General features: G+C 36.4%; 1 protein-coding gene across 1 annotated transcript; it reads left to right on the top strand.

Annotated features, from left to right (window-relative positions):
- The first annotated feature begins 82,151 nt into the window (after positions 1-82,151).
- Positions 82,152-139,015, top strand: ADAM28 (ADAM metallopeptidase domain 28). The gene is made up of 24 exons (XM_036855762.1): positions 82,152-82,298; positions 89,015-89,118; positions 93,047-93,123; positions 94,625-94,703; positions 96,539-96,615; positions 98,239-98,431; positions 100,183-100,254; positions 101,157-101,228; positions 105,913-106,082; positions 108,660-108,744; positions 115,095-115,225; positions 117,821-117,998; positions 118,965-119,054; positions 121,828-122,023; positions 124,727-124,829; positions 126,861-127,020; positions 127,727-127,807; positions 128,129-128,207; positions 133,896-134,004; positions 134,931-135,009; positions 135,779-135,835; positions 136,299-136,361; positions 137,236-137,298; positions 137,845-139,015. The coding sequence occupies exons 1-24, from the start codon at positions 82,247-82,249 to the stop codon at positions 137,863-137,865; spliced, it is 2,391 nt and encodes a 796-aa protein (XP_036711657.1). The 5' UTR covers positions 82,152-82,246; the 3' UTR covers positions 137,866-139,015.
- The last annotated feature ends 5,164 nt before the right edge of the window (positions 139,016-144,179 follow it).

Below are 144,179 nucleotides of genomic sequence, written 5' to 3'. Positions count from 1 at the left end.
TGGAAACTTTCCATGTTCTGTTTCTTTCTTTCTTTCTTTCTTTCTTTTTTTTTTTTTAACATTTGTAAAGTAATTCCATGAAATGACTTTTTAAAAATCTTTCCAGAGTTCTCTGCCAAAGATCTTTGAGTAACTTTTCCTACACTGTGTTACTATAGGTCTTTCTTCAGAACTGATGAGCTACTCAGATGCCCTAGGGCAGGGCTATATGGACAAATAAGAACAGCATGGCTTTTGAGATGTATTCATTCATATTATTTTGGCATTCATATAAAATGAATACACTGCACACCATACAGTTTCTATGTAGTAATTGTCTAACGAAAATATGTCTGTGTAGTATAAGGATAATTACTACAAAAATCTCATCATAGGGAGTATTCTAATGTGAACTTTAGAGAAGGTATTTTAGAATAGAGTCAAATATAGAGAGTATACATATATACTATCTTATGGTGTTAACTTAAACTTTGACATTATATGTAAGAAGCATTGACCTGAACAAGATAACCTATATGTTTTATACTCTATTAAAAGTGAAGAATTTCCTCATTCAATCCTCAGAGGATAGGAGAGATTGTGCTACATACGCCCTTATTAACGCTGACAATCAGATTGACTTTGGACTTTGACCTAAAGCTCAAGGGCTCTGGACTATCAACTAAGGAAGCGACCTCATTGGAAAGACCAAAAACCCAAAGGAAAGCCACACCTGTTCTTCAAGGGGAAAACAGATGATAAATGACATGATGTACTTTCTCCCATAACTATTTTCTTTTTTCCGCTTGAGTAATTTTTCAGATATAGGCGGTCCCCATCTTGTAAGTTCACAAAGTTCATTTGTCAGGAGAACTGTTGGAACTGAGAACATAACATCCCATAAAATCAGTGTTATGCTGGTGGTTACTGAGGTTGATGTGGTTTGTTTTGTTTTTTTCTGGATAAATCCCTCCCTTTTCTGCTGTAGATAGTACCCCCTTCTCTACCTCTCACCCCATGGCCCTCAGAGAACACCTCCATACCCCTTGACAGCAACTTTCATCAAAGTTCAGTGATAGTCAAAGAAGAGGACACAATTTAACTTGGGGACAATCCTAGTAATCCTCCCTAGCCCTTAGTCATAATGACTTATCTAAGTGGTGGACATGTGGCTCCAGCTGAGCCGGGCTAATTGGATTCCTTTCCAGGAATATTTTTCAATGGAGCTGTAAAGAAAGAACTCTATTATCTCTGTTCTGAAGCTGTGAGGCTGTGAACCCACTGCTTCTAGAGTCAAAGTCTCCCACTGTGTGAAGACACCAGCTTATAATAAGAAAGAGGAAAACTAACAGGCAAGACCAGAGATGAAAAAGGAAGCGGGGGAGGCAGAGAAACCTGACAACATTGGATCCTGGTTTTCATTACCTGAGGACCAGAACTGCCTTAGTTTCTGTTTTCTGAGGTTGGTTGTTCAACTCTTTGTTTGAGTATATAAGCCCCCAGTACTTTTCAAGCAAAGCAAACAAAACCTCTCTCATCCACATTTTTTTTCCTTAGGCCTTTTAAAATTGTGTTTCTGTCTCTTATAATCAGGTGTCCTACCTAAAATGGTTGATTTCTGAGGCTAGGATTTAGAAATGTATTCTGTCTATAATGTAGGAAACTAGCCATTCCGATGAGTGTAAGGACCCTCTTCTTCCTTTTTCCTCTGATCTGCTTTCAACAAGGGTTCAGTGAGAGCAGATAACCTAAAGAGAGAAAATTCAGGCCCAGGATTTTAAATTAAATATCTCCTCCCCTAGCTGTAATCACAAGTGATAACAATAGAGTGAAAAGGGAACATATTGATTTGAGAATTATTCCAGTTTTCTGGGACCCTCAGCCCAAGTAAAGAGTCCAGGCAGACCTTTAATGTTGTGTAGGCTGACTGTTAAAAACAGTATTTATGAAGGAGGCAGGTACAATGCTGACAATAACTGAGATAGCCAGGGCTTTAATCATTTAAGAAGGGCTTTCATGGCATACTCACCCACTCATTTGTACTTTGTTTTGTTTTCCGAAACAGCTGAATCATCTCAACAATGGAAAAAAACTTTAAAAAAAGTACTGCTCAAAATAGCAGTTACATTATTGTGATGATTGTGATTATAATCAACATTTATTAGAGTAGTTCATTTCAGATGAGAATATTCTTCATTTTTAGAGAGGCGCGAATCCTCTGAGACTCTGATAATACTTTGCCACACCCTAAAACAATTAATTCTTACGCACTTTTAAATTACAGATGTTTAATCTTATGTATGTGCTCTATCATCTCAATGACCACCTAAAAATACACACACACACACACACACACACACCACTGCTTCCTGACATAGCCACACTCAAACCAAACACACCTGTATAACAGTGTCTTTGGTGAAAGGCAGGGGGTGATTAGAAAGAAGAGTACATCATTGAGCTATTACGTAAAAATGTTTAAAACTATTATACACATAAAAAGGATCCAAAACAACAAAAAAAGATGATATAAAAATACTCAATAACAGAGTTAAATGAAATCAAATAGAACTTTTAGATATAAAAGTGACTTTTGGGGTTATTAGCAAGATCTTAGAATAGGAAGTCCCAGCCCTTGTTCTCTCACAGAAACACTGATTTAACGTCAATGGATGGATCAAAATAACTTTATACAATTTCCAGAATCCAGTTAAGAGGCTGCAACGTCCCAGATGAGCACATATCCAAGAGTAAACTCATTGAAATGGATAAGAAGAGCAGTTTCACTTTCCCCATGTTAGACCCTCCCCCAAGCTGTCTCAGGTCAGCACTGAGAGAGATCACCTTGGCCTGAGATGTCTCTCTTGGGAGAAAGAGAGAGTAAAACATGCATTCAATGTCTCTAGTCTTTTGAGGCATTGCCCAAGAGACCTACTTCTGTCCCACTTAACCCAGAGTGAACAGTTGAGGGAATCAATAAAGTGTGAAAGTCTAGGGGTAGATAAGAACAAAGAAAATGGGCAGTTGGCTCTCAGCAGCCAGCATAGATCTGCAAGTTTGGGAAAAGGTGTATAGGCCATGAAGCTTTCCCTTTAGGAAGGAAGGAGAGAAGTGGAACTTGCACCCAACATCCAGGCCATTCACTGCACCAACCTAATGAAAAGGAGTGGGTAATTTATGGTGACCTGCATGGCTCTGCAAGATTAGGAGAAGGTGCATACCTCTGAAACATCTCTTCCAGGAAGAAGGATGAGGAATGGACTATGCATATTCATAGAGAAGGTTTTTGAGGGTCCCAGAATTTCAAGCCAGGATGATTAGTGAAGATCTTTCCCTGTCAAAGTCAGTCCACAAAGACTGAAGGGATGACTCCTTCTTCAAATGTGCCAACATGAATGCAAAGCTACAAGAAGTATGAAAAATCAGGGAAATTTCCACAAGCAAAAGAACAAAATAAGTCTCCAGTAACCAACACTAAAGTAACGGAGATCTATGAATTGCCTGAAAAAGAATTTCAAAATAGTCATTTTAAAGAAGCTCAGTAAGCTACAAAACATAAAAAAACTAAATTAAATCAAGAAAACAATACATGGACAAAATGAGAATATAAATAAAGAGAAACCATAAAGAGAACCAAACAGAAACTTTGGAGCTGAAGAATACAAAAACTGAGCCTAAAAATATAATAGAGAATTTAAATAGAAGACTTGATCAAGTAGGAGAAAGGATCAATAAACTCAAGACAGGTAATTCCAAATTATACAGTTAGAGGAGGAGAACAGAAAACAAGAATTTAAAAAAAAAAAGTGTAGAGAGCCTAAAGAACTTATGGAATACCATTAAGTGAGCCAATATGCATTACGGCTGAAAACGTCCCAAATCTCAGGAGGGAAGTAGACATTCACATTCATAAAGCCTAAACCTTCCAAAGAGGATGAATCTAAAGAAATCTACACCAAGACACTTTATAATCAAATTGTTAAAAGTCATGGACAAAGAGAAAATTCTGAAAGCAACAAGGGAAAAGCAACTCATCACATATATGGGAGCCCCCATGACTATCAGCAGATTGCTCAGCAGAAACCTTGCAGGAGAGAGTGAGATGCTATATTCAAAGTGTAGAGAGAAAAAAAAATTGCCAGCCAAGAATACTGTATTCTGCAAAACTGTCCATCAACAAATGAAGGAGAAATACTTTTCAAGACAAAAGATAAGGGAGTTAAATCTTCACTAGACCTGCCATATAAGAAATGGCAAAGGGAGAAATGCTAAAGGGAGTTCTTCAAGTTGAAACAAAAGGACATTAAGCAGAAACACAAAAGCATATGAAAGAATAAAACTCACTGTTAACTATACAGACAAATACAGAATACTGTGGTATTGTAATGCTGGTGTGTAAAACAATTTAATTTTAGTATAAAAGTTAAAAGAATTTGAAAAAGAATAGAAAAAAGTTAAAAGACAAAAGTATTAAGTATAACTACTATTACAAAAGTTTGTTAATGAATATCCAATATAAAACACATAAATTGTGACATCCATAAGATAAAGAGTATGTGTGAGAGAAGTAAAAGTGTAGACTTTTTGTATGTGATTGAAGTCACTTTGTTATCAGCTTTAAAAAGACTGTGTAACTAAAAGCTGTTTTATGTAAGCATCATGTTAACCACAAGCAAAATACCTGTAGAAGATACACAAAACAGAAAGAAAAAGACATTCAAAGAATATTACTCTTAAAAAATCAACAAAACACACAGATAGCAAGAAAGGAAAGCAGAAACAAAAGAACAAGAAGATGGACAGAAAACAATGATAAAAATGACAGTAGTAAGCCCTTCCCTATCAATAGTTACTTTAAATGTAAATTAAACTCCCCAATGAAAAGACATAGAGTGGCTGAATTGACTGAAAATCAAGATTCAACTATATGCTGTCTACCAGAGACTCACTTTAGACTTAAGGACACACATGGGCTGAAAGTGAAACCACAGAAAAAGATACCCAAAAGAGGGCAAGGGTAGTTATATTTAGACAGAATATACTTTAAGCCTAAAATGGTCACAAGAGACACAGAAAGGCATTATATAATGATAAAGGATCAATTCATCAGGAAGATATAACAATTACATATAAATACATATGCACTCAATATGAGAGCTCCTAAATATATAAAATGAATATTGATAGTACTGGGGGAAAAATAGACAACAATAAAATAATAATAGGAAAATTCAAAACCTCATTTTCAACAATGAATAGAACATGCCAACAGTAAATCAATAAGAAAAGGGAATTTGACCAATACTATAGACCAAATGGACCTAACAGACATGTACAGATCATTTCATCCTACAGCAGTAGAATACAGACATCACAAGTGCACAAAGAATGTCCTCCAGGAGAAATCATATATTAGGCCATAAAACAAGTCTTAAAAAATTAAGGAAAACTGAAATCATACCAACTATCTTTCCCAACCATATTGGTATGAAGTTAGAAATCAAAAACAGAAGGAAAATTGGGAAATTCACAAATATGTGGAAATTAAACAACACACTCCTAAGCAATCAATAGGTCAAAGAAGTAATTAAAGGAGAAATTTTAAAAATATCTTAAGACAAATGAAAATGAAAGCACAACATACCAAAACTTATGAGATGCAGCAAAAGCAGTTCTAAGAGGGAAGCTTCTAGTGATAAATATTACATTAAGAAAAAGGAGATCTCAAATAAACAACCCAATTTTACACCTCAAATAAGAAAAACAAACTAAGCCCAAAGTTAGCAGAAGGAAGGAAATAATACAGTAGAGCAGATATCAACAAAATAGAGATCAGAAAAAATAGGAAAAAATCAACACAACTAAGATCTTTTTTTTAAAAAAAATAAACAAAATTGACATTTAGCTAGATGAAGAAAAAGAGAACACTCAAGTAAATAAAATTATAAATGAAATAAGAGACATTATAACTAATGTCATAGAAATAAAGTGCAAAATAAGAGGCTAAAGTGCAACATATGAAAAATTATACATCGACAAATTTAATAAGCCAGAAGAAATGGATAAATTCCTAGAAACATACAACCTATCAAGACTGTCATGAAGAAATGAAAAATCTAAACAGACAAAAGTGAAAAAGGATATTGAGTCAGTAATCAACATCCTCCCAACAAAGAAAGGCCCAGGATCAGATGGCTTCACTGGTAAATTTTACCAATCATTTAAAAAAGAATTACCACCAATCCTTCTCAAACTCTTCCAAAAAATTGAAAAGTAGGGGACACTTCCAACCTCATTTTATGAGGCCAGCATTATCCTGATACCAAAGCCAGACAAAGACACTGCATAAGAAGAAAAACTATAGACCAATATCCCTAATGAAAGTAGATGCAAAAATTCTCAGCAAAATACATTATACGCAACAGTTAAAAGCTGAAAGCTTTTCATTTAAGATCAGGAACAACACAAGGATACCCACTCTCATCACTTCTATTAATATAGTATTAGAAATCCTAAGAGCAACTAGGCAAGAAAAATAAATAAAAGGCATTTAAATCAAAAGAGAAAAAGTAAAATTATCCTGTTTGCAGGTAACATATATAATAGGTTGTACACAAGCCTAAGGACTCCACAATAAAACTGGCAGAACTAATAATTCCATGAATTGGAGTAAAATTTTTAAAAATTAAAAGAGAAGTGAGAGAATGGACTCAAGGCACCAAGTGGGAATGCATTATGTTATGGAAGAATCTTTTACACTCATTCTCTTGGAAAAGAAGGATTTGGCAAGTTATGTAGTCTTTTCTCTTACTAACTCTTCTATCGCTCAGATCCTCTTCACTATGAAGCATTGTCCATCCTTGACCATGGCTGTCACACAACCCTCAAATATTCATGGCATTTCACAGTAATTGTTTTTTTCCCAAGAATTCCAAAGAGAACGTTTCTAGGCATCTGAATGATGTTACTTGTAAGACCAGATATTTAGTTTTAGGTTGCAGTGTACTAACACAGTGTTGACTTCCAAGTGACAATAGTTTTAAAATATTCTGTGTGTGTGTGTGTTGTCATATGCAGGACATTTTAAAATACGGGATCCAAGAACCTCTCTTTCCCAAGTGTTCAAGTAGTACTGCCAACTGGAGTACTGGAAGGACAGAATAAAGAGAATGCAGTATTAAAGAAGGAATGGGTGGAATTTTCTCAGAAATAAAAGAAGACATAATAGCTTAGAAGCTCAGATTCAGGAAGCCTAAGGAATCTAGTGAAGGATAAATAAATTAGATTGAGCTAAACACATCACAGGGAACCTCAAGACACCAAAGGAAAAAGAGATTCTATAAATAACTGGAGATGAAAAGTAAATTTTCTACAAAGAACATGTTTACCATTAACATACTCATACTGAAGGAGCCTCAAAGAATGTACTTCCTGAAGAAAAACAATAAAAACCTAAGGAAGATAGAATATGCAAGACAGAATGGTAAATAAATAAATTGGTACACATGAGGGAAAGTATGAACCAACATTAATGGTATAAAATAATAATAATGAAGACTAATTTAATGGAGGGCATATACAGGTGCAACTAACATATTGGCCAATGATATGATGTAAGTTGAAAGGAGGATAATTGAAATTTAAGCGTTCTAAGACTCTTGAATATTTTGGGAGAAGAGTGAAAATTATGGTTAACTTTATACATTGTTGAGGAAATACATGTGCTACAAATTTGGGATAATCAACCAACAACAGAAATATAATGTATAAATGTCAAACTTAGTGAATAAAAGAAAAAATAAAACAAAGAAATCTGTAGCAGCAACACGGTAAACAGAAACACAGGAAAAGATGGTAAACATAACTTTAAATGTATCGGTAATAAGACAAAGCTTATCAGCTAAAAAGTCGTGAAATTTAATAAAAAGGAAAAAAGGGGACTTCGCTGGTGGCTCAGTGGTTAAGAATCCGTCTGCCAATGCAGGGGACACGGGTTCAAGCCCTGGTCCAGGAAGATCCCACATGCCGCAGAGCAACTAAGTCCATGCGCCACAACTATTGAGCCTGCGCTCTAGAGCCCACGAGCCACAACTACTGAGCCCATGAGCTACAATTACTGAAGCCTGCACATCTAGAGCCTGTGCTCTGCAACAAGAGAAGCCACTGCAATGAGAAGCCCATGCACCGCAACAAAGTGTAGCCCCTGCTCACCGCAACTACAGAGGGCCCGCAGGCAGCAACCAAGACCCAAAGCAGCGAAAAATAATACAATAAATAAATTTTGGGGGCTTCCCTGGTGGCACAGTGGTTGGGAGTCTGCCTGCCAGTGCAGGGGACATGGGTTCGAGCCCTGGTCTGGGAGGATCCCACATGCTGCGGAGCAACTAAGCCCGTGAGCCACAACTACTGAGCCTGCGCGTCTGGAGCCTGTGCTCCGCAACAAGAGAGGCCGCGATAGTGAGAGGCCCGCGCACCGCGATGAAGAGTGGCCCCCACTTGCCACAACGAGAGAAAGCCCTCGCACAGAAGCGAAGACCCAACACAGCCAAAAATAAATAAATAAATAAATAAATTTTAAAAAAATATGTACTTAAAAAAGTGTTTCAGGATGACTACTTTCCTGCAAACTTTAAAAAATAAATAAATAAATAAAATAAATAAATAAATAATTTTTTAAAAAATTTAAAAAGGAAAAAAAGAATTTCGGTTACATAAAAACGTATCTAAAACAAAAGTGCACTGAGAGGTAGAAAGTAGAAAGATAAAAGTTACAATAGACAAATCACCAAATAAAAGCTAGTGAAGTTACAGTACTATCAGAAAAAATATTTTAAGGCAGAAACATAGAGATAAAATGGTTGCTGCATAATCATAGAAAGAAAAATTTATGAAGAAGATACAAATGTGTATGCTTCAAACTGCATAAAGCTTCACACTGTATAAGGCAAAACTTGATAGAATTACAAGAAGAAAAATATAAATACATCATTGTAGTGACAGAATTTAGAGTATGTCACTAGGTAATTATTTGATTAAGAAGAAAATATCTTGGTTAACCATATATAAAATTTAAACCACACAATGAAAACATGATAGATAGATAGATAGATAGATAGATAGATAGATAGATAGATAGATAGATAGATAAACCATGATACATAGATAGATATGGATATATGTAGATACATATAGATATATACATAACTTATGAAATTACCTCTATTCAAAGATTTTTTTTTAATTTTTTAATTTTATTTATTTATTTTTGGCTGCATTGGATCTTGTTTGCTGCCTGCGGGCTTTCTGTAGTTGCAGTGAGCAGGGGCTACACTTCGTTGTGGTGAGCAGGCTTCTCATTGTGGTAGCTTCTCTTGTTGCAGAGCACAGGCTCTAGTAGTGTGGGCTTCAGTAGTTGTGGCTCATGGGCTCAGTAGTTGTGGCTCACGGGCTTAGTTGCTCCACGGCATGTGGGATCTTCCTGGACCAGGGCTCAAACCTGTGTCCCCTGCATTGGCAGGTGGATTCTTAACCACTGAGCAAGCAGGGAAGCCCTATTCAAACATTCTTGACTTAATACTGGCAATTAGTTTCATATGGTTCAATAGAGAATATAGAAGACTAAATCCCTTACACATTATTTTCAATCACTCTTGATAACTAAAAGTTATCACAACTAATAAAAGTTTATTAAGGTAGCTGGATACTAGAGAAACATAAAATTAACTGCTTATTGTAGCCCAGAAGGCAAAGGTAAAATCTAAAAAGTAATGAAAGAAATGTTTATTTCCCAATTGCAATTTAAAAAGACCCTTAAAATACTACATAGAAATAAATTTAACAGAGCTACATAAGACGAATGATGATTTAGTAAATTTAATTATACAAGAAAATAATTTTAAAATGTTGTGGTGTTCTATTTTTAAGTATAAGAACACTAAAGACTGTTGACTGATAATTTTCTGGCAGTTTTCATCTCTACAAAAGAGGAGATAAAATATTCTGGAACTGATTTAAAGTAGTAAGTTTGTGGATGTGGCAGAAGGAAAGGAATAAAAAGGAACTGAGGGTTCTGGTAAAAGGGTAATTGATTGTCTCTGGGGCCTTGCCTCGGTAAGATTAAGTGGTAAGTGAGGGTTGAGAAATTTTTTTTAAAAATGGAGGCTAGAAACATATAAAGGCAATGGTAATGGAAACAAGAGGACATATTCAAGAAATGCTAATGAATTAAAATAGGTAGAAATTGTGATTAAGTGAAAGTGGGGGTTGATGGTGAGAGAAATACCTAGAATAACTCCAATGCTTCTGTCTCGGATAACTGAGTGCATTTATACATTAGGGAATATGGAAGGGGGAGCAGGATTAGGAGGAAAAGGATAAAATCAGTTATCAACAAATTGAGTTTAAGGTGCATGGGGATAATCCAGGTGACCATGTTTAATAGACAGTTTTATAAATAGATTACAAGTCCAGCAGCATCTTAGGTCAGTTTGCCCAGGAGATTCTGGGAGAACAATTTATGGGCAAGTGATTTATTAAAGTGCTTCCAGCAGTAGTGGAGGCTGAATGAGGAAGAGAAGTCAATCAAGGATGCAGTCTCTGGTGAAGTCCCAGCCTCCTCTGATCTTAAAAGGAACTCTGCGGAATAAACCACACCTCAAACTTGTCTTGCTCAAAACAAGGGAGCTGGGCTTTTATACTGTTGCATCCATCATTAGCTATGGTCTGCCCCACAGGACAAAATTCCAGGTACTTAAGTTCTTCACATGTTCAGGCAAAGTGGCTCCAGTAGCCCAAGAATTGCCTTCAGAAGAGGGATGCAGATGCAGAGGCAAGCCTTCAGAAACAAAGCATGCAGAACCTGAGGGTGGGCACATGGAACAAGAAAACAGGATGTGAGAAGGATCTAGCCAGAACACTGAAGCATCCAGAAAGAGACCTAAGTTTAGAATTCATCCACCTGTTTGTAGAAGTTAGAACAAGAAGTGGATGGGATATGAAAACAGTTGGTTTAGAAGATAGAAATGATCCTTGAGAATAACATTTCAAAAGAAGAAAGGCCTGTGAAGAAGCTTGAAAAAGCGAAGAAAACATCAAGAAAAATCAGAAGAGGAGCAGACCATGGCGATATCCTGGGATGTAATCATTATTGGCTTTTGCTTATTTGCTTTATAACTATTCACATACTCGTACTGCTGTTTTAGAAGAGCCAGTTGTGGGTACCAGTGGAAAATACTTGTCAGAGTGGTACAGATGTCTCTCCTGGGGAAGTCCAGTCATCTATCCCAGAAGCACCCTTCAGCTTCCTCCCCTACTTTCCATAGAACCCCAACTAAAGCCAAAGGACCCTCACAGCTGTGATGTACTGAGCCATGTTTGAATATGGAGAGTCTTGAGAGAGCTCAAAGTCTTCTTGACCAAATGTGGAGTGTTTTAAATTAGGCAATCTAGGAGGCATCAATAGGACGATCAAGCACAGACATTCTGAAAGGTTGAAGGGAAATTGCCTGAGGGACTCGGAAAAGCCTTGGGTAATATTTATTTAAAACAGTGGGTGAATCAGATTGTGCTCAAGTCTTCTGGTCTGAGTCCCAAACAGGAAATAAAGCTATAAGAATTGTGACTCAGAGGCTAATCTCACTACATACCTGGCGGGAAGAGGGAGAAGGGAAGGGAATGGGGGAGGGAAGGGGAATCTGGGATGGGGATGGAAATCTTTCCCATTGCACAAGAAAAGTCTTCTGGTACTCTCAACAATTCTGATTCTTTCCCCCCAGGTCCATCCTCTTCTTTTTTTTTTAAAGGACAAATTTTGCCTTGGGTCTGTTGTTATTTGATACTTGTTACATAAGAATTATTACTTAAATAACAATATTTACTTTGGAAAAATGATAAAATCAAAAATTATTTTGAAAATCACCTACATTCTTATAAACATAACTTTTGGACATTTCACATGAGTAAAAGTGTTGATTCGTAGAGTTACATTGTGCTTTATTTTTATGTTAATACATATTTTAAAAAATTATATTGTCTTATGGCTATGCCTTATAGAATATCCCTTTGTAGAAATATCACAATTTATTCAACCTCTTGACTATTGTTTGACATTTTTTTTCTAGGCTCCTGTTTTTTTTTTTTTTAATTTATTTATTTATGGCTGTGTTGGGTCTTCGTTTCTGTGCGAGGGCTTTCTCTAGTTGTGGCAAACGGGAGCCACTCTTCATCGCGGTCCGCGGGCCTCTCACTATCGCAGCCTCTCTTGTTGCGGAGCACAGGCTCCAGACGCGCAGGCTCAGTAATTATGGCTCACGGGCCTAGTTGCTCCGTGGCATGTGGGATCTTCCCAGACCAGGGCTCAAACCCGTGTCCCCTGCATTGACAGGCAGACTCTCAACCACTGCGCCACCAGGGAAGCCCTAGCCTCCTGTTTTTAAACTAAGTACAATAAGCCTAATATAATAACTGAAATTTGAAGCCTGTGTGAAATCTTGGAATCCAAGGGGGCTATCTCCAGTAGCACAACAGCCACCACTTCTCACTCCTCTTCATAGAGTAGGATAAGAAAAAAAATGTAAAATATACTCCCTGACCTGAAAGAAAAATGCCATCTAACTGGGAATGCAGAACAACATAGGCAATATAAAAATTATTCCTGCCACTCTCTCCACTGCCCCCCAAAATACCCTTTTGATATTCTTAACCTCTTTACAACCACTGCATTTATATCCAAATTTTATCAAACTCTCTCTGCCATGTCTGCACTTTGAGGCAAAATGATTCCAAATGCCAGTGAATTTGGATTCTATTTCTCTTACTAAACTCTCCTTATTTCTTTCATGCCACCTGCTCATTCCAATTTTTTCATCCTGATCTCCAAATACCCAAAGCTGTATGTTTTTTCTCTTAATTCTTGTAACTCATAGCTAGGTCCATTACCTTCTAAAGTTCTGGATCTTATGGTCAGACATTCAAAACCTTTTTTCATGAATAGCCTAGCATTCTTGTTTCTTTCATACTCCACATGTTTACTTCTGATTCCTAGTCCGTTATGTGTTGCCAAAGAAAGTCTCAAATCTAGCATATCATATTCTCTATAAATTCATGATTTTCTACCTTCATTGTTGTATTGACAGCTGCTCAGCAATCCTTTCATTCACATTTTATGGATTTCTTATGGCATTATCCACAGCTGCTATTCCAAAACCTTTCCATACTCCTTTGAACAATCTCTGTAAATTGCTTGACCTGAAATATTTCCCCCTTTGTTATTTGCTAACAGAAACCCACTTTTATTCAGGAAGCAAAATGCTCAGCCCCGGAATAAAAATTGTGATTATTCTAAGCCAGTCATGCTAATCTCATTTTCTTTGCTCATTTATGGTTATTTATTGACCAGTATTGGTCAATGAGATTAGGGGATATTTGCTAGTGGCTTCTGTAAAACATTATATATATGTGTGTGTGTGTGTGTGTGTATATATATACATATATACATATATGGTGTGTATATTTATATATAAAATATCCATATGTAATATCTATCTATATTCAGGAGAAAATGTGTTTCTTTTCTATCTTTTTTCTCCCTTCTTTGGAGAGGTCATGTAAAATCGTGATGCAACAGCCATCTTACCACTTTCAGAAGAAGATGGAGAAGATTTTGAAAATGACATACCTGTATCCTAACATTTATTGAGTTCCTCAAGTCATCCTGGAATTGCCTGTTTCTAGGTTTCTTATATCCGAGACAGTCAGTTGCCTGTAAATTACTCTTAGTTGGCAATTATGCTACTTGTGAGCCAAAATATCCTAAGGGATCAACTTCTTAAGCCCCAAACCTTATTACTGCCTCTTGATCTCACAGATGTCACTGCTTCCTACTTTACTAACTATCCTGCAAGGGCACAGCTAGATCACCACCCGTTCTATTCTCCCTTTCTTCTATTTAATAGGATGAAGCTCTCTTTCTTTGCAAAATTAACTCATTTATCTACCCATTGGAGTCCCTCAGCTTATCCCTGCTCTAGGACATTGCTCCATCAAGCCTCTATTTCACTTGAGCCTTCATTTCTTTTTTGTTTGTTTGTTTTTCTTGCCTCCTCCTCACCATATTGGTTAGAGAGGGATTCCCACTGTAGGGTTATGGTGATGGCCAAACACATGAAACCTGACACTGTACAGGTTCATTTGACAACAGTTTATTAGTCACATGTACTCACAGACCAGAGGAGGACACCACTTGTGATGCATGGTCACATGGGGTTTGCATTCAGAAAAGAGTGAACAACCAGAGGCTGCCTAACAAGGGTGTGAGGGGAATCCTGGTACCTATAAGAGGACGTGAGTTGTTTGTTTGAATAGTTCTGTGGGCTGGCAGGGAACTGAAGCCTGCTACTTAGGGATAAGGAGGTCTGTGCCTGGTCCCCATGATAAGGAGGGTTGTTTGGCTAAGGGAGCTTATTGAAAACACAAATGTGAGCATATTGTTCACATAACAATAAACTTAACACCTAAACATAAACTTAAAATATACTATTGATATATTTTTAAGACTTGTTTTCTTTTAATTTTGTGAATACTTTTCCATTCATTTAAGTGTATACATCTACAGTGTATTACTCATGATTGTATTGTCTTTACTCAAAGACCAAAGTTTAGATACTTATTTGTTTCTGATGGTATGCTCCTGTTGTATTTTTGCCGACTATTCTTATGGCTAGATATTTGCACATATAAGTGATTTTTTCCCTTTGAATTAATGCTAGGAAATAGAAACGTAAGCATTAGCTACATGTTAATTGTCATATAAAAAGTTCATCCTAATTTATACCCTCAAAAATGTACTAGAGTGCACATCCAATACTTTTGATAACACCAAGCTTTATACTATTTTAATTTACTTCAGTGTGATAAGTAAGAAAACTGTCACTCTTGTTTAAATCTTTGTCTCTCCATATGTTTATTGGCTATTTATATTTCTTCTTTCATAAACCAGGGATTAATATTATTTCTCATTTTCCTATGTATATGTTCATATCATTTTCTGACTGAATACTTATGGGATATTTTTGTTCTAGAAATAATTTTTTAAATTTCCTATGTCTAGTGACAAATATATTGTTGGAGTGGGTACTTTTTCATTAAAATTATCTAGTTTTTATTTAGGACCCCTCTGCATCTAAATATCAAAGTTTTCTTATCAGGGCAATTTTCCTCCCTTTTCTTTATTGTCTTCTCCTCAATTCATTTTTTAAAAAATTCCTATTATGACTACATTTGACCTCCCTATTCTGTTATCTACATTTCTGACCATTTCTCTCTTCACTTTTATGTCTTTATAGTCTTACTCTGATTTTTCTAAGTAACATTAAAATGTCCTCTAATTTTTAAGTTTCATTTTAAGCACACTGCCTCCCTTGTACTTTTTTTTGTTTAACAATCAAGTTTTGTTTAACTTCTATTCTGTCATGAGTTTCTTTCTTTTTCCAATTTCATACATGCAATATCTGCTCAGGTTTCTTTGAAAGTTTAATTAAAGATATTCTAAAGTTTTCTTCTGCTTCTTTCAGTAGCTGTGTTCCATAAGATATATTCACTTACTGATTTCTCCTCTATAGTGATCCTTCTGTTTATTAATCTAATAGAAAGAGACCATATTTTTCTATTTTAGAGAGTTGAAATGGATGCTTTTGGATAATGTTTAGGCCCCTGTTTAAGTCACTGATACCCTATAGGAGGTGGAAAGATTTATATTTATTAGAGTTTAACTTTGCCAGGTCATATATCCAAGACCATTGCTGAAAATAGAGGGCTGTATCTCATGAAGGCAGGTTTGCTTATGTGTTAAATAGTTGCCCTTTACAAGGTTGTTGTGACAGCCTAATTATATCTTAGCCCATGACCCCCTCTTTAACTAATCCCAACACTGGCCAGTGGAATATTACCCACGTTTCATTTAGCTTGTTCTTTACTCAGCAACTCAAAGGTGTGACTTTAAAAAGGGAGTCTTTACCTCCCCAAAAATATCAGTAGGCTAGAAAATAGGCTTTTACCAATCCCCCCAGAGACTTCTTCCCTTTCCGTGTCTTGTTTTCTACACCAGAAGATGTTATTATAGTTCTGCTGGGTAGTGAGTTCTGTGTTCCTAAAACAGACTTTTTCTATTATGTGGTAAACAGCAGGTCACTCAGAATTCCCTCAATTCTGTCTCACAAGCAGGTATATGTCAGATATTTTTCTTCAATATTATTCAAAGTGTTGGTGTATTGCTGGAACTATCTTTTGTTTTTAGTGTCAATACAATTTTTCTCCCACTATTTTTATTTCTTATGATTATTTTTTTTTAATATTTATTTATTTCTTTATTTTTTTATGGCTGTGTTGGGTCTTCGTTTCTGTGCGAGGGCTTTCTCTAATTGTGGCAAGTGGGGGCCACTCTTCATCGCGGTGCGCGGGCCTCTCACTATCGCGGCCTCTCTTGTTGTGGAGCACAGGCTCCAGACACGCAGGCTCAGCAGTTGTGGCTCACGGGCCTAGTCGCTCCGCGGCATGTGGGATCTTCCCAGACCAGGGCCCGAACCCGTGTCCCCTGCATTAGCAGGCAGACTCTCAACCACTGCGCCACCAGGGAAGCCCCTTATGATTATTTTTTAAAAACTTTGATAGGGATGAGGAGGGATGATTCTCTTCAGTTTGTATTAAATATTTTAAATGGATAGTTGGTACTCTTTTCTCATAATTTTTTAAAATCAAAAACTCATTATTAAGTCCTTAAATCCACTTACTGCTTAGAAATATACAACTAAAAATTCTGGTTATTTTAATTAGACTTATTTAATAAGTTCTTACTTTTTCTTACTCCCTGTATCAGTCAGGATAAGCTATCTGTATGCTACAGTAACAAACAATCCCACCACCTATGTCTTTAAACAAATGAGATGTATTTCTTGCCCATACTGCATGCCCTTTGTGGGTTGGCAGGGGGCTCTGATGCACACACACTATGTCCTCATGCTTTGTCCCAAGCTAATGAAGCAGCCATTATCTGAACCTTCCATCACCATGGCAAAGGAAACAAAAGGAAGCATCGGGAAGTTCTCATTGACACTCAAAGCTTTCAATGGAAAATAATACGTATCACTTTCAATCACATTTCATTAGCAAAACAAGTCAGGGAAACACAACCTTTAATGTACCACGAAGAAGAGAGAGCTAGAATATTTATGGACAGTTTTAATAACTACCACATTTCCTATCATTTTTAACTTTTAATACTATTGCCAACCCAAACTTCTAAAATTTCCTCTTTGTTTTCCATGACACGAAATCCCTAGCTCTCTGATTGTTTATCATATTTTCCTCCAACTTCTTCTCTTTTTGCAATGACCTAAGTGTAGTTGATCCTTAAATTTCTGTCCTTGTTCATTTTCCATTTTATCTCTTTTGTCTGTCCTTGAGTGACCCTATAGTAACATTAGATACATATTATCAACCCAGTCTTTCATCATTCATTTACCAGGCATTTATTGCCAGTCTTGTATGTGCTATGGGACATAATCAAGATGAAAGCCCTATCTTCAGGGAAGTCACAGATTAGTTGGAATGGCAAAACTCAAACAGTTTTAGGTAAAAAATGTGCTGCATGTTTTAGTAGATTTGTGGTATATGTGATATTAGAACTTATGATTCTGATGAGTAAGATAACTAAATAATTTGAAATCTGACAACATTCAAAGTTTTTCTTATAAAATTACATTTAAAATATGAATAATAGCAGCTAAATCTCTGAAATTCTTAATGGCATCTTTTACTTAATCATTTTCAGGTAAAATTTGCTGTTTGAATATTTACATGAAAGAACTCTGGAGGAAAACTATCATGAAAAGGAAGTTTCAAAGACATGCCATTTTAAAGTTAATACTTCATGTGGATTATTCCTGGTTGTGAAAACACTACTAATCTGGAAATTTGAAATGGCAAGTGCCAAGGGTTTTTTTTTTTTTTTCATTTTCTCTAAAATGATTAGAAAGTGTAAGAAATGGTTTTGACTACTTGAAAGTCAAACTCTACCTCTTTATCTCTGTGTCAAGCAAAACACTACACAAGGTAGTGCCTGAAAAATATTTATGAGATGAAATGAAATTGATTTATTCTCTATCTTAGGAAAATTTGGCTTTTTCATCCACTTACTACCTGGAAGTTAAAAAAATCCAAATGGAATATAAAGATTAATGAAAACAATAAAATAAGGGCTATTAGAGAAGAATGAGATTGGAGATTTGAATCTACCACTGTCTGTGCATGAGCAAGTTACCTTACCTTGCTGTGGTTTGGTTTTCTAGCTTTAAAGCTTGAGGAATCAATGATTTTGAATTGGAATGGGATGGTGATAAGAACAAGTCTAAGGTAGTACCACTTTTCTTTTTGTACCTTTGGATTTATGTGTATTTGAGCTGTTCAAAGAATCTAACACCCTTAAAACCCTAACCTCCAATGCCAAAATCTGTATTATATATTATTTTGAGAGTGGACATGATGTACAATTGTTATAGGTAGTTTATGGAAGTCAATCTGTACCCATCTTAGAAAAGTAGACATCTGAGGTAAGTGTCCAAATTAATAAGGTAAAAACAAATATTTTCCCATAAAACCCAATAAATCACTGGCATTTCTCAAATTTAGTATAATGGGGACCTGAGAAAGAGGTAAGTAAGAGAGAAAGAAGTACTATTTAATTACTTTCCATTTCAGGACCTGAAGAGTCTCTGAATTATATATTTTTATAAAATGAAAATCAGTTACTTGCAATCATATTAGTTCCCTAATACCTTGGAGAAACCCTTTATATAACAGACGTGTGTTAAGATCATTTGAACTATTAAGGAAGCCATACTCAAGCATCATTTAAAATTTAAAGAAAACAGTAGGGATTTGGTGAAAAAAGATGACCCTGAAGGGTGAGTCTGTTAGGTTTAAACCTGTAAAGGGACAGCCAGACTCAAACATGAGGGTGAGTGAACGTCCACATCGTAACTCAGAAGTTAAAGGCACATGTTTAGTATTTGGAGAAAATGTGAGACTTTTCATTAGCAGGTGAGACCCTAAATGACTCTGCAGGAAGAAAGCATCTTAATTGTGAATTACACATCAGCCATTGCAAATGCTCTCAGTGGAAACTTTCACTATAGCAATCTTCTCAGTAGATGACTAAGCCAGACCTAACTGTCTCTGTTAATTAAATGGTCTGTCATGATGTTTCTTTACTAAATCTTGTTGGAGCATTTAACACATTAAAGTCTGGAATATTTTCTTTCTTTTTCAAAAATTTATTTATTTTATTTTATTTATTTTTGGCTGTGTTGGGTCTTTGTTCCTGCTCGCGGGCTTTCTCTAGTTGCGGCGAGCGGAGGCTACTCTTCGTTGCAGTGCGCGGGCTTCTCATTGCAGCGGCTTCTCTTGTTGCGGAGCACGGGCTCTAGGCATGCGGGCTTCAGTAGTTGTGGTGCATGGGCTCAGTAGTTGTGGCTCGCGGGCTCTAGAGAGCAGGCTCAGTAGTTGTAGCACGTGGGCTTAGTTGCTCCATGGCAAATGGGATCTTCCCAGACCAGTGCTCGAACCCACATCCTGTGCATTGGCAGGCAGATTCTTAACCTCTGTGCCACCAGGGAAGCCCTGGAATAATATTTTCTTATGTGGGACAAGAGTTTAGCTTTTTCTAATACAAGCTGAATTTTTTTCTTTACCCCTTTTATCATTTTTTTTGGCAGAAAATGGATAAAAGATGCATGATTTCCAATACAAATCTGAGTACATGCTTGAGGAATAAAAGTATAATGGATTATTTATGCTATATTGTTTTCATGATGTGCTTTAGAATCAGTACATTCAACTTGTCACCTTTAACTACACTTAGATAGTTGAAAATAATTCTGTTTTGGTTCCCTCCTTGGCTGTGGAGAGCATGATTTCTTTCCTAGTAGAACGTATGAATCTTTCCATTAGATATATTTGAGTTTGGGACTCTGACTTCTCAGCTTATTGTTTCTAAGGAAATGGCTCGGAAAGGTCACACATCAGTTTTTTAGAGTAAAAATAATGAATGGGCATTTGAAATGAATAAGAATTAGTTCTCACCCTCTGTCCCACCTAGGCCACGTGTTTGCCTTGTGCCTCATTTCCCACAACTGGAAGCTCCCAGCTGAATAATCACATCCAAACATGCTGAGCTAATTGAAGAAAGGTGCTATATAAACACGAGGTAATATTATTATGGTCATTTTCCCAGACCTTGGGCTTCCCCACCCACTTCCTCTAAACTTACAATGAGGTGGAAGGCATTGCTTCCTCCAACTAGATGCAGAGTTTGAGAGCAATGCCTTTGGTGCCCTCAAGCGGTTGCCTCTAGTAGACATGAGCTGTGGAGCTGAAGCTCATGGCATAGAAACGATGCCCTAGAACACGCCAGTTTAGAGGGGGAAATATATATATATATACAAAAGCATATAAGGCTTCTTAGGTTAATATTTTTCAAACAAAATTATTTACATGTATTAAAATACCAGGCAGTCTTCACTATATTTGTTTATTTATTTTTATTTTATTTTTTAAACATCTTTATTGGAGTTTAACTGCTTTACAATGTTGTGTTAGTTTCTTCTTCATAACAAAGTGAATCAGCTATACATATACATATATCCCCATATCTTCTCCCTCTTGCGTCTCCCTCCCACCCTCCATATCCAACCCCTCTAGGTGGTCACAAAGCACTGAGCTGATCTCCCTGCGCTATGCAGCTCCTTCCCACAAGCTATCTATTTTACAACTGGTAGTGTATATAAGTCCATACCACTCTCTCACTTCGTCCCAGCTTACCCTTCCCACAACCCTGTGTCCTCAAGTACACTTTCTACGTCTGCGTCTTTATTCCTGCCCTGCCCCTAGGTTCTTCAGAACCTTTTTTTTTTAGGTTCAAGATATATGTGTTAGCATATGGTATTTGTTTTTCTCTTTCTGACTTACTTCACTCTGTATGACAGACTCTAGGTCCATCCACCTCACTACAAATAACTCAATTTCGTTTCTTTTTATGGCTGAGTAATATTCCATTGTATATATGTGCCACATCTTCTTTATCCATTCATCTGTTGATGGACAATTAGGTTGCTTCCATGTCCTGGCTATTGTAAATAGAGCTGCACTGAACATTGTGGTACATGACTCTTTTTGAATTATAGTTTTCTCAGGGTATATGCCAGGTAGTGGGATTGCTATGTCATATGGTAGTTCTATTTTTAGTTTTTTAAGGAACTTCCATACTGTTCTCTATAATGGCTGTATCAATTTACATTTGCAACAACAGTGCAAGAGGGTTCCCTTTTCTCCACACCCTCTCCAGCATTTATTGTTTGTAGATTTTTTGATGGCCATTCTGACTGGTGTGAGGTGATACCTCATTATAGTTTTGATTCACATTTCTCTAATGATTAGTGATGTTGAGCATTCTTTCATGTGTTTGTTGACAATCTGTGCATCTTCTTTGGAGAAATGTCTATTTAGGTCTTCTGCCCATTTTTGGATTGGGTTGTTTGTTTTTGTGATATAGAGCTAAATGACCTGCTTGTAAATTTTGGAGATTAATCCTTTGTCAGTTGCTTCATTTGCAAATATTTTCTCCCATTCTGAAGGTTGTCTTTTCATCTTGTTTATGGCTTCCTTTGCTGTGCAAAAGCCTTTAAATTTCATTAGGTACCATTTGTTTATTTTTGTTTTTATTTCCATTTCTCTAGGAGGTGGGTCAAAAAGGATCTTGCTGTGATTTATGTCATAGAGTATTCTCCCTATGTTTTCCTCTAAGAGTTTGATAGTGTCTGGCCTTACATTTAGATCTTTAATCCATTTTGAGTTTATTTTTTGTGTATGGTGCTAGGGAGTGTTCTAATTTCATTCTTTTACATGTAGCTGTCCAGTTTTCCCAGCACCACTTATTGAAGAGACTGTCTTTTCTCCATTGTATATTCTTGCCTCCTTTATCAAAAATAAGGTGACCATATGTGCATGGGTTTATCTCTGGGCTTTCTATCCTGTTCCATTGATCTATATTTCTGTTTTTTGTGCCACTACCATACTGTCTTGATTACTGTAGCTTTGTACTATTGTCTGAAGTCAGGGAGCCTGATTCCTCCAGCTCCATTTTTCTTTCTCAAGATTGCTTTGGCTACTCAGGGACTTTTGTGTTTCCATACAAATTGTGAAATTTTTTGTTCTAGTTCTGTGAAAAATGCCATTGGTAGTTTGATAGGGATTGCATTGAATCTGTAGCTTGCTTTGGGTAGTTGAGTCATTTTCACAATATTGATTCTTCCAATCCAAGAACATGGTATATCTCTCCATCTGTTGGTATCGTCTTTAATTTCTTTCATCAGTGTCTTATACTTTTCTACATACAGGTCTTTTGTCTCCTTAGGTAGGTTTATTCCTAGATATTTTATTCTTTTTGTTGCAATGGTAAATGGAAGTGTTTCCTTAATTTCTCTTTCAGATTTTCATCATTAGTGTATAGGAATGCAAGAGAGTTCTGTGCATTAATTTTGGATCCTGCAACTTTACCAAATTCATTGATTACCTCTAGTATTTTCTGGTAGAGTCTTTAGGATTCTCTGTGTATAGTGTCATGTCATCTGCAAACAGCTTTACTTCTTCTTTTATGATTTGGATTCCTTTTCTTTCTTTTCCATCTCTGATTGCTGTGGCTAAGACTTCCAAAACTATATTGAATAGCAGTGGTGAGAGTGGGAAACCTTGTCTTGTTCCTGATCTTAGTGGAAATGGTTTCAGTTTTCACCTTTGAGAACGATGTTGGCTGTGGGTTTGTCATATATCGCCTTTATTATGTTGAGGTAAGTTCCCTCTACGCCTACTTTCTGGAGGGTTTTTATTATAAATGGGGGTTGGATTTTGTCTAAAGCTTTTCCATCAACTCTTTTTGAGATGATCATATGGTTTTTATCCTTCAATTTGTTACTATGTTTTATCACATTGATGGATTTGCATATATTGAAGAATCCTTGCATTCCTGGGTTAAACCCCACTTAATCATGGTGTATGATCCTTTTAATGTGCTGTTAGATTCTGTTTGCTAGTATTTTGTTGAGGAATTTTGCATCTATGTTCATCAGTGATATTGGCCTGTAGTTTTCTTTTCTGTGACATCTTTGTCTGGTTTTGGTATCAGGGTGATGGCGGTCTCATAGAATGAGTTTGGGAGTGTTCCTCCCTCTGCTATATTTTGGAAGAGTTTGAGAAGGATAGGTGTTAGCTCTTCTCTAAGTGTTTGATAGAATTCACCTGTGAAGCCATCTGGTCCTGGGCTTTTGTATGTTGGAAGATTTTTAATCACAATCTCAATTTCAGTGCTGTGATTGATCTGTTTATATTTTCTATTTCTTCTTAGTTCAGTCTCAGAAGGTTGTGTTTTTCTAAGAATTTGTCCATTTCTTCCAGGTTGTCCATTTTATTGGCATATAGTTGCTTGTAGTAATCTCTCATTACCCTTTGTATTTCTGCAGTGTCAGTTGTTATTTCTCCTTCTTCATTTCTAGTTCTATTGATTTGAGTCTTCCCCTTTTTTTCTTGATGAGTCTGGCTAATGGTTTATCAATTTTGTTTATCTTCTCAAAGAACCAGCTTTTAATTTTATTTATCTTTGCTATTGTTTCCTTCATTTCTTTTTCATTTATTTCTGATCTGATCTTTATGATTTCTTTCCTTCTGCTAACTTTGGGGTTTTTGTTGTTGTTCTTCTTCTTTCTCTAATTGCTTTAGGTGTAAGGTTAGGTTGTTTATTTGAGATGTTTCTTGTTTCTTGAGGTAGGATTGTATTGCTATAAAATTCCCTCTTAGTGATGCTTATGCTGCATCCCATAGGTTTTGGGCCGTCGTATTTTCATTGTCATTCGTTTCTAGGTATTTTTTGATTTCGTCTTTGATTTCTTCAGTGATCTCTTGGTTACTATTAGTGTATCGTTTAGCCTCCATGTGTTTGTAATTTTTACAGTTTTTTTCCCTGTAATTGATATCTAGTCTCATAGCGTTGTGGTCAGAAAAGATACTTGGTAAGATTTCAATTTTCTTAAATTTACCAAGGCTTGATCTGTGACCCAAGATATGATCTATCCTGGAGAATGTTCCATGAGCACCTGAGAAGAAAGTGTATTCTGTTGTTTTTGAACAGAATGTCCTATAAATATCAATTAAGTCCATCTTGCTTAATGTATCATTTAAAGCTTGTGTTTCCTTATTTGTTTTCATTTTGGAGAAAGTGGGGTGTTAAAGTCCCCTACTATGATTGTGTTACTGTTGATTTCCCCTTTTATGGCTGTTAGCATTTGCCTTATGTATTGAGGTGCTCCTATGTTGGGTGCATAAATATTTACAATTGTTATATCTTCTTCTTGGATTGATCCCTTGATCATTATGTACTGTCCTTCTTTGTCTCTTGTAATAGTCTTTATTTTAAAGTCTACTTTGTCTGATATGAGAATTGCTACTCCAGCTTTCTTTTGATTTCCTTTTGCATGGAATATCTTTTTCCATCCCCTCACTTTCAGTCTGTATGTGTCCCTAGGTCTGAAATGGGTCTCTTGTAGACAGCATATAGATGGGTCTTGTTTTTGTATCCACTCAGCAAGGCTGTGTCTTTTGGTTGGAGCATTTAATCCATTTACATTTAAGGTAATTATTCATATGTATGTTCCTATTACCATTTTCTTAACTGTTTTGGTTTTGTTATGTAGGTCTTTTCCTTCTCTTGTGTTTCCTGCCTAGACAACTTCCTTTAGCTTTTGTTGTAAAGCTGGTTTGGTGGTGCTGAATTCTCTTAGCTTTTGCTTGTCTGTAAAGGTTTTAATTTCTCCATCGAATCTGAATGACATCCTTGCTGGGTAGAGTAATCTTGGTTGTAGGTTTTCCCTTTTCATCATTTTAAATATGTCCTGCCACTCCCTTCTGGCTTGCAGAGTTTCTGCTGAAATATCCGCTGTTAACCTTATGGGGATTCCCTTGTATGTTACTTGCTGTTTTTCCCTTGCTGTTTTTAATATTTTTCCTTTGTATTTAATTTTTGATAGTTTGATTAATATGTATCTTGGCATGTTTCTCCTTGCATTTACCCTGTATGGGACTCTCTGTGCTTCCTAGGTTTGCTTAAACATTTCCTTTCCCATATTAGGGAAGTTTTCAACTATAATCTCTTCAAATATTTTCTCAGTCCCTTTCTTTTCCCTTCTTTTTCTGGGACCCCTATAATTCAAATGTTATTGTGTTTAATGTTGTCCCAGAGGTCTCTCGACTGTCCTCAGTTCTTTTCATTCTTTTTTTAAATTCTGCTCTGCAGTAGTTATTTCCACTATTTTATCTTCCTGGTCACTTATCCATTCTTCTGCCTCAGTTATTCTGCTATTGATTCCTTCTAGAGAATTTTTAATATCATTTATTGAGTTGTTCATCATTATTTCTTTGCTCTTTACTTCTTCTAGGTCCTTGTTAAACGTTTCTTGTATTTTCTCCATTCTATTTCCAATATTTTGGATCATCTTTACTATCATTACTCTGAATTCTTTTTCAGGTAGACTGCCTATTTGCTCTTCATTAGTTTGGTCTGGTGGGTTTTTACCTTGCTCCTTCATCTGCTGTGTGTTTCTCTGTCTTCTCATTTTGCTTAACTTACTGTGTTTGGGCTTTCCTTCTTGCAGGCCACAGGTTCATGTTTCCCCTTGTTTTTGGTGTCTGCCCCCAGTGGCTAAGTTTGGTTCAGTGGGTTGTGTTGCCTTTCTGGTGGAGGGGACTAGTGCCTGTGTTCTGGTGGATGAGGCTGGATCTTGTCTTTCTGGTGGGCAGGACCACGTCCGTTGGTGTGTTTTGGGGTGTCTTTGACCTTATTATGATTTTAGGCAGTCTCTCTACTAATGGGTGGGGTTGTGTTCCTGTCTTGCTTGTTGTTTGGCATGGGATGTCCAGTGCTGGAGCTTGCTGGTCGTTGAGTGGAGCTGGGTCTTATCGTTGAGATGGAGAACTCTGGGAGAGCTTTTACCATTTGATATTACGTGGAGCCAGGAGGTCTCTGGTGGACCAATGTCCGAACTTGGCTCTCCCACCTCAGAGTCACAGGTCTGACACCCGGCCGGATCACCAAGACCCTGTCAGCCACACAGCTCAGAAGGGAGAAAACAAGAAAGAAAGGAAGAAAAATAATAAAATAAAGTTATTAAAATAAAAAATAATTATTAAAAATAAAAAATTAAAAAGTAATAGAAAAAGAAAAGAAAGAAAGAAAGAAAGAAGAGAGCAACCAAACCAAACAACAAATCCACCAATGATAACAAGTGCTAAAAACTAAACTACAAAAAAAAAAAAAAAAAAGGACAGACACAACCCTAGGGCAAATAGTAAAAGCAAAGCTATACAGACAAAATCACACACAGAAGCATACACATACACACTCAGATAAAGAGAAAAAGGAAAAATATATATATATATTTCTTTGCTCCCAAAGTCCACTGCCTCAATTTTGGGATGATTCATTGTCAATTCAGGGATTCCACAGATGCAGGGTACATCAAGTTGATTGTGGAGATTTAATCCGCTGCTCCTGAGGCTGCTGGGAGAGATTTCCCTTTCTCTTCCTTGTTCGCACAGCTTCCGGGTTTCAGCTTTGGATTTGGCCCCGCCTCTGCGTGTAGGTTGCCTGAGGGCGTCTGTTCCCGCCCAGGCAGAACGGGGTTAAAGGAGCAGCTGCTTCCGGGGCTCTGGCTCACTCAGGCCGGGGGGAGGGAGCGGTACGGAGGAGGCGGGGCGAGCCTGCGGCGGCAGAGGCCGGCGTGACGTTGCAGCAGCCTGAGGCGCGCCGTGCGTTCTCCCGGGTAAGTTGTCCCTGGCTCACGGGAGGCTGGCGGTGGCGGGCTGCACCGGCCCCCCGGGAGGGGTGGTGTGGAGAGTGACCTGCTCTCGCACACAGGCTTCTTGGTGGCGGCAGCAGCAGCCTTAGCGTCTCATGTCCGTCTCTGGGGTCCGCGCTGAGAGCCGCGGCTCGCGCCCGTCTCTGGAGCTCGTTTAGGCGGCGCTCTGAATCCCCTCTCCTCGCGCACCAGGAAACAAAGAGGCAAGAAAAAGTCTCTTGCCTCTTCGGCAGCTCCAGACCTTTTCCCGGACTCCCTCCCGGCTAGCTGTGGCGCACTAACCCCTTCAGGCTGTGTTCACGCCGCCAGCCCCAGTCCTCTCCCTGCGATCCGCCCGAAGCCCGAGCCTCAGCTCCCAGCCCCGCCCGCCCGGGCGGCTGAGCAGACAAGCCTCTCGGGCTGGTGAGTGCTGCTCGGCGCCGAGCCTCTGTGCGGGAATCTCTCCGCTTTGCCCTCCACACCCCTGTGGCTGCGCTCTCCTCCGTGGCTCCGAAGCTTCCCCCCTCCGCCACCCACAGTCTCCGCCCGCGAAGGGGCTCCTAGTGTGTGGAAACCTTTCCTCCTTCACGGCTCCCTCCCACTGGGGCAGGTCCCGTCCCTATTCTTTTGTCTCTGCTTTTCCTTTTTCTTTTGCCCTCCCCAGGTACGTGGGGAGTTTCTTGCCTTTTGGGAAGTCTGAGGTCTCCTGCCAGCGTTCAGTAGGTGTTCTTTAGGAGTTCCGCATGTGGATGTATTTCTGATGTATCTGTGGGGAGGAAGGTGATCTCCGCGTCTTACTCTTCCACCATTTTGAAGGTCTCTCCTCAGTCTTCACTATATTGAAAAATAATATTAGTATCTCTTCTGAATGGCAAAGTATAGCCACAATAAATTTTTTTCTTAATAATCTAATCACTCAACAGGTTGTTGGGACAAATCTTTCTGTCCCTACACTGAAAGCTGCCTTGTGGATACATGAGGGCTTATGGAGGTACTGAGCAGACAATCGGTTCTTCATAAATGTTTCCTGAATCTTTCTCTTGTCTCAAGTCAGCCACTATCAAGCTGGGTGAGGTCAGATAGTTACTTGTCCTAGTTGACCTATAATTTCTTTATTCTTAAAAGATAAGCACTTAACCAAATGACTGGTTTTTAAAGTTATCTATTGGTTTGATCCTCTGATCCTCTTTTTATAAAAGACATATTCCATACAACTTCAAAATGTCAAATAAATGGGAGTGGGACTATTCTGGCTTAGGCTGTGTTGAAGAGGCTGACTTTTACCTGTTTAGTCTTCTTTTCTTTTTATCCTCACCCCACCCCCGAAGTCTTTGATACACCTTAGAGAATCCCAGAGCTCCAGAGAACACAGTTATAAAATCATAGTACTAATTATCATTATTATTTATTTAAGCTCCAATTTTAAAAACTGTTTCAAAATATTTAGTTAATTGCCTTATAGGTTCCTACAATTTTAATTTTTCTATTGTTCTGTAATAAAACTTTTTTTTTTCACTTCAATCATCAACATGTGCACAAAGGCAGTAAAGTAGAAAAGATAAACTTTCAAGGTTCATATCTATCCTCATGCTTTGGAGACTTTATGAATCCATAAACAATTCTATTTAATCACACACACCTGAGTATCAGAAACTCAACTTGATGTTGGATTTGGTCAGGATAAAGAAACTGGTTGAGGTATAATCTAATTGACAAAACTTTTGAAAACTATAAAGTACTGTATCATAACTAATTGAATAACACTAAAATATATATGAGTGTTGAAATTCATGGGATAAAGTTGTCTAAATTTTATTGCTGTTCAGAGGAAAGGGAGGCCAGTATATTTTGCAGGAGTCAGAAAAAGGACAAAGTGAGATGAGCTGAGTCTAGAAGAAAGCAAGACTTTGGACAGACAAAAGGATCAGAGGTTGATGAGGTCCTTATACAAGTTTGGTGGCAGGACTGAATGCACGGAACCCAGCTTTGTGAGGCTGTGTGGTATATGCAGAAGGACCAAGAGCTGGGGTCAACAGCTCTGCTGCTGGACCCTGACTTTCCTCCTTAGTCAATGAAAGAACGTTTGTGAAGACACAAAGAATATTTGGCACTAAAAACCATTCATTTTTTCTTCTCTCTTAGAGGGGGATATGAGGAAAAACTTAATCCACTCTGCTCCCACCTATATATTATTTTGACCGTGTCAAAATATTGGAAGAATACAACGTATTTACGGTATAAGTGCACAACTTATACTTTGAAATGTGTTTAAGTTTTGACCTTCACTCTAAGCAGAGAATTCATTTTTCATATGTAGATTGGTGATGTTAAGAATTGGTATAATATCTTCAAACGTGAATGCATATAGTTCTGTGAAATATTTCTTACTGTCAAGTAGTCATGCGTAAGGAACTCTGCCTGGTAGGTCGATGCTGCCCAAAACAGGCGGCACAAGTCATGGGGCATCAGCTGTTCCAAGAAGTGGGATATGTTATGTTGGAAATCTAGCTTTTCACATATAAGAGGTGGAATAAGACTAAAACGAAGGGTGAAATGTCATTTTTAAGGAACAAGCCCCAGATAGATAAGGTAGGATCAACTACTACCATGTTACCTCTTACCATATCTATCTGGGCTTTGTTCCTTAAAGATGACATTTCACCTTTCGTTTGATGATTTTATAAATCATCGTTGATCCTATTTGGTGAAGGAACAATAAAAATCTACCCCTCCATAGAAGTTGGTGGTGTTTCTCCTCTTAAATTGCTATTATTTTTCTCTTTCATTTCGCACCCTGGCTCATGGGCTTTCTGGCCCTGAAACAGGTTGAAGCGAAAACAGGAAAACATCATTTCTCCTACTCTGTTTCCTGACAAGTCAGCACTAGGAAGTTCTAAGGACCTGGAGGTGTGGACTCAAGTCAGTTCCTGAAATCTTTCTAAATCAGTCTGTTTCATTCCCTGAGAAGGAGACTTGCTGTTAATAAGATTGTGACTCCCACCAAGAAAGAACATTGATAGAAAGTCAATTAACATATTTTATCACATTTATAGGCTGAATGGAAGAAAAATATGATACTCTCAAACAATGCTGGAAAGCTATTTGAAAGAAGAAACTCAACATCTGTTCACCAATGAAAAATATTTTAGGACACTTGGAATCAAAAGATGTATAATAATAGAATAAATAGGCAATATGTTTTTTAGGGAAAATAATATATAAATAATGGAAAAGAGGACAAAGAATTATTATTATATGTACATGAGGCACCAACCAGGAAAATGAATAAATTACTCTGACAACTATTTAGAACCAAGAGATTTTAAGTGCATGATTATAATATCTACATATGAAAATTATTAGATGTTCTCTTTAGAGCAATAACAAGTTATAATGTGAATGGGAAATATTCCACTTACAATATCAAGAAAAATGAAAACATCATGAATAAAACATACCAAGAAATGTTTTAGAAAAAATTTTGAAGGACATAGTAATAGAAAATGATTTAATGTAGATATAATCTGTGTTACGGAAACTTGCAAAGTTTATTTCTTTAGCTGTGTCAGCTTTGGGGTGCAAGAGGTAAGAGATTATAGCTATGCTACTATTAGGAAAATCCTCTGCTTTTCAATCTATGCCCTGAGCTGAGAATTCTGGACTTTTAAGTTGTTTCTCCCTATCTTTAAGTTGTCGATCACTATTAGGAGCCACCAGCTCACCTCCAATCCCTTGAAATTCTCATGCCCTACATATTCTTCCATGCACAGACCACTCAGACTTCCAAGCTTTGCCTGTAATGCACCGTTTATTACATGTGATCCCAGACAGCCCATGCATGCCTCTAGCTGCCAGAGTTCCAGCCCTTAATTGCACCAGGATTTTTCACTGCTCTCAGCACCAACTAGGCCAGTAATACATCCTAAATTTCACGAACTTTCTTGGTGGAATTGTTGTCAATTGCATTAGTTCAGTTGTAAACATGAGAGTCTAACTTATAATGTTAAGAGTCCAACAAAACATTGTTATAAGCAAAAGGATGATGGTTTATATAAGTAGGAAAGGATTATTAAAAGGATGGTGGTAACTGACAGAATCTCTTAAGGTGCCAGACAAATAGGTGTAGAGGTTACACGGAAAAGAATGCCTCAAATCCTACCCAGTACTCTTCTGCTGCTGCTGGGACGTAGGTAGTACATATGACTAAACCTGGACACTAATGCCACTGGAATTGCTGTCACTGCAGCTCTTGGAAACTAGAAGTAGCTGCTGCCTCTGCTACTACCTATCAACACAACGTGAATTTCCAATCACTAAGGGTGTGATTGGAAAGGGTGTGAGGAAGGGTGTGTCTCATTGGCATGGCATAAACTGTGTACTACAACTTGAGCTATGGAGGCTGGGAATACAAATACTTTACATTTACAAGTCTTCTAAGGAGGCAGCCTTAGCTTCTTCAGGAAAAGGAGTCCCTAAGCATAGGAAGGGGTTCTGTTGCCGGGATGCAAAAACAATGGCAAATAGTAAGTAGGGGAAGTTCTTGCTCATGTATTTTCTTTCTGAAAAACATTTCGTCTCAACATTTCTATCTTATTTTTTGTTCCAAAGGAACCATAGGGTCACATGATATGTTTTGAAATAATTAAGTAGAGTTCCAACTTTCATTAGAGTAGATTTAAATCAATCAGATAACTTGAAAAAAATTTACGTTTTATGATACCCAGTATTTCCATCTAGGAATATAGCATGACTCAATTGATTTACATATTCATTTATATTTTATAACAAAGTCTGCAAATATCTTCACGTGAAGATAAATTTACTAAATTTATTCCAAGGTAATTTTTCTGTTTTAAATGATGTCTTCATATGGTTTTTAAACTGGCATTTGCCAAAATATACAGAAGTCATTGATTCGTAAGATTGTTTTATTGAAATATAATATACATTTAGAAAAGTGTACATATCACATGAATTTTCATAAATTGAATATATCCTTATAATCAGCAACTAGATCAAGAAACAAAAAATTACCAAGCTTGACACCAAAGGCAAAAATCTTAGCATAATTTTCTTGAGCTCTATCCTTGTTGCTTATACGTATCAATAATTCATTTCCTTAGAGCTGAGTAGTATTTCATTGTATGTATATATCCCAATATATTTATTTATTCATCTGTTGATGGACATTTGAATTGTTTCTAATTTTTGATTGTTACAAATGAAACTGTTACGAACATTATGTGTAAGTTGTTGTATGGACATATGCTTTCATTTCTGTAGGATAAATATTCTGCCCTAAAAACTTACCTCAGGTTCCCATCCCCATCTTCATAAATCAGGGAAACTACACATTGAGTCTGCCTTCTTGTGCTTTGTCATGGAAAATCTTTCTAGGCTGGAGCAAATGTAAGGCTTACCTCTGTGTTTCTCATCATTCTGGTATCACTGTCTTTGAATTGCTAAACGTCCAAATTCTTGAAAACTGTTACTTAATGAATTTTTTCCAGTTGTTTATTTGTGTCTGCTAGGAGGGTTAATGCTACTCCATCTTGGCTTGAAGCTGAAGTCCTAGTAGATTTTTTTTTTTTTAATAAATAGCTTTACTGAGAGATACTACACATGCTATAATGTTCACTATTTCAAAGTGCAGAATAATCATTCTGTAGGTTGCCTTTTCATTTTGTGAATAGTTTCCCTTGCTTTGCAGAATCTTTTTAGTTTTATTTAGTCTCACTTGTTGATTTTTGCTTTGGTTGCTTTTGCTTTTGGTATTAGATTCAAAAAATCATCACCAAGACCTGTCAAGTAGTTTACCACCTATATTTCCTTCTAAAAGTTTTATGGTTTTAGGTCTTATAGGCAAGTCCTTAATCCATTTTGAGTTAATTTTTGTGTCTGGTGTAGGATAGTGGTTCAGTTTCATTCTTTTGCATGTGGCTGTCCAGTTTTTCCAATACTATTTATTGATGAGATTGTTCTTCCTCCATTGTATATATTCTTGCCTTCTTTGTCATTAATTAATTGACCATATTTGTGTGGGTTTATTTCTAGGCTCTCTATTTTGTTCTATTAATCTATGTTTTCATGCCAATACCATACTCTTGATTACTGTAGTTTTGTAATATAGTTTGAAATCAAGAAGTATCATGCCTGAAGCTTTATTCTTCTTTCCGAAAATTGCTTTAGCTATTTGGGGTCTTTTGTGGTTCCACACAAATTCAGGATTGTTTGTTCTATTTCTGTGAAAAATGCCATTGGAACTTTGATAGGGGTTGTGTTGAATCTGTAGGTAGCTTTTGGTACTGTGGACATTTTAACAATATTAATTCTTCCAATGTATGGGCATGGAATATCTTTCTATTTATTTGTGTCTTCTAATTTCTTTCACTAATGTCATAATTTTCAGTGTACACGTCTCTCACCTTTTTGGTTAAATTTTTTCCTAGATATTTTATTCTTTTTGATGCAGTTGTAAATGGTATTTTTTTTCCTCAATTTTTCTTTCTTGTCATTATTATTACTGTATAGAAACACAACTGATTTTTGTATACTGATTTTGTTTTCTGCAAGTTTACTGAATTTGTGTGTTAGTTCTAACAGTTTTCTGGTGTCTTTATGGTTTTCTATATATATGATATCATGTCATCTGCAAATAATGACAGTTTTACTTCATCCTTGTTAGGATTAGGATGCCTCTTATTTCTTTTCTTTTCCTTGGCTAGGACTTCCAGTACTAAGTTGAGTAAAAGTGGTGAGAGTGGGTATCCTCGGCTTGTTCTGATCTTAGAGGGAAAACTTACACCTTTTCACCATAGAGCATAATTTAATTATGGGCTTGTCATATATGGCCTTTATTATGTTGGTGTCCATTCTCTCATACCCACTTTGTTGAGAGTTTTTATCATGAATGAAAGTTGATCAACATAGTCTTATATTTTTCTTTGTACATTTGTTTTAAATCAGATAGGAGAGGAAAAGTGTTACAAACAAAAATACACTCATATAAAAGAGTAAGTGGATTTCATTTTATTGCTGTTTTTTATTTCTTCAGTCAATCAAATCTTCTAGTATCCTTTAATTTCAGCCTGAAGTGCTCTTTTAAGCACCTTGTAGTGCAGGTGTCTTAGCAAAAGATTCTCTCAATTTTTGTTGTCTACAAATGTTTTAATTTCACCATCTTATTTTGGAGGATAGTTTTGTTAGACATAGAATTCTTGGTTAACAGTCTATTTCTTTCAGCACTTTCAATAGATCATTCCACTGTCTTCTGGCCTCAATAGTTTCTGATGATAAATATTCTGTTAATCTTATGAGGATTCCCTAGTATATGATGAGTCAAAAGTGACCGTTGATGTTGTCAACATCCACTCTTTTTCTTGACTTTTGACAGTTTAACCATGATGTTTCTAGGTTGAAACTCTATGAATTAATCCCAGTTAATATTTGTTGAGTTTCTCAGATGTTAGGTAAATGATTTTCCTTAAGCTTGGGAAATTTTTTGGCCATTATTTCTTCAACTATTTTTTCTACCCAATTCTTTCTCCTTTTCTTCTGGGACTCCAGTTGTGCCTACTTTGGTATGATTTTTGGTCCCCACATGTCTTTGAGACTGTATTTTTCTTTATTATTATTTTTCAGGGAGAAGCCAGACAGGTCAAATAGTGACAATTTCCTGTTGGGTGTTTAATAAAAGTCTGTTATTAACAACAATATCTAATACTTAAGTTTTATTGTATGTCATGAGAATCGATACCTGAACAATTTTGAGTATTCCAATACATAAACATGGTTTATTTCTCAATTCATTTAGCTCCCTTTAATTTCTCTTAGCAATATTTTATAATAGTCAATGTATCAATTTTGTACATATTTAAAAAATTTTGTCCCAATTATTTCATGATTTTTGTTGCCATGGTTTATGGTATTTTTAAAATTTCATTTAAATTATTTGTTGATAATATGTAAATATACAATAAATTTTGTATATTCACCTGTTTGCTACACTCCTCTTTAGTTGTAATACTTTTACTGCAGATTATTGAAGATTTTCTACTTAAATTATTTTGTTTTCTATAAATAAAGACAATTTTACTTCTTCCTTTCCAAACTGTTAGCCTTTTACTTCTTGCCTTATTGCACTGGTTAAAACTTCTAGATAAATGTAGTGAGTAGATATTCTTGGCTTATTCCATATTTTAAGTATAATGTTATCCAGAAGTTTTTCATAAATGTCCTTAATCATGGTTGTTGAATTTTTTCAAATATTCTTTTTCTTCATCTATTGAGAAAATCACATGTGTTTTCTTCTTCATTCTGTTAATATGATAAATTACACTGATATTTGTGGTAAACCAACATTGCCTTCTTAGAATAAACTATGGTTAGTCATGATATATTATTCTTTTTATACGTAGCTGGATTAGATTGTTAATAGTTAAAAAAATTATTTTTGTATTTGTGTTCTTGAGAGAGGTCACACTGAGCTTTCGTTTCCTGTGATATCTTTGTCTGACTTTAGATCAAAAGTATTCTGTTCTCATAAAGTGAATCTAGAAGTATTTGTCTCATCTATTTTCTGAAGGAGTTTGTGTAGGGTTGGTCTTATTTCTTCTTTGAACGTTTTGATGGAATTCATCAGTGATATCATGTGAGTCACCTAAAATTCTGAGAATAGATACATGTATAGATTATAAATTCAATTTCTTTAGTAGTTATAGGACTACTGAAATTTTCTTTTTCTTCTTGTATCAATTTTGGTAATGTTTATCTTTCATGGAATTTGTCCATTTCATTTGAGTTTTCAGGTTTATTGGCACAATTTTTTTCTATAATACTCCCTAATTGCCCTTTTCATTTCTATGAGAACTATAGTACTGAAATCTATTTGATTCCTGATATTGGTCATTTGTACCTTCTCTCTTTTTTCTTGATCAGTTTAGCTAGAAGTTTATCAATTTTATTGACCATTTCAGTAAAACAGCTTTTGGCTTCATGGATTACTTATTGTTTGTCCATTTAAAATTTTATTTATATCTATTTATTACTTTGTATGTTTCTACTTACTTGGGTTTAATCAACATTTATTTTTCTAGCTTGTTAAGATGGAGACCTAAGATTATTAATTTTATAATTATTATTTATTTTCTAATATAAAATTTAAATTTAACTGTTTCTAACACATTTTGATACATTATGCTCTCATTATCATATAGAAGGGCTTCAAAATAAAAGGAACAAAAAAACCCTGATATGAAAAGAGAAATAGAAAAATATGTAAGCTACAGCTGTTTTATTATTTGTGTTTGTATAATGCATTTTTTCCTATTTTTTTAACTTTAAACTTATTTGTTTCATTAAATTAAAAGTGAATTTCTTAAAGACAGCATATAGTTGGACTCACATTTTTATTCAGTCTGATAGTCTGAAAGTCTGACTTTTAATTGGAGTATTTAGTTTATTTAAATTAATGTTATTGATAGAGTTAGATTTAATGTACCATCTTGATATATAAACTGCCATTTTATTTTTTCTTCAATTTTATTGTCTTTTTTTGATTAACTAGTATTCTTAGTGTTCCATTTTATCTCCAATACTGTGTTGTTAACTAACTCATCTACCTTAAAATATTAAGCATGTACAATATGTATTTTCAACTTTATTAAGTCTTTTTTCAAATAATGTTATTCTAATGCACATATAATTTGGGACCTCTGTAAAAATATACTTTCATTTCATCCCCACTGCTTTTGTATACAACCAATTTTTAAGGAATAAAAGTTTTTAAGGAATTTAATAATTAAGAACAAGTAGGTTACATTTCCCACATATTTCTGTTGCTCTTCATTCCTTTGTTTGGACACCATTAGAAAATGAAATGCAAATCTCATTCTGAACTAATTTATTTGCAATGTATATATATGACAAGGAAGTAGGACCCTTAATAGATAAAACTCATAAATTAATAACAAGATAAAGCAAATAAAAATGGTCAAAAGATTTGAATTAACACTTTACTAAAGACGGTCTTGAATGACTAAAATGCATGTTGAAAGATGCTCAACATCATTAGTCACCAGGAAAATATCAAGATGAGACTGTAATAGATATTATATAGCCTCTAGATAGCCTCTAGAATGGCCGTAGTCAAGAAGACTGAAAATACCATGTGTAGGGGATCTTGTGGAAAACTGTCACTTAAACACTGCTGGTGGAAGTATAAAGTGGCAGTAATACTCGGGATACTTTTTGGATATTTCTCATACAATTAAACATTTTGAGAATAATCATAAAATCCAGCAATTTTACTACTAGGTATTTATCCCAGATAAATAAAAATAGATGTCCATACTTGGTCTTGAACAGAAATGTTCACAGCAATTTTGTTAATAATAACTTCAAATATATATCAACAGGTGAATGAATAAGCAAATTACGGTGCATACATGCATTGGAATTCTACTTATCAATAAAAAGAAACAGTCCACCAATACAGGTATTAACACGGATGACTCAAAATATTTCACTAAATGAAAGAAGGCAGATGTATAATAATACACACTGTATGATTCCATTGATATGTTCTATATAAAACAAAGCTTGATATTAATAGAAATCAGGTCACTAATTATCTGGATTAAGGAAGAGGGATAGCCAGCAAAGGGGCAGGGAGACTTCCTTGTGTAAGGAAACATTCTCTGTCTTGATTGTGATGGTAGTTACATCGGTGTATACATTTTTCCAAACTCATTAATCAATTTAATTAAAGTAGCTGGATTTTATTGTAAGTAGGTTATAACTCAATAATATTGACCTAAAAAAGAATAGAAGTTTGTACTTTAAAGGACCACTGAGGGCTGGTCATTTTGGGAGGAGAGGATTTTAATAACTTTTGCTATTTCCTCTTTGAAAATCAGTATGTTTTTAGTTCCTATGTTTTCTGTAGTCATTTGAGTATATATTACATATTTTAAAAATATTTTCCATTTCATTCATATTTTCTAATTTATTTGCATAGAAAACAAAGTTGTCTTCTATGTATCTACATTTTTCTCTTTTTCTGTGGTTATTTTCCATTTTTTAATTCTTTAGGTAACTTTTCATCTGTGTTTTTTTTTTTTTACTAGATTTAGATGGTGATTTATTTTCTTACAGAACCATCTTTCTTTGTATTTATTAATTTTACTCTGTTTTCTAGTTGATTTTTGCTTTTATCTATCAGTTTTGCCTTTTGTTTTCCTGTAATGGCTTGTTTTTCCTTTTCTACTTCTGAATTTATATGCTTAATTTATTTTTTTAAATTTTTTCTTAATAATGCTATAATTTTTTCTGAGCTATACTTTAACTGCAGCCTACAGACTTTCCTATATACCATCATATCATTATTTTTGGAAAATGTGAAACTTTTGCTTTATTATATAATTGACCCACAAGTTATTTAAGGTAAAATAATTTTTATTTACAAGCAATAAGAGCTCTTTGTTTTCTGGTTTTCTTAGTAGTTTCCAGTCTATTGCTTGAATCCCTTTTCCCCCTAGGATGTTTTTGAAGAGATTTTGCCATCTACTCCTTTGAAGAGGCTGGAGCAGTTTTGGGGAAACTTGTTGAGAATATCAATGACATTACCAGTAATATTTATTTTAGGGTCCTCTTCATTCTCATTCACACTTTTCCAGAAAAAAAGCAAAGCATGTGAAACTAGACTTCTACTAGAGAATGGACTTGAGGATATGGGGAGGGGGAAGGTAAGCTGTGACAAAGTGAGAGAGTGGCATGGACATATATACACTACCAAACGTAAAATAGATAGCTAGTCGGAAGCAGCCGCATAGCACAGGGAGATCAGCTCGGTGGTTTGTGACCACCTAGAGGGGTGGGATAGGGAGGGTGGGAGGGAGGGAGACGCAAGAGGGAAGAGATATGGGAACATATGTATATGTATAACTGATTCACTTTGTTATAAAGCAGAAACTAACACATCATTGTAAAGCAATTATACTCCAATAAAGATGTTAAAAAAAAAAAAAAAGTTAGAGTCAGGGACTTCCCTGGTGGCACAGTGGATAAGACTCCACGCTCCCAGTGCAGGGGGCCCGGGTTTGATCCCTCGTCAGGGAACTAGATCACACATACGTGCCACAACTAAGATGCCACAACTAAAGAGCTCACATGCCGCAACTAAGGAGCTCACATGCCGCAACTAAGGAGCCCGCCTGCCACAGCTAAGTCCCAGTGCAAGTAAATAAATAAATAAATGAATAAATGGGGGAATAAGAAATAAGAAAGATAATAATCTTTAAAAAAGGATAGACTCAAATAGGGATTACTAAATGTACTGAAATTGGTTCTAAAGTCAATTAATTAAAAAAAAATTTCAAGACATTAACTAAGGCAATGGAAGAATATCTTTAGAATAAGTAAAGGAGATAACTTTCAATGGTGAATACTTTGAAAGCAATAACATTCATATGCATCTGCAAACTCTGCATTGTTTAAAAAAATATATTCTCATTGTATCAGTACAGTCTTGTTCAATATATAACAAATTTGGAGTTAGCTACCTGAGTTGGCATCCTGCCTTAATCAGTCACTAATTGTGTGATCTTGAGCAAGTTCTATAACTTCACTGAGACTCAGTTTTGTCATAGTTAAGCATATAATAATAATGTCTCATAAAGTCATGATATGAGGGTTATAAATGTAGTTTATTGAAAGCACAAAACCTGCCACAATGAAGACATCCTTCAAATGGTAGTTATTTCTGTTTGTGCTGTTATCAAAAGAACCGAAGTAAGAGCGGAAGTATAAGAATCCTCATCTCACTCATTATATTGTACTATTTTCAATTTTGTGAATCAGTAGTATGCAAGCTTTTTAAGAAACAGGATTTATGCATCTTCCACAGAACCCAGATATATGACTAATGTGGAAGAGTTATCCAAAAAATTTATTCATTCCGCGTTATCTTATCGAGCACTTATTATGCTCATAGAAACATAAAATTGAAAAATAAGTTGGGAGTGCTTAGATCCATCTTGTCTTGGTGTGTCACAGAAAGATTTAACCACGAGGTGGCAGCAACATATAGGGAAAGACACTGACTTTCTCGTACAAGTTAGCTGGTCTGTGTCAGCATTAACCAGCGCGTCAGCTTCCCGGCTGCTGGTAATGGCCTGAGTTACTTCCTAATCGTCACCATGAATCCATTTCATAGCTGATGCTAATGAAGGAAAGCCATAGGTTCTCTCCTGGACCATCCCAACAGTATTCTCAGAGTGATATTTGGGAATTTCTTTTTGTTTCAAGTGAAAAAAATTACTAAATGAACAATATACTTTAAGAGTGCTCCCATTGCACTTGGTACTATCTCTACTTCAGCTCAAATCAGCTTGTCCTCTCTCTGTTTCTGTAGCTGTGTCACGAGCCCCTGGTGAGGATATATATATTTTTTACCTTTAGCATATTTAAATTTATCATTCTTCAAATTTAGTTATAATATTCTCTAGGGGCCTTTGTTTTAACCAATTAGAACACAGATTGTGGAACTAGCTGTGATTTTTCTAAATTTTATACTTTTTTAGTTTGGAATCATTTCAGGTTTATAAGAAAGTTATAAAAATAGTACAAAGGATCCCCAACTATTCTCCCCATGAGGATACTTGACCTCTCTCGGTAACCTTGATGGTTAGTGCCATTCCCCACAGTTGAGAAAGAAAATGATTCAATAATAATTACTCCAGAAATAATCTTACTTCCGAAATGTATTGTGTAGGATGGTTCTAAGCAAATACCAGAGTCCAGATGAAACTTTCTGTATCTAGTCACCATCCAGAGAAATCCAACATCTGATAGTTACCTTTGTTTGCCCAAGGTTTTGAACCAAGTTGTTTCTTATTACCATTTGAAAACTCTATTCGTACCTGCCTGCTTGCATTTTATTCACAATTCTCAAAGGATTTTCATGTATTTACTCTTTTTTTTTTTTTAAGGTTTTTCTTTTATTTATTTATTTATTTATTTATTTTTGGCTGTGTTGGGTCTTCGTTTCTGTGCGAGGGCTTTCTCTAGTTGCAGCAAGCGGGGGCCACTCTTCATCGCAGTGAGCGGGCCTCTCACCATCGCGGCCTCTCCTGTTGTGGAGCACAGGCTCCAGACGCGCAGGCTCAGTAATTGTGGCTCACGGGCCCAGCCGCTCCGCGGCACGCGGGATCCTCCCAGACCAGGGCTCGAACCCGTGTCCCCTGCATTAGCAGGCGGACCCTCAACCACTGCGCCACCAGGGAAGCCCATGTATTTACTCTTTACTGCAATCTTTATGAGTAGATGAAACAGGCATTACTGTGTCAACTTTACAGATTTCACAGATCATTAAAGTGACAATTAGAGAGATTAACTACATGGGAACTAAATCAGTGTAGGAATTTATACTGAAGAGTTTGACTCCCACTTTACCGTTCTTTCTTCTCTACCTTGCTGCTTTTTCCTCAGTAGAAATATCATGATGCTGTCCTGCAAATACATCTTAATAAGAGGTAAGAATGAATTAGGCTCTAAGGCTTTGAACAGCATTTAATCTGCAGGCTAGACATTTGAAGACAATCTCTCTTTCTCTATAGTTTTCAGTAAAATGGCTCAAATTGTCCTGGTAAGAACTATCCCTTATAAATAACCTTTGAGGGCTTAGAGATATAAAAAATTTCTCTTCATCCGACATTCACACATACCCTTTGTAACAGTCAGGGCCCTTTGATCAAAAGTGACAGAAAATCCAGCCTGCCCTGCTTTACACACCAAAGGGATTATATTGATTTCTGACTAAAAGTACAAATGTGGGTCTGACTTCAGAAAAGACTTAATCTGGACACTCCAATCATGTTTTTGAGATTCTGTTTTCTCTCTCTCTTTATCCTGCCTTCTGCAGTGTCAACGTCTTCCTCAGGCTCTGTGTGTCCTTTTTCCCATCCCAATCTCCTTGTCCCCAAACAGCTCCATGAGCAAAATGACTGCTGTGGTTCCAGACCCCAGACTATACCATCTAAAGATAGAGAGAGATCCTCTTCCGGAAGATCCCAAGCAAATCCTGGGATTTATCTTTTCTCTTTGGCCTGAATAGAATATTATGACTATTCCTCAAATCATACAGAGCAGGAGATAGGATTCGCTGATTGGCTTTAACTAACCAGGGTCCATTCCCATAGCTGGAAAGGAGCTAATCTTGCCAAGTCCCAGGCCAGAGAATGGAGGCAGCCTCGATTCTCCAAAGTCTTTAGGCAGAAGAAGAGGGAGATGGATATTGGGTGGCAATCAGCAAATTATACTTCCTTCACTGTGCCCCTGTTTTTAGGCTTCTTCAATATATTATTTCATCAATTATTACTTCCTCATATTTCCTCACAGTTACTTCCTCTCTTTGAAATCCTCTCTTTGGAATACTTGGGGTGAGATTTATAATAACTGAGATTTTTCTGTAGTATCAAGACCTTTTATCAGGAGTCATATCTTGCTGTTGGCTAAACACCAAGATATTTAGCCATATTTAGATGGTTAGTTAATTTTGCTGGATACAAAATTTACTAACCATCTAACTTAAACACATCACAAATTCTGAGTCAACAATAAAAATACTTAATTCTTGAGGGATTGAGATAGCAGAGGTTAAAGCACCTAGCAGAAAATTGGTTCCCTTTTTTCTCATGAATGACTTGAATGGCTCAACTAGACACTGACCCCTCATCTACCTGAGTTCTAATAGGGCTTGGCACTAAAATGTATGTTCCAGAAAGCTCTCTATCCACTTCATCCAGGTGTCCCCAGTAACTTTGTCAACTTGGTATGGTCGTATCCTTGGGTTATATCCTTCTCCACAGGAACATTGTGTAACTGGAGGAATGAAACCATCACCAACCATCTCTCCCCCAGACAGACCAGAAAGGAGGACAGTCTCTGGTTAAGAATTCACTTGACTTCTAACAAGTGATAATTTTAGTAGTTTCAATGTGCTAAGTGAATGTCCATTAAGAGACGTTTTGGTCTGTACTAGGTTTCTCTCTTGTTATCTTCAAGCCGGAGAAGGGAAATTTTGAAAACTAGAGTATGAAGAAAAATAACTAAAATTGCTATTCATAGTAAGGTAAGGTCGTAAACCTAGAGCAATAGTTCTCAACGGGGACAGCTTTGTCCCTCAGGGAACAATTGGCAATGTTTGAAGATATTTTGGGGGGTCACAAGTGGAGAAAGTTGGTGGTATTGGCATCCGGTGTTTAGAGACCAGAGCAGCTGCTAAACATTCTATCAGTACAATGCACAGGGCAGCTCCTGACAACAAAGAATTATTCACCTCTGCTCAAAAGTATCATTGTAGAATATGGGACAGAAAAAATATTTTTTTCCCTTCTTAGTGGATTATATCCTACAATCTGTGAGATTCATTGTGTGTCCTTCAGGAGGGGTGTGTGTGTGTGTGTGTGTGTGTGTGTGTGTGTGTGTGTGTGTGTGTGTGTGTGTGTAGTTTGTGTGTTTGACTGAACAGTTACTTACTGAATAACCAGGAGAATAAAGAGGTATGTCTAGCTGGGGCTAGATTGGACTCAATTTGGATGTCACTGCCTTCCTTGTAGAAAAAGTTGAAGATCTAAACCAATACTTTCCTGTGCTTTGCCATTCAAGAATTTCCAAATATAATTGAGACTAGGAAAAATGTACTTCTTGAGAGAGGGACAGGTACTGTGGGTACAATGGTGAGCCCCAAGTGAAGGTGGAGAGTCACATAGCAGAATTTAGAAGAGACAGACAATTTCACAGAGAAGCACGCACAGAAGGACTATGGATGGGGGGCGGGGCATACATCCCGGGTTCTCAGCAGAGTTCTAATTTACCCCTATTGTCCAGATAGCTATTAATAAAGCCCTCTTTCATCTGAATCATGGAGCAAGCTTAGGCCCCAGAGTGAACACATAGAGCCCACACAGGGAAGGATTATATTTCTTGAGTGCTTTGCCATTAGACTAACATAAAAGTACAATTTTAAGTGTTTATCCTTCTCCTATGTTGTAATTCATTTTTTAAGTTTTCCTAACCCTTCAATAAAATCTGATCTAAAGTTGTGTCTGGAAAATAAAGAAACAGGCCTGTCTGTCTCACCCTCATTAGCAACCAGCAGCCAAGTACAGAGTTCAGTGACCAGAGAGGTCGTCAGAGGCAGATCTGGGAGAAGAGGGCAGTGGGGAGAAGCAACCTGGGCAAATCAGAAGGATTTAGTTCTTTTGAATTAAAATTTTTTGACTGGGGACTTGAAAAGCTGATTTAGTTATCAAAAGTTTTTTCGTACCTTAATCTCATTCTCTGCACACTGCTTGGCTCCATTTTATTTATTTATTTATTCACTCATTCACTCATTTATGCATTTATTATGTACTCCTCATTTCCTGTAAAACTCCTGTTTATCCTGCCTGAGTATTGGACGCTACGTGTCTCCCCTCAGGCGGATCTGACTGCTTTGTTCTTGCTTGTCAACCAGACATTTCATCCACTCTTTATATAGTTCTTGGAATTAAATTTGTTCCATGACATGACTTTTAGGTCATGGAACAAATTTAATAACTTTCACGGTTATTCACCTACTCATGTTTCAACATACTCACATTACTGCTTGTGTTTCTCCTTGAGACATAGGAAAAAAATAAAAGCAGAGCCCTGGCCTTGTGTGGCTGGTATAAGAGAGAAAGTAACAATTACATTTCTCGATTGGTCCAAGGTCTGAAAAGTGGAGCTGAAAATGGAGGTCCTCCAGGCATTACGAGAAAGGAAACCCAAAATATGGAAGCCCAGAGAACAAATCTGGGGTGGAAAAGCTTAAGGCAGTATGCTCTCACACCTGGCAGGTCATCACATTACCTGTAAAATTTATAACGCATAGATGCCATGCCCACCACAGATATGCTCAATGAAAATCATCCAGATTGGGATCCAAGGATCTGTACTTTTGGAAAGCATCCCAGGTGATTCTGAAGAGTGATCAAGTTTAAGAAATTGGGTTCTGGGGATTTAAGGTGAGGAGCTGCCTTGCAGGTGTGACGGCACTTATGGATCCTGCCATATCTGGGGACAGGCTTACAGAGTTTCTGAGATGCAACATGTATTGCTGGCTCCTGAGTCCTGCTTGGGCCCAGCCTAATTTGCATCATATACTCTCCTGTACTCCAGTCTGGGGCGGCCAGGTCCTCACTGCCTGTGTTCCTGGCCTTAGGTAGAGCACTGACCTAATATATAGATCCCATCAATTTGTATTGGGCCTTACTCTCTTTCCCTTGGCTTATACTCATGGCACAAAAAGAGATGAGAATAATTTTTTTAAATTAGCCACAATCCTGTATATATATATTATTTTCCATAAAATCTGTGCCACAAGGAAGGAGTGGTTTCCAAGCCTGGGAAGCCTCTTACAGCTGGTGTGTGCGATTTTGTTACTGAGCTGCCTCTTCTGAGTGGCTTGGCTTATCTCATTGCTTGCTGCTGGAGATTTTTAAGCTACAAAATATTAATTGCATGATTTTCAGGGAATTGGCATAATTCTGTACAATGGGACCTCCTGTTTAAAAAAGACCTTGCCCCAATCCATATATAATATGTCTCCTAATCTTGCACTCGTGATTTCTTTTAAAAATTTGAACATATTTGTTTTTCTGTTTACCACACTTTCTTGTTTTTTTTTTCTTAACTACCCTGTTATTAAGAACACCTTCCCATTATTAAAAAAAAAACCAAAACAGTGATTATAGTAATGTATGACTTAAAAGTACAGTCTTCCCACAGGACCTTCTGATTTAGGTATATTTAATATTCTTAATTTGCAACACTGTTGTATATTAAGTGTAATGTGTACATATGTTTAAATATAAAAACACAGAGGCTCATAATTTGAAAGCATAAAAATAAAAACTAACCTGGTAAAAAGCAGGCTTGGAGTGTGTATCATTGAATGGATTCTGAGATGACATCCCTATACTAATTATATGAGTCAATGAACAAAAAGATGAGCTTACCCTCAGCATTTCAGGGTCATATCTTTGGGGTTTGGTATAAAAAATTAAAACTACATGAGGTTAAAATGAAACTCAGGGGATTCCAATAGTATTTTATACTTGGTGAATTAGTGCCTTTATAAAAGAGGCCCCAGAGAGCTTATGAGGCCCCTTCCACTATGTGATGATAAACGAAGTCTATGACCTGGAACAGGACCCTCACTCTACCGTGCTGGTACCCTGATCTCAGACTTCCAGCCTCTAGAACTTTAAGGAATATTTTTTGTTATTTATAAGCAACTCAATCTGCTATTTTGTTATAGTAGCCAGAATGGAGTAAGACACTTAATATAGTGGTCAGTGTCTGGTCCCTATTGAATTCATGATATCATGTCCTTGCTTCACTACCATCCTTAGGTACTCATCATTCAAGGCCAAAAATTAAAATTATCTAGTTTTATATTTCCAATAACTTTCATGATCTGGCTATAATCAATCCTTCAAGCCTCATTTTCACCTAGTTTTCTCTAAGAACCCTCTGTTTCACCCAGACTACACAGTTTCCTCATTCCTAGGGAAAATACCTTTGTTCAGGATTTCCCACTCTTCAGAAAGGGCAACCAAACTTTTTTCCATATATCTGAGTCCTACTTGTAATCTAACACCTAGTTTACATTGGACCCAAACTGAAAAGCCTTTCTTGACCTCCCAAGACCAAAGTGTTCTTTCCCAGAATTTCTGTATCATTGAAGGCCCATTTCATTCTTCTGGCCCTTAACATAAGTTGTCTGCACTGTCAGTGAACTTTAAAGCTTTGTTTGTATCTTGTTATCTCAGTTATGTTGAAAGTCCCTAAGGATAGAAATTTGGAGGTTTCTTCTTTGTAATCTTTCATAGCATAAAATAGTGCCTTTCATACCACACTCAAATATGTATTTAATTTTTGGTACACCCAACAGAAGTAGATATAGAGTAAGTATTACACAACTGAATATCTAACTGTTTGTAACAGTAAGGTATTTTTTAATATATGAAAAAAGTTAGCATTCGTTCCAGTCACTTATTTTTTTATTTTCATATTATCTTTGGATAACATGTGAGTTTCTTTTCCAGTTGTTTTCAACAGTCCCTAATTTTAAATGTTCAAGCACAATTTTTAAAGATGTTAAATGGTAATTCTGGCTAAAAATAGTTCTTATTGAATGGCTCTGATTTGGGACTAAACTTTGAAAAGAAGACAATCAATGTTTTTCCTAGAGCTTCTTATTAAAAGCACAATAAACATTCCCAGAATTGTGGAGAAGTTATAGCACAGTTAAGTTTGTTTGTCCTGGAGCCAAAAATTCAAAGGAACATATGTTTGTCAAGTTAGTGGAGTGTGAGAAGATGGGTTTAAATAATCACAGGATAAATCTGTTGCTAAGTTTTTCAAGGATTTGAAAGTTTTAGATGAATGTGATTGAGATCAGGGGACTGAGGGAATGAACAGAGCCTGTAATTGTGGTCATTTAGTCTATATTTCTTTACACTTACCATGATTATGTTCTCCTTTCCCACAGCAAACAGATGTTTGCTCTGTAGTATTCCATTACTCAGTTGGAAAATCAAAAGCTACACATTTCCAGGATTGTTCAGTTACACACTGTATTAGGGCCAGCCATCCTAACTCATTCTGCCTTCAGAGTTAATCATGTCCATAAGACAATTACATACATCGCTAACTTAATACCCTGACAATAACTGAGGTGGTATTTTCCAACTGCTTGTATTATAACTCACCTAAATATCCTGAGAGGACGAGACAGAAGTAAGGGGACTTGACTTTCCCATTCAAGACTTCAGAGAGTAATTTGGCATTTATTTGTTTCACTCTCAGAATTCAACTCTTTAAAAAAAGAAAAACCCATGTGGTTTTAATTTAAAACAGAGTACAGACTTATACTAGATAATTTGGAGGCAGTAAACAAAGAAAAAAAAGAAAAAATTTTCTTATATTTCCATCCATCTGTCATGACCCACTATTAGTATTTTGTAGTATTACTGTTTTTTCTTGGAATATATAACATATTTTTAATAAAATCTGAATCACATGATACTATTTTATAATTTTCTTTTAAATTTAACAATACAATGTGCATGTTATACCATGTTATACATTACTTATCTTCTATAATGTCATTTAAATATTTTTGTAGTATGCCATTATCTCCCTATTCTATATTTTAATTAATATTTTAGTAAGGAATGTTTATGCTTCTATTTGTAACTATCATAAATACTTCTGCAGTAAATATCTCTGCTTATTTTTTGTTACAGTCATTGCAATTTTCTATTATATGCATATTGTATCAGATGAGTTCTTTGTTCCTCTTTATATGTTTTCTGTGCAAGCACTTTTCTTCTGAATTCAGGACAATTTCTCAAGCTTGTTTTCTAATTCCCTTTCTTATCCAATCTAATATATTCTGCCTCCTCTACACTTCAGTAGAGATTATATTTTTCGTCCTAGAATTTTCCTTATTTGAGCTTTTTCCCCCCTCATAAAGGCCTGGCCTAATTTCAAGATGTAATATTTTATCAGATAACTTGATGAACAAAGATTAAATATTTACAAACATTTCTTCCATTTCACAATGTATGTGTTTCCTTGAGGGCTATTTGTTGATGTCTCAGCTCAACTCCTTTTTTTTTTTTTTTTTTTTTTTTAAATTTTTTTTTTTAATTTTTATTTTATTATTTATTTATTTATTTATGGCTGTGTTGGGTCTTCGTTTCTGTGCGAGGGCTCTCTCCAGTTGCGGCAAGCGGGGGCCACTCTTCATCGCGGTGCGCGGGCCTCTCACCATCGCGGCCTCTCTTGTTGCGGAGCACAGGCTCCAGACACGCAGGCTCAGTAGTTGTGGCTCACGGGCCCAGTTGCTCCGCGGCATGTGGGATCTTCCCAGACCAGGGCTCGAACCCGTGTCCCCTGCATTGGCAGGCAGATTCTCAACCACTGCGCCACCAGGGAAGCCCTCAACTCCTTTTTTTGAATAGCTGTCCTTTCATGTGCAGCGAATCCTCCCCTACACAATGATCCTATGTAATAAGCCATAAAAAGACACATGGTCTGAAAAAAAATTTTTTTTTAATTCTTTTTTTTTTTTTTTCATTTATTTATTTTTAGCTGCGTTGGGTCTTCGTTGCGGTGCATGGGCTTCTCACTGAGGTGGCTTCTCTTGTTGCGGAGCACAGGCTCTAGGCACGCGGGCTTCAGTAGTTGTGGTGCACAGGCTTAGTTGCTCCGTGGCATGTGGGATCTTCCTGGACCAGGGCTCGAACCCGTGTCCCCTGCATTGGCAGGCGGATTCTTAACCACTGAGCCACCAAGGAAGCCCTGAAAAAACATTTTAATGCAACTTCTGGGTGACAAAAAGCATGCTAAGAAGTATACCCTAAATGTTAGAATTTCTGGAGTATCTGGAAGGTATGTTCTCTACGATGGAGGCTGTCTGTCAAATAGTATTCTGATATTAATGGTTTCCTTCAAAAATGGACAGGATCGATATTTATTTATAGATGAAATCACTGAAATTAATAAAAGGAAGACTAATTGTTAGTGCATGTTACTATTTATGTCAGCAAATTTTGTGCAGTCTTTTATTAACATGGCTTTACAGAAAGAAAGCAAGAAATCCATTTTATCATGTTAGGAGAATTTTTTCTAGTTTCAGGTCTATCTTGTAATCTCAAGACAGTGCTATTTTTAAAATTCTAACTTTAGGTGTAGGGTAAAAAAATCTCTGTTAATGGCTATTTCTCATTAGCTACAAATTTCTGAGTTTTATGTTTTGGAGGAAAGGGGTCAGGAGCGTGTGTGTGTGTGTGTGTGTGTGTGTGTGTGTGTGTGCACGTGCTTGCACAAGCTTAGGAGGAAGTAAGGGAGAGAGAGAGAGAAATAGAGAAATGGGGGGGGGTTGTTAAGAGAAGCTCTAATAGAGAGGATCACTAAGAGACATTTTATACTGAAATCATCAAGAATGATACCACCTAAAAAAAGTGAATGAATGACAACGAACACTCATCAAATTATAACCTTTGTGGGAGGGCAGGTCTGATGCCAGCAACTGGAGACACCTGTCATGCTGAGACGCTAGATGGCTGATATAAGTTTATGGCTTAACAATGACAAAATTCTTTTCAACTCCTGTTAAAACTGAGTTGAGAAAAACTAACAGTATCTCTCTATCTTACAGTGGTATTGTGTTATAATGTTGTGAGTTGCTGGGGCAAGGAATAAGATAGCGACTTTATTTGGAAAGCCAGTAAACCGAGAAGATGGTGGATGAGTGTCCCCCAAAACCATCCTGTCTGGATTTGGATGCTAGTTTCTTTTATAGAACAAAGAGGGGGTGATGAGAAGGTAAAGTAAAAAGAGGATAAGTTGTAGCAAATATTTCCTGGTTCCTGACAGACTTTGGTGGGAATGTGTTCATTTCTTCTTTCCTCCAGCCATTGACAGGTGGGCCTGGTCAGGATGTTTCCTGTGGGCTTGAAGAAAGGTGTTTTAGCTTAACATTTAGGCTTGGGAGGCAGAATTGCCAGTGATGGATTATTATGTATACTTTATGCTATGGGCAACATTCCTTCAGTGATTAACTTGTGGTTAGCAAAAGGCATAGAATACAGAAGTTAAAGTAAAAGAAACAGACCCAATATGGAGTCAGATTTGTTCTTCCTTATTACAATAATAAGAAATATATATCTTGATCCTTGTCCTTGACTCCTGGCCAGACCTCCTAAAACCCTTGTAATTTCCTAAATAATAAGAGCAAAAGGAGCATCTTTAGTTACATTCCTTTTTTGTCCCTAGTTCCTGAAAATGGCTTTGGAGCTATAAATGTGAAATTTGCATCTTTTCTTATTCATAACAGGTTCATTTCAACCTTTATTATGTTAATAAAGTGACTTTTGGAAAGCCTCTCAGGATGGGGGTGCTGGTTGCCAGGAGAAACAACCACATGACTAAAGAGGGTTAATCACCAATGACCAAAAAAATGGGCAGATGACCTGAATAGACATTTTTCAAGAGAAGACATATAAATGGCCAATGGGTGCATGAAAAAGTGTTCAACGTCACCAATCATCAAGGAAATGAAAATCAAAACCACAGTGAGATATCACTTCACACCTGTTAAGATGGGTATTATCAAAAAGACAAGAGACAAGTACTAGCAAGGGTATGAAAAAAATGGAAACCTTGTGCACTGTTGGTGGGAATGTAAACTGGTGCAGCCACTATGGAAGACAGTATGGAGGTTCTTGAAAAAATTAAAAATAAACTACCATATTATCCAGCAATCTCACTTCTGGGAATTTATCCAAAGTAAATGAAATAATTATCTTGAAGAGATAGCTGTACTCCCATGTTCATTGCTGCATTATCCATAATAGCCAAGTTGTGGATGTAAGCTAAGTGACCATCAATGGATAAATGGAAAAAGAAAATTATATATATAATTTAATATACATATATGTATTATATATATCTCCAACGGAATATTATTCAGCCTTAAAAAAGAAGGAAATCTTGTCATTTGTGACAACATGGAAGAAGCTGGAGGACATTATGCTTAGTGAAATAAGCCAGACTGAGAAAGACAGATACTACACGGCATTCCTTACATGTGGAATCTAAATCCCCCAAAAGTGAAACTCATTGCAATAGAGAGTAGAAAAGTGGTTGTCAGGGCTTGAGGGTGGGGGAAGTAGGGAGAGGTTAGTAGAAGGCTACAAACTTTCAGTTATAAGATGAATAAGGTCTGAGGGTCTAATGTATAACCTGGTGACTACAGTTGATAACACTGCATTGCATAATTGAAATTTGCTAAAACAGTAGAATTTAAATGTTCTCACCAAAAATAATAATTATAATAATAATAAGGTAAATATGTGGGGTGATGGATAGGTTAATCAACTCAGTGAGGGAAATCCTTTCATAATATATACAAATATCAAGTTGTATACCTTAAATATCTTACCATTTTATTTGTCAATTACACCTCAATAAAGCTGGGAGGAAAAAACCACTAATGTCCAATGATGTAATCAACGATGTCCATGTAATGAAGCCTTTATAAAAACCCCAACTAACGGGATTCGGAAAGCTTCTGGGTTGGTGAACACATCAAAGTCATGGGGGCGGGGTGACACATTCAGAGAGAATATGAGAGCCCTGGGCTCCTTCCCCCCATGCCTTGCCCCATTCATCTCTTCCATTTGGCTGTTCCTAAGTTGTATCCTTTAAAATAGACAGGTAATAATAAGTGAAGGTCTTTCCTGAGTTCTGTGAGCCATTCCAAGAATTTTTTTGAACCTGAGGAGTTGTTTAACCCTTTTCTATTTATAGCTGGTTGGTCAAAACTATTTGAGGCCTGCACTCGTGATTGGCATCTGAATTTGGAGCAATCTTGTGGGACTGAGCCCTAACCTGTGGGATTTGAAGCTAACTCCAGGTAGATACTGTCAGAATCGAATTGAATTGTAGGGCAACCAGCCGGTGTCAGAAAATTGGTCAGTGTTGGGAAAAAATCCACATGTGTGTGTTAGAAGTATTGAGTGATGGAGAAACATTTTTTTCCCCTTTCCTTACATATGTCTACCAAAATGAGATGTTAAAAGAGTTTTTTCAATTATTAAAAACACAGAGTACATTGTCTTTTCTCAGCAACAGAGAGAATCACCAAATAAAAGTTGTTTTATCAGCCAACTCTGAGTCATGTATTTATTTATCACTTAGTGACCAGTTATTTGATATACTTTGCAGTAAAGAGTAGAAATAGAGTTGAATACACAGGATTGAGTTTCTGTGATACGGCCTATAGTAAATTAAACTTTAAGGATTGGAATAATCAAAGAAGACACTTTGTTAAATTAAGTATTGATGATATATGACAAACTGGAGTTTAGAAAATGTTCACCAAAGTGCCTGAAAAAATGGTTTAATATCCTATTCAAGAGTCAATAATTTGTCCTTAGACCCAAAACACCGGTGTCAATCATTACACCGGTCTTAAAGACAGCAAGATGGCAATCAACACAAGTTTTATATTAAGTATTTTGTTCTTGTTTTGATAGTATCTTAACATGTGCCTAATTTGTAGACTGTCTTTAGCTTTCCACGGTGCAATAAAGTCTATCTTTTCCTCTACTATCTGTGGGACAGGGAAATAATATATTATTTTCTTTTTCTTCTTTTTTTTTTCTTTTTTTTTGGTTGGGTTGGGTCTTCGTTTCTGTGGGAGGGCTTTCTCTAGTTGCGGCGAGCGGGGGCCACTCTTCATTGGGGTGCGCGGGTCTCTCACTGTCGCGGCCTCTCTCGTTGTGGAGCACAGGCTCCAGACACGCAGGCTCAGTAATTGTGGCTCACGGGTCCAGTTGCTCCGCGGCATGTGGGATCTTCCCAGACCAGGACTCGAACCCGTGTCCCCTGCATTGGCAGGCAGATTCTCAACCACTGCGTCACCAGGGAAGCCCGAAATAATATATTATTATCCCCTGTTTACTAAGAAGAAAGGACACGAGACTGGAAGTGATTTGTTGAAATCACCCAGCAAGTCAGTGGTAATTCCTGGGTCAAAATATTGGTAGCTTGACTTCTCAGCTGCTGCTTGCTTCCCCTCCACCCATCCCTTCCACACATACCAGCAGAATCACAGCACAAGCTCGCCCTTGTGCTCAGTTCTCTTACTGCTCCTTATGACATTGTACACTTTAAGCACATTTCTCACAGTTCAGTTTAAAGGTTATATTTGAATCTTTTGATTGGTGCTGTTTAACATGTAAATACTGTACATAGGACACATTTAAGATTTTCTCCTAATGTATGATTATATCTCATAAAGTTTCTACATTTTAATACTATTCTCTTCTTAATTTGATTTTTCTTCATTTTTCCTTTTTTATGTCATGAATTATGTTCTGAACAGCAAAAGGGGAGAGGGGCCAGGCACAGGCAGAGAAAAACTTGCATTTATACCATATGTTAAGAATAAGTTGTAATAAAAGGAAGGTTTGTTTTCGTTTGTTTGTTTGCTTGTTTTTGCGTGATGTGATTTTCTAAATACATATTTGGTTTTTGATAGAAGTTTAATTTTGTTTTTGATCTTAAGCTGGTGACAGCTGACAGAGTAATAGTTATAACATCAAAGATCAGCAAGTGAACTCTCTTCTTAGTTACCTGTATTAACCAGTAATTTGCTGTGTCATTTGTTTATTATCCTTTTGCACAGGTCTATGTATTCTAGCCAAGGTCAAGGTATATACAGTTAAATGTTGTCATATCTGACATGTTGACTATAACTTGACTTTGATGAGAGACAGCCATTCACCTTGAGGCTGAGCCTCACAAAAGATTGCTTCTTTTGCAATAAAAATCAGGTTTTAAAAAGGCACAAATGCATTAATCCTTCTTAGGTCCAATGATTCATATACATTGTAAATCAACAAATACGCATTCATTATCCACACTGTGATAATCTCTGGGACATTAACGTAAGCTCTTCAAGAGTGTTCAGTCTAATATACTACTACTACTATCACTGCTATGATGGCGTCTGCCAAGCGCTATGTGCCAGACACTATTCTTCTAAGAGTTTGACATACATTAACTTGTTGAATTTTCACAATAACCTAGTGAGACAGGTAACATATTACATCTAAGAGGAAACTGAGACAAAGAGAAGTGATATCACTCTAACTAGTATGTGGTGGAGCTGAAATAAGACACATACATGGAAAGATCATTGATGTTAAAAAAGAAAAAGAATTGCACTAACTGCCAAATGAGTGTTAGAGGCCATAAGTATCATACAATAGTTGTTCATTAAAGCAAGAAATCAGTGTGGGCTGTGTATGGTCAGGGAATGTGTCTTGGTAAGTACAGGATCTTGACAGATAAAACAATCTCTTTCAAGTATACTGTGAGCTTACTGGAGCATAGTTGATTAAGATATTGTCAAGCTCCATGATTTTTACCTAACCATATATTTGCAGTGAGAGTTCAAAGATGGGGGCAGAGATGGCACTTGGTCACTGCCTGTACTTCTTAACTATTCTTCTTTTTTATAGGCAATCCTCTGTTTTGTGGGTTTAGTGATTTCAAAGAAAACAAACCATTTAAAGCAGAAATCAAGGTGAAATAGATTAGGTTTGAACATGAGAAAATGGTTTGTAAGACTCTACTGAGTTTTGTTTCCCTTCATTCTCTTTAAGGCTCTAAATAAATCTGAAATAGCTTTAGCCATGTCTTTAATGATTACCTGAGATCTTTTCTCAAAGTGACTAAGTCGACTTTGGAATATACACAATAGGTGCCAAATAAATACTTGTTGTCTAGTAGACTAAACTGTAATATTAGCTCTTGATGTTGTAGACATATGTTGTTGATTGGATAGTGTTAAGGCAATACTTGAATCTTCCTAAATCTTTCTCCTCAAGGTGCTAGTAAACTTTTCTTGTTAAGACAGCTTATTTTTTTTTCTTTTATTGTAATATAATTGACATATAGCATAATATTAGTTTCAGACACACAACAAAATGATTCAATATATGCATATATTGGGAAGTGATCATCACAATAAGTTTAGTTACCATCTATCACCACACATTGTTACAATTTTTTTTCTTGTGATGAGAAATTTTAAGATCTACTCTCGGCAATTTTCAGATATACAATACAGTATTATAGTCGCCATGCTGGGTATTATTTATTTTTTAACTGAAAGTTTATACCTTTTGATCCCCTTCACTCATTTCACCCATCCCTGATCCCAGCCTCTGGCAACCAACAATCTGTTCTCTCTACCTATGAGTTTGGCTTTTCTTAATACATGTTTACATATGAGTGAGATCATACGGTTTTTGTCTTTCTCTGTCTGACTTATTTCACTTAGCATAATGCCACAAGAGCCAACCAAGTTGTAGCAAATGTCAAGGCTTCCTTCTTTTTTTAAGGCTGAATAATATTCCTGTGTGTGTGTGTGTGTGTATCACATTTTCTTGATCTAGTCACCCTTGGATGGACACTTAGGCTGTTTTCATGTCTTGACTATTGTAAATAATTCTGCAATGAACATGGAGGTATAGATATCTTTTCAAGTTAGTGTTTTCTTTTCCTTTGGATAAATACCCAGAAATGGAATTGCTGGATCATATGGTAGTTCTTTTTTTTTTTTTTTTTTTTTGAGGACCCCCCCGCCGCATACTGTTTTCCATAGTGGCTGCACCAATTTACATTCCTCCCAACAGTGCCCAAAGTTTCCTTTTGTCCACATCCTCACAAACACCTGTTTTTTTCTTGTCTTTTTGCTATGGCCATTCTAACAGCTGTGAAATGCATATCATTGATATATGATATATATCACTGTGGTTCTGATATATCATTGTGATTCTGATTTGCATTTCCCTAGTGATTAGTGATGTTGAGCACATTTTCATGCACTGGTTGGCCCTCTGTATGTCTTCCTTGGAAAGATGCCTATTCAGATCCTCTGCCCATTTTTTAATAAGATTGTTTGTTTTACTATTGAGTTGTATAAATTTTTACATGTTTTGGATATTAACCCCTTATAAACTTATGATTTGCAAATGATTTCTTCCATTCAGTAGGTTGCTTTTTCTTTTTTTTTTTTAATGGTTTCCTTTGTTGTGTTGATGCTTTTTAGTTTGATGTGGTCTCACTTGTTTATTTTTGCTTTTGTTGTCTTTGCTTTGGTGTGAAATCTAAAAAAATTCATTGCCAAGACCTATGTCAAGGAGCTTACTGCCTATGTTTTCTTCTAGGAGTTTTATGGTCTCAGGTCTTAACAAGTCTTTAACAGCTTGTTCTTTGTCTACTTTAAATCTGACATTTTAAAATTTCAATTTTCAATTTCCAGTGGATGTGTTTCTTAGACAAACTTAAAGAATAGACTTCTACTTTATTTCAAGATACATCAAAAATTAGTCACTTCCTATTATAAAACTCTTCAGCAATACTTAGGAAAGGAGTCACAATAATAAAATAGGGAAATGAGAACAATTTATTCATGGAGAAGGGAATTTTTACAAAGGGAAGTAATGAGCTAAGACAACCATCCAACCTCTTTACCCAGATATTTTAACGAAGCAGATTTATGGACCAAAAGCCTGAGATTAGAGGTTCTTAAGCCTGGCTGAGCATTACAGTCATCTGGGGAGCTTTTAACAAACACCGAAGTCTGGGTCTCACCCCTGGAGTATCTGATTTAATTGGCTTTGGTGATGTCTGGGCATTGGTGCTTCTTAATAGCTCTCCAGGTGATTCTAATGTACAGCCAGTGTTGAGAACCACTGGTCTAGAAACTGTCTCTACTGCCCCTATGAAATATACAGATAATATAATCAGAAGTACGTTTCATTGGTTTTTCTACTCTACCTGTTGAACTTAATCATCTTAAACTCCTTTCAGTTTCAGGAAATATTGTAGTTAGACATTATACACACACAGGCACAACAGAACACCCGACTGGCTCAGATCTTTAGAGCAACAAAGAGGTTCAGACTTTATCATGGTCTTTAAATGCTATTGCTCCAAATCTTCAAGTGGCAATACCTGTCACAGTGATAATCACTGGTCTTTAATAAAAATAGAATTTCACAGTTTGTGCCTCTAAGATTAAACATTGAATAAAGCTCTTAACTCTAGTAGTATAGACATGAATTGACAAATTCTTTGGGAGAGGCTGTCCAGCGATCTTCTATTCATTCCCTCTTGGAGGTGAAAGTGACGACACGTGGAGAGTGAAAGTAGGGATGTGGATGGGGGTGCAGTCCTCATCAAAATTTTCTTCCACATTGAGAAACTGCTATAATTCAAAGTAGTTGGGCTGAATGTAGTCAAAGACCCCTGGGAATACGCCCATAAGCTTCACAATTGAAGAGCAAATAGATAGGTAGGAAGAGAGTGGCAGGATTCAGCATGATGAGAAAGGAGGTAGGGTCTCCCTACTAGAAACATGCAAAAATTTTTTTAATAACCATTTATTATTTACTTTTATTAGATTATACTAGTAATTTAACATACTTTCAGAGATTAGTTGGAAGTCAGTGCTAGACAAGAATGAAACATTGACTAGGTAGTAGAGTTGAGGCGAAACATTTTCCACCAATATATTGGATGCCTATATCCAAGTGTTTTCGCATAGATTTCTCTTCCTCAAAGATTAACATGAGTGGACTTCCCAGTCCCCTACTCCCCAGATTCTGTTATTGCGACCTAGGCTTGCATCCTTTCCTTCTGTACTATCTGAATCCTTCTCGGCCATTGGCAGGGTGCCTATTGGAGATCCCATTAAAATTCTGGCTCATAATACTTATGTGACATTTGTCAACCTCAGTGTGTAAAATGGAAATGATATGACTTGTCCTATGATTTTTATTAGAGCAAAAATTAGATTAACGTATGGGAAAGTATACTGTAAACTTTTGCTACTCAACCTTAACCAAAGCTCAACCTAGGAAAATTCACGTTGCTTACTTTCTTTGTTTTTTACTGCCAATGATCAATGTGGGAAGTATTGCAAATATGCTGATCCCATTGACATATTCAACGTCAGTCTGTACCTCACTGCCGTCCTATAATTCTTTTCTTTAACTTTTGTGGCCTCTCTGTTGCATTATCTAAAATGGTTGTTTCATACTTTTTTCACTTGACTCAAATCTCTACTTCTGCCTCATTTCAGCTCCTGTGAGTAGATGGCCTTGGCTCTATTATCAAGAATGATTGGGTCCATCCAATGGGAGGTCCCTTTAATGATTTTGCATTTTATCTGGATGTATTTTCCTGGATTGTCATCTTTCCTACCTCTCTTTGCTCCTGCCCAAAATCTCTCCTAAAGATTAGCTTGACTGAAGCCCATCTTCTCCTGCTCCTATGAAGCCTAAGTCATTATCCTCTCTCCGCTCAGCCTCTTCCCTCACTCCCTACTCATTGACTTGTTGCCTTCAGACATGTTCAGGTCTCACTACCTCCATATAAACTCTCCTTCACCCCGGTTCTATTTTATATTACCATGACATCTCCCTCTTTCCTGGATCCCAAGTCTCTTATGTGAGTAGTCTTTCCTCATCCCCCTTTCAATATTTAACCCTCGTTATTTCTCACACCCTGTTTCCTGTGACTTTTCAGTTGTCCTTCCCATCTTTGTGGCACTAGCATCTTCTTTGGTCTCTGTGACAATGGCTGTCCCCATTTTTGTCTTACATCTCACACTCTTTCACTGACTCCCTTTTCTTTCTTGTCTTCCAAATAGTTTTACACTAAATCCATTCCACAGCCATCTTTTCATTTTAGAATTTCTCCCTTAAGATTATTAACCATTCTCACAAATTCTAATATGTACATAACTCTCAAATTTGGTCAATGCCAGTCTTTTGAGTTCTATTCTTGTATTTCCAATTGTTTGATGATTACCCCCACCAAACTCATATTTAAAATTGAATTTGTTGTATTTCCCTCAAGCACATTTTCTCCAGTCTTCTTATTTCTATTAATGACATTATCAACTGTATAATATTGGCATTTCAATCTCACTCAACCACTGACTCAATCATATTTAGTCTAAATGTCTAAACGTATTAGATTCATATTTAAAATCATGTAATCAGTCTAGTCCATGCAGTGAAAAAACCTCCTAAATACACACACACATTTTTCCTCTATATCATTTATTTTTGTGAATAACATGTAAATATTATGAGTATGAAATTGGTTACTAAGGATAATCTGATTTGATGGCATTGTATTTATTGGAAGAAAGGAATGTATTTATAGTAATTGGACATGCAACTATTGTCCAGGAACTAACCAAATCAAATACATATTGTAGCATGAATGTCTTTTACAGTAACAAATGCATTCTGCCTTTAGTGTATTTTAAAATTTGTCTTATTTTATATCTTAGGTTGAAATGTTAAGTGATAGCAGAAATTGTATTCCATTCATCTCTGTTTTATCTGTGGCCCCTAGAACTTGCTCTTGTAAAATAGGTAATCAGTAAACATTCACTAAATTTACAAAGGCATTCACGAAGTTCTTGAGGTATAATGCAAAAAGCCACCCCAAATGTTGAATGGCTAGTGGAACAATTGCTGACAACAGAGTAGAAAGGTTGCAAAGAGCAATCTTTACTTATTTATGTATTTTTTCCTAGGCCCAGACATTACTGTGGCATCTTCAGTAAGAAACAAGGACATTAATACAAGAAATGCATACATTTCTACCCATATTAACACTTTGTGTTTTTTAATTTTTATATTATTTATTTACTTATTTTTAAACTTCTTTATTGGAGTATAATTGGTTTACAATGGTGTGTTAGTTTCTGCTTTATAACAAAGTGAATCAGTTATACGTATACGTATGTTCCCATATCTCTTCCCTCTTGCATCTCCCTCCCTCCCACCCTCCCCATCCCACCCCTCTAGGTGGTCACAAAGCACCGAGCTGATCTCCCTGTGCTATGCAGCTGCTTCCCACTAGCTATTTGTTTTACATTTGGTAGTGTATATATGTCCATGCCACTCTCTCACTTTGTCCCAGCTTACCCTTCTCCCCCCCCCCATATCCTCAAGGCCATTCTCTAGTAGGTCTGCACTCTGTGTTTTTTATATCCCATCTTTTTCTTTGTGATTGGCAAGCCCTACATATTTAGCTTAATGTTCATTCTGGGTGTCCTTCTAGAAATATCATGAGATTAGCTCACTTATGAAACTTGAGCAATTGTACTACATGATTATTACTTGTAATAATGATAATGAGTTAATAAAGAGAAACATGGATTCAACAATTCTCAAGACCAACAGAGCTCTATGGAACCATTTGAAGTCCAATTGGAGGCAGTGCTTAAAGAGACAGTGAGCAAAATTTAGACATTTTATAAAAGCAGTCTGTGCCAAGAATTATGAAAACATAAACCTTAGGGAAACTAACTTCCAACTTTATAAATTTCCTCTTTAAGTTTCAAAGTTATTTGTTTAAAAAAAATTATAAAATTCCAGTACTTTCCATTTTATTTTGGAACTGGATTGTCTCAGAATCAAGCCGCTATTCTTATCTGACTTTTGGTTGGTTTCATACTGCCTTTTTATTAGTTTGGCTGGTGTTGGTTCTAAGCACCATGCCTAAAATTGTGGGCATGTCAACAAAATCCAGTTTTTTATTTTCGTTGCCAGCATGTTATATATACCCTCATAGAATACTTAGTGGGTAAGCGGAATAGTCTCCATTCTTTGTGGCAATAGGAATTATTTTCAAATGAGTCACTTGCTGTAAATGAATGTGCTGGTGTGGGCTACCGCTTATACCAGCAGTGTGTAAAGTTAGAAACATATTCTAAGAAACCTTAGAATATGAAGACATGATTTAAATCTTGGAAAGTTTTTAAATTGATAGTTTGATATTTGATTTCTTAGACTCACACATGATGTATGGAATATTTACCAGGGAAGAAATAAGGGGAAAGAAAGGAAAAAAAAAAGACCCACAAATACCTTTTCTTTGACTTTTATTTTTTCTTTTAGCCTACACAGATAAAACAAAGTTCAGAATTTACTGCCAAACACTTATTCATGAGTGTAAGTCAAATTAAATAAAGACAAGTTAATAACAGCACTTTGTAAAATGATAAATAGCTAAATAAAAGGAAGGCATTATTATATTGCAAATCATTTAAAGCAATATTGGACAATATGGAGTTTAGGAAAGATTTGAATTTATGACGGATTGTAAGCTCCTCAATGTCAGGAAAGAAGTTCTGCTTCATCTTTGTATCTATTCAGAAAGGCGGTATATTTTAAGTGAAGATATAGATGTAAATGTATTAATATAAAATTTTATATTTATATATAAAATATATTAACATATAATTTGCATATGTTATATATAAATGTTATATATATATGAAATTTTCAAAGAAGTAGTGCAACCTTAACAAGGTTTTTTTTTAAATTACCTTAAGAGTCACCAGTATATGTTTCTATTGTTTTATGGAAACATAAAGAGTTAAATTCAGAAAAGTAAGAGAAAGCAGGGGCCAGAATTCTCCAGTGTGACACACTAGAAATATTCCTACAAAACAGAAATGTCTATGGATTGATGTGTCGTATCTCAAAATATGGCCCTACAAATATAATAGGATGAAGAAAACATCTTGCTGACTCATCTATTTTCAATAGATGCTCTAATGCAGTATTGTAAATGGGAGGTATTCCTGTCCCAAAATAACACACCCAAACCTGTTAAATAAATTCAACTTCATATGTCTGTTTCTTTACAGGAAATTTTAAAGCCAGTTGTTAACACACTTTGGAGACTTAATAAAGGTTCACCAAAAACACAGAATAGACTTCCTCCCCTGTTCATTAATCCTACCAAACCCTCCAAATCCAGGTCTCACTTTCTCCTGGACACATCCACACTGCAGAAAGGAAAATTAAAAATCATGTTATCTGGCTGTTATTTCAATTGAGCTTTCGAGAGGTTATGTGAGTGGCCTAAAGTCACACAGTTGTTCTGAGGCCAGAACCCAGATCTTCAAGTCCAAGTCTACTTCACTTTCACCACTTCCTCACCATCCCTAGTGAATTTCTCAGGCTTTGAAGATGACCAATAAATGCAATTTAGGGAGGTAGTGTTCTAGGAAATGGGTTAATTGTTCCGGGACCACCTACCTAGTAGGGTCTTTCTGACAAAGAAAATAGGTGTAAGAGGCTTCTTAGAGGTGAAACCTCACTCTTTAGTTTGAGGGGGTGATGTTGGCAGTTACAACAGAGTGGGAACAACCTCCTTGCCAACATTATTATAGCTTACCTTTGATATCAGGAATGAGTGTACGTTCTAGAACACTGGTTTTGAAAACAAATCAATAAATGGACTTCACAGGCTCAGTACTTCTCATGAAAATCTATGCAGAATTTTGTTAATTTTTTTTTTTTTTTTGCATTTATTGGCCAAGTCCAAAGATTTCCTCAAATTATCTAAGGGTTTTATGAGCCAAAGAAGACATAAAAATCACAGATCTAGACTGTCAAAGGAAGTAAATCCTGCTCTAAAACTGCAAAGTTGATGCTTTTATGTTTAGTATTTCCAGCCTCTCCTTTCTGTAATATTTTGTCTTCATTAACAATATTCTGTTCCAGTCATTCCCTCCCATATCAATACTCTGTTCTGATGGTCTTTTTCTCCCTCTTCAAAGCCTGTCTTCAAGAAAAAAAATATTCAAAACTCCTTCCTCCCCACTGAGATGGATGTGACCCATAAAGCTGTCATTCTTCTACTCTCTTCTGTTTAGTTGAGCTGGAGGTTTGAAGGTGTCCAGCCACTTCCTGCTTTGGTAATGAGAGGATGTCCTCAACATTCCTTGGCTATTTGCCATCCTCTCTTTCAGACCAACTTTAATGATTCCAGATGGGATATAATTCTTTTCCTGTGTTTATCAACTTCATGTTCTAGAGAACATGCAGTTTTTTTCGTGAAATGATTATCACAATCATACTAATTAACATATCCATCACCTCCCATAGTTAACATTTTGTGTGTATGAGAGAGAGAGAGAGAGAGACCTACTATCTTGGCAAATCTAAAGTATACATCATTATTAACTCTGGTCACCATGTTTAACATGAGGGCTCCAGAATGTATTCATTTTATAACTGACAGTTTGTCCCCTTTGATCAGTATCTCCCCTTTTCCCTTACACCCCCATTCTCTGGTTACTATCATTCTACTCTCTGCTACTCTGCGTTTGACTTTTTTTTTTTTTTTAAGATTCCACATATACATGAGAAAAGGACTGCTGGACTAGCCTGAAGAGAAGGGATCTGCTTTGGGAATTATAGGAAGTAAGGCTGAGCACCTACGGGAAGATAAGTTATGTAGGGTCTTCTATTCCATGGTGAATTTGAACAGTGTTATCTTTACAGATTTAGGTACAGAACATGGTCTCTTTGCGGGGACTTTTGGAAAAAAAAGATGCTCAAGAAAGTGACTTGCCTGCAAGGGGGACTCTGAGGTGCAGATGGGTAAAGGGGACAGAAGACGATTTGGTAAAGAATGCAGGTGGCCAGTGAATCAGGTATTCAGAGCAAAATAGTAGGGAATTTAGGCAAAGGTTAGTTTTCAGATTTCGGCGGGAAGGTAAGGAAGTAGTTGTTATTTGTGAAAATTCTTCCTGGATGGCAAGATTCTTCATACTGACTTTTAGGTCTAGGGCAGCACTCGAGTCTTGAGGTGGGACTAAGACAGGTGTCCGGTTATCTCTCTGTACAAATACACATGTGCACGTTCGCACATACATTATCCCAAATCAAAGACACAGGACAGCAGGCTAGGCCACCATTTGGTTAGGCTGGCGGAGGAGTTATATCAGTTGTACAACTTGTATCCAGAACTCTTTTCTGGAAATACAAAGCTCTGGGTTAGCAAAAGGGACTCCGAGGATAAAGTAGCAACCCAACCGGTACGACTGGACCACCCCTACCCCCTCTTTTGGTAGAAACAATTCTTAATCTAAAAAATTCCAGTGTATCACAGAGAGTATTGAAAAAAAACTAGAAAAGCTCTCTGTTTCTACTTGATGTTTTAGACTGTTGCTGAAACATCTCACTAGGGGCTAAATTTATGCTTTTAGGTGCATTGCTAACTTTCTAATTTTTCCAAAAGAGATTCTGTGCAACTGAATAAAAGCTTTTGCTCCAAGCCATGCAATGTCCTTTCTGGACCAGTAAAGATCTTCATTTCAAGAATGGGCTAGACAATGAAAAAGAATGAAATAATGCCATTTGCAGTAACATGGATGGACCTAGAGATTATCATACTAAGTGAAGTAAGTCAGACAGGGAAAGACAATTATCATATGATATCACTTATATGTGGAATGTAAAAAAAACGATATAAATGAACTTATTTACAAAACAGAAACAGATTCACAGACTTAGAAAATAAACTTATGGTTACCAAAGGGGAAAGGTGTGGGGGAAGGATAAACTAGGAGGTTGGGATGAACACGCATACACTACTACATATAAAATAGAAATCAGCAAGGACCTACTGTAGAGCACAGGGACCTCTATTCAATACTCTGTAATAACCTATATGGGAAAAGAATCTGAAAAAGAATAGATATATGTGTATGTATAACTGAATCACTTTGCTGGACACTTGAAACTAACACAACATTGTAAATCAACTATACTCCAATAAAATTTTTAAAAAGATGTGCTAGACAGAACTCAGGGGTGACACCCCAGTTTATTAGGCTGGAATGGAATAAAACTCAGGTTTCTGGGTAGCTTGAGCTCAAATTACCTACCTGATACCTCCTGAGTGCCTCATTCTGATCTACAAGATCATGTTTGCTCAAAATGCCATCTGAAGTTTCCCTGAAGTAAACATTGACAGGCCAAAACGAAGCTAGAGTGACAGTAAGAGCATAGAACCATGGTTAATATGCACGTAGGGCTTTTGGAGAAGACCTGAGTGCTACACCATTTACACTGGGATCAAGCATTAATGAGACGTGATAAAGAGAAGCAGAAAGTAATCATGACTCACTTTGTCATCTGGTACAAACCACACCCTCTGGTGTGCAAACATGTCCCTCTTTCCCATCCAGAAATGGTGGGAACAGATGGCTTTGGAAAAACTTGTTTTGTAAGATGAGCCTCTGAAGGGTCTAGTGTGTTTTTTACATGACCCTTATCTCCAAACACAAGGCCCTCAAATCCTGTATTTTTTCTCACACTGTGTGTGTAGGGGGCTGGGGGAGGGAATGCAAATTCTCTCAGTCCATGTGAATAAATCTCTTGCCCTGGCCCTGGTCCATTTCTGCCTAAATGAACTCATAAGAAATACTATAATTGGAGCCAAGGTTTGCAGCAAAAAAAAAAAAAAAAAGAAAGAAATTTTTTTTGACTGAGAGAGAGAACTGACTTTATTTCCTCCTGGGACTTTTTAAAAAGATAACTTAGCCTTGTTGACTCCAGCTTTCTTATCAGGAAAATAAGTAGGTTTGGCTAGAAGGCCCCCCTAACTAGTTATTCTGTAACTCAGATCCCTGATACATTCAGCAGCATTTCTGTTGGGGTTAATAATGGTGTATCGTGCAAAGCAAGCTTGATTTTCACAGCTCAGTCTTTCCTTTGCTTGGTTCTGTCTTCTCCCTCTCCTCCAAATTATCTTCTCGCCACACACATTATCAGTTCACTTCACGTCACATAGCATCACCGGCCTTCCTGTCCCTTCTACCTTTCATTAGTTCTAAATTCTAAATGTCCTCTCTTCATTTCCTCAATGGTTCCTCTCTCTCAGCCTTCAATCTTGTACCCAAGTCATGAGCAATCATTACAACTGTTCCCTTTACGTCTTCAGCCTGCTTCTTCCTCTCTAAGTCTTGTTTATTCTTTTTTTTTTAATTGGGGTATAGTTGCTTTACAATATTGTGTTAGTTTATACTGTACAGTAAAGTGAATCAGCTATACATATACATTTATCCCTTCTTTTTTGGATTTCCTTCTCATTTAGGTCACCACAGAGCATTGAGTTTCCCTGTGCTATACTGTAGGTCCTCATTAGTTATCTATTTTATACATAGTATCAATAGTGTATATATGTCAATCCCAATCTCCCAATTCATCCCAACCCCCCCCTTTCCCCCTTTGTATCCATACATTTGTTCTCTACATCTGTGTCTCTATTTCTGTTTGTAAATAAGATCGTCTATACCAACTTTTTCAGATTCCACACATGTGTGTTAATATACGATATTTGTTTTTCTCTTTCTGACTTACTTCACCCTGTATGACAGTCTCTAGGTCCATTCATGTCTCTACAAATGACCCAATTTTGTTCCTAAGCCTAGTTTATTCTTATAAGAAGTTTTCTTGCCTGGACAGAAAGAATCAATAAAACACGACCAATGAAAATATTGCCTCTCTCCTGCCATCTTCTCCCATACATAGTGTGTTATTTAATCATTGATTTTATGATATTCAGGTCACCGGTTCTTGATGATAAATTCTCAGAGAAGAAAAACGTTCTCTACTTGAGCAGTGGGCATGGGAGAACCCAATTCTTGTGCTTATTTTGTTACTTGCTTTGTGATCTTTGGCAAAGGACTGTTGTATGATGTATGCAAATTCATGTTAGTACCTGTCGCATGATCTCAGAGTGTCATCATGGTGTAAATGAGTTGCTTTCTTCCCTTGCTCTATTTTTTTCAAAAATGCTCAGATTAGGAGCTTATGTGAGCCTCTTGAAGGTAGCTTCTTTAGTGTCTGCTCTGTGTGTGTGTGTGTGTGTGTGTGTGTGTGTATGAGAGGGAGAGAGAGAGAGAGGGAATGTGAGAATATAAAGAAGGTAATGAGTAATCACTTATGGAGTGAGTGAATGAAACTGGTTAAAAAATATGGAAATCAATGGGGTGTCATTTTCTATTAATAATTAGAACAGAGAAACACATTCACCTACTAATTTATACTTAAATAAGAAAAGCCAAAGTTTTGAAAAATTCAATGAGTTTTTTTTGTAGCTCCCACTTTTCAGATTTATTTCAGAATTTTCTAAACCCCACATCTTCTTAGAAGGTGTATTTAAGGTTTTTAAATGTAAGTAAAATAAATCGTGCTTTCAGGAAAATGTCACCATGCTAAGAATTAGTTGATTTCAAATTCTCAGATGACTATGCCTATTAATTCTCAGTTGATAGGGACTTTGTGAGCACACTACACTCAATAGCGTGAAATCTGCCAACAACAGGTATATTTTTGTTTCCAGTGAAAGGTGTTACCTATTTTGGCAAGAGTGGAACTAATTTATAAATCACTAATTTACGCTGGTGTTGTGTGTATACACACACACACACTTACACACATGTATATTTATATATGCATACACTCTCCCAGCAAACAGCCCAGCTATCCAAGACTGCATTCCAATTTGCCAGTATCAGTAAAATTGGCTACAATACCAAAAGATGTTCTAATAAAATTGCGTGTCTATCCCCAAATGGTGAAAATGTTCACATGCTTCTGCACGAGTATTTTCTGTAACATTGTGACCATGAAACGTTGGAAGCAATCCCAGCAAAAGTGCATTAGTTAAATTGTTGTGCATCCATCCAGCAGAGCACTGGGCAGCAATACAAATGCTTCAGAACTGTACCTATTAAGTTAAAAGATCTTCACAATACATTTTTAAATGTAAAGGAAAGCTATAGAACTTAATATCATGGTCTCATTTTGGAAAAAGTAACACACATATAGATGTGTTGAAAATTTTCTAAATGAATATACCCTGGTGAGAACTTGTCTCTGGTGTGGAGAAGTTAGAGCCTTTAAAAGCCTTTCTCTTTTTTTGCTTGTTGGTACTTTCTGTTCTTCTATACTCAACATGAGTTAATATGATAATAAGGAAAAACACTTTCAGGATGGCTATTTGGCCATATATGTTAAAGCCCAAGAATCATCATGCTCTCAGCATAAGAAGAATTTTATAGTTTGGAATAAGACCCAAGAAAATGATTAGAATGTATACAACATATCCAAAATATTGGACTAATTTCCCCTTCCTTTAGCAGTGATATCCTTGGCAATATTAAGCACTATCATTTTAAAAATCTGTGCCAATTTGATGGGTGAAGAATATGTTTATTTATATTTATATTTTATATATTAATCTTTAATTAATGTGGAATTAGTATATCAGACAGGAATTCTAAGTCGATGTTTTTCTTTTCTATATAGTTAATTAGTTAGACTTATTAATTAGTAAACCTACTAATTAATGCCATTTATTGAGGACCATAAGCTGGTATGAAAATTTAACCTTATTATACACTAAATTTATAGCTATATTATGGCCAATTTCTGGACTATCTAGTCGATCTCATTTATCTGTCTGTTACTCTGCCTGGACAAGACTTTTAAATATTGTAGCTTCATGATTTAACTCTGGTGAAAATTTGCCCCTCCTTGTCCTCACTTTAATGAAGGGGTGTTTACTTAAATGAATAGAGAATTATTAATCAAGGAACTCAAGAGCATGAATAGGACTGTTTGGGGACCCCTTACAAAGTTTTGACAGGTAAACTTGTGATGTATTTCTCTAGGTATCTGGGTCAGTGATATCACTACGACTTGTTTGCACACATAGACAGTGTTCACCTGCAGATCAGTATTTCTCCTAATCAGCTTTTCTACTATAAATGTTCTTACTCCTTGCCACCCAGCTTCTTTCCTAGGAACAAGAAATAACAATGTAGAAACTTCAGATAACTCCTTGTGTTCTGTGGGTCATGTTTCATTCTATTCATCCTGACCCCATTCACAAGGTTGTTCCTGATAAATACCTTTCCTATATATAGTAAGACACATGCTAAGGTTTGCACCTAACAACTCTGGTAAGTCAAGCGACCCTGGCAGTGATTCATTAGAGAATTGCATACTGGAGACATCTGAGATTGCTTCTGCAAGTCTCTGTGATCTATGAAGATAGTTCAAGACAATATTTGTACCTGAAGCTCTCATCTCCCATTCTGCATTCTTCTTATTCTTCCAAGTATGTTCTCCTAGAGCTGTACCTTTTTCTTTTTTTAATTTAATTTTTATTTTATATTGGAGTACAGTTGATTTACAATGTTGTGTTAGTTTCAGGTATACAGCAAAGTGATTCAGTTTTATATATATATATATATATATATATATATATATATATATATATATATATATATATATATCCATTCCTTTTCAGATTCTTTTCCCATATAGGTTATTACAGAGTATTGAGAGTATTGAGTAGAGTTCCCTGTGCTATATATTAGGCCCTTGTTGACTATCGAACTGTACCTTTTTCTTTCAAGTCCTGCCATTCGTGGTCATCTTCCAGGTGAAAACGACTTTGGTCAATTTTTTTCTATATTCTTGTCTCGAAATTTCTCTGTGCTTCTTGTGCCACCTTGTCACCACACCACTGCTCTCTTTTCAGGCTTTCCATTGTGCCTTCCAGAATGACTGTGGCATTGTTTACAAAACCTGTGTTACTTTTGACATCGCTTCACTTCATTCAGCTCTAGCAAGGATAATGTACATCTGTAGCTTTTTAGTAGACAGTCCTCATTCTATTACCTCCTAAGTATGCAGGAAGCAGTGTTCAGTTTTCCTAAGTTTCCCAGCTATTAGCATCTTTCCTCTTCTACATGTGTGCAAATCTTTTTTCCTTTGAAGCTGGGCAGCACTCTATATTTGCTTAGCCTCCGAGCTACTTCTGCGTATTCATCTACAAGTTAGCACACTTTTCACAGATTTTCCTCTTTCAAACCCTAGTTTCTGCCATTATGCAAGTGAGTACAATGTTCATGTAATCTGATAAAAAAAAGCTGAGCTTATCGCTCAGTTCCTTGACATTCTGTTGCATTTATCTTCCCTTTATGTCATTCTCAGAAGTAGCTTCATCCTCAACCTGTTCATCACTCTAAAATTCTCCAGTTTTGGAATATTAAAAAAAGTTTTGATTTCTAATCTATTATATAAAATTAATAATGTTCACTTTAGAAAAATTTTAAGAGAATTTAAGTATATAAAGAACATACAACTCACCAGTAAGCCCAGGATATTGATAATTTGTAAGTTATATATCAATCTACCTCTATATCGATCTATCTATCCATCCATCCATCCATCTATTTATTGTCTATAATGTGCATGTTATCTAGCTAGCTAGCTAGCTATTTACCTATAATTCTCCCTCTCAAAACCCTCAGCCATACACTAACACACATGTACTAATATATAGGTATACATACATCATTTTTTCTATGTCTGCATGAAGTGGCAATTGAAACTCATTCTGGCCCAAACTGCTAGGCATAAACACGTGCCCTGGAACTATGGCTGTGTAGGTGAATTCCCAAAGTTGTAATGTTGAGATCCAAGCAGATTTGAGCAAGAAACACACAGTTTCAGCCTTATTGACTCTCAGAGTCTAAACAGAACACCTCTTTAACTGCCTATTGCTCTTGAATAATCATGAATAGTGTGACCAACAGCAGTGCAGCAACTATCCTGCAAGACACCCAAGTTCCATCATGTTCTGTGTACCTCCAGGGGACTTGTAGTGTCTGGAGCAGAAAGATTAACTCCCTAGGCTCACATGGCCATCTGACACAGGTGTTCTTGTGCATGTTTTTTTCATTACAGGTAGCTCTCTTTGCACATGTAAGTGTGTTTCCTTCTCATGGCTTTCTTCACCTGTTATACAGAGATTTAAAATATATGTACTTTGCATGGGGCAATGTATGACTCCTAAATTGTTTTATATATCTTTTAAAAAATTATTTTAACAAGCATGCTTTTTTTTTTTTTTTTGGAAATTTGAGAGCAATACTTCATTGCCTCATTTCTGCATATATTTTTATAGACTTCAAGTTGGTTATTTTATCTATATTCAGTTTGAATGGAAAGATATCATTCTAGTTCTGGTGTTTCCTAATATACAAGCTGATGGAGTTGCAACAACAGATTTATGAATCCTAATGTCCAACATGCTCCCCCAGTCCCTCACCTAGCCCCTACCCCTTACTTTTAACACATGACTTTGCTCTTATTTTATGGAGAAAGTACTTTTCATAGTGTGTATACTTCTTCACCAACCTTCAGTAATACTTTTTAGATGTTCCTTTATCTTAACAATTTATAACCAGAACCTTAGTTTAATCCATTTATAAACCCTCACAAAAATGATCAATTAATATTTGACAAAGGAGCCAAGAATACTCAATGGAGAAAAGATAGCCTCTGCAATAAATGGTTTAGAGAAAACTGGATAATAACACACAGAAGAATGCAGTTGGACCCCTATCTTATACTGTACACAAAAAATAACTCAAAATGGATTAAAGACTTAACCATAAGACCTGAAATCACAAAACTCCTAGAATAAAACATAGGAAAAAATATTCTTGACAATGGTTCTGGCAATGAGTGTTTGGATTTGATGCCAAAAGCAAAAGCAACAAAAACAAAAATAAACAAGTAAGACTACATCAAACTAAAAAAATAAAAAATAATAAAACAACAAAAAAACCAAAACTGCACAACAGGTAAACAATTGACAAAATGAAAAGGCAACCTACAGAATGAGAGAAAATATTTGCAAATTATATATCTGGTAAGGGGTTAATAACCAAAGTATATAGGAACTTATACAACTCAATAACAAAAAAAATACAATCCAATTTAAAAATGGGCAAAGACCTGAAAAAACATTTTTCCAAAGAAGACATACAGATGGTCAACAGGTACATGAAATGATGTTCAACATAACTAGTCATCAGGGAAATGCAGAACAAAACTACAATGAGATATCACCTCACGCCTGTTAGAATGGCCATCATCAAAAAAACAATCAATAGAAAGTGCTGGTGAGAATGTGGAGAAAAGGCAACCCTTGTGCACTATTGGTGAGAATGTTAATTGGTGCAGCAACTAAAGAAAACAGTATGATGATCCCTCAAGAAATTAAAAATAGAGCTACCATATGATCCAGAAATCCGACTTGTAGGTATTTATCAAAAACAATTGAAATCAAGATCTCGAAGAGATGTCTGTACTCCCCTGTTCAGTGCAGCATTATTCACAATAGCCAAGATATGGAAACAATGTAATGTCCATTGATGGATGAGTGGATTAAAAAATTTATATATGCATACAATGGAATATTATTCAAGCTTAAAAAAGAAGAAAATCCTACCATTTATAACATAGATGGACCAGGAGAAGGTTATGCTAAATGAAATAATCTAGACATGGAAAGACAAATACAGAATTATCTCATTTATATGTGGAATCTAAAATCATCAAATTCATAGAAGCAGAGAGTAGAATGGTGGTTACCAGGGGCTGGAGGGAAGGGAAATGGGGAGTTTATGGTTAAAGGGTACAAAGTTTCAGTTTTGTGTGGTAAATAAGTTCTAGAAATCTACTGTACAGAAGAGTGCCTAGATCTAACAATACTGTATTGTATACTTAAAATTTACTAAGACGGTAGATCTTATGTTAAGTGTTTTTACCACACAAAATAATAATAATAGTAGCAATAAACAATAATTTACAAAGGAGGTGGGAGGAAACTTTAGGAGGACTTGGATATATCTATGGCCTTGATAGTGGTGACGGCTTCACAGGTGTATACTTATCCCCAGACACATCAACTTATATACTTTGAATACGTACAGCCTTTTTACATGTCAATTATACCTCAATAAAGTGGTTTAAAAAAAAGTCTGCTGACTTAAATGTTAATCTCATCAAAAAACCTTCATAGAAAGATCCAGAATAATATTTGAACAAATATCTGGGTATCATGGCTCAGCCAAGTTGCCACATAATATTAACCATCACATATTTATAAGTTAAATTCTAAATCTTAATTTCTTCAAACTCTTCTCAGTTCCTTGGCATTCAGTTGCATTTATCTTTTCTCTTCTTAAGCCACTCTCAGAAATGGTTTTATTCTTTTTTTTTTTTTAAGGAAAGTTTTATTCTTTTTTTTTTTTAAATTTTATTTATCTTTGGCTGCCTTGGGTCTTCGTTGCTGCATGCAGGCTTTCTCTAGTTGCGGCGAGTGGGGGGCTACTCTTCGTTGCGGTGCACGGGCTTCTCACTGCAGTGGCTTCTCTTGTTGTGGAGCATGGGCTCTAGGCTCATGGGCTTCAGTAGTTGTGGCACGTGGGCTCCATAGTTGTGGCTCGCGGGCTCTAGAGTGCAGACTCAGTAGTTGTGGCACGCGGGCTTAGTTGCTCCGCGGCATGTGGGGTCTTCCTGGACCAGGGCTCGAACCCGTGACCCCTGTATTGGCAGGCAGATTCTTAACCACTGCGCCATCAGGGAAGTCCATGGCTCTATTCTTGACCTATTAAGAAGATCTGCTCAACACAAAATTAATTTAATTTATGAGTAATTGAATGGTTTTCCTTCATACATATAGTGCATAAATGATCACACATTAATAAGAGCACGGGTTAGCAGCTTTGCTTGGTTAAGTCCAGAGAGAAATCAGAAAGGATCACCCAGTCCTATATTCTTATTCTATCAAGCTTACAGAGCACTTCTTATCAACCCAGAGCATGTGACACAGAAGTAGAGTTTGTAGAATGACTAAGTTACAAATAAATAAATTTGTTGAATGTGACTCCTGGAACAATGTTCTTCTATACAGTTTGTATAAAAGTAAGGACAATGCCTTCAGCTTCAAGGTTTTTGTTGGTCCTGGTTTTCATGATCCCACCAGGTCAAAAGATGAACAATTGGGTCTGAGAACCGACTCAAAAAACATTTACTCAGAACTTGCAATCAGCATCTTGCTTTCACTTCCTGTTGTGAAAGTTCAGGTGTTTAAAGTTCATTTTAATTAACCTGTCACAGCTTTGGGCATTATTTCTCATGTGGGTATCCCTTCCTTTGTACAGTGGGCCCAAGATTTCTAATCCTGAGTTGATCCTCTTTGTCTGGCAAAGGATCTCTTGGAGAGCCCTCTTTGATATGCAAATGTAGGGCTAGCAGGAACACATTTTTCTAGGATTAGAGAATTAGTGTATAACCAGTTCTTTTTTTTTCTTTTTTCAATGATGAAATAGCTGCAATGTGGAGTACATCTCTGTGGAGGGACTGACAATTTAAATAAAAAGCCCTGGGCTTTCTGGAAGGAAAGAATCAAATCCCAATCTATATGCCCAGTGTATGATTAATTTTCTATGTTAACTTGGCTAGACCACAGTACTAAGATATTTGGTCAAACAATATCCTGTTCCTGTTAAGATATTTTTGCAGATGACATTAACATTTAAATCAGTAGACTTCAGCAAATGAGATTACCCACCTTAATATGTATAGGCCTCATCCAATTAGTTGAAGGCTTTAATAGAAAAAAGAATGACCTCCCCTGAGAAAGAGGGCATTCTGCCAGTAGCCTGCCTTCAGACTTCAGCTGCAATCCTAACTCTTCTGGGTTTCCAGCCTGCTAGCATACCCTGCAGATTTTGGACTCGCCAGCCTCCACAATTGTGTGAGGCAACTCAGGGAGTACCTCAGGATATGAGGACCAAAGACAGAGACCTCTGAATTAAATAGCATGTGGGAAAAGGGAATTTAAGCTGGAGAACAGGCTTTAGACAAGGCCTTAAGTTTGATTGAGAAGAGTTGATTTGAAGCAATATGCAGCTGCCACTTCCTTTAAATCTAGCTATCCTTCCATGAACAAGCAATGTGAACAATAGCTAATGAAGTCAATGTGAACTAAGAACCTTAGTGCCTTATTTGGAGCACCATCACTATACAGGGAGGGTTCGAGCCTGTAAAAATACTTCTATATTATGGACCAGTTTTTCCATCCAGTGACAAAACAGTTGCAATAATAGACCAATCAGAATCCAGTTCTCTGTCTCTGCTTAATATCTTGAAAAGGCATGACGTACTTTCAACTATGTAAATCTGTAAGAGTTTTGAATGATTTGGGGAATGGAAGGGTGTATACAGAGAATTATAATGGGTTTCCTGTTAAGTGTGTAATGGGGGCTGAAGTAGGTTACTAAAAACTTTTCTAAAGTTAAAATATATATCAGAATTTTATGTTAATAGATAAAAGAATTTTTGCTCCAATTTTTTAATGTTTAATTTAAATTCATCCATTTAAAAAACATTAACAAATATTTATTGGGCACTTTTTCTAAAACATGCACAGTTCTAAGTGTTAGAGCTAACTTATTGAACCATTACTTGCTTCATGGAATTTACATTCAAGGGGATGAGAGAAAGGCTTTAAAAATGAATAAATAAACACACAAATACATAATGTAGAATGTTGGTGTGTAATAAGTGCAATGGAGAAAAATAAAACAGAAAGGGTATGAGTTGTGCTAGAGAAAAGAAAAATGGAAATTTCTGATTAAGTTACATCTCATTGAGAAGGCAATCTTTGACCAAATACTTGAACTAATCATTCAGGTACATATCTGAGGGAAGAGTATTTCAGGCAGAAGGAAGAGTCACAGCGAATGCTGAGGCAAGCCTGTGCCTGCTTATTCAAGAAATATGGAGTAATCCAGTGTGGCTTGATTAGAGTGAGCAAGAAGATGAGCTCAGACCAGAAGGGACTGAGGGGTGAGTGCCGAGTGTCAGAGTACAGGTCCTGTACAGCCTTGAAAGTCATTGTAATGGATGGAGTTGAGTTTAATTAGGATGGTGAAGATTTTTCAGTCAGTCTGGATTTTCAAGTGTAGGAAGACCATGAGGGGACGACCATAAGAAAACTTTCTCTACCTTTGATTGTAAATAAGAGGAATGAGATTTCCCTATGGGAGTTTAAATGTGAAATCAACACATAATGAATCAAAACAGATATAAGCAGAATGCCTCCCTGGTCCCTTTGGAAAGGATTACTGTTTGATTAGGGAACCTTATCCATAAAAATAGAGTAGGGAGGGGAATTTGTAGTTAGGCCAATCCAGGCCCTTTTTTTTTTTTTTTTTTTTTTGCCATATCAAAGCACACATATTATTGGATCTTAATTTTAGTTTTTATACCAGATGAAGGGTAGGGGAGAGTGTAGGTCAGCAATGGAGCAAAGAAAAACTAGAAGAATCACAGATATAAAGATGGACAATGTTTATTCTCATTCCACCTGGAAGACAGAGTGTTCTGACAGCTCTATCTGCTTGTTAAGTATATCAGATTATGCAAATGATGCATCAGTTTGATTGGACTCAATAAATCTCTGTGATTAGCTACTGGTTTTTAATTTAGATACTGTATGATGAGAGGAAAGGTCACTTCATGTTACAAAGAGCCTAATGCAATGTATCAAGTCTTAAATAATAGCTAGGAATTCAGGGTGATTCAGTGTGAGAGGAGTTATTGGCTGATTATAACAGTAAAACTTAAGCAAGAAAGTAAAATCTTATGTAAATATAGTACCTGAAAGGAGATAACAAAAACCTCTTGGCTTTTGTATGTAAAAATGTATTTACAGAGCTTAAAAGCCAATAGCTTTCTTTCTTTGTGTTACACTATCTACTTACCACAGGTGGGAACATAATAAGTTAGAAGAGGAAACCTTAAGGCTTTACCTTTGTTCTGGTTTTAAAAGACTAACAGCGCTTTTCTCTCTTTTCTTCTAAGACTCAGCTGCTCATGGCTTGTAGATCAGGGGCTCTACTTGTTTTTTGAGTGATTCTCCTTCAAATCATTAAATCAGTGTGCAAACATATATTCATTAGCTACTATTTTCTAAGCACTATGTTGGGGTCTTGAGGGTGCAATGATGACTAATATGTATCCTCAAGGAGAGCTCAGTTTAGGGGAGAATAGGTCTGTCTATAGTTTTGGAAAATATTTTGATTTTTGTGTTTACTTTATATAATTTTTAAATTATAAAAATAATAGCAACCACTACTTAAAAATTAAGAAATACAGAAAGAAAAGAGGTAAAAACACTCATCTTGCCAGCACATACAGAAACACCTCCCTAAATATTTGGGAATTTTTTTGCTTTTTTTTTTACTCCAAATAGGTTTTTGAAATTTTTACGTAGTTGTGATCATTTTGTATATAAATTTGTGGCTTCAGTTTTATTCCAATATGATAATGTTAAGATTTCCCATAATATTAAATTTCATTGTAAGTGGCTTAATATTTCATTGAGTAGGTATGTAGTTGACTATATGCCCATCTTTTTATTTTTGGATATTTAGTTTTAGTTTTATTCCTTATAGATAATGTAATTAACATCTTGTTGCATAAAACCCATTTTATATTTCAGACAATTTTCTTAGAGTGATTCTCAGTGGTTGAATTACTTGTTTAAAATAGAAAATATTTTAAAATCTTGAATTTGATGACCACTCTGTCTTCCTTTAAACTCTAAGTTTGTATTTTTGTTTGTTCTGTTATAGAGATGTGATCCAATAAATTTTCAACATGTGTACAGTACGTGTATAGAGCAGGCAGAAGGAATGCATTCAGCCGTGTTAACGCCTGAGTTCCTTATGCTCTACAACACATCCTTTAATAGCGTCTCTGGAAGCTATTTAATTTACTCAGTGCGAGCTCTGTGTAGTTCATTTCTGGGCACAGGGAAAAACAAAGGTGGTGCCTCAGTATTCACTGACCCTGTAGTGTGTCTTTGGGTTGAAGGAATGGTACCTCTCTGTTCCAGAAGCAATTTGTAAGAGCATAGCAGTGTAGGAATGTTTTAATTAAATAAAAACATATTGAAGAAAGATCCTACACCCAGTGGTCCCAAGATTTGTCACACATGCTCAGAAAAGATCAATACTGGGACTTCTCTGGGGGTCCAGTGGTTAAGACTCCACACTTCTGCTGCAGGAGGTGCAGGTTCGATCCCTGGTCAGGGAACTATGATCCCGCAAGCCGAGCGGCCAAAAAAGAAAAGATCAATATCAAGTCTTTGATAATTCAATGACACTTCCTTCTCTAGGTTCTAGGTTGTGGTGAAGATGATTCATGTTAATACAAAGCAACTGGCACATTCTAATCACACAGTAAGCATTTGCTCCTTTCTCTCTTCCTGCTAAGACTTTGCATCCCCTTGGTCTGAGTGGCATCAGGTAGGTGGTGACTGAATCATCCTTTTCTCCCAGTTCCAATACTAACACCATTTGGTCTTTTTTCTATGTGATGTCCTTTGAACTAATCCAAATGGAAAGCAGAAAGAATAGTGAGAATTCTGGGCTGAAAAGAGATTTTTGTGAAGTTCTTTTGAGGAAAAATACAGTCTTCCATGTGTGCTATTCCTCTTTGCCCTTAGTGAATAGGGACAGAGCTATAATGGTCCTGGGAGGTGAAACAGTGACAGTAAGATCTTCCTGGAGCTTCAGTGAGAACCCATCTTGGGCAGAGTTCAAGACTTGATCTCTCATTCATATGATTTGATGATTCTAAATAATTACTGTTGAAGAAATTTTGAAAGTCTTGAATGACATAAACATACAGAGAACACAGCAGAACGATTATATTTATTAAATCTGATACAATCTATGAGTCTTAGTAACCTACCCATAATTGGGTCCTTTTTTTCCCATGATCCCACTCTCGGTTTTAGGTCCATCTACTCCTAAGAGGTAAAGATAAGGTGTTTTAAACCTTGATCACCTCCCCTACCCATTTATCTATGTCTGTTTCTCCAGAAGTTTCTTTTTTGAGGCGTGCAGCAGGGAGGAAAATAAGAAGGGAGGGTATCCTATTGTGGTACAGATACTCTGCTCCAAGAAACACTTCCCAAAGCATCAATGAAAAGGCAGAGCTCAAGACCAGATCATCCCGGATACATTGATCCTCACTGTCTGTCTCCTGCTTGGTGCTGTGGGGTCCTTTCACTATCAATCTTTCCCAGCCAGCATCCCTAAAGGATTTCCTTTTTCTGATAATCATCTCCCAGTGAACTGTGGCCCTGAAGGATGGAGCAGGATCTGAGTAACTCCAACGCTACCAAAAGACAATCCTTCATAAGCTACACACTGCTGGAGTCCCTGCAAAAACTCCCTTAATACATCTGGACCTCAGTTTCTGCATATGTAACTTGGAGTTGTTGATATCTACATTGAAAAATTTTAATAGGAACTAGCAACATCACATACAATGCACTTCAAATGGCATCAGGCATATATTAAAGGGAAGGGGCTTTACAAGTGTCTTATACATTACAATGCATAGGAACTACACAATCTGGAACACCAGTTCAAAGTGGTAATGTTCTTACCTGTGTCCAGATCAGATTTCATTCCTATTTTTAATCAAATGATTCAAATGGATCATCTTGTTAGAATCCTCTTTTTAGGTGACATTTAACTAAGAGAAATTTGTGTAGAATAGAGGATAAAGTGAACATTTTACAAACACTTTTCAAATGTTTATTATCGTCTGATCCTTATAAAGTCCAGTGAAGTAGAATGCTGGAAGTTATTTGCTACATGACTTTGGAACTTAACTTTGCCCGTAATCAAGATTTAAGAGAAAGTTATATTCCCAGTGTAATAAAGCAAGTGGCAGAGTAAGAACTTGAACCTGTATTTTCCCACTCAAGATCCTGTGCTGATATCACAACAACATCTTCCCATTCCCCCAGGCACTCTTTGCTCCAAAAACACCAAAACATTACCAGCCATAAACTAATGTGTTATGAGGCATCCTCCTCACTTCTTCTCACAGTTGGTTCTTCATTGATCTCATTGTTCTTGCCTCCAGGAAGCTTTCCTTGCCCTGCTAGGATTTCGGCAGAGAGGTCACCTCTGAACTCTGACCTCTGACCTCTGTGCCTAAATCTATCATAGCACTAAACACAAGGTACTGTGATATACGGACAGTACTCACTTTGCACAACTTCATGGTAACCGTTCTTGCCTATCTGCCTCACCAGACTGTAAGCATCTCAAAGGAAATGATTGTGTTTTCAGCCATGACCTCAGTGTCCTACGCATAAGATACTAATGAATGTGTACAGAATTAATGGAGAAAAACCATGTAATCATTTAAAAACAGATGTATTCTTTCTGTTCCCTGAAAGAAACAAACCAGTAGAACTTGGATGGAAGAGACAAGACAGCTGTGAGATTCCCAGTCCTGATGGCTGAAATGTTCAATAACTAGATTAAAAGATTCCCTTATGCTTGTTGGCCAATATGTGTATTATCATTTAGAGATATCCCTTTTCATTGCAGTCACTAGTATAAGAATGTGCTTCAGAATCCATAAAATGATGCATAATTTTAGTGGACCAGGCATGGGTTTTGTAATAATACTTCAGGGTTGTTTAGTAGGAATTGTATATTTATTTCTCAACAGAAATATAACTGGGTGTATAAATCAGCTCCGTAAGTAGGAAGCATTAGAGTCTGTGAGTAGGAGATCAGACAACACCAAGTCCAAATTCCACTCCTACCACTTACTAGCTAGCTAACTTTGGGCAAGCTGCTTACTCTTTTTATTCTATAAAATGAGGAAAACTGAGTCTTAATCTTCTGAATTTTTAATCTTTTTAAACCCCAGTTTTTTTCATATAAAAAATACGGGTAAGATGATATTTATCACACAGGAGTATCATAAGAATCCATATGATAATAAGTATAAAGGACCTAGAACTTAGTAAGCAGCTCTAATTAATATTAGCTATTTAATTAGCTATACTGTGTGATATCTGGGCATGCCAACTTAGACTCACTACCACCTGTGACAACTCCTGAAATTTTCCTGGAAATTACATTTTTTGAGTCTTAAAGGCTTCCCCCAACCCCCTTCTCTTGGTTGTTATTGATGATACAAATACCCTTGGGCAGCTGAAAAACCTTGAGCTTATAGAGTCATACATTCTTATTTCATGATAGTTCAAGCTCCCTGAGATCACCACTGTGGAAGAACAGGCTAAGGATACAAAATAATTGGAAAAGAGAATTTTATATAATAATGGGATTGGATCAGAAATTGCTTCACTGAACCACATGTATATGTGAGAGGATAACTTTCTCAATACATTTTTGCCAACATAGCAAATACATATATAAATACATATACATGTATTTATTTATTTTGCTTTTTATGTTTTAAATTTTTATTTATTCATTTTTTTATTGAAGTATAGTTGATTTACAGTGTTGTGTTAGTTTCAGGGGTCCACAAAGTGATTCAGCTACATATATATGTATGCTTTTATATATACATGTATATATGTGTATATATATATATTTACAAATATATATATACATTTTCAGATTCTTTTCCCTTAGAGGTCATTACAAAATACTGAGTGTAGTTCCCTGTGCTGTACAGTAGGTCCTTGCTGGTTATCTATTTTATATATAGTAGTGTGTACATACACATATATTTATTATACACATAATAAACACACACATTTATCAAGCTACATTGAACCACTATTGCAGTGGCTTATTGGAATATAGTATTTTATTGGAAATGTACTACTTCTGAGTGGGGAATATGGGGAAGAAAGAAAGAGAAACAATAGCATAGGATCAAGGGACCTTAGAGCCAGACTGCGGCCAGAACTTCCGCCTGCTGTGCCATTGTCACAGGACCATAGCTCCGAGGTTGTGCAACACCTTTAGTAAACACTTCCTGAAGCAGAGACAAGAATGAGCCCTGAGGTTTCATTCTGTCTCACTTGAGAGGAAGGTTCAGACCCAGCAGCGCACGTCTGCTTGAGACAGAAGGACAGACACCAGGCTCCTGGGATCCCCCAGCATGTGGCGAGGGCTTCTTTTGACGACCACTTTCCTCCTTTCTCCACCTCCGGGTAGGTGTTTAACTCCTTTTCAGGTTCTGTTAAATACCCAGGGAACTGCCTGCTTTTCATCTTCTCCCAGTATTTTTCTTTAACCAATTTTACTACCCAGTTGAGCTGGTTTAATTTGTTGTTTGGGGGGGCTCTGACTGATTTAAACACTCAGTGTAAAGGAGAGGCAAGCAGACTTCTTGAATCAATATTTACACATCTGATCTGAGAACACTTAGAAATCAAAGGGGAAATTTCATTCAGCATCATTAAAGAATGGAAGGCACCAAAATCAACCCTGTCAGTTTTTAGAGCAGTTAAGATGAGGCAGATTTGACTGGTTATTGTGGTACAGAAGGTTTCAGAAAGTATCTGTTATTATTATTGAGGCCAGTTTGATTTGTCCTATTCCTTTCGATCACATTTTTATATTTAGTCCTTTCATTATTGGTGATGATAAATATGACGAATTAGAAATAAGTAGTGGACCCATTTCATGTTTATAAAGCACTGTGATATTACTTGATCAAAACAATGTTGCCGTTGAACTTATGTTGATCATTCACTTCCATTTTGCTGGTTAGATCAAACATTTGTCGACTGAAAAAAAAAAAAAGCACAATGTGAGAGTTGTGAGTGAAGTTTTATTTGGGGCAAAATGAGGACTATAGCCTGGGAGACAACCTCTCAGATAACTCTGAGGAACTGTTCAGAAGAAGCAGGGCAGGGAGATCGGAATTATGTGTTTTGTTGAAGGGGGATCCATGGAATCAAGCATACATTTTGGCAGGAGGTTGCTGCTAGTCACGGTGAGCGGATGTCTCCATTAATAATTTTAGAGCTTTTCTAGATATGAGAAAATGCAAGAAATTGGGTTCATAACATCTTCTCCTAAAAGTATCTAATTATCTGAAGGTCTGTTCTGCCAGTTTTTCCCAGAGTACAGAGTGTCTCATTTCTGATCTTTGCCGGCCCTGAACTCCTGTTTCAGGCTGTGTGTTGAAGGTCAACTACTGCAGTGGCCAGTGACTTCATTCTTGAAGTGCCATATGGCGAGCAGCAATTTTTAGTTTAAGAATTCAAAAGTAGAGTAATATTGCTTCCTAATAATCAATTATATCTAGCATGTCTCTCCATCTCTGATGAATTCTCCAATTAGATTTTGGTTAAAGTAGATTGGCTAACACATTTCCTTTGTTTATTTCTACTTCGAGAGCTTATTGAAGTCAGCACGTTAGCTTCAGTGCGTGAGACTCCTTCCCTGCTAAACCTTTTCCTGGGCTTTAGAATGTTTGCCGGGACCTAGAAATGGTAACAAATTATCAACAAGAAGGATGGGGTTAGGTAGGGAAATATTCTCCTACCCCTTTTGCCCACACAGTACTTTGTCACTAAAAGCGACTTTCCTTTTATGCTGGTTTCTGATTTGTTTTTCAGACTTGGGAAAGTTTTACTTAATATCTTTTGGTATAGAACTGTGCCAGGAATTTAAATTATTGACTTAAAATTCCTATTTTTTGAGTCAAAGTTAATAGAAATCTTCTTTCCCTACATTCTCCAAAAGTAGGATCACTGAACACTCTCTGGGACACTTTGCTTGGTTGAAACGTAAGGATTGTTTGTGTACTAGCCATACACAACAGCATATAGATCAAGCTGGATCTGTTAACAGAATAACATAGCTACCAGTGGGGTCCACCCACATTATAGCCTTTTCGGTGAATTTGGGCATACCAACTGATTCTGTTCTCCTGTCTTTGCATTCACATCATTTGCCCCAAGAGACAAAACAGTTTTAGAGGTTGTGTCTCAAAGTGTGACATCTCTGAATACTTGGTGAGAGGGGACAGAGGTTCTGAAGTGGCTTTTGTGAGGACGGGGAGACGAACAGAAAGCTGCCTTCCCTTATCTTCCATCTGGAACAGAAAGCTGCCCCCTCTTTTTTATTTTCCATCGTGTATTTTCAAGAATGTCTCCATGAATCCGCCTGCCAATTCAGGGGACACAGGTTCGAGCCCTGGCCCGGTAGATTACACATGCCGCAGAGCAACTAAGCCCGTGAGCCACAACTACTGAGCCCACGCGCCTAGAGCCCGTGCTCCACAACAAGAGAAGCCACGGCAGTAAGAAGGCCACGCACCCCAACGAAGAGTAGCCCCTGCTCACCACAACTAGAAAAAGCCCGCGTGCAGCAACCAAGACCCAATGCAGCCAAAAAAAAAAAAAAGGAATGTCTCCATGGTCACTGAAATAACTCTGAAATGAAATACCCACTGAAATGTAAGGCGTAAAGCAATTTCCATTTTCCCATCTCCTCATTTTTTTGTTTCTCTGCCCCCGTCATCCAGAGAATAAGTATGTGCCCCTCCAGCCATGACTTCTGCCCAGTTCTTACATACGCAAAATTTAAAAATGAGGTCAAATCAGGCCAACTGTTTGTAATGAGCTTTACAATCCCCTGAGAAAAATAACTGATAAGATTTCATTGTAGGAAAGGGAAAAAAATTTAAAGAATGTGACAGGTGTTTGGGGGTGAAGAAGTAAGGAGAAATTTCTTTACTTCAGCAGAATATCCAGGAGGTACAGTACTTTTTGAAATTATTTTATTTCAAATTGCAATTTCTTCCTGTCTTCATAAGCTGACTGGAAGACCCCAAAGAGTACACGTAATTTAATCTTTATAGCCAAAGTGATAGACGTAATTAGGATGTGTTTTTTCCCTTAGTGTTTGTACTCACTTTCACTGCATGAAGTTTAAAATCACCAGATAGTTTGATGGGGTACAGAGAATCCCAGAACTTAAAAGTCCATGTCATTGCATAAACCCTGATTCAGGGCTTAACATCATGTGTTTAGTTTGAAAAGACATTGCTTTCAACAGTTTGGAACAGATTTGAAGAAAAATGGAAATATCAGTATTATGTACAAAGGGGCTAAACTCTAAAATGGCTCCAAACACATTAAAATATAAAGTAGCCATCCAGACTAATGTCTGGTATATTAATCTTGTCAACAAGATTTAACTTTTCTAAAGACAGAGGGAGGAAGGCAGAGAGAGAAAGAGAGATAGAGGAAGGAAGAAAGAGAAAGAAAGAAAGAAAGAAAACGGTTGGAAGGAAGGATGAAGGGAGGGAGGAAGGAAGGAGAGAAGTTTCCAGATTAAAAGAGAGTAAAGAGACATGAAAACTAGATAAAATACCTGACCCTAGAGTGGACCCTGCACTGGAATGGGGAAAATGCTATAAAGGATATTATTTGGTCAATTGACAAAACTGGAATACAGATGGTAGATTAGATAAAAGTACTGGCTCAGTGTTAAATTTCTTAAATTTGAGAGCTGTGCTATGGTTGTGTAAGAGAATATTCTTATACTTAGGAAATACTCAAGTTTGTAGGGGTAAAGAACCATGATGTATGTAGTGTAACTCATCCTCAAATGGTTAGAAAAAATTGTGTGTATGTGTATGTATATTTATATACATATGTGTATATACACATATGTATATATGTGAGGGACTGAGAATATTCAAAATCTCAGTGACAACAACCTCAAAATATTGGTGGCTTACAAGAATACTTTATTTGTCACTCATGAACATGTTGGCAAAAGGGTAAATCTGTGAATTAGGTAAATCTGGGTGAAGGATGTAAAGACATTATTTGTACTATTCCTATGCTTGCAATTCTTGTATACATTTGAAATTATGGCCAAATAAAAAGTGTTTAAAAGTACCCCCCCCCCAAAGATTTAACTTTTCTAAAACTAATAAACAGTGAAAATAATTATCTAACCCAAAGCCAAATAACAGTTTTCTTTTTCTTGATCCGGTTTTGCTAGTCAAAACTAATCCATCCTGTGAGTTCTGTGGGAGGGAGAAAAGCAAGTATTAAAATGAATTAGTAGAAACATATTGTGTTTCATCTCAGATTTGTGTAATCCCTGGATGACAGTTAGTTGTGTTTGTTCCACAGGCCTCAAAATAATTAGTCTGCTGTTATTCAGCTGGGAGGAGACTGCACCATCACACTTTAGGATGAATGAGCCAAACAGCACTTAGGTCTATTGCCTCTCTTTAACTGCTGTATAGTTTGTTGTATCTCAAATCTCATTCTTTCAGGGCCTTCTTGGTTTCAGAAAAAGAAGGGTCATTAAGGGAAATTCTATCTGTTATCTTTAGAGAATGTACCCTGTTGCAAGAATGTGAAAAGCTCGAAATCTGTTCACTTCAAACTGAAGAAAGTGAGAGGTTGCTGGAGGCCTTTTCAAAAATATTCTGGTTTAGTTTATTCATTGATTTGTTTTGGTTGCCATTTGGAAGTGCTTGGCCATCAAAGAGTTGGAAAGAAATTTCTCCACTGATTTACAAGTTTAGACTCCATATTTCATAGTCAATTGGGAAACATTAGCATTTAGATACTAACTAGAGGCATGGAGATCAATGTGTATATCAGAGAAAATTTGTGTTAGTTGGATTGGCCTGTCCCCTTCTCACCACTTCTGATGGGGAACATGTGAGTGTTATCCCTTTCTGCTTTTATAAAAAGAATTAGTTGGGTAGTTATTATTTTATGAACTGAGGGCAGCTTGGACTAATATTTCCCATCAGAATAATGTATGTTTCATGCAGCATTTTTAGAAGAGTTACTCTGGTTGCAATGTTGGTGAATATATGGCTTCATGAGCTCCATATTAATGGGACTAATTGCATTGATTGAACACAGTCCTACAAATAGCATGCGGGTGCCTTATGGTGTACTTAGAGAGCAACAGGAGACTGTACGGAATTGTGTTGCTACCATCAGTTAATTTCTGGCAATAGTAATTTTCTTACCCTTGGCATCCTATTATTTTGAAATAATTATGATAATTAGGACAATTTTCACTCGATGGAAAGAAAATGACTGATTTACTGTTCCTTTAGGCTTTTGAACCTCGCTTATTGTTTTAAAACTAACGTTATTATTTTCCTCTACCAAAAATTAATTAAATAGAAATAAAAGATGCCCAGTGATTAGCTCTATAACAGCAAGAAGTAAGTGACTGAGGGAACTTGTGATGTAATTCTTGAAGTGTGACTATGTAATGAAACGTTTTATCACAAGGTTCTGATTAGAACATTGTTGAAATGACCGTCACCTATTCAAAGAGATCACTGGAGATTCTGTATTTATTTGCATAAAATTGTAGACTACTTGAATTGTTCTTCAAGATCATTTAATCTGCCCCCTCTTTTCACAATTAAAAAACCCAAACTAAACCCAGAGTTAATGTAGTCTAGTGTTGATGCCATGGCTTTAAGTGTTTTTGAATTATTTTTAACAGTAAATCTTCAGCCAGTGAAAGAAACGCCATTTCATCACTTTAACACTCCATTTTTGACCCAGTGAGCTTTTAGCAAATTTAATCACTTTTTCTACTCTTCAAAGTTAGATGCAAATGGCTCTTGAATGGTCAGAAGAATGAAAGCCATCCTAAAATGATAAAAGAAAATCGATATCACTTGGAATTTTGAAAAGTTTCTACTTTAGTTTCTGAAGAAACTTTGAAAAAATAAGCATTTATTCTCTGGAGCGTCACTGGGATAAGTGTACATTCATGCAAGGTGACTAATGAAAAATACTGTGTTATTTGCTAAAAGATCAACCCCAGTCACATAAATTTATATTACCATAGAATTTAGGTTTTCCTATTTTAATGAGCTAGAATTACCCTCTAGTCATTTAAAGCCTTTCCAGTTCCAGTTAGGAAACTGCTGGGTTGGGGCCATACTGTGGATCCCTGTTCCCCTGTACCTACATTCTCTGTGGATCTGCAGCCCCTTAACCTCTAAAGAGCTGCTCTGTTGACATTTCTTCAGGCACTTCTTTGTACAGAGCAGGGACTGGACCATGTGGGCAAATAAAAAAGAAAATAGAAAATTCAGCGTCAGCTTTGGGAAAACTGAATTTCTCTAAAAAAAAAAAACTTCTAGAAACAACATTGGAATGAGAATTCAAGATGCCAATAGTAGGTTGAATCTTTCCAATTCTCTTTCAATATAACTGCAGGTCCAGAAGTTTTCTTTCCAAGCCAGTCCTAGTGTTCTAATTGTCTGCTTCTGCAAGTTTCATATTTTTCATGTTTTGTATTCAAAAAATGAAGGTATGTCTGTACTGCAAAAGTCAGCCCATTCTATGGAGCTGATATTGGAGCCTTTTCTTACTGATTTCGTTTCTTTCATTAGTGTAAAATATTGCTGTTGGAAAACCCAAGAAAAATATATTAGAATCTGAAATGGCATCCATTAGTTATTTCATTTTTATGACACTGTGTAGTTTCAGAGTGCTTCAACTTGATTATTCTGACACTGATTAGCTTCTTAGAGGATTAGTTTGGCTTCTGTTCTCCTGTCCTGGCTTTTGCCTGTACTGTTTGCTACCTTCCCCTAGGGGACACAAAGTGGTAAAGAGAAGCGGGAAAATTCCAAAGAAATATGTTCACTAAGCTGAGAAACACCGGTAAACTTTCAGTGGGAAAATATCTGAAGATCTAGATTAAAGATCTGAGAGGAAGAGTGGGCTTCTGATTTTGTTGACCTTTTCTGGTGTCTGCACTTTTATAACTCTCTCACATAACTCAGTTAAAGCCCCTGCGTGTGGCATCATTCATCAGAAACGCAATCAAGATGACCACTACCGAACAGCCTATGTTACTTCTGCTTAGCTGAATCTTCTCTAACTTTTTTTTTGGGGCTCAGTAAATTCTATAAAAGAACTCCCTGGAGTGAAAAACTATGAAGTGGTTTATCCCAGAAGACTTCATCCACTACATAAAAGAGAGGTCAAGGATCCAGGTCAACAGGTACAGCTTTTGATTTAATAAAGAATTTTGAATACATGCACACACACACACATACACACACATACATATATATATATATATATATATATATATATATATACACACAGACATATGCATATATATAACTATATTTAATATGTAGATATATATACATATTTTTGTATATATACATATACACATTTGTGTATGTTTTTTAACCTATCTTATCTTTATTAATCTTCACGATAACCCAACATTCTATTATTAGCTTTATTTTGATTTTAGAGTTCTGGCAGTTGAAATTAACTGTCCAAGGTCACACAGAGGGTAAATTTTAATTATTTATGGTAATTTATAACTTATTCTGTTACTTCTAAAGAATTTGATGCAACTTCTTTTATCTATCTCTTTATGTATCTCTATCTATCTATCATCTATCTATACATACACACATACAAACAAAACCGTGAACACTAAAATTGAAGTAAAAAATAAAATATTATGGGTGAATAAATGCATATATGTGTAGTAAATTAGGATTAATTACTGTAATTGAACATAAAATTTACCTCTGTTTTTTCAAAAAAGTCGGCTATTAAAGTTTGTAGAATTCTTACCACTTGACAAAACACACATTCTCAGTCAAAAGAGGAAAGCTAAAACATGATGATTCATTCCACAGCAATTTTCTAATTACCTACACCTGGAAGTCTTCTGCTGGGAACCAGGAAAATACAAATAAATGAGACATAAATGACAACTTTTACATCTACCTATTGTAAGATGAAACTCACTGGAAGCTCATATTCCCCAACTGGACAAAGTTCCTCACAAATTATTTTTTCTAAAGCAAACACATGTATAGCAACAGAACCCAGAGTAGACTCTGTTTCCCAAAATAATTGTCTCTCAACAAAATGTTTCTGCTAAATTTATATAGGACCCATATGCATTGGATTCCCTGTCAATATGGCTTTCTTCAAATGCTTTCTGGCAGTCTCTTAAAAATGCCAGCTACATTTTTCACTGAATATTTTGAGGTGAAAGCCAAGTTCCTAGAAATTAACTTTGTGGTTTCTGTGTTGAGACTCTTGGTCTTCCTTGTGCAAATAATTGATTAGCAATTACTCGAAACATTTAGAATTTAGAGTGCATGGGGCAGAGGGGATCTCTGTATCTACATAGATCTCAGTTTGGATTGATCACTTCTCAAGGCAGTGAAGAGGAGGACTCTTGTACTTATTGTTATACCACTGTGCCCTCTGCTGGACCAGAGAACTAAGGCACCAACATTACCTGTCAGGTATGCCAAGAACATGGCCCATCTTTCTGACTTCATGACACCTGGCCACATTACTTAAGATTTGAGCTAGAATGAAGTCATCCTCTGAAGAATTTTCTGGAGGAGGCACTAACAGCCAAGGCAGAATCTTAAAGATTTGATTCATGATTGTATCCTTGATTGTATTTTACATACATGGCATAAGGAGACCTGAAGAAGCGTTTGTTGAATAAGTGAGCAAATGAGTAAGTAAACAAATAGACAAATGAATGAGTGTAAGTGGAATACATTTCCTATAAACCTGCATAGATGTATAGTCAACACATTCTCAGTCAAGGTCCCTGATGTTGAAACTTACATTCTAAAGGTGGTCACTATTCTTCCTAGGATTCAGTCTTCAGATCACATGCTTCCTTAGAGGCCAAAGTCATCTTGCTGTTGGTCCATGCCTTAAAACAGAATATCTGGCATCACAATGCCTCCCCTATTGGGAACAATGTCAGGCGTTAGCTAGGTCCACCAGGGCTTTCAGAGGCCTGGGATTACTGTATGTTATCACAATAGTTGGGCTACAGGGTTTCCTTTGTGTACTCACAGGCATCATGTTGACTTTACAGTTCTGTTTCCATCTCAGAACCATACAGGACTCTAATCGTCCCAATCCACCCACTAGACCTTACCCATGGTGTTTCCTGGAGGAAATTTTTATTTATATGTCCCTGTGCCCAGCTAATCTTACTCAATGGGCTCCAAATCATTTCCTTCTAGTGGAAGCTCTCCAAATCAAGGTGCCTATTTCCTCTCCCAACCCATAGCTCAGAACCTAGATAGAATACAAATAAGACACACTTCTTATTAGCAGGCATTGTTCTCCACCATGAGCTTCTACTTGAGAAGCACAGTTACAACATTACCCAGTGCACCCTCTTTCGTATAGTCTCTGGTTTTCTTCTTTGCTGTTTTCTTTCATCCATACCCTCTATGATAGTATTGGCTAAAACTCCCATTACCCAATTATCTTTTCTGAAACAACCTCCAAATAATATTTTATCTGAAAATCTACTAAAATCCATTGTTGACAGAAAACAGATATCTGGAAGGCTCTTCTGTATGGAAGGTCATATCTGGTATCCTCCTAATATTTTCATTTTATCTGGCCTTTCTTAAGCCTGAACAAGAAGTGGTGACAACAATTCTCCATGACGTTTGTTTTCAACCCTCAGGCTTTTTTCCAGCTCTTGTTATTCATGAAAGTGAACTGAATTATAGTAGCTTCCCCTCATCTAGACCCACAATGTAGGATATTTATAGTCTGAGATTTTTGACACCAGAGAAGACTTCAATAACTGAAAATTTAAAGGAAATTTTAGCTGAAATAACTGACCTTGGAGATGGCAAATCCCTGCACAATATTCTGACCAGATGGCTCTAACTTTCTTTTTTTAATCAACAATTTTATTTTATTTTTAAAAATTTTTATTGGAGTATAGTTGCTTTATAATATTGTGTTAGCTTATACTGTGCAGCAAAATGAATCAGCTATATGTATACATATATCCCCTCTTATTTGAATTTCCTTCTCATTTGGCTCTAACTTTCTATTGTCCCTGGATGAGCTCAGGTCCTTTTCTCTCCTTCAGGAGAGGGAGTAGACAAGAAAGCTTGACCTTAGGTGTAACACAGCAGCGGAAGCATCACTGAGTCCATAATAACCGGTGCTCTATCACATTTGTTCTGCCATATTGGATCTCTTTAATAACGACAATGTCCTGGTACTTCCCAGTGAATTGGTAGATATTACGTGTCACCATGGCTAATAACCTTGTTTTATAGAACAAAGTCAGAATTCAGTACCTGATAACATCTTCTTTAAAATTCTTCTGTATAGACCTCTCTATCTCCTCCTGTATATATAAATCTAAACTTAAAATAGTTCTCCTTTTCCACACAGTTTACTAGAAGTGACATTTTTTTCTCTTTCTGAACACCCGAGACTATGTTTTCTTCCTGATGACTTCTTCCTGCCTTGGGGTACAGATTCCTGTTATTTTGTCCATATTCTGCCCTCCATGTAGCCTTGAGAGGACCTCTAGACCAAAAATCATCAGTTGAGAGGCTTGCAGGTCTTTGGGTCTGTGTGCATAGTAGTACTTCTTCTCAAATAACTTCCCCACCCTGTGTCACCTGGCTAATTCATATCTCAGCTTACATGTTCCTTCCTCAAGAAAGCCTTTCCCTGCCCTTAAGATGTTAGACATCCTACCCTGCTTCCAGATTCACACCCCTTATCATATAACTCACGTTTATTGTCTGTCTTTCCACAATATTATAAGCATTCTGACAGTCAGCACCGATTTTTCCTGCTCAGAGGCCAGTTTCCAGAACTTAACAGTGCCTGGCATATAACCCGCACTCACATCGTCTTTGTAGAATGTGAGGCTGGCTGGCTGGATAGATGGATTTGTATAAAGGTCTCAGATAATTTGTCTATTCAGTTGGCAGTTGTTTGACTTGTTAAAAGAGACAGAAGCAGACATTTGGAATTATAGAGACCACTGTTAAAGAAAAGCAGGCATTGCTTTCTAATGATGAGACAGATGGACATAGCCAAATGAATCTGTGTGTGTATGTTTTTAATCACCAGTAAGTGTTTGTGCATTTTTGCAGGAAAAATTTGAAACTGAATTGAAGTATGAAATGACAGTTAATGGAAAAATCGCAGTGCTTTACTTGAAGAAAAACAAGTAAGAGTCTTTACTTCTGATACTGTCCTCACCAACAGCCAGTTAGCATGTGGCAAGTGTGTGACAATTGAGTCTGTTACTACTTATGACTCCCACAAACCTTGGCTAATCGCCTTTTACTCTCAACTGACCCAAGGGCTTCCGCGAGTATTTGTTCGTACTGAAGTAGTAGAGACACTGAGTAAGGTAACAGTTTACTAGTATTCTGCTAGTTGAAGTCATAAAACACAATGAATGAGGTGCAAGCAGACGTATATTTTATCAACTTCTATGAAACAGCACATAGATTTTTAAGTCTCCCCCATGCATCACTGCATTTTGTTATTTTAACACTGAAAGATTAGATATTAAAAAATTTTGCAACTATTTTCATCAGAAAAACAAGACATACATAAGTTAAATAAACTCTAGAGCCAAAAAACAAGTCAGTGGTAAAAACTGAATCAGGGTCCCCTGATTGCAATGCCAATGCTCTTTCTACCCAGCCAACAACTAACCCTCCATTTTCTCATACATTACATTTTCCTGTATTCCTTCATTCTCTTCATTCAGTTCATTGAAATTCAACATTCTTTTTCAAATTTCACTACCTCAGCTCTCACCCAGATCTTGATCATCCTATATCTAGACTATATCCAAAGTAGTTTTTTCCTAATTCTATGCTTTCAAGCTTTTTTAATCCCTAAATTGTTCAATATAGGGCAATGAGATTTTTTTTTTCCCCTCAAATAGACTATCACCTTTTGCAAAAAGTCACAACTGTCGAGAGTTTGGAAACAGTGTGGTACAATGGAAATAGTACAGGCTTTGAATTCAGGCAAATCTGGATAGGATTCTTTGCCACTTGAACTGTTTAATCTCATCTGCAAAATAGGGAGAGTAATATTTATCTGGTAGGATTGTTGAAATGATTAAGTGATATGTGTAATAGGTCTATCCCAGCGGCCAGGATAGAGATGGTACAGAATACGTATTAGTTACTTCCTTTTTTCCTTACCTGCCTCTTTTAAAAATATATTCAGACTCCTATTTGCTGGTGGATAATTGAAAGAACTTTAAGAAGCTCAGTGAGAATGCTGAAAGAGCCCAAACTACCAAGTGCAAGTCAATTTTCAATATACTTTCCACTGCTGCAACTGTTAACAGTTACTGGTAACTGACAAGGACTGGGTGAAAAAGGCAGTCATCCTTAGCTGTGGGGAAGAACATTGCTCTTTTCAGTCATTTTTATCAACTTTGCCCTACTCAGTTCTATTTCTTCCTCAAATCTCTCCTCAGACAAACATGCAGAGTCTGATGAGGCAACAGACATTGTTCCACACTACTCAGGAATGTCCCTGCCCTTCCCACTCTCTCCAGTTTAAGCATCCCTTTCACGCTTGGATTTGTCCTGAAGGGCTAAGAGATAAAACTTTTCTCCACACCCAGGGAAAGCTCTCACTTTGATCACTGGACTTTGCAATTAGCATGAGTAAACATGACATTTTCCCCCCACCCCCAGGGGTCTCCTTGCACCAGGCTACACGGAAACATATTATAATTCCACTGGAAAGGAGGTCACCACGAGCCCACAGATCATGGTAAGACAGAGTATCCTAAATTCATTGCTAATTGACATGTGACCCACACACTCAGAGGCAGTGTCATTGCCAATTAGTGAAAGTGAAATGGTGTTATAGCAACGATGTTTTTTTCAGCAGTAGTAATTTCTTTTTTTTAACTTTTATTTTCAATTGGAGTATAGTTGATTTACAATATTGTGTCAGTTTCAGGTGTACAGCAAAGTGATTCAGTTATACATATACATATATCTGTTCTTTTCCAGATTCTTTTCCCATATAGCTTATTATGGAATACTGAGTAGAGTTCCCTGTGCTATACAGTAGGTCCTTGTTGATTGATTATCTATTTTATATATAGTAGTGTATATAAGATGTGGTACTTATATACTATGGAATATTACTCAGTCATAAAAATGAATGAAAAAATCACATTTGCAGCAACATGGATGGACCTAGAGATTATCATACTAAGTGAAGTAAGTCAGACAGAGAAAAACAAATACCATACGATATCACTTACATGTGGAATCTAAAAAAAAATGATAGAAATGAACTTATTTACAAAACAGAAACAGTAGTAATTTCTTAATAGATCCTCTAACACTTTTACAGTTTGACAAGAACAAATGTATTCCTTGACCACCTTTAAGGACTCCTTATAGGAGAGTGGGCAGAAAGAGCTTCTTATTTTCATTTGAAAAGTAAAGAATTAAATGTATCTGGTGTTCTTACTCAGTGCCAATCACCTCTCAGGATCATGTAGTCTCTCAAACTTAAGACTATTTCCTCAATGGTAGAATTGTAGAATTCTATGTTTTCCCTAAATAATTTCCACTCTGGACACTTATTCAGAGAAGAAGACAGGATGAAGTGGTATGAGGAGTGTTTTATCCTTGCCATTTATTCCAAGGAAGTTTTTCAAGCATCTTCTTCCATAGCAATGCACAGAGGTTTATGTGGGCCAATACCTCACCTGTTCCAAAGTAGAAAGGTGAATCTGACTGAAGTACATCCATGTGGAAAAGTGCTAAGACTGAGCATTTTGCTTCGAGTGGATACAGGGATGTTAAACTAATCTAGTTAGTCTGGTGGCACTCTTTGGATAAATCAAGAAATAACAACACAAACTGAATAATCCATTCGTTGGAAAGAGCTCATCAGTGTTAGGAAAATTTAATGAGCAATTAGCCAAGGGAAAGAATGAATGTCTGGTGTTTTGGGGGCTCAGGTTTTAAACTTACACCTGTGAGTTGATTTTTTCCCAGACTGTATTCATCCCTGTTATCCTTCTTCCGCAACAACAAAATTTACAACAGTGTTTAGTTAATGCCCCCTAAGCATTTGGGATCATTATCTAAATAGTAAAGATTTTAACCACAAAAGGCTGTTTAAAAAAAATTTTTTTTAGGGAGATTTCCCTGGTGGTCCAGTGGTAAAGAATCCACCTTCCAATGCAGGGGATGAGCGTTTGATCCCTGGTCGGGGGACTAAGATACCACATGCCGTGTGGCAACTAAGCCTGCATGCCACAACTACTGAGCTTGCGTGTCTCAACTAGAGAGCCCATACACCACAACTAGAGAGAAGCCAGCACGCCGCAATGAAAGATCCTGCATGACTCAACGATGATCCTGTGTGCTGCAACTAAGACCCGATGCAGCCAAAGAAATAAAGAAAGAAAGAAAATAAATTTAAAAAAATTTTCTTTTACATCTCTAATTGACTGTTGTTCAGCATAAAATGATTTGAAAACATTATAGATCTTGTTTCAAGATTTCAAATTCAAATTTAGTAGCGGGTCTAAAATACATGCACACTTTTCCTTTGTCAAACCCCTTTTCCCTTTTCTCTAGGATGACTGTTACTACCAAGGACACATCATTAATGAAAAACTTTCTGATGCTAGTATCAGCACATGTAGGGGTCTAAGGTAAGGCTTCATAATGGTTTGTATGTACCTGTGATGATGGGTGTGTATGTGTGTGTATAATTACCTAAAGAATCTCAAATATAATAAATTATACTATAGTTGAGTATGAATTCTAAGGGCTCAAAAATTTTGAAATTTGAAGGAAACATGGCTTTTCTTGGTAGTAGTTTGTAAGTTACCCCTCTGAATTGCTTGCAGAGTTGTTTTTGTTTGTTTGCTTGTTTTCAAAATATAGTTTTTCGAGTCCCAGTTTTAGAGTCAGAATCTTTAGGGAATGGGAGCACCTCTCTTCACTCTAAACTCTCTCTAGTGTGTCCAATCCATGCCTATGACATCCATTTCCTTCGGGATGTTAATGACTTGTCATGTATTTGTCTACAGTAAGATATCTCTTCTGATGCCCAGACTTCATTATCTCACTTCCTCTTCCATATCTCCATATCTCTCCATATCTGGATATCTTAAGGAAATCTCAATCTTAATATACTCCAAATCAAACTAATGATATTCTCCCTAATGTGGTGTTTTTCCAGTGTTTCTTAACTCAATAAAAGATATAGTCAACCAACCATCTAATGCAGAAACCTAGGTTCCTTGATGACTTCTTGCCTTTCAAATATGCATTTTCAATCCATTTAACAAGCCCTACTGATTATGTGTTCTAAATATTCCCTGAGATTATTCACTACATTCTCTCTCTACTGCCACATCCTAGTCCAAACTGCCATGATCCTTTAGGCAGACTATTGCAATAAATCACCTAACTTATTTCCCCAATCCACTCTTCTACTTCCATGTATGCTTAGTCCAGTCCCCCTTCTATATATTCTCAGACTTTTTCTTCCTAGTAATTATCTGCCATAATTGCATGTATTACGTATACATCATATAATTGTATATATTTGTGGATCAAATGTGATTATTCGATCCACATCCATCTTCCTTATTTGAATATAAGCTCCATGAGATGAGAGACCACGACTCTTTTCCTTTTACCTTCTGCCCTTGCTCCAAAGTCTAATGAATAATGGTGCTCCCTAATTCATGGTTAAATGACTCTTAGCTCAGGGCTTCAGCAGAGAGAATCGAGAAGAAATTGATAATATTCATTGATTATGTGCCTTACGTATCATCTCCTTCAATCTTTACAACTATCCTATTAGGTAGGTATTATTATTCCCATTTTAGAGGTGGAGAACTGAGGCTATGTGAGTTTAAGTCATTTTCCCATGGTATCATGGATAATAAGTGATAGACCCAGAAGTTTAACCCTATCTATAAGACTTCAAAGTCTCTTTTATTGTCGGTGTATCTTTAGAGCAGACCAGGCATGAGAATCGGAAGGACACTTGACTGAGAGTCAGGAATTTTCCATTCTAGCACCAGTTCTGACACAGGTTAGCTATATGACTGCAGTAGTTACTTCTCCCCAACTAGTCCAATTTCCTCATAGAGAAAATAAGTTTAGGTAATCTCTAAGGGTCTCTTCAGCTATAATGTTATACTATATTTTACTGCCATGAGCTTAGAATGCTTTGGCATTGGTCATTTTTTGAAGTCGACAAGTCGTTAGTGCTCAGAACTGGAATATTTTTAGGAAGCTTAGATTCTTGTGTTTTTCAGGGGTTACTTCAGTCAGGGAGATCAAAAGTACTTCATTGAACCTTTAAGCCCCACAAATCAGGATGAACAGGAACATGCACTCTTCAAGCACGATCCTGATGAACAGAAGACTAACAGCAACTGTGGGATGGATGACATGTTATGGGTACCTGAAATTCATCAGAATGCAGTCCCATCGGCCACCAGTCTTGTGGTATGCCTACTTTTATTTTTTATTTGCAGTGCTCTCATGTATCTCATCCTGGCTGCTAAGGGCTCCAGTCTTAGTAGCTCCAACTGACTGAAACTTTACAGTCATTGTTGAAACTAGTAGGTTACAGAGACATTAAAACCTTACTGTGCATTGATGATTTATTTAATGAGTGTGTAAGAATCAACTATTATTAACAACATGTTGTGTGCAAGGGTTAAAAAGATGCATAGATATAATGCTGGCCTCCTAGAAGCAGACAACTTTCACGATGCTACAACATACAACAAAGGTGTAAAGTATTATTACTGCTTTGAGATAAAATACCCTGCTGTCTCCATGAATGAATTTATTCAATAAATCTTTCTTAAAGTACTGCCATAGGTGCTGGGGATATAGCAGTGAGCAAAATAAATATCAGATCTTCCCACAGGAACTTAGAATATTCTTTCATACCTGGAATTCAGCTTCTGGTCACAGAAGGAAAATGAATATTGCTTGTGTTTGAAACTATAAAATATATACACAAAAACTTTGTCATTATTACCTTAATTTTCTTTAGGATACACTTCACATCCAATCATCTCTTCTACTGATACATGTTCTCAGAATGCATAAGCACTGGACAGAATAGGTTTGAATAAAATAGAATCTCTGTTGGGTTCAATTTGCTATGGGTTTAAATTCTACCAGCGGTATGATATCTAAGGGTCCAGGAAAATCACTCTGAGCTATATGTTCCTATGAATGTTGATCTCCTGGTTTAGCTTGGTACAGGCCTCTAGTCTTTCTGTCTCAATTCCTTGGTAACTGTGTGCAAATAACCTCGCTCTCATGACATCTTATTGTTTGGCTTTGCTACTCCTTCTCAGTTCCTCTCACTGTTATCCCGCCTCTGATGGACCACTAAATATTAAAGGCCTCATGTAACTCAATACTGGGTCCCATTCTTTACTTTATCTACACATTCCTCCTAGGTAATCTCATCCAGTGCTATGTCTTATTTAAATAGGAACTCTGCGCTAATTACCATCAAATGTATATCTCCAGCCTTTGCCTTTAGAGGCCAGACTGTTACAAGTAGCTACCTACTTCATGCTTCTAACCCTTGTCTGAATCTCTCATCTGGCCTCTTATCAATTTGTATTGATTAAAGAGTTCAAGAACCCAGGTCAGTAAAAAATCTACTGTGAAACATGGTTTTTGTTTTTGTTTCGTTTTGTGGAGAGGAAGAAACTGAAAATAGGGAGGCTTGGAATGTGGGAAGGAGATCAAGAACTATCTGAGAAGAAAGGACAGGCTGGGTGCCGTGGTGTCTCTGGGCTTTGCACCATTGGTAAAGGAGGGTGTATTCACTGGGATAGGAATAAAAGGCAACCAAAACAAAACAAAACCCAGGAGGATGCTGAAGTTAACGTGCCTCTGTTTCACAGCAGGCTAGTGGAGAAAGTCCACCGTTCAAAAAATATGAAGACTTTGGTTTTATTTTTAGCACTCAGTTGTGTAATCCTTTACACTCTTTGGTAAAAATGAAGGGGCTAGACTAGAGTATCACCAATGTCTCTTCTACCTCTGACATTCTGAGCCTTGTCTATAGATGATTCTGGATGGTTAGCTAGAGTCAAAATGTTAATATTGTCTTCCTTCATTCCCAGACTAACCAACTCTTACAAAATTACACATTTAAAATTTAAGAATGACTCTTGCAGAAAAAGATGTTGTCTTAGTAATCTTCTTTTTTATGTTTATTATAGAAGTCCAAAGACCAGAAGCCTTGGGAACAAAATAAATACATAGAATATTTTTTGGTCCTGGATAATGGTGAGGTAATTATATCAGATAAATGTGTCTTTTAAAATGCTATACTACATAAATTTATTATGCAAGATATTAAATAATGGATAAGTTTTTAAAAATAATGAGTATGAGCTATTCTTTTTTACAAATTGTTTTGAACCTAGGAAATATGACATATAATTAGACTGATATGATCTTACCTTTTAAGGAATGTACACCTAATATGATATGCATAGACTGATTTTTTTGCACTATAATGCTCCTTTCTCATTGTCTTAAGAGCTCCAAACTTATTTTCCAATTAAATTCCTTTGTCACTTTGTCTTCTGTTAAGTAGTTAAATCATTGGTAAATTAAAGTTTATGCTCATCAGGGAGTGGTAAATAAAAAAAAAAAAAAACTAATGGATAGAATTTTCTGAAAAAGATGATTTTTTGGTAATATTCATTGTTAATCTTCTTTTATAAGAATGCATTTTATATATTGATTATTCTAAACCTGAAGTCCACATGTGTGCTCTCAAAAGGAAAAATTTTGTGTTATGATAATATGAGTAAGTTAGTTCAGACCCTAAAATTTTGACCTCTCTTATTATACTAAATTCACTTACTGCTCATATTTTTTGAAATAAGTAGACTATTCCTTGCACTAGTGCCCCACAGCTTAGGAAACCATGGTATTTAACTGAAAATATGTCTGCAATAGCTCCTTAGAGCTTTACACTGAGCTAGTACTTCAGGGGACAAAACATCATCTCTTCTCCCAAACTGCTTTAAATTAGGTAGAGAAATAAGGAAGTGCTTTGTTTTTAATGTTTAAATGTTAACTTTTATAACTGATCATTAATTATAGTAAGTAAAATAAAGTGAAATTGCTTTTTTTTACCTTCCAATTATATTCATTTCTATCAATGTCTATATTTTGTCTGTAGTTTAAAAAGTACAATCAAGATCAAGAGGAAATAAGAAAGAGGGTGTTTGAGATGGTCAATTACATCAACATGGTATGATATATTTTATTAAGTGTAATTTTAACAATTTGCTACGTGGTGTCATTGGGTGTTTCTATGAATGCTCATGAAGCAGGGAAGAAAAGCCAATAGTCCTAAGACTAATATTGCTTACTGGCTTTTGAAGGGTGACCACAACTTTGGCAACTTAATTGAATATTAATATTACATGATAGAGAAGTAGCTCACGTACTCACCACACTATTCTCAGGTCCATGAAGGTATAGGAGGTGGTTTTGTTTCATGGTTTTTGTTTTTCTAAAACCCAGTAAGAAAATGCTGACATACAAATCCCAAAAGAAAACCAATCTAAGGAAGAAAACGGAAAACCAACCAACCAACCAACCAAAAAACAAAATAAGCCAAGCTCTGGTACAGTAGCAGCTTTCAATACCTAATCTCATTTAATCCTTGAACAACACTAACATATTATTAAATGTAATTTATAGCTAAGAAATTAGTTTCTAAGATGCAAAATAACTTGCCTAAAATCACAAAGTTAGGAAATGGTAGAGAGAAGATTTGAACTTAGATTGGTTGGATTTCCAAGCCTATTTCCATTGTACAACTGTTGATTCAGTTCTTTAAACATGATTTTATTATCTAATTTCTAAAAACTTTTAAAAAATGATTTTTATATCCCTTCTATTTAAATCTTGTTAGTTTCCTATTAGTTGAACATATGGTTACCTACTTAGTTGAAATGGCTGAGTCACTTGTGGTCCTGCAAATCCTCTGAGGATAGAAATAAAACGAAGGTGGATACAATGACCAAGGTCATATCTCATCTTCTCACCACAAAGAGTATGCTGACTCTTCTTAAGGAGCCCCAAGAACTGACCATATTTATTGAGCACCTACTTTGTGTCAGGTACTTTTCTAGATTATGGAAATAAAATGGGGGACAAAACTGACAAATATCCCTTTTTTCAAGGAGTTATCCTTCCCTTCAGGAAGTTAGCATCCTTGTTCAAGGAGGCAAACAAACAAGTCAAATAAAGAGTACGTAAGATGGTGATAAGTGCTATATAGAAAAATAAAGCAGAGTTTTTAAAAAGAGAGAGAGAAAGAGAGAGAGAGAGAGAGAGGAGAAAGATTGAGATATCTTGGGTGCTGTGTTAGACAGGGAAGTCATTTCTAGTAGGGTAACATTTGAGTAGAGACTTGAAGGAAGGGAGAGAAGTCTGAGCCTAGGCAGAGCAAAGGACCTGAGGGCAGAACCTAGATTGCCTTGTTTGAGGAATAAGGGGAAGGCCACTGTGGCTGGTTGTAATAAGCCAGGGCTAGGGTGGGAGATGACATCTAAAGGTAGCAGTGACCAGAACCTGAAGGCCCTGTGGGTCTGCATAAGGACTTTGTTATTCTTTTTTTTTTTATTGAAGTATAGTTGATTTACAATGTTATGTTAATTTCTGCTGTACAGCAAAGTGATTCAGTTATACACACACACACACACACACACACACACACACACACACACACACACACACACATATATATATATATATATATATATATATATATATACACATTCTTTTTCATATTCTTTTCCATTATGGTTTATCACAGGATACTGGTTATAGTTCCCTGTGCTATAAGTAGGACCTTGTTGTTTATCCATCCTATATGTAATAGTTTTCATCTGCTAATCTCAAACTCCAAATCCTTCCCTCTCCCACCCCCTCTCCCTTGGCAATCACAAGTCTGTTCTCTATGTGTGTAGTCTGTTTCTGTTTCGTGGATAGGTTCATTTATGTCATATTTTAGATTCCACATATAAATGGTATCAGATGGTATTTAGCACTTTGTTATTCTTAATGAATGAGGAAGACATTGGAAAGCCTGAGCCGAGGTGTGACATGTTCAGATCTGTGTTCTTAAAAGATTACGTTGGCCATTCTGTTGAAAATAAACTGAAGGAAAGCAAGGGCAGAAACAAGACCAGGTAGGGGAATCGTGTCATAATTCAGGGCAAGAGAAGATGGTGGCTTGAGAAAAGGCAGTGATGGGGGACCTATTGAGAAGATCTGATGTCTGGATAGAGTCAACTGGGTTTATGAGGTGGGTGGAAGATGAGAAGCATAAGAAAAAGAGTGGAGTCAGGTGACATCAAGGGTTTTGACCTAAGCAACTTCAAGAATGGGGAACAATGGTGGGGGATAATGGAAATCTATCAGAGGAAAGATTAGTATTTCCATTTTGGACACATCAACTTTGAGATATCTCTTTGTATAAAAATTTTTAGGTGGAAGTGCTGGAGATACAAGATTGAAGTTCAGGGCAAGAGATGGCAGGTCCAGGTCCATAGATAAATCTATGTCTTTACCACATATAGATGCATAAGACACAGGTTAGCAAACTGTAGCCTGTGGACCAACTCTGGCCTGTTGCCATTTTATTCAAACACAGTCATGCCCATTTGTTTACATTGTTTATGGTTGCGTCCCTGCTACAATACCAAAGGTGGTGAGTAATTGCAACCAAGACCACATGGCCTCAAAGCCTTAAATATTTTCTACCTGGACCTTTGCAGAAAATGTTTGTAAAATCACCAAGGGAATGGGTGTAGATAAGTAGGAAAAGGACACAAAGATATATACTCGAAGTACTGCTCTAAGGAGGAGTAAGAGGGGAGGAGGTGAGAGTGGAGGTGAGACCACGGAGTAGACAGTGAGATAGGAGGAAATCCAGGAGAGGTTGTTATTCTGGAAGCTACTTGAAACAAAAATCTATCAAAGGAAGACATGATCAATGCTGTGAGATGCTTCTGAGGGCCAGGGACTGGCCACTGGATTTAACAAAGTAGAAGTTATTGGTCTCCTGGATGAAGCAAGTTTCTGTGGAGTGTAAAAGCATGATTCCAGGGAGTCCAGGAGACAATGAGAGAAGTGGAATTAGAGACAGCAAATACAGAAGTTTGGTTATAAATGGAAGCAGAGAAATGGGGCATAAGTCATTGGAGGAAGAATCATAAGGAGAAATTCCGGTCCCGCCATGATGAGGCATCCTTTTTATGCTGAGGAGAACCATTGCACGAAAGGCTAAACACTGACAATGCAAAAAAGATGGAATAATTGTTGGAGGAATCTCTTTGACCCGGGGAGAGATGGCAGGTCCAGTGCATGCGTGGAGAAGTTGCCCTTGGGCTCACAGTTCATTCATATAGTGAGGAAGGGGAAGCACAGGTTGTTTGAACAGGTGTAGACCAGTCGGTGGTCTGGGTGGGAGCTTGTGGAAATTCTCTTCTGGTTGCATCTATGCTCTTCGATGAATTTGGCAGCAGGGACATCTGCTCGAAGTGAGGATTTAAAAGAAAGTGCCAGAATTTTTGAGAAAGAAGAGCAAGCATGAAAAAAATGTATAGAAGGTTGTGAGAGTGAATGGGTTTGGAATGCAGCAGGTTTGCTGAGGGTGGTTCAGACCACTTGAGGTAGTGGTCAATGGCTTCTAAGTGAAAGCAGCCAACATCATTTGCTTTCCCCTGTCTGTGTTCGGGGCTTGATGGAGGAGAGACAGAAGGGAGAGTTTGTTTTAACTGGGATTGGAGTTTTGTCAGGTGAGTAAAATAAAGAAGAGAGGAATAAGGAAGTTGGAAAAAAATCAAAGGCAAGATTTTAATCTGATTAGATTTTTACTTTACTTTTGATGATAATTGCATTCCTCAACACTTTTCTTGTTTTCTTGTTTTTTTTGAAAAAATATCTCCTCAGGTTTCTCAGCAGAAAGTTGTCCCAGGAGAAAGCCTGTAACTGTAGTTTTTTCCCCAGCTTTATTGAGATATAATTGGCATATTACATTGGGCAAATTTAAGGTGTTCATTGTGTTGATCTGATATACTTATATATTGCAAAATGATTAGGTTCGCTCACCTAATAGGTTGGCTAACACCTCCATCACGTCACATGATGCCACCATTTCTTTTTTGTGATGAGAACATTAAAGATCTACTCTCTTAGCAATTTTGAAGCATAGAATACAGTATTATTAACTTTAATCACCATGTTGTACATTAGATCCCCAGAACTTATTCATCTTATAACTGGCAGCTTGTACTCTTTGACCAACACTGTGCAGTTTTATAAACTGTAGTAGTAATTTAAGTTTTTATCTTTAGAGTAAGTGTATTGTCTCATAAGCTTAACTAGTTATTTCTAAAGGTTATTCTATATGCATTGTAGATTATTTGGTTCAGTCCAGTTTCAAGTATTAGAGGTCCTTTACTTTATTGTAACTCACATTGCAAGACTTTTTCATGTAGCCTGTTCCTTTTCTGATGTCCAAATCAGCACCGAGTCAAGCCTGCTAATTCTGAAAAATTATGACTCTGAGGAGGTTACATAACATTTGAGGAAATATATTTATAGTAAAGTCATAGTCATGAACTACTAGCAGGAAATTATAATATTTTTTGAGGTTGCAAGCAGGAAAAGTTTTAGACCCTTTGTCCCAAAAAAGGGAGTTTATAGACCTGAAATATCTAAGGGTGTCTGTCTTGCCTACAAATGGGGACGCTAGTGTCTGCCAAGAGATGGTAACTTCCATTTCACAAGTATGTTTGGAAAGAAGGTTTTTACAGTGCTGTTGTAAATAAGTTTCAAAATCTAAAGTACATTGAAAATATTAAAAGATAATAACACCATTATGCGTTGTTACTTTGCCATTTATTCTCTTTCAACAGCTTTATAAAAAGCTCAATACTCATGTTGCCTTAATTGGGATGGAAATCTGGAATGACAAGGATAAGATAAAGATATCCCCCAATGCAAGCCTCACCTTGGAAAATTTTGCTAAATGGAGGGGGGGTGTCCTCCTAAGAAGAAAGCGTCATGATGTTGCTCAGTTAATCACGTATGTATAGATTTTCCCCTTTGTATGTTCTGTGGTATTTGCCATAGACATTTTACAAAGCCTTGGCAAAGCAAATGGTATCTCAGGTTACAGGTTTACACATAGAGCATTAAAGTTTAAAAAGTATTCATTTGGATCGTATGTTGCATGTACTCTTACTTTTGTTCCCACTATTTCTTTTTCTTTTTTTCTTTTTTTTTAAGAGAGAGGCTAGTAAGTGAGCAATGATTCATAACAAGCTTGTTTGTTTGATTGTGTAGAACAGAAAGGAAAGGCAGGTTTAGATAATGGCAAGAGGGATTTAGATTCAATGTTTTAAAAGAATGGATTAGCTTTATGCACCAGTCAGGACAAACTTCTAGGACAGAAGGAAAATTGAACATGATATTCTAATCCCATACTTCTACCATCCTGCCAAAATGACTAATTAGTGACTAATTTAAAAAATAGGGGAAATAAATCCAACAGCTATACATGACACAAGACTGCTAAGCATATGCCTCAAGACAGTTCTGCTGGATGGTTTGCAGCTGGAATCAGTTTGCAACAAAGAGTGATTTAAAATTACTTGAGTTTCACTACCTAAGAAAACAGTGGGTGTCATGGGAAATAAGTGGACTAGGTCCTGTCAGAATTAATTGATATTCTGTGCTGGTTATCTATGACTGCATGATGCATCAGCCCACAACTTCCAGACTTAAAATAAGTCTTCTTCATTTATATGTCCAGTGACTTGCCTGGGGTGCTGGTTGGTCATCTCTTTGCATATACAGCTTTTCATGTGGCTAACTTGGACTTCCTCCAATATGGCAGTCTCAGGTTTCTGGAAATCTTAACAAGGTGACTAGCTTTCCCCAGAAGAAGCATTCTAAGAGGCCCAGGAGAAAACTTCAAGGCTTGTTATGACTCAGTCTCAGAAATCACACATCACTTCTGGTGTATTCTGTTGGTCAAGAACAAGTCGTAGACCTATCCAGTTTCAGGGAAGGTGCTACACAGGCTATGAATATCGCAAGGCTGGCTCACTGGGTTATCTCTGAAGGCTAGCTGCCGCAGTTCCTTAATTTGGAAAGAGGTGTTCCAGACTCAGGGGCCCACCACAAGACATAGCTCATTTTGGGGAGCGGTTTGGTGATTTTCCAGGGTCTCGAAGGTAGTGAGGAGTAAGGGAATTCAACTCTTACCAGACTGGTCCCAGGACAAAGCCAAAATTGTAGTTGAATCCAGTATTGTGAAGTAATAGGGTAGAGAAATATAAATTATAGACAAGATGACAGATGTATAGATAAAAAATAGTAATCCAGTATCAAGAGTAGATTTCCTGAATAGACCAGAATAAACAGGATAAAAGAACTAAAAAGATAAGGATGGAAGGAAATAATTGTCCTTTCATGTGTAAATTGAAAGCCTTACCATTTACCTGACAAATTAACAAAAGATACCCATACCTGGGCATAACCGGGTATGAATCTTAGAGTCCAAATACACTCTATCTACTGAAAAGAGAAACCAAAATAGTTAATCCCATAATAGAGGAAGATTTTATTTTTTTATAAATGAGCTAGTAGTAAGAATTAAATCCACAAAAATGTAGACTTAAGTATAATTTTACAATATAATTTTAAAAGAGAATATAAATGCCATAAATCTTTAAAATATCATGTATGATACAAAATATCATTTCAGAATAACAGATATTGAAAACTCCATAGGGAATGGAAAGTGGCAGGAAGTTCTCTAATTTCCTCATTTTTCATGGCAAAATGTGTACTTGCCATTCTTCATGTTGATAAGCTGGAAAATATAGGTTCAACTTTTTATGTAAATGCACCTATAAGGGAATTTTTAAAATGATGCATACTTGCAAATTTCTAGATGCAAATCAGGGTCAGATTCTTAACAGACAATAATAACAGAATAATAATAACCAAAAAAGCACATGGAATTATTAAAAATTGAAAGAAAAAATGAAACAAAACCAAAATAGAAATTAAAATTACTAAAGACCAAATATATCATCTATGTAAGTAAATGCAAGTTGTTCAGATGTCTCTCCAATAGGACAAATATTGCAAATGCATAAATGCTTCAATAACACAAATACTTATAGAATGAGCCCAAACTTAAATCAAGCTACAGCTAAAACAGTGCAAAAATAAAAGTAAACGTATATAAAAATACATGAGGAGAATATAAATTAAAGCGAGACATGTTTCATCTTAATTTATATATTTATATAGATTTATACATACATATGTACATATAAAGCAAAACATGTTAGAAAAAAAATCCCCCTTTATTTCCTGACAAGAGATGAATTCCACAATGAAAAATATAAGAATCATGAGTAAGAGATATAAAATATTAAAGTGATTACTCCCAGATGCTTGCATTTAGGTGGTATGAAAACCATCATATTTTAAAAAATGCCTTCTGCAAACTCAAACGCTGAAGGAAATATTTGAGTGATGATTTGCGATGTGAGTTTCTCTGTTAATTAGTTAGGGTTCTGGATGAATTGTCTATAGAAAATATACTTAGAGTCATAAGCTTTATCAATTTCTCTCTTTTTCGCAGGGCAAGTGAATTTTCTGGAACAACTGTGGGCCTTGCTTTCACGTCTACAATGTGCTCTCCGTATCATTCTGTTGGCATTGTTCAGGTTTGTTTAAACTGTTGGTTCTACAGCTCAAGCCTGTCAAATGCTGTTCTGCTCCATCTATTGAGAAGGTCATGTAGTTTTTCTCCTTTGGTCCTTTGGCATGGTAAAAAACAGTGACTGAATTTCAAATGTTGAATCAATCTTGCATATCCAGTATAAACCCAACATGGTCATAATGTATTATTTGTATATATGCTGGAGTCAACATGATAACATATGTTGAGGATTTTTGCATCTATATTCATGAGGGATATTAGTCTGTAGTTATCTTATCCTGTAATGTGTTTTTCAGGTTTTGTTATTAGAGCAAATATCAGGGTAAAGCTGGCCACATAAAATGATGTGCTCCCAACTCTTCGATTTTCTGGAATATTTGAGTAAAATTAGTATTATTCTTTCCTGAAATGTTCAGTATAATTCACCAGTAAAACCATATGGGTCTGGCATTTCTTTGTGGAAAATTTTTAAACTACATTTTCAATTTCTTCAATAGATATTGGACTTCTCAGGTTATTTATCTCTTCTTGCGTGAGCCTTGGTAGTTTGTGTCTTCAAGGAAAGTTGTCCATTTCATTTAAGTTGGCATATATTTGTCGATGATATTCCTTTACTATTCTTTTAATATCTGTAGGATTTGTAGTGATTTTCCCTCTATCATTCATGATATTAGTAATTTGTGGGGGTTTTTTTCCCCATGATCAGTCTGGCCAAAGGTATATCAATTTTATTGATCTCACGGAAACAGTTTTTGCTTTACTGAGGCTTTCCTAGTTTCAATTTCATTGATTTCCACTCTTCTCTTGATTATTGATTTTTTTCTGCATTCTCTGCATTTAATTTGTTACTCTTTTTCTAGTTACTTAAGGAAGAATTTTAGATTGTGAATTTGAGGGTTTTCTTCTTTTCACATATAATCATTTAGGAGTTAGCAGTTAGGAGTTAGGGCTTCAACATATGAATTAGTGGGCAGGACACAATTTAGTTCATAGGAGTCTGGGAATATACTTTGTAGAATTTTGATATTTTAAATTTTTTTGAGGTTTGTTCTTGGTCATTACCCCATATGAACTTCAAAAAGAATGTGTCCTGCTGTTGTTGGAGTGTTCTGTAATTGTCAATTATGTCAAGTTGACTTATAGTGTTGTTCAGTTCTTTTGAATCGTTTATGGAGAGAGTGTTCAAGTACCCAAGCAGAACTGTAGATGTGTCTGTTTCTTCTTTCAATTCTATAAGTTTCACTTCATGTATTTTGAATCTCTATTGTAAAGTGAATACACAGAGTTGTCATGTCTTGTTGGAGAACTGATCCATTTATCATATTATGTCCCTCTATTTCCCTGAAATATTCCTATTCTGAAGTCTACTTTGTTCAAATTCAGTATAATCACTCCAATACTTTGTGGCTATAGTGTACTTGATACAACCTCTTCCTTACTTTTATTTTTAGCATATGTATTTCTTTACATTTAAAGAAGGTTTCTGCTAGACAGTATATACTTGGATTTTATTTTTTATCTAATCTGACAATCTCTGTCTTTTATTTGGTATGTTTAAATAATTTATATGTAATATCATTATTGATATTGTTGGATTAAAATCTTTCATTTTGCTAGATGTTTCCTATGCCATCTCTTCTATTTTTTTCTGCCTTTTTAGGATTGAGTACATAAAAAAAAATTTCATTTATCTCCATTATTAGCTTTTTATTGATTTGTTTCTTTTTAATGGTTACCCTGGGGTTTATTATACATCTCTGCTTGTATGTTTTACCTTGAAATGGTATTAACTGGTTCACATATAGTATAAGGACTTTACAAGGGAGCACCTCTAATTACTCCCTTCCATCCTTTGTGCTATTTTTATCAAATGTTTAACTTCGCATGTACTATAAATACAATATACATTGTTACTAATTTTTCTTTAAAAGTCATCTTGCCGTGCAATTTGAAATGAGAAAAAATTAGTTTTCCATTTATCTTATCTTTACTGGTGCTTATTTTTGGTTACATTACCAACATTCTTCATTTCTTTGCAGAGAGAAAATTTTCTATCTGGCATAATAATATTTCTTCTTCCATAAGAATTTTTTAAAAATATTTCTTATAATACTAGTCTCCTGTCCATGAATTCTTTCCATTTTTTTAAGAGGATGACCTTATCTCTCTTTCCTTTTTGTATATATATTTCACTGGGTTTACAATTCTGGGTGGATAGCATTTTTCTTTCAGCACTTTTAGTGATTTCACTGTCTGCTGGAGTTCCTAACGAGAAATCTGCTGTAACTTTACCTTTGTTCCTCTCTAATGTGTGTGGGTTTCTTTTTTTTTTTCTGATTTTAAGATTTTTCCTTTGTCCTTAATTTCTTCAATTTGATTATAATTATAATTATGTTATAACTAAGGGGTTTTTGTGGGGAGAGGTAATTATCCTACTTAGTGTTCCTTTGTCCTGGGGCTTGGTATTTGTGATTAATTTTGGAAAATTTTAGGCCATTATGTCTTCAAATATTTCTTCGACTCCATTCTCATCTCATATAAGTAATTGAACATATATGTACGATCATTCTATATTACCCCACAAAACTTGTATCTCCATTGTTTGTTTCATTTTGTTTGGTTTTTCCTTTGTATCATTTTTTTCACTTCGTGTTACCATTTGGGTAATTTCTGTTGAAATATTAAATCCACTGATTCCTTCCTCAGTTATTCCGGATCTACTGTTAAGCCTATGGAAGGCATTATTCATCTCTGTTACTGTCTTTTTCAATTCTAGTGTTTCCATTTGATTCTCTCTTATGGTGTCCAACTCTCTGCTGAAATTTTCCATCCAGTCTTATATGATAGTCATCTTTTCCACTGGAGCTTTTAACACATTAATCATAGTTATTTTAAAGTGCCTCTCCGAAAGCACTAATAATCTGAGTCTGGTTCTGTTGATTGGCAGGGTATTGTTTTTTCTTGGTTTTTTTTTTTGGATGCCTTATTATTTTTTGTTGAAAGTTAGGCATCTCGTGAAAGGCAATAGTCTGAGGTAAATAATTTTTTTTTTTTTTTTTTGGCCTGGAAATGATCACTTCTTTCCTTCTTCTAGGACTTCAGTGTGAGGATTTGACTCAATCTAGCAGGAGTTGAGCTGGGTTCGGGATTTTTTGGTTGGTATGGCCATCCTCAGTACATCACAGATGTTACATTCCTTTCACATTACTTTGTGTTTAGAATGAAGGATGGTTTGCCAGAGTTTTTCTCACTGTGTGTTCCACACTCGTCTTTAGGGCTTTACTGCACCTCACAGGGAGTCTCTTTAAGCTGTTATCTATCTCCCATCAATAGGTTGTTGTTACTTGTTACTGGATGATTGTTGGACTTTTGGTGGGAGGAGGGCATTCCCTTCTGTTCTCATTAAGCTCAGTCTTAGGCAAGTCCTGCATCTCTTAGTTTCTGGCGTGGGTCCTTCTAGTGATCCTGTCCCACTGCCAGATGGTAGTGACGTCTAGTGATGTAAACCCAGCAGGCATTCCTGCCCCTTCTGCCCCTCCCCTCCAGTGGTAGAGGTTTTTTGGTTTTGGGGGGGGTTTTTCCCTTTCTTTTTCTTTTTCACAGTTGCATTGAGACTTCACCAGTGCCTTGAGGGTGACAAGATTTGTTGCCCTTCTCTCAGAAGTTTAAGACCTTAGTTAGGGCTAGGACTAGAGTAAGCCAAGTGAGGCACTTAGCTCACCCTGGTGCTGGTCATGTTTGCTCCATTACAGGGATAAGGGAGAAGGATCGTGAAGGGGTTTCATGACTTTGCTACTGCTGTTCTGCTCCCCCAGGTCAATACCATGATGGAGGATTTCCCAGAACTCTCACTTAGTGACGTCATGTGGAGAAAAATCTGTGAATAGGTGGGAATTCCTCTTATGTCTGAATTCCTCACATTTTGCATATTCTTTTGCTATTCCACAATCAACATTTATCAGTTTTTGGGGGGTTTTTTTGGTGTTTTCACCACACTTTTTTTTTTTTTAATAGATCTTTATTGGAGTATAACTGCTTCACAATATTGCACTAGCCTCTGTCACAAAACAAAGTGAATCAGCCACATGCACACATACATCCCCATATCTCCTCCCTCTTGAGCCTCCCTCCCACCCTCCCTATCCCACCCCTCTAGGTCATTGCAAAGCACTGAGCTGATCTCCCTGTGCTATGCTGCTGCTTCCCACTAGGTGACAATTTTACATTTGGTAGTGTATATATGTCAGTGCTACTCTCACTTCGCATCAGTTTTTAATGTTTTGTATGAGTTATCACTGGCATCTGGTAGTGTCTGCCCCAGGTAAACAGAAGTTCATGTCCATCTCTCCCACTAGGTGCCAGCCTGTCTTTCTTTAGATTTCAGCCTTGTTGCCTTGTGACCTCAGCTCTAGGATTGGTTCTAGAAAATTGTGAATCTGACTACAATAAATTTGGGTGTGATGCTCTGTCCAGCTTTCTATTATCTGGTGATGGGAAACAGGGGTCAGGGAATTCTCATCTGACTTTGTCTAATTTCAGTTTTCAGCAGGCCCTGGGTCTCAGCAGTTAGGCTTTCTCAGTGATCCTGCATCCTTTCAATGGCAGCAAAACTCTGCTTTCTGACTTTTGCACTTTTGCAGATCATTCCTGGAAAAGAGTTTCCTGGCCCTCCTGCAATGGCAGAAAACCTCAATTGATATCAATATAGGATCCTAGGCTCAGGATTTTGGTCTGCCCCTCTCTCTTAGGAGCAGAGGTTTTTGTAGTTTTGTGGGGTGTGTGTGTGTGTGTGTGTGTGTGTGTGTGTGTGTGTGTGTGTGTGTGTGTTAAACTCGTGCCCTATCTGTAACAGGTCTTCAGTTCTGCTATAGGTTGTTGCTACTTCTCCCGTCAGTGAATATGTATATATCTCTCCAATATATCTTATGAGTCTGGGTTTGTGATAGGCTTCCTATGACAAATAGAGGAAGTAAAATATGTATTTTAAAACTTGGAAGTGCCTACCATAAAATTGGAAGAGAAACTAGCCTACTTAAAGCAATAGTTAATAATATATGATAGTAACATCCATAAGATGTTATGGAAAAAACCTGAACAAACTTTTTGGCCAACCCAATAGACTTAAAACTGCAGTAGGAATCCAGAGGAGAGGATTGTTGATGAAGAGTAATGTGGTCAGGAAAAGTTGCATTAAGATGAACCTCAAAGCATGGATTGGATTTAAGGGGAAGAGAGGATGGAGGTAATTCCAGTAGAAAAAACCATTTAAGTTTTGAAAATAATTATTTAAAGGAAGGTACCCTAAATTTGAAGGAACCTCAAATAAGGCAATCTGGAAAGTGTCTATTTAAACACATTTCTTTTTTTCTTAAATTGGTTGGTTTGTTTTTGTCCCCACTGAAGACACTCCATTTTAATAGATAGTAAGGTTACCAGGTTCATCTCAACAGGATGAAACAATATTGTGAGTGGTAGGTATTAACTTCCTGTCTCACGTAAGTGTTCCTTGTTTGCCAGCCTTGTACTGTGCCTGATGGACTTCTCTATTTTGTTCTTTGAAATGAAGTACATAAGGGAATCAGTTTTCTGTGGGTGGGTTTTATTGGCAGATTCCTGTATCCCTACTGGGAAATTACAACCAGCAATGATTCTTTAGTGTTGTTTTATTGCTTCTGGATAACTTGGAGGCCCTGGTCCAACACCTTTAATCAGAAACTATCTGGTAATGAAGTTGGCTACTAGCTGAACTTCATGCAATAAGGCAAGTCTGGAGTTGACTGATGTCTAGTCTTGGCAGTAGTAGATTTGAAAAAGATACCAGTGGTTCTAAAGTTCTAGGTTCATGAGCACTTCTAGATCCCTATGAACTAAATACATTAAAGACCTCCAATTATTGATAAATTGGAAAGAATTTGAAAAACAATCCGAATGTGAGGGGGGAGGTAAATCAGTTTTTAAAAATTCTAACTTCTTATTATTGTTGAAAAAAAGTTGTCATTATCCATCATGGCAGGAAATAACAAAAATTTTCATTATAGGGACCCATTGACAAGAACAGAGAGTAGGCTGTATGCCTTGCGATGGGGATTCAGTACCAAAGGGGTGTGTGTGTGTTGGGGGGGGAGAGACAGCAAGAGATACAGAGACAGAGAGACATAAGGGCAGAGAAAGTCAGGGTGAGAGGCAGGAGAGAAGGGAAGAGAAGGAGAGAGGGGAAGAGATGGGTAAGGTGAGGAGACTGAAGCTAAAATCAGACTCTCTACTCCACTTGACTACAGTGAAAATACTTATTATGTCCTGAGTGATAAGTCAATTTGCAAACCAGAGGATCTGTCTCCCTATTCTCATCCTCAGGACCACAGTCACAACATGCTTAGCGTTGCAGGGACCATGGCCCATGAAATGGGCCATAACTTCGGAATGTTTCATGACACCTATGCTTGCAAGTGCCCTTCTACAGTATGTGTGATGGACAGAGCACTAAGGTGAGCCTTTCTGGGAAGATGCTATTTATTCATGTTTTGGGTTCACTCTGGGCTGTCATCTTCAGTGACATGTTCAAACTTTCAAATTATTAAATAGCAGTATCAGGACAAAATCATGGAGGTGTATCTATACCAAACTACCTTGTACCTCATCTATGTGTAATGTTTTTCATTAACTGAGACATTGTTTAAACATACTGTCTCTTTGCTGTTGGGGTGATGTGTCACTTTATCCTCATCTTAGCTACACAAGATCTGGGTTCAGAAAATCATTAGCATTTATCACATTTTCAGTGAATTCAGATTGGGTGGTGGTAATGGAGAAGTTTTAGAAGAAAAATGTAATTAAAGAAGAATGATTAGAACACTTCCTAACACCATACACAAAAGTAAACTCAAAATGGATTAAAGACCTAAAGGTAAGGCTGGATACTATAAAACTCTTAGAGGAAAACATAGGCAGAACACTCTTTGACATAAACCACAGCAAGATCTTTTTCAATCCATCTCCTAGAGTAATGAAAATAAAAACAAAAATAAACAAATGGGACCTAATTAAACTTAAAAGGTTTTGCACAGCAAAGGAAACCATAAACAAAACAAAAATACAACCCTCAGAATGGGAGAATATATTTGCAAATGAAGCAACTGACAAGGGATTAATCTCCAAAAATATACAAACAGCTCATGCAGCTCAATATCAAAAAAACAAACAAACCAATCAAAAAATGAGAAGATCTAATTAGACATTTTTCCAAAGAAGACATACAGATGACTAAAAAGCACATGAAAAGATGCTAAACATCATTAATTATTAGAGAAATGCAAATCAAAACTACAATAAGGTATCAACTCACATGGGTCAGAATGGCCATCATCACAAAATCTACAAACAATAAATGCTGGAGAGGGTGTGGAGAAAAGGGAACCCGCCTACACTGTTGGTGGGAATGTAAATTGGTACAGCCACTATGGAGAACAGTATGGAGGTTCCTTAAAACACTAAAAATAGAGTTACCATATAATCCCACTCCTGGGCATATATCCAGAGAAAACCATAATTCGAAAAGATACATGCACCACAATGTTTATTGCAGCATTATTTACGATAGCCAGGACATGGAAGCAACCTAAATGTCCATCAACAGAGGAATGGATAAAGAAGATGTGTTATATATATACAAAGGAATATTACTCAGCCATAAGAAAGAATGAAATAATGCCATTTGCAGCAACATGGATGGACCTAGAGATTGTCATACAGAGTGAACTAAGTCAGACAGAGAAAGATAAATATATGATACCACTTATATGTGGAATCTAAAAAAGGGTACAAATGAACTTAGCTACAAAACAGAAATAGAGTTACAGATGTAGAAAACAAACTAATGGTTACCAGGGTGTAAAGGGAGGGCAGATAAACTGGGAGACTGGGATTGACATATACACACTACTAGATATAAAATAGATAACTAATAAGGACCTACTGTGTCACGCAAGGAACTCTATTAAATACTCTGTAATGGCCTATATGGGAAAATAATCTAAAAAGAGTGGATTTATGTATATGTATAACTGATTCACTTTGCTGTATACGCGAAACTAACACAACATTGTAAAGCAACTATACTCTAATAAAAATTTTTTTTAAAAAAGAAGAATGTTCTCACAGGAAGATGATGAGAGTCTTTGAAAAGAGATTACACATTCCTGCCACACCTTAGGCAAAACTGCCCTGGAATTTTATTTTTAAGAACCCCACAATCCCTTTTATGTGTTCATTTCCTCTCCCAGCTCATTCAAGCTAGGGTTAGTCTCCCATGCCCTGCCACAAAATAGCATACGGCTGCATGCCAGTTACATATCTTATGCTATCTCTCACAGATATTACTGCATTTTTAAAAATTTTTTAAAATTTTATTTAAGTATAGTTGATTTACAATGTTGTGTTAATTTCTTCCGTACAGCAAAGTGACTCAGATAGATAGACATATATATTTTTTTCATATTCTTTTCCATTATGGTTTATCACAGGATATTGAATATAGTTCCCTGCGCTATACAGTATGACCTTGCTGTTTATCCATCCTATGTATAATAGTTTGCCTCTGCTAATCCCAAACTCCCATTCCTTCCCTCCCCCCTACTCCCCTTGGCTACTGCTTTTTTAACCTCATTGTTATTTGTGGAATGAAGAGAGGCTGTCAATAGAAATCCCTCTGAAGGAAAATGAATTCTTAAACATGTAAGTAAATATAATTTTAGTGCCTTTAGGACTTCAAAACCAAAATGACCGAAGGCTGAATGAGATTATCTGGATAAATTAGAAGGGTTTTTAGTTTATTAAACAGCAGCCTGGATGCTCTATTTTGAGATGTGACCATGCTTGCCTTGCTCATTAAGCCGGAGGTGTTTACACCTGCCCGGGTGGGCTAATTCAGGCGCAAAAATAAGAGCTCATGATTTAGCAGTTGGTGAGTGTATTCCCTGTGATCTTTTGGGTCACGTTTTGAGCGTATCACACCCAATGTCTGATATTTCTCCTTATCTGCTCAGCGTGACTGTATTCCATTTTCTTTTTCCTTACCTTTACAGCTTCTACATACCTACGGACTTCAGTTCCTGCAGCCGTGTCAGCTATGAAAAATTCTTGGAAGATAAATTATACAATTGCCTCTTTAACGTTCCGCTGCCTACAGATATCATATCCACCCCGATCTGTGGGAACCAGTTGATAGAAATGGGAGAAGACTGTGACTGTGGGACCCCCGAGGTACCACCAAGTTCTTTCTAAAATGATCTACTTTGTTTTTCAATTGCTGAGAGATAAACTATCAAAGAATGTGCAGTTCACTAAAAAAATCACACTTCTTGTAATTTTGTAAATGTTTGTTTGTAGACATTTGTCAGGCCAACTTTGGGACTCAGGACTTGTTACCATTCGAAGTGCCTGGCTTGGTCCCATCCTCTTGACAGGGCAGCCAGGATTCTGAATGGGACCTTTGCCCCCATCTTATTAACACCTAATGCGAGTACCAGGCCAAGCTCTCAGGGGGTCGGCTTTTCAGTAACTTCAAAATAGGATTACACATTTATCCATTCTGTGAGAAAAAGGAATCTTTCCCAGATGATGTTTGTTTGAATAAGCGCAAGAGTTTTAACCCTAAAAATTGGTAACTGAAAATATCTCACTCTGAGGTTCCCAAAGTAGGAGTTTCTCCAAAGCCTTGTGCAGATGCCTGATTTCTCAGAAGCAAGGTGGGGAGAACAAGACAAAGTATACTGCTTTACAGAGAGCTGAATTAAATGTCAAACTTGAATAAAGAACTATATTTTTAGATTTTCAGTACATGCTCTAGAGATTAAGTTTACTGCTGCATAGATAAAAAATTGATGAGCTGAACTAATTATGTTCTATAACTATTCAGAGGAATTTGATTTTCAAAAACTGTCCCTTTCTTTTGTTTTCTCTCATATTTCACCAAAAATAGACCATGTTCAGTATTACTATGGGAGATTGGGGGAACTAGAAAAGATATTCAAATAAAAAAATGATATAAGTAGAATTCAGATAAACTCGGTATTTCTAATGTTAAACTTTTTTTTTTAAATTTCCCCCCAAATCATTTCAGACTGTATCAAAGAAAGGTCTGTGTGATGAATAAATTGTATTATGAATTGTGCCGAAATGAGACCAAAAGGTAATCTTGCATTTGCATTTGTTTCTGGTATTTCTTAGGAATGTACCAACGTTTGCTGTGATGCAAAAACATGTAAAATCAAAGCAAATTTTCAATGTGCAGTAGGGAAATGCTGTGAAAAATGCCGGGTAAGATTATTATTTTATTCTATCTTAATAATTATGATTACTCTTTGTATTTTCTGTATTAAAATCTTAGGGATTATGTTAAATGAAATAGGCAAAGTAATATTTTTCTGTCTATAAAATAATGTTACCTACCATCTATCAAGTCCTCACTGAGTATTTTGCGAAGATGGGCTCTTTAATCTTCCAACAGCCCTTTGAAGTGTATATTATTATTTAATTTTGTTTTCGAGGGGACAGAGTCTCAGAACAGATAATGTACAAAATAATACAGCCACTAAATGGCAAAATCCAAGTATGATCAGTTCCAAAGCCAATGCTTTGTTACTCCCACCTGCTATTTCTTCTGATGCCGTGTGACCCTCTTGGACCAAATCCAGTAATTGCTTGCATATCCCTTTTGTCGGCAAAAAATTAATCAGTCGATCTAAGAAAGAAATGGAAAATTTTATTCTAGCCAAACTGAGGATTATAACCGGGGAAGAGCATCTCAGAAAGCTCCAAAAACTGTTGAGCCAGTTAGAAGTCAAAGCACAGTTGTGTAAGTTTTTTGAGACAGAGGGCTGTACGTTAAATGGCATATGATTGATAATTTACACAATCCATATCTAAGCGTCACAATGGTCCCTTACAAGATCAAGAAGGAATGTTATCTTTTAAGGAGTTATCTTGTTGGTGCTGGGAGTATGTTGGTCTTTAAGGTTGAGCAGGTATTTCTGCTGATGGGGAGGTCTGGCAGTGCACGGTGAGGGGAGAGAGGAGGCCAGAGGGCAGAGACAATTTCTTATGTTTAAATTTTCCTTGTCTTGCCATAAAATATGAATTTTATTTCACACTTTAATATGGTGTAGTGGAAAGCTTTTAATTTTAATAATATAGGGGTTCCTCTGTCTTCAACCTTTGAAGTCACTTCCGGGTGAAATTCTTAGAAAAAAGACATAAGATGAGTATGCCATGTCATTTTCTCTGGGGGGCTTTTTTGACTTTCTCTTCCAGCTAGAGTTCAGCATGTTACATTCTACTGTTGCAGAGAATTCTCTGTTATGATTATTTGTTTATGTGTCTTCTTAGTTAGACTGATTCTTAATGTCTGGAGTCTGATTCATGCTCACCTAACACAGAATTGTGTTCATTTTAAAAGCCCAATAACCATCTGCAAAAGGAATGTGCAGATGGCATGCCAGGTTATAGGCAGTGTTTGAGATAGGTTTTTTTTTGTTTGTTTCTTTTTTCTTTCTTTTTTTAATGTTGGAGGGAGAGGAAAGAAATAAAGGAGGCCAAAATGAAGAAAATTTGAGAACTTAAGCAGTATTCAACAAGTGTTTATTAAGTCTTGTTTGTTAGAGATTATGGGTGATAAAGAAAACTAGTATTTGACTTCAAAAATCTTGCTATTTTTTTAGGGTGATGATATACATAACTAAAACAGATGAAAATATGTTACATGATTAAATGCTTGGGTAGATATTATAATGACAGATGGCCATTATATGGGTAATAGTTTCCACATATATTTTCACTTAATGTTCATATGACCTTATAAAGTTAGTATTGGATCGGGAAATGGATTTTCAGAGAGATTAAATCCATTTGCTAAGGGTACACATCTAGCCACTGGCAGAGCCAAGATTCAAACCTGTATCTTTCAAATCCAAATTCAGGGCTCTTTTCCTACCACATGTAGAAAAGATGAACAGTGATTTGCATTGAAGAGGTCAGAGGAGACTTCATGGAAAATGAGGCTTTCAGTTAGTCTGGAAAGTAGTGAGTAGATTTTAGATAAATAGAAAGAAAAAATTCCAAGTGAGCAGGCAAGGAGAAAGAAGAAAGAAAAGAAGATATAAGCATGGTTTGTGTGACATCTGGTAAGAAAGCTAGTCTGACTGGAGTAGGGGGGGGCTTGAATTTGGAGGGTCTCATATGCTCTGATGAAAATTTGGATTTTTAAAAAAATATTTATTTATTTATTTGGCTGTGCTGGATCTTCGTTTTGGCACATTCTGTCACCAGCGTAAAGATATGGAAAGTCTTTTGATGATATGAGAGCATGCCTTCTCATTTCAACTAGAGAAGGTATGCTTCCAATATCCACAGAGACCTCTTCAGATTTGTACAAATGGCAGAATTTCTTTTCCTAAGGTTTCTCTGAGCTCATAAGAGCAAGACTCGCAATAATAGATTGCAATGGAATTAACACATGAAATGAATATTTGGTTGTTTCCTCCTTCTGATAAATCATTCCATAGAAAGACGTCAGTTGAAAAGAAATATCTGACCATACAATAAAAGGAATTAAGGATTAGGAAACTCTATGCCTGGGAAAGTCTCAGAGCATGCTGACCTGGGCTTGTAAACTTATCTTCCTTACTATGGAAGATTTACTTCACCAATAAATCTCTGAAGCTGCAGATTTAAATCTCCTTGAAAAGCTTGTCAAAGATGCATTCAGCAAAGGGAGAAATAACTTCCTTCTTTCCATCTAAGATATTGCTCAGTTTTCTTCTGTATTTTTTCATTGTTATTTCTATAACGTTTGCTCTACAAATTCAGAAATATTGATTGCTTAAAGACCCAGGGCTTGGCCAAAGTCAATAGAAGTGACATTATAGGAGATGGCTTTAGCTTATACAATGAAAACGGGAACTAAAATAGAACGATGCTTCTAACTACGTTACCAAACAAAGGCCACAGGGAAAATATTATTTGAATCAATTTGAGACATTAGGGTTAAGTCAGGTGGAAAAAAAGCCTTCTCTCCAATTTTATTTCCCTACAGTTTAAAAAGGCTGGTGAGGTGTGCAGACCAGCAAAAGATGAGTGTGACCTGCTCGAAATGTGTGATGGCAAATCCGGTCTTTGCCCCGATGATCGATTCCAAGTCAATGGCTTCCCTTGCCAAAATGGGAAGGGCTACTGCTTGATGGGGATGTGCCCCACCCTGGAGGAGCAGTGCACCGAGCTATGGGGACCAGGTAGGACGACAAACCCCAGTGATGCTGGCACTGCCTTTGTACATACAAAGGAAAATCGTATCACTCCAAGTGACAGTGTTTAATCATGGCCAAAGTAGCATTCTGTCCCTTTCTTCCATCTTAGAAACTGTGCCACTGCTCAAAATTCTGGATAAGTGGAGAATTTTGGTGCTGCTAGATTTAGCAAATAAAAATAAGGACAGTCCAGTTAAATGTGAATTTCAGATTAACAATTTTTTTGTGTGTGTCAGTATGTCTCATGCAATATTTGAGTTAGACTTATGCTGAAAAAAAGTCTTTGTTTATCTGGAATTTAAATTTAACAGGATGTCCTGTACGTTATCTGGCACCTCTAACCAAAATCCTTCCCAGTTAAGCAGACCCTTGGAATTGTGTGTGTGTGTGTGTGTGTGTGTGTGTGTGTGTGTGTGTGTGTGCATAGGGGTGGAATGCAAAGGAGCAGTGAGGAAAATTGAAACTTCTTAAAAATGTTTATTTTGTCCATAATACCAGAATTTTAGAGGTCATATTCTCTGATTACACCATAAAAAAGAAATTAAAAGTAAAAGCATAACTTAAGAATCTTCAAAAACTTTAAACCCAAATTTAAATTATGCTAAATAACTTGATTAGAAGGGCAATTTTTAAAATATCAATTCTTTGGACTTCCTGGATATGATGTATATTGTGTACATATATTTAATTTTCACACCAATTTCTGCTACATTTCCAGATTCCTACTTAAATGGCTGAAGGACTATTTTTAATAGGGAAAATACATATTCCTAAAAATATTTGAAGAAGGTTATCATATGCTGGAAACTTTCCATAATTCCTGAAAATATACATAAGACAAGATGAAAGAAAGCAACAAAAATCACTGATTGACAATACACCCAGAAAAAAAGAAACCTGGGAAATAAATGAACAGGAACCTAGAAAAAACCCTGAATGAAAGCCTCTGTATCAGACTAGGGTGAGCTGAGACACAATTTGAGGAGAAAGCTTGATACCATTGGCGCATCAGGAAGTGCTCTGATGGTCTGGAATTCGGTTCTGGCTCTCCTCCAGTTTATAGGTAATGCAGATGGACGTGCTAAGTTACAGGTGCAAGCAAAGATGGCTTTGCTGGTTAAAGAACTTGTACTTCCTTGGCTAACTTCAGTACATGGCAGAAACCTGGGGAAAGGGAATCTTCAGCACAGAGATGAAGCTCTGAACATCTCCTTTGTTACTTGGCTATAAATCACTGCGATAAAAACTATTACTTTTCTTCTTTTTGTCTGACCCTTCAATATCGCTTCCCTTACAAATCTGTAACTTTTCTAGTACCTAGACACTGTTTTGTTCATAGTTGTTATTCCCAGTGTATCCTAGCACAGGGCCTGACTTTAGTAAATGTTCCAAGTGATCTATTGAATTAATGTTGAATATATTTATCCGATATTGGAAGAGAGAAGAACTTTTAAATCATATATTTAAAGGTGGCCTTTATAAAAGACCAGAAGAATAGATCTGCCTAAATAAAATTTCAAATTTTACAGTTCACAAGGATCACACATTTATTTTAAATTAGTCTTCAAAATTTGAAAAGTCTTATAACACATATAAGGGGGAAAAATCACTGTCTTTAACCTCCTATAAATCATTTGGAATTCCAAATATTGAAAATGTGACTAAGGAATAAACAGGCAATTCATCATAAAGAAGTACAAGTGTTTAATAAACATTAAAATCATTTTAACTCACAAGCAAGAAGTATGAAATACTATTAATACATCAGCACATGCAATATATGGTAAGAAATATAAATGAAGACAAGTTAATCTTCTACACTTGTTAAATTGCAAAGCTTTGTTACAGTTAATGCTTAGTGTTGGTGAGGATGTGACAAAACACTTAGTTTAATATGCTCTGGTAAGAGTATGAATTAGTACAATCTTTTCACAGAGAATTTGGAAAAATGTATGTGCAACCTAAAAAGAAAATGTGCTCCTTTCCTTAGCAATAGTACCCAGGAATATATTTACAAAGGATTTTCAGCCAGCATTTTCTTTCTGAACCATGTACTACAGACCAGGCACTCTTCTCAGTGGCTCACATATATTAACTCATTTAATTCTCATAATAACGCTATGGGGGTGGTACTATTATAGAATCCTCATTTTTACACAGAGCAAACCAAGAGGTTAAGGCACTTGCCAAAGATCACACAGCTCTTACTTAACGCCTGAGCTCTTAACCACTGTGTTCTGTTGCCCCAGTTGATGGGGATCTGAGGAACATTACATGAGAAATTAAACATGCGATGCTCATCTCTGTGCCTGGCAGAGTAGAAGTTTGACTAAGCACAGCATGTACTTGTCACAGCTGCACCCTCCGGCAGGATAACATTCCAGTATCTGCCTGTGGGCTGCTACTACGATAACTACAGCTCTTCCAGCTAAGTCTTCAATCATCCAGATGTTTCCAAATATTTAGATAGCCATTATTCAAAAATAGGCTATCTAAAAGATTGTTTTAACTCCAGCCATCTCTCTTGATATCAAACCAGTGCAACCTATATTTCCAAGAAGGGTCAAGGGGATGATGCTAAAATTGTATTCCTCATGCTGGTTTTCTGTTTCATGAATCCTTTATGGCACTGAACTATTTATCTCTTTTCTTTTCAACTGTGTGCCTACTGACTATGCCTGGTCCCAGGAACCCAGGTTGCAGATAAGTCATGTTTTAGCAGGAATGAAGGTGGGTCAAGTTATGGGTACTGTCGAAAAGTGGATGACACACGCATTCCCTGTAAAGCAAAGTAAGTGGCCTTGTTATTTGAACCTTCCTGCTCATTTTGACACATTCTGATTTATCCCATTTAAAGAGAAAGTGAATTTGGACATCATTCATTTGATAAACATTCATTGAGTGACTATTATATGCTACATTTTAGGCTAGGCACTGAGTTAAAAAGACAAATAGGGAATGATCCCCTTTTTCCAGTCTCTCATAATGGATGCTTCAAAGGACACCAAGTACAGCTGTTGTTAAATAGAATGAATGTTTGAGACCGAGCATGCAATAGTTAAATGGGCCTGCTTGGAAATTTGCACACTGATTCTCCAGTATACTTTAGATGCTTTTCCATCTAGTGTCTTTCATTATGATTCTAGGGTATAAATATGTATCTACTCAGAGGAATAAGCAATACGATGATTGTACAGTTTTATTTAAACTTGCCATGGCATTCCATAAAGAAAAAATACAGTAAGGGAAAGATTGAAAATTTACCTAAAGAATTTGTTTTCCTTTTTGTATTGATAGTCTGAAAAAAATGATAGAACACCATAAGCAATGAACTTGAGATTTTTCTATATATTTTCCTTCGATTCTGCAATTTTAAGATGACATTTAAAATTCAAATGATAATAGATTAAACTTTATACCTGCTCCAAATTTTACACATACAAACTAATGTGTAACCAGAGATTGAATGAAAAAAATCAGCATTTCTCAAAGTTTTTCTTTTAAAATAACACTAATTTTTCTCAATGATAGATATTACCAAACAAACTATATTTTGGCCAGAAGGTCATCTCTTCGGTAGTCTGAGCCTCAAAGATAATCATACCCTTTGGGCTCTTCTTTACAGGAAATCAGGGAAAATTATGTAAAAGGCAATATGTGTGGGAGAGTGGGGTGGGAGTGTGGCAATATTTAGTCTGAGAGGTCGTGACAGGGAAAAGAGACTAGGGTAACTCCATCTTTCCTCTGTAGAGTGTATACACTCTTGTCCTGTATAACTGTGCGTGAACACTGGATAATTTCTGCAACCAGAGGCACAAGCATTTCATTTCTTCCCACAGGCTGACCTCCTGGTCACTTCTTGATAGTCTTTGGCTGTAGTGGGAAGTAAGCCTGAAAGTCCCTGTGTCCTAGAGCCTTCCTCATAAAGCTCTCCTAAATGATTCAAGAAAAACCCCCTCTCAAGTCTGGAGAGAATGCGTGCCTTTCTCCACTCCTCAATGGTATTTTCTAAAAGCCTCAGAGACATCAGAAGAATCTGATTCTACCGCTCTCAGAAGAGGTTTTCGGAGCATTCCTCTAAATTCTGCATAAAGCAATTGTTTCCAATTTTGTTGGCGATGACTTTTTTCCCCTTGCTAGTGAAGGCAAGGCTTTAGTGAGCACTGAGCAGTTTCATCTGAATTTGCAGGGGTTCTTTCAGTAACACACACGATGCTTTGGAGTGACAACCAAGGCTCAGCCTTATACTGATACAACGATAGTCGAGGGAATTATTCTGCTGCCCTTCATGGCAATAAATAACCTTAGCTGAAACAAGACAGAAACTGATTTCCTAGGTGCCCTCCATGATGTTAGACATCCATCCTCCTTATAGCTTCTTTCTCCATCATACGTATGACCTCCTTTCCCAAATGTTTCTCTCGGTCTGTGATGGCTTCTCCAACTCCAACCGTCATATTCCAATAAGCAAAAAGGAGAAAATATTGAGGAGAGGACATATACCCTCACGTAAGGCCACCCTCAAGAATCTGCAGTTAAGACTCTGCTTCCTTCCCATTGGCTAGGATTTAGGCAACTGGCCAAAATTTGGGAATATGGGAGACATGGGATTTTTCTCTTGAGCAACATTGTGCCTTGCTAATATTCAATGGTTCTATTACTGAAGAATAAGGGGGAAATTGGTATAAAGGAGAACTAGAAGTCTCTGCCATAGGGGGAAATACCATTAGTTAAATATCGATAGGGAGCTGATTTACATTTGTATAAAACTGCATTTTGGATCCTGCTATTTCAAAGGCAGCAAATTTTGGCTTTTCTTCAGTGATGCCATGTGTGGGAAGTTGTTCTGTAATGGTGGGTCAGATTATCTGCTCTGGAGAGGACGTATAATAACATTCCTGACATGTAAAACATTTGAACCTGAAGACAGCAGTCAAGAAATCAGCATAGTAGCCAATGGAACCAAGTGTGGAGAGAATAAGGTACGTTGAAATGGTGGCTTTTACTCAAAATGTTCTGGTTGTTTGTTCATTTTGTTTGCTTGCTTCTCAAGGCCTCCTTGTGTTTCATGGAGCACAGTTTTCAAAGCAATGTTTATGCCATTCATGTATACATGACTGCATTCTTCCCTTCAATGTTATTTAATAAGTACCTATCATGTGCTTAGCACTAGCTTGTTAAATTTAGGTAAATTTTATTTCCCCAAAATTGGTAGGTTCTCAATAAATGATAGCCATTCTGATGATAATAATGAAAAAAATCATAACAATACTATTTATTTTTACATGAATGATAATTATCTTAATATTGGAGATGATGTGATATTACCATGTTTTCCATAGTATTTTTGTTTAGGATGGGTACCTTATATCATGTGCAATGCTTAGCTCAGTGCTCTCAGTCTTCAGAGTTGGACTAAAGAGGTGCATTAAAGATGACCCATGAGGAATGACGTGAAGTAAGGAAATCTTCTTTAAAGAGGACTTCCTAAGTATTTTATTATAAAAATTATCTAGATTCCATATTCCTATTTTCAAAAGGATTTGGTGATTTCCCTAATAAAAAGGCAAGTTTGATAACAATAAGAGTAGCTAAAAATACAAGGCTAAATACCAAAGAGTCGACAGTTTGCAGAACTGAAACCACGGGACATTCATGTCTACTTTGTGTTTTTCATATCACTTTCAGGTTTGCATTAATGCAGAATGTATGGATGTCGAAAGAGCTTACCAATTGGCCAATTGCTCCTCTAAGTGCAAAGGACATGCTGTAAGTCTTGACAACGTTTCCCCAAGCTTGCTGAATCTTGTGTCATTTTAGGTCAGACAGTTTGGATGATGTTAAAATAATGTTTCAGCGTTGAATGATTAAAATTATTATCTAACTCCTCACTAGTTTGATTCAATGAAAAATTCCTTCAAAGAACCTGGTACTGAAATTCCTATTACTGATTCATACATTATGTAGACAGTTGAAAGGCTACAGAGCAGAGGTTATTCTTTTTTTGGAATGGACTTAATTATGGATGAATCAGCCCTCGGTTTGGGGATTAGTCCAGTGAGAAAACTAACAGGATCATTGCTCCTCTAGGTGTGTGACCACGAGCTCCAATGTCAGTGTAAAGAAGGATGGGCCCCTCCTGATTGCGATGGTTCTTCCATGGTCTTCAGTAAGTAATATTGCACATCTAACGTGAGAAAATTTCTCTCCTCTTCCAAGCTTTTATTTCCTGTTACGTAAGATTTCATTGCCTTTTTTCCACTCCTCTTGGAATTCCTATTCTGTAGATATTGAATCCACAATATTAATCCCCAAAGTCTCTCCAGCAACTTTTTAATCATATTTTCCACATTCTTATGTTTTTATGCTACATACAAAAAGATTTCTTGAAATTTTATATTTGTCATTTTAATTTTCCAAATTTTCTTGCTTTATGATTGTTCCATTTTCATAGCAGACTTGACTGAATGTATACTAGATATAATATCCTCATAAAACTCTAAGAATATGACATTATTTTTGTAGGTTCACTTTGTTCTCGAGATTATCTCTATTTCTTTTGAGTTGAGTTGTTTTGTTTTTTCACCCTGTCTCTTGTATTTCACTGCGCTGTTTTTCTTCAGGATGTATGATCCTTCTTTGAATGTGGGATTAGGTTGACTTGCTCTTTATAACTAATAATAATAATAATAATAATAAAATATTTTCTTATTTTTTTGGCCATTTGGATTTTGTCTTTTGCAAAACATTTGTTCAAGCCATTTTGTTTATTCTTCTATTGGGTGTCTCCCCTGACCCCTTAATAACTTGTGTAAGTTTTAATATATTCTTGATATAAGCTATTTTTTCATTTATATATGCTGCAAATAACTCCCTTCATTCTGTCTTTTCTCACTCTCTTCGTGATGTCATGTGATTAAAGAAGCTTATTTTATTATTATTATTATTATTATTTTTAATCTATTTTTGGCTGCATTGGGTCCTTGTTGCTGCTCACGGACTTTCTCTAGTTGCAGCGAGCGGGGGCTACTCTTCATTGCGGTGCACGGGCTTCTCATTGCAGTGGCTTCTTTTGTTGCGGAGCACGGGCTCTAGGCATGCGGGCTTCAGTAGTTGTGGCTCGCGGACTCTACAGCGCAGGCTCAGTAGTTGTGGCGCACAGACTTAGTTGCTCTGCGGCATGTGGGAATCTTCCCAGACCAGGGCTTGAACCCGTGTCCCCTGCATTGGCAGGCGGATTCTTAACCACTGCACCACCAGGGAAGCCCTAAAGAAGCTTTTAATTGTAATGCAGTCAATTTGTTAATCATTTCCTTGATGATTAGTTTTTTTTCTTTTGTGTCCTTTTTAAGGAATTTTTCCTATCCTGAAGTTATGAATGTATACCCATATATTATCTTCTAAAAAGGATTTTTGTATTGCCTTTTCAAATTTAAGTCTATAACGTATCTGGAATTATTTTGTGTGTGATGCAAGTGTTCAATTTCGTTTTTGTCTCGGATAGATGCCCAGTTGTCACACCATTATTCATGTAATAGATCATCCTTCCTTAATGCTCTGTAGTGCCAGTTTTCTAATAAAGCACGTGTGTCCATGCACGTGGGTTGTTCTGGATATCTATTCTTTTCTGGTGGTCCTATTTGGCTATCCTTATGCCAGTATAACACTCTTTTATTATTGTATCTTTAAAAAAATTTTGTTATCGTATAGGAGGTCCTTTAACTTTGTTCTTCAAGAACGTTTTGGCTATTAGCTTTTGTATTTCCACATATATTTTATAATCAGATTCTCAAGTTATACACACAATTCCTGTTGGGATTTTAATTTAGTGTAAACTACAACTATAGATTTACTTGCAGAAAATGAGCATATTTAAATTATTGAATTCCAAACCTATTGACATGAAATATCTATCCATTTACTTAGTCTTCTTTAATTTTGACCAATAATAGTTAATGGTTTTCACCATAGAAATTTTACATATATTTTGTTGATTGTTTTATAAGAAATTAATTTTTATTGTATTTTAACTGGTATTTTTTGAAAAAATATTTTTCAACTATTACTAGAATATAGAAGGTCAACTAATTTTTGTATATTTATTTTTATATCAAGCACCTCTGCTAACCTCTCTTAATAATTTTAGTAATTTATTTGTAGATTCTGTTAGATTTTCTACATATTCAATCATTCTGTTTCAGAAAAATGACGGTTTTGTTTCTTCTCTAATCTTCACAATTTTAATTTCTCGTACTTGTTTCCCTTCACTGAGTAGTACTCTTGTGCAATGCTGAATAGAAATAGAGATAGCAAGCCTCTTTATTTCTTTCCCAATCTTAGGAAAGACTTTCAGTATTTTGCCCTGTTATCTGAAGGTATTCTGTACATATTGGATCCTCTTCATTTGATCAAGAAAATTCACTTCTATTTCTAGTTTGCTAAGAATTTTATCAAATACTTTTTATTTATTGGTTAAGATTTTTACCTCTTTACTCTGTTGGTATTGCAAAATAAACTGATTGACATTTGAACATTTATCTAACTGTTCATACTTTGGATAAACCCAACATGGAAACAGCTCTTACGGATACTGATGGATGATGTTTGCTATTATTTCATGTTCATGAGTGGTGCCTGTACTTGCTAAATTTGAGTATCATGGTTATGCTAGACATATTAAATGAAGTGGAGCGTTTTCATTCATTTAAATTCTCTGGAAGAGTTTGTATAAGAATGGAAGACTCTTTCCTTAAATATCTGGTAGAACTTGTCAGTAAGCCATGTAGGCCTAGAATTCTGGATAATATTTTAGTTAAAGATTCAGTGTCTTTAGTAGCTATAAGACCCTTCAGGTATTTAATTTCTTCTTATGCAAGTTTTAGTATGTTATATTTTTCCTAGACATTTTCCCACTTCACCTAAATTTCAATGTTTTGGTTTAAGATTGCTCATAATACTCACTTATCTTTTCAATATCAATAGTATCTGTAGCATTGTTTTTTCTCTTTTTTTATATTATCCTAACAAAATTTTAAAACTTATTGTTTATGATTTATTTTTTTAACATTTTTTTTTGCTATTTCAATTTCTACTTTATACAATTCCATTTCCTTAAGTTTATTTCATCTTTAAAAAAAAAATCTTGAAAGGAATCTTTGGCTCATTAATTTTCAGTTTGTAGACCATATCATAATTGGTATTTTCATTATCATTTGGTTCAAATTATTTTCTATTTGCCATTTGCTTTCTTCTTTGGCCCTTGAACAGTTTAGACATATATTTCTCAACATACATGCATATGGAGATTTTCTAGCTTTTGTTAAATTAATACTTAGCATAATTCCATAGGGATCAGAAAACCTACTGTGTTGAGAATATGCTGAAATTTGTTGACACTTGCTTTATGACCCAGCATATTCCCATATTGTAAGTGTTCTGTCTATGCACACAAAAATGTGTGTTCTGCACTTATGTGCAGTGTTTTCCATATGTTTTTAATGCCATGTTTGTTAATTGTGTGTAATATATTAACCCTTACTGATATCTTGTTTGTTTGTTGTACCAATTACTGAGTCAAGAGTGTTAAAATCCCCCACTATAACTGTGAATTTGGCTATTACTTCTGGTTCTATCAATACCTATATATTTTGAGACCATGCTGTTATCTACAATAAAGTTTAGAATTGTATGTCTTCCCAGTGAGTTAACACTTTTGTCATTATGAAATGCTTTTGTGTATCTCCAGTCTTCTTGCCTTTTAAAAAGTCCACAGTTCCTGGAGAAAAATATAGCTGTACCATATTTCTCTTGGTCTCTTTTGCTTTGGTATAACTTTTTCTTCATACTTTTACTTTCATCCTTTCTGAATCCTCATGTTTTATATCTGTCTCTCATTAAAAAAAAATACAGATATATTTTAAAATTTTAGTCTCAATCATTTTTTAAAAACTTAGTCCATTCAAATTAAATGTAATTATTGATATAGTTGGGTGTAATCTACAATCTTATTATATGCTTTTTATTTGTCCCGCCTGGTTCCTCTTCCTTTTTCTCTCCTTTCTTGTTTTCTTATGGACTTACTGAGGATTTTAATCACTTCATTTTATTTTTATTAATTTGGAGATTATACATTTATTTTATATTCTTTTAGTGGCCAGCATAAAAATTTCCATTTTATTATTTTTAATAGAGACTTTACTTTTTAGAGCAGTCTTATGTTCACAGCAAAACTGAGCAGAAAGTACAGAGATTTCCCCTATATCCCTGCCCCACACGTGCACAGTCTCCCACGGCTAACATTCCCCAACCAGAGTGGAACATTTGTTACAATTAATGAACCTTCATTGACATGTGATTATCATCCAAAGTCCACAGTTTACATTAAGGTTCACTCTTGGTTTATTTACTTTTCATTCCTTTCTGCATTTCTGAGCTTCCTTTTATGATCATTTTCCTTCCTGTGTTTCTGAGTTCCTGCTTTCTCACTCCAAAGTAATTTTCTCTCACTCCAAAATAATTTTCCCCTATTTCTTCAGCACTTCTGTGCTTTTAGGAAGATTCTTTTTTAAATTCATTAGTTGTTTTTAGTGAGAGAGCTAGTCCAAATTTCCTAGACCACCATTTCCAGAAATGGCTGAAACAGAAAGGGCTGTATTTTTTGTTCACTGACATTTTCAGCTGTAAACCTGCTTCCTGTTATAATACTCTCCATCTGCCTTATGCCCCGGCTTTACCTCTAGACCACATCCTTTCAAACTATGGGTGTCTGTGAAGTACTGCCAAGTTCCTCTTTATTTCCTCTGGACCGTGTCACTCTTTTGAAAATAGCTACAATTCTGTTGTTAGTGCAAGTACACTTTTAAAATTCTGAACACATCTATACTGTTTCTAACACAGATGCCTCAGAACTTTATTTCCTTTGACTTTTTGGGTAGGAATTTTTATGGAGGGTAGAGAGTATTAGGTATTTGAACTGTGATTATCTTACCTAGAATTCTACTTCTGAGGTCTCTATCTTTCTGCATGTATATGTGCTCACACTTGTGAACTTTATGCAAAAATCATTCTTATTATTGATTTACTGATCTCCACCATCTCTGTAATAAGAGAGCAGTAGCTGTTTGCATTGCTCTTCAAATTTGTACCTCCTGCTCTTTGTGCTTTCAGATTATTATAAGAGAAATGAATATATGAGATAGCAAAAGATTGAAGTTGCATTCATTAATTAGATTAGTAGGTAAAAAACACCCTATAAAACAAAAAGCTTTGTTAAAACCATTCCCCAATTCACAAGGTCACATAATTTTTTTGTCCATAATAATTCCACTATAGAGCAAACATCAGCAGGACACTCACTTGTGTCCTATCTATCTATCACTTATCAGTTATCCATCAATTCTCTTTTTCACGTCTCAGCTTCTTACTTGCTACTAAGAGGAATATGATTTCAAGTCTTCAGATTCTTTTCACTGGTTTTATTCCAAGGCTGAATTTTAACGTTTCCCTCTTCTTCCGCATCCTCCTTACTTCATATTCTTTCTGATCTCCCAGCCTTTTGTTTTCAATTTATTACAAATATCACCCCTTCTAAGAATTCCCAGTAGTATGATGCTTTACTTATCTCATGTAAAATGTTTTCCCTAGACATCCTCTTAATTTCTTCTATCTAAATAATATTATAATAATCATTATCAAAATATATTTTCATTTTACTGGCTATGAGAGATTTTCCAGGGACTGCATGTTCTTTGGGGAAAAGGTAGGTGGAGTTTGTGATAAATAAAGAAATAAGGACCAGTGTGATGTATATTTGTGAATTTCCCATATTCTCACGAGGCCCTCGTTCTCTTGGTTGCAGATTTCTCCATTGTGGTTGGGGTGCTGTTCCCTGTGGCCCTCATATTTGTGGTGGTTGCTATAGTAACCCGATACCAAAGCACCAGAGGAAAGCAGAAGGAAGTCCAGAGGTAGGCATTATCTTGCCTTGGGGACTTTTTTGGCCTCTAACTCACTTTAAATGTAAGGACCCAAATTATCCAATTTAATTTTAGTTTACTTCAAATACACAGAAATAAGTACAGATACATTTTTCTTGGACCAGAGGCTGGTTATTCTTTTTATTGGGAAATTCTTCACAGTAAGATCTCCTTTTTTTCTTCTGTTAATCACCATTTATAATTAATAATAAGAATAACTCTCATTATTAAAGATTTTTACGCTCATTATCCAAATACAGTATCTAAAATGTATTGATCATAGCTTTATGACAAGCACTCTGCTTAGCCCTTTTACATATATTATGTCATTTAATCTTCATAAGGAAATAATAGTTACTATTATTTCCATTTTATAGATGAAAAGGTGTTATAGATTGATCCTCACAACAATCCCGCAAGGTCAGGCACTTCACTTTTTTACTGATGTGGAAACAGAAGCTCAGGGAGATAAACTAACATGTTCAAGGTCTTACAAAGTAAGTAATGGAGTCTAGGTTTGCACATAGATCAGTCAGTCTTTCAAAGATAATCTTGACACTACAGTCTCTTTCTAACATTTTTAAAAATTGATTTATTCACCCAGAATGGGCTTTTAATAAATATTGAATGAATAAAACAAATCTTTAATTAAATGGCATAATTTAGATAAAAGTTGGATTCAGCACCATCATTATTAGGTTTCAGGGATTGGTAGAGAATGGAAAAGAAAATTAGTGGTAATGATTATTAATTACAGGACAAGAAAACCTGCAGGATGTCCTAGGGAGCAGCTGAAAACCCAGTCAATTACCAAGTATGAAACAATGGGCAAAGGAAACTAGCAGACTTCTCTTGAATCTCCCTCTCATGGGGAAGGAATTTCTAAGTCAGTTTATATGATATGCTTTCCCATACAGGCCACTGTCTACCACTGACACCGGGCCACACAAGCAGAAGAGGAAACCACAGACGGCGAAGACTGTTCAACCCCAAGAGGTGAACCATAGTCTGTACTGTGTTTGCCCTGGGTCCCAGTTTGTGATTCTCTCACTCTCTTGTCCTGACCAGCTGGCTGTCATTTCTACCCAGCAGTGTTTTACAAATCCATCTCACTAGTTAGTATGTAGCAAGGACTGTGGGCTCTGTAACTACACATTCAGAAAATTCACCTTTGCCTTTTGTTCAATGCAAAAGAGTCTCTCTACAATTCAGAGGCTGCTTTGCTGGGGTTCACAAAATGCAAAGAGAATAAAGAGAAAGGAGAGGGCAGATGCCCGCTCTCTCTTTCTCTCTCTCTCTGTGATTCTAGGTTGATTCCTTATTCCTTTTGCAATATCCCAATAATGGCAATAACATGTATACTTGTACGGCAATACCTGTAATATGTATAATCCTTAATGCCCTAGTTGTGTCCTGCAAGTTTAAAAATTTAAGTGGCAGTTATCTAATGACAGTGACATTGGTAATAATGTTTTTGATGGAAACTTACCCATCTCTGATAGCTCTGTACACAGCAGAATGCAGCAGCTGGGCCACTGTGATTTTCCATCCAATCTCTTAGTGTCGTCTTAGTTCTGAGCTCACACGATCAGAAAGGGGTGCTTATTTGGAAGCTGAAATTAGGATACCAATCGTTTCATTTTTTTAAATTTATTTTTATTGAATGAAACATTCTTTAAATTCTATAGTGCTTTACAATTTTCAAAATTTTCACACACATGATTTCATATAAACCCATTTTAAAATTTTATTTTGTTCTTTTTAGATGAAGCTTGACACACCTGACCTTCCGGCAGAGGAGGATGTGCCTCCAGCTTCTGTTGTGAGTTGGTAACTTCTCTTAAACTCCCTTCCAATCTAACCTCAAGGGAATACTAGTGAAAGACATAAAACCACAATGCCCCAATTATTTCTTCAGGAGAATGTTCAGATCTGTGTGAATATTCATAGAAAATATGGATTCTTCTGCAAAACTTTTTGAAAAGACGAAATACGAGCTTGCCTTTCCATATACTACTAAATTTAACCCTTCAACCTGAATTACGGGTCTGAAAAAGCTAATTCATTAAAGAAGAGAACCGATCTGCTTCAGAGAATGCTATCTTCATCATAGTCTGTTGGCATTGAGCTTACTTCTGACTACATTGTGCACCTAAGTGAAAGCAATTAAATGTACAGGTTTAGAAGATTCCTAGTCTTCCATTTCTGAAAGTGATTAAGCCTTCCGTTAAGCACACCTGTTTTCGAGGCCCCGTTTTTTAATTTTTTTTTTACCTTCTTACTAGCTAATTACGAAGCCAGATTTTTCTCCACCGCCGATTCCTACATCTGTGTCATTCTCTTTCCTTGTAAGTATCAGATGGTCACTGGAGGTGTTTTAAATGTCTCTTGTGCCCAATGTGAAGGGTGTCTTCAGATTTCTGGGTTTCCTTTCAGGGTACGCTAAGGTAACCTGAGATATCATAGCCCATAGGAATATCTGAGAAAGAAGGCCTACTCACTATCTACAAATTAGAATGGCTATTAATTTTTTACTGTTAAAAGTAGTTCTACTGTTACATAATTGTTAAGAAATGATAAATGGTTCTGCTGTAGAAGTTGAATTGTCTCCTTCACAGGTTAGTTTCTAGATGCTTGTTTTGGAGGATACAAAATTGTATTATAAATTAGACTGTACTTGTTTATTCTAGATAGAATAAGGCCTATATTATTCACAGTTTTCTAGAGGAGGAAGGGTATGAAAAATGGAGCACATGAAGGCAAACCCAGAATAAAAGCCAAGCACTCATGAAGTAACAGGTAGAGTCATTAGCTCAAGTGAATCCGGAACATATTCCCCTCATACTTGGTACTTTGTTGTGAGTAAATGAGAAGGAATTAAAACTTAAGGTCATTTTTTTTCAATAATTTTTACATTTTTGGTGGGAAACAAGTCATATGCATATGGAGCACTTAACTCCTCATATATTACACGTGCCAAAGCAGGCAATACTACTGAGAGAAGTATGGTCAGGGGACAATGAATGGGGTAGGAATGGAAAGTAAGAAGAAGGTCCATTGACTAAGTGGTTGGAATTTGTACTGGACCCTGAGAGTTGGGTAGAATTTAAAATAAGTGACAAGGAGGTAAGGAAGGATTTAAATAAGGAAATAAGTATAGCAAAGATGGGAATTGCAACAGCATTCCTAATGCCCCTACCATTATTTTTGTCCCTAATATAGCATAAAGACACAAAAGACTTTCCTCTAACTGTTTTCAAGGATAAGCCAATGTCTACACTTAAGGTAAGAGATCTATAACCAACTATTCTAATCTTGTAGCCCTCCTAGAATCAAGGACAGAAGTTCTAACCATGTATTCCTAGAAGATGTTCACTAAGGACAGTGTCTATATGAGTATATTTTGGGTTCTAGTATATGTCTTCCTTCTGAGCTTGGACAAAAAACCAAGAGAAAGAAGATGTAAGGGTCTTGGCTAGAAAGTGATGATGACCCCAGTATTCTTTGTTTTCTCAGAAAAATTACCCAGGGATAGTGAGATGGAGAAAATTCTCCACAGAAAAATTACTCAGCGTGGCATAATTCTCTCCCGATGCCCCACCCTCTACATTTGATAAGTGGCCAGGTGGATAGTTGAATCCCAGTGTGATGTTTTTCTCTCTCCTTTCTCTACCTTCTTATGTTTCCACTCTTCACTGTGAAGTATCAAATAAGCTACAGAATAGGAAGTGTGACTACAGAGAAATCATTTTAATTTCTTAATAGTTCAAAGTTATGTAATACCTAAATTTTTAGAAAAGTTCATTATTTAAGAGCTCTGTCTTTTTTTAGGGCTCCAATCCAAAAGTCTGAAGTAACAGCTAAGCAAGGATTGGTGGGTAAATGATCAACTTAGAAGACTGGACAATCTGGATGGAAGAGAAATGTACTAATATTGCTGTTGACACTCAAGGAGGTTACTATTTCTTGATTATACTTTGAAGACATAAAATTTCAAGAGAGACATACTCTTGAGAATCTTTGTATGAATTAAAATTTTCTGTTCTCTATACTCATGGGAAAGAGGATGGCTCTAAAGAAAGAGCTATAAGGCTGAAATCTCTAATTAGGTGAATTTCCTAACCTTTCCCACACACCCCCCCCTTTTTTACTGTGATGTTGACTAATATTTGTTAAAGGGTTTTGAGCACCTTGATTTTCTCATTCAGTAGGAATTAATTCACCCTCTAATGAAAACAAAAAACAAGAAATCACAGGAAACTGGGAAGGATGGGAGAAAATTGTATACTCCTCATTTGATGACTAGCAATAGCTTAATTGTTTTAACCCTGAAACTGTCAAATTAGAACCCTCAGTTACAAAGAAAATTATACAAACATTCTCTGGTTTTTATCATGTCTTTTTCCTACCCTACATTATCTTCTGGAATTCTTATTAGCTGTGTCATTGGAAGTTCACTACAATTGATTAAGACTTTATTAATTAAATTGTTTTTTCATAGAAATTTGTATAATTCAGTTACTGGCAAGCTTAAAGTGAACATTACTTTCTAAGTAGAAAAAGTTTTAGTTAAATAAATTAATAACGTAAACCAGAGGTTGTAAACTGCTGGCCAGCAGGATGTGTCTGGACTGCAGATTTATTTTATTTGGCCTCAATGATTTTGGCCAAAAAGTATTTTTTAATGTTTTGAATGTATTGCCAATATTTAAAACTTGGGAGATCTTGCGTAAACATCCAGATCTCCAGCATTTTAAAAGTAATCAAATGGTTTGTCAACACTGGAATCACATTGCCCACAGCAACCATCAGCTTAGTTGACTGGTGATGAAACAAACATTGTAGGTCACCTACCAAAAACTCCTTTCTTGCTTTTCAGAACCCAAATTTTGTTCAGTTTTCCATATGCATTTCCATTTTCATGCATGCATGAAAAGATAATCTCTGTATAACCTATATGGGAAAAGAATCTGAAAAAGAATAGATAAATGAATATGCATAACTAAATCACTTTGCTGTACACCTGAAACTAACACAACATTGTAAATCAACTATACTCCAATATAAAATAAAAAATTAAACAAAAAAGATAATCCTAACTCCATCTCCTGGATACATTTCTATCACTCTAAGTCAATCATAATAATCTCATTTCCCTTACCAGTGGTTGATTGATTTGGAGGTAAGTGTATTAACCCACCCTACCCCCATCCCCCACCTTTTTTGCCAATGGGACAAGACAGGAGATATGCTGGGGAATTTCTAGGAAAGATACCCTTGTCCCTTCTGGCTATTTGGATATCCTATCTGGTATTGTTGCAGCCATGTTGTGATTATGAGGGCATGGCTGATATACTGAATAAGATAGGGCAGAAAAAGAAAAAGACTAAAACCTGGTCTTTTAATGATGTCATGAACTAGTAGATTAATAACTGCCTGAGTCACCGTGTACTTTCTTGGGACTTCTGTTGCATGACCAATAAAATTTTCTTATTGTTTAAGCCATTTCAAGTTAAATTTGCTCTTTTTTTGTGACAGAAGCCATCCTGACTAATAAAGTAGTTGCTCCTATTATTAGGGCACATGCTTTCCACTTCATCATCACCGCTATATATTGCTTCCAGAAAAAGACCTTCCCTTGCCAATGACAACTTTAGACATTGCTTAGCAATGAGTCCTGGACAGTCTGCTATTCTGCTCAACACTAATACAATATTACTATTCTTAATCTGCTAAATAAGTAATATTGTTATGGAAACTAAATCCCCAAGCAGAAGAAAATTATGGTATGCAGTTTACTATGAAAGTATCTCCTTGTTAAAATTTAATTCTTTCTCTCTCACACCTGGTGTTGCAGTCCATACTCTTTTTTATAAAATAAATTTTTAAAAATGTATTGTGGTAAGAACATTTGACATGACATCTGTCCTCTTAACAGATACTTACTTAAATGTACATCAAAGTATTGTTACCTGTAAGTACAATATTAGACAGCAGCTCTCCAGTTCTTATTCATCTTGCATAACTGAAATTTTATACGCATTGACTGGCAACTCCCCATTTTCCCCTCCCAGCCTCTGGCAACCACAATTCTGTTTTTTGCTTCCAAGAGTTTGCTTATTTCAGAGATCTCATATAAATGGAATCATGCAGTATTTGTCCTTCTGTAATTCACTTATTTCATTTAGCATAATGTCCTGCAGGTTCACCCATGTTGTTGCATATGACAGGATTTCCTTCCTTTTTTAAGGCCAAATAATATTCCTTTTTATGTATATAACACATTTTAAAAACCCATTCATTCATTGATGTTACATTGCTTCCACATTTAGGGTATTATGAAGAGTGCTGCAATGAACATGGGATTGCAGATAACTCTCTGAGACCCTGATTTTAATTAGTTTATATAAATACCCAGAGGTAGAACTGTTGAATCATATGGTAGTTCCATTTTAAATTTTTTGGAGGAATCTTCATACTGTTTTCCATAGCAGCTGTACCAATTAACACTCACACGAACAGTGCACAAAGTTTCCCTTTTCTCCACACCCTCGCCAACTCTTCTGATCTCTGGCCTCTTTGATACTAGCCATCCTAACAAGTGTGAGGTGATATTTCATTGTGGTTTTGATTTGCATTTCCCTGATGATCAATAAGGTTGAGCACTTTTTTATATACCTGTTGTCTGTTAGGCTCCTTTGCCCATTTTTTTAAACCTGGTTGTTTTTTTGAAAATATATATAAAAATTTTACCATTTTAACCAATCTTAAGTTTACAGTTCAGTGGCATAAGTACATTCACAATGCTGTGTACCCATCACCACTATCCATTTTCAGAACTTGTTCATCATCCCAAACAGAAATTCTGTACCCATTAAATACTTCCCATTACTACTTTCCCCAGGCCTGATAACCTTTCTTCACCTTCTGTCCATATGAATTTGCCGATTCTAGGTACCCTAATAAGTGGGATTATACAGTATTTTTTTCTTTCACAGAACTGGTTTATTTCACTTAGCACAATGTTTTCAAGGTTCATCCATGTTGTAGAATATATCAGAATGTCATTCCTTTAAAAGGCTTAAGGGCCTAATATCATTTTAATATATTTATTTTCTCCTTAAAACAGCTGGAGGCAATTTGTGGGGTTCCACATCCTCACGCACATTACCACTGTTTCCAGACTTGCTCATTTCCTAACCCACTAATTCTTTTTATATGTTGCTTCTTGGTGAACATATTTTTGAGTTGATCATTTACTCACTTTATTCTTAGTATTTTAGAACCTTGTTTTAAAGCAAGGGTCTTGCTAGCCTCTTCTTAGCAAGAAACATGTCTTAGGTTGCTTTCCTAGCCTTACCAAGCATCTGCATGAGCTGTTGAAATCCTTAGTGTACAACCCTGATGGGGACCTAAAGGAAGCTGGTAAGTTTGTCTAAGTGAAAAACAGGGTGATAACAATCTGACTATAGATAATGGTCTCCTCTGATGTCCCAGTAACTTTCTGATGAAGGTGATTGCAGCCTCTGGACTGCACAAATTGTTTGCATTTGAGAAAGCCCCTGATTCAGGGGCCAATTACATAATGACTCAGTATATAACGTTTTCCCTCCTAAGTTCAATGTGTGTCACCCGTTTGGCTTTCTAAACTCCCAACTGCTGTGAAGCAGCGCGCTGAGGTTTGTGTGTCTTTGGGGACATCTTATAACTATAATTAGAATGGAGTCTGCAGCGGCCAGTTCTAGGCAGACTCCTTTAGTCCTACTTGCCAATAGCAGGCCGAGCAGACCCAGCGAAAAGCTGAAGTGTCAGATGGGGACCCGGAGAAAGTCAAGAGCAAATTTAATGGAAATGTTCAGAAAAGAATCAGGAAAAGTTTTAAAAAAATGTTATGTGTGGGGGATATACAATACACAGGGATAAAAGCAGAGACAGTTCTCCCAGCTCTTCCATTAACTAGCCTTTTAGACTTAGTAAATAATTTGAACTCTGTGGGCATCTTTAAATTTCCTATGAAATGCAATTAACAATTCACAAATTGCCAATATCTAAAGAGGGTTTTCTAGAAATGTGTAAAGGTAGTATGAAAAACATAAAAAGAAAGAGAAAAGAAGAGAGATGTCCATAGTCTAGAAGGGCAGATAACGTCCATCTGTCAAGGATCTACCCATAAGATGCTTCCATTCTTGGATTTGTCAAAGGTGGAGCCCTTCTCTGTACAGGCTACTGTTTCACGCATCTTTGAGCAGGAAGTAGGGCAAAGTTACTTATTATGTGTAGATACTTCATTGGTGAGCCTCTATTTTTTTAGTGTTTTGTTGCATCTATATGAAGTGCTTTTAGAATTTGTCTCCATACCCTTATTCCTCCTCTCCTCATTAAGTCTAAATCTCAGCCAGAACTTCTGGGTTAAATCAAACACTGTCCTAGATTTGGGGCTGCCATGTAAAATGACCTGGAATTGATATCTGAGGGAAATCAACAGCACTGGATCCATAAAACTATTAGAAAAAATGAAATCACAAATGATTGTAAATTTGGTGATTTTTAAAAAGTTAGAATATCATAGGGTAATGATAAAAGTTTACAACTGTAGAGTACAATATGATTTATACAAGCCTGTGTGTATGTGTGTGCATGTATGTCTTCGCTTAATCCTTACAACATTGTCCTCATTTTACAGATGAGAAAACAGAGATAAAAATGAGAGTAGGTTATTTTTCTCTAGATTACTCAGCTAGGACGTGTTGAAATAGGGTCTCAAACCCAACTATTCTGACTCCAAGTTTTTAGTCCCTTCTACACAACCATACTGTCTGCAGCAAAACTATTTTGAACAGAAAGGCTCATTTAACGTTATAGTACTAAGTAGAGAAATTCCCCTTTATCTCCAGCTATAATTTCCTTTCTACAGTGTTACCAGTGAAAATTTATCTATTGCTGGAGTCAAATTTTATGCCCCTTGGCTGTCCACTCCTTCTGAAAATAACTTTTAATTTTTCTCCCCATTCTTCCCACTATTGATAGCACAGAGCCTGGAAAATGGTAAGTACTCAAAAAGTCCTTAACAAAAGACTTTGGTCAAGACTCTGGATTTAGCATTATGCAACTTACACTTACCTGGTTGTTTTCTTTTGTTCTTTAATGCAAACATTTACAAAAATGTCAATTTACTATGTTGACTTTTGGGATAGAAAGATTAACCTCTTTCCCTGCTGTCCTGGGACACACAGCCTCGTTCTAAAGACTGATGTAAATAAATATAGAAATAAACTTATTGCTAAAATAACAGCACCAGGGAACACGGGGGAAATATTTATCAAAGCAGGGCATGAGAAATTTCTCAGGGAGGTGCCATTTAAACTTAAAATAGCAGGTTTGTCAGGCCTATAAAGGAAACAAGAAGAAAGGGGCATTCTAGGGAGATAATGAGATTCAACAATAGCATGTATGAAGTTATGGTTCATCAGGTTTATCGAGGTTAGCCTGAAATAAAGCGTTTTATTTATTTATTTTTTAAGGAGTCTCTTTATATATTTACATACACCACCCTTCATTAAACATACACACACATTGTGCACACACAAATTGTGGAGGTTTCAAAAAGTATAACAAAAGGAAGAGAAACAGTTAAGAGAATTAGAAAATAAGAAAGCAAGAAAGTTCCAGAAACCATAAAGCCATGGGTAAGATGAGACCAGTGAAATATAAAACATACAGCCCTACAAGTTTAAGTATGAGCTCTAAGTTTTACTCCAAACTATCTGAAGACAAAAAAGTAAACAAACGAGAAGTAAACAGGATTGATAGGAGATGGATAGCACCCATAAAATAAAAACAAACATACTATCAACAAGGATAATAAAACTACATAAACAGAGCAAAGCCAACCAAACAAATACATAAAAATTAGAAGGAGCACAGCTCTTCCTGTTTCTGAGAGTTTTCATGGTGGTATCGTTATTGGATCAAACTTGAAAACCTGACTTTGCCTTTTTCCTGAGCTCTCACACTGGTATCCCCCAGGTATTTCACAGATACAGATTCTCGACTACTTGCCCTAACCCATGCTATACTCACACCCAGTAGGAAAAGAACCTCAAAAAGGGAGGAATGTGTAGGCTCAATTCAGCTCATTGGCCCAACCTTTTCACCAGTGACTTTAA

Source organism: Balaenoptera musculus, chromosome 6, assembly GCF_009873245.2.
Source record: "Balaenoptera musculus isolate JJ_BM4_2016_0621 chromosome 6, mBalMus1.pri.v3, whole genome shotgun sequence".
Taxonomy (NCBI): domain Eukaryota; kingdom Metazoa; phylum Chordata; class Mammalia; order Artiodactyla; family Balaenopteridae; genus Balaenoptera; species Balaenoptera musculus.
This window is presented reverse-complemented; position numbering and strand designations above follow the sequence as displayed.

Coding starts and splice junctions, on each gene's coding strand:
- ADAM28 (XM_036855762.1), top strand. CDS start 82,247: ATGTGGCGAGGGCTTCTTTTGACGACCACTTTCCTCCTTTCTCCACCT. Junction 89,119..93,046: donor TCAAGGATCCAGGTCAACAG/GTACAGCTTTTG, acceptor GCATTTTTGCAG/GAAAAATTTGAAACTGAATT. Junction 134,005..134,930: donor AAGCAGAAGGAAGTCCAGAG/GTAGGCATTATC, acceptor TTTCCCATACAG/GCCACTGTCTACCACTGACA.